This window comes from Barbus barbus, assembly GCF_936440315.1.
Source record: "Barbus barbus genome assembly, chromosome: 26".
NCBI lineage: Eukaryota > Metazoa > Chordata > Actinopteri > Cypriniformes > Cyprinidae > Barbus > Barbus barbus.
The window spans coordinates 23,420,417-23,551,259 of NC_136754.1; the positions used below are offsets into that span (position 1 = coordinate 23,420,417).

Here is a 130,843-nt window from a genome sequence, read left to right on the forward strand (position 1 = left end):
CTTTAGGACGCCTTTAATAACGTCCGCGGCTGCTGTAAGTGGAGTTCTCAGCGGGGCGGTGTGCTTGTAAACTTATATTATTGAATTATTATTATTTTACGAGAACGGCGTGAAGAGATCATGCACAGCTGTTGTTTATATTGCTGTGTGTAGCCTGTGGTTAGCTGCAGCAAGGGGCTACAATATTTTTGTTCAATGTTTTCCTAATGGCAATTTTATGACTGGTTTATAAAGGCTATTACAAACACCCTTTTCCCATTTTTATCACAGAATAATTCAGGAAATACATTTTATAGTTTCTATACTAAATGATATGTCAATCAGTACTGCATTTTTCATATAGTTTATTTATTACCTGAAGATAACTTGAAAAACACACATAAACCATATATTTTCGCAATCGTGTGTTTATTGTCTTCAAGTTTCATCAGTAAAAACCTTTCTGCTTTTTATTCAGCTCAGCTACAGTGATATGGTGTGAGTTTGTCCATATTAGGGATTTCCTGCACATCAACAGTTTCTGCACGAGAGCGCCCTCTGGATTCGAGTATGAATGAATGATTTTCTTATACTTATCAATCTTGTTTTTATAATCATTATCTTTCAAAAAAATTAATAAATTCAGAACAGGATTAGAACAGAATTATATTTTAAATAAGACAGGAATATTTTTTTCAACAACAGTATAGTGTTTACAACAGCAAAACAATAATAATAATAATAATATAATTCCAGAGTAATTAAGAGGTGCAAAAAATGTCTTTTAACATTTCAAATTAAAATGTTATTTTCTGTTCTGTGTTTCTTTTTCTAACCTGCGTCATGGCATTTGCTGCTGTATGAATACAGAAGCATCCATTTCGATACACATATCAGCAAGGAGCACAGCCCTATTAAAAGCTGTGTTCCATGTGCCCCTTTTATTCTTTGAGCACCTGTCTCTGCACGGCCCTGAACCCTCCTCGTTCCCTGAAGGAGGGAACAGAGACGTCACGTCGGTGACCGACGAATTGGGATCTCGCCAGAGAGACCAATCCACTTTGAATGTAACTAAACAAGTCAATGGATATTGGCATGCAGTTGACATTGACATTGACATGCCTTCAGCATGCAGTGCACTGCATTAATTCATGTTTTCGCTGAGGAGCCGAGCCGATGACACGGCAGCTCAGCTGTGGTACAGCGACTGTGGCGACAGGATGTGACATCTTCGTTCCCTCCTTCAGGGAACGAGGGTTACATACGTAACCGAGACTTTCCCTTTCAGTCGGTCACTCCGAGTCACGTCAGTGACGAATAATTAGGATCCCTACCAAAGTGCCACTGGAGCTGCCCGCTCCAGTGCCTTGTGTAGGCCCCCTGGTCCTTCCTATAAGGCAGATGACAGGACCGAGCTCTACACTGAGAAGGTCAACTACTGCTGTTCCTCGAGCAATCCAAATAGTGGTACTTGGATAACACTGGGAAAGTGTGCCCTTCCACCTGTAAGAGGCACACTGCGGAGTCACCTCCTCCCAGAGGGGGTTAAGTGACATTTACTCATGTGAAGTAACCCCGTAGGGCCCTATTGCACATGGAAGTCTCTGAGACGGCTCAGGCTGCATCATTTAGAGACGGCAGAATGCGATCTGCCAGGGAAACACGGCCCTAGTAAGTGTACCATGGAAATACATATATGGGATCCCAACAGGGTCACTCATATGGGGACTAGCCTCACACCAGATTTCAAGAATTCATTGGCTGAAAGGTCTGGCGCCGGAGGCTCCGCCACGTCTAGCCACCGGAGTGCTGGAGGACTCGAAAGAGCTTGCCCGGTCAGGGAACTCTCTGGAGAATTTAGGTGTTAAGGACGCTGCAAGCCGACTCTGAACTGGGTCTCTCAGTGCCACTACCCGTTGGAGGTGAGAACACAGTAGGAAACCTGCTAGTGAGGCACCACGAGCCAGCACCCAGGATGATGCGACACCCCTAGTGGAATGAGCACGCAGCCTGAGTGGGCAGGGCACACCTTGTGATTCATAGGCCGAGGTGATGGCATCCACTATCCAGTGGGCCATACTCTGCTTGGAGACAGCCTACCCCTTCCGCTGTCCTCCATAACAGACAAAGAGCTGTTCTGAGGTCCTAAAGCTCTGAGTTCTATCCACGTACTGTTGCAGTGAGCATACAGGACAAATCAAAGCTTGGGCTGGGTCTGCCTCCTCCAGGGGCAGCACTTGCAGGTTCACCACCTGGTCCACAAGGGAGTGGTAGTAACCCGTAGCCGGGCCGGGGTCTCAGTGTTGAACTGGAGTCAGCCGGCCCAAACTCAAAGGCACGATTTGTTGACCGAAAATGCCTGCAGGTCCCCCACCCTCTTGATCGAGGCCAATGCAATCAGGAGTAGGGTTTTCATAGAAAGAAACTTCAACTCGACTGACTGCAAAGGCTCAAAGGGGGCAGTTTGAAGGGCTCTTAGCACCAATGCCAAATCCCAAGAGGGTAGGGAGGGAGGCCAAGGAGTATTTAAACAAATAGCAGCAACGTAAACCTTAAGGGTGGAGGGGACAGCCTACACTCCAACCCTTGCTGCAGGAAGGAATTCATGCCTCTGATCGAATATCTCCGGGGGTCCTCATGTTGAGAGGAATACCATTCGACAAACAGGTTCCACTTCAGAGCGTAGGCCTGTCTAGTGGACGGTGCTCATGCTGAAGCGACAGTGAGTGCTACCTCCTGGGGTAGGTCACCTAGAACCTCCGCGTCCCATCCAGGGACCACACCCACAACCAGAGGGTACCCCGTCTCTGAGAATGCAGATCCTTCCTCAGAGGAATCGGCCAGGGAGGGGCTGTTGCGAGGAGCATGGGTTCCTGGGAACCAGGTCCTGTTGGGCCAATCCTCGTCCAATAATCCTCGTTCTCCCTGATCTTGCACAGTGTCTGCTCTAGTAGGCTTACTGGGGGAAACACATATTTGTGCAGGCCCCACCTGTGTGCCAGTGCATCCGTGCCGAGCGTTGCCTCGGTTAGGGAGTAGAACCACTGGCAGTGGGTGGTTCATGGAGATGCAAACAGGTCCACCTGAGCAACTCCGAACCGTCTCCAAATCAGCTGAACCACCTGGGGATGGAGTCTCCACTCCCCTGGAAGTGCTGCTCAAGACAGCTCATCGGCTGCCTGATTGGACTCCAGAGGAGCAAACCAGTCTTGGGGACAGATGCACTCGAAAATGCATTTCTGCGTCAACATTTTGAACGGCAGCTTGTGAAGCGCATGGTTCAACACTTGCAGATCCTAGATTGGTTGTAACCCACCGCTTTTCTTGGGCACAATGAATTAAGGGCCGTAAAACCCCGACCTAATGTCGTCTAGAGGGACCGGCTCTATCGCATCCTTCGCCAGCAGGACTGCAATTTCCGCCCACAATACAGGGGCATCGACGGCCTTGACTGAAGTGAACCAGATGCCTGAATTTGGGGGGACACGGGCGAACTGAATCGTGTAGCCGAGTTTGATGGTCCGCAGGAGCCACCGGGATGGACTGGGAAGTGCTAGCCAGGCTCCGAGGGACCGTGTCAGCGGTCTCACGCACAGCTGCGTCTGCACAGCTTTCAAAGTATACTCGACTGCAGATGAGTGCAACGGACGAGCTCGACACATGCGCAGTACCACCTACTTGACTTGTGCTGTCTCAACATTCTCCTCGCGCATGTGCTGTTGTATGTGCACTGTCCGCGCGGTCTCAAAAAATTGCCTGCACATGACGGTGTGCGTGGTTGTCCGCGAACCCTATTGATGACGAAAATTACGTAATGCAGACGCGGACAGGCGAAGTATACATTGGGCTTAACACTCACCTGATTCCTCTTCATGCGGGAGGAAACGCAGGAACCCCGGCTTGAGGCTTGTGACAGCCCGGCCTGTGACAACATGAAGCAGGGACTTGAGTGTTACAGCTCTTGCCTGGTTCCCCGAATGGGCAGGAAGGGTGTTCTTGGGCAACCCACTGCTGCCCACTGGCGAGAGGGGAGGAGGGAAGTGAACCCTGGATGCACAGTTCACAACTCTCCTCCTCTTGAGACCCAGAGACTGAGGAAACTGCTCTTTTATTGAAGTTGTGGGTACCAAAACAAAAACGAAACAAAAGATTCTCCACCCGGCCCTCCTCCGGGGGAGGGAGTGGTGCAATCACCATCTCCTGATGAGCAGTCTCCTCCATCTTTGGGTCACCCTTCTCAGGACCTATTGCGCTTGCCGCCAGGTTTGGCGGGGGCTTGGACGGGTGTCCTGCCTGAAACTGGCTCCACGATTTCCTGGAGGAAGGCTGCTGCGTGGGAGCGGGGGCGGCTGCAGGGGGGCGCCCATGGCAACGAGCAGGCTGAGGGGCTGCAGCTGGGGTGGAAGCAGTAGGTTTCCTCTGGCGCATGATGTGTTTGATCGCCTCAGTCTGCTTCTGTGTTGCCGAAAACTGCTGGGCAAAGCTTTCGACAGCGTCGCCGAAGAGGCCAGTCTGCGACACGGGAGCATTCAGCAACTTTACCTTCTCATGCTCCTTCATGTCGGCTAGACACAGCCAGAGATGGCGCTCCTGGACCACTAGTGTGGACATCGCACGACCCAAAGACTGTGCGGTCACCTTCATCGCTCGAAGCGAGAGGTCTGTCGCAGCAATCAGTTCTTGTAGAACCGGCAGGTCATGACCACCCTCATGCAGGTCTTTCAGGGCTTTGGCCTGGTGGACCTGCAGTTACACCATAGCATAGAAGGCAGAAGCCGCCTCCCCGCAAGCTCTATAAGCAATGTCAGTTAGACCTGACGAATACTTGCAGGCCTGTGAGGGGAGACGGCTGTTGGACACAGTTACATGGCCCCAGACCGCTTCACCGATGGGATGCCCGTGTACCCCAAAGCAGCCCCACCATCGAAGGTGGTGAGGGCGGAGGAACTACAACATTTGTTTTGGACAGTAAAAGGTGCCTTCCACGATCTTGTAAGCTCCTCATGCACTTCCGGGAAGAATGGCACCAGAGGGGGACGCTGAGAACTAGTGCGAGACCCCCACCGAGAAACAATTCATCCAGCCTCAAAGGATCGGGATGTGGTGGAGGATTCCACACAAGCCCGACATTCTCAGTGGCCCGGGAAAGCATAGTCTTCGTCTCTGGGTCTGGCTCAGACAACGCTACCACACCCAAAGGGGACAACGCAGCCGGGTCGTCATCCCCAGAGAGAGAGAGGGTTCGCCTTCCGATGCAACAATCGACATCTAGTCGTCAGAGGGGGCAACGAAGGAAACATGTGGTGCACTGTGTCCAGCAGAGGGCCCAGCGTGTTCCGTCAGCAGCTCTACCGGCTTCGGAGTGCTTGAGGGGTGAGGAACTGCACTTGAGGAAACCCTCACCGTGATCCTCAAATCACCTCTGACTCCTCCGGACGCAGCGCCGCCCCAGGTGCCGGAACGAACCCTGGATCTCAGCAAAGGTAGAGGGACTCAGCCATGTTTGACATAGCGGAGTCTTTTATGCAACTCCCCACAAGAACATGCACCATCCACGAAAGCTTCCTCAGCATGCTGAATGCCCAGACACATGAGGCAGCGATCGTGACCGTCCTGAGGAGCCAGGAAATGACCACATCCAGAAACGCTCAGGTGATAAGACATCTTTAAAAACACGCTATCACCCGTGTTGCTCTTTTAGTGCTGAAGCACGCAGGGGAATTGGCCACCACACACTCCTGGTGTGGCTGTCTATACGGAGAACGATCTTTCCTTTTTTTGCCGTGAGACAGTGACCACCACTGCTAACTGCTGTAACGGCCACACTCGCTCGCTTTCTCAGTCACTCACAGGACAGGAGAGCAGTAGTGATACACCACCACTCGGCTCTGAAGCGAAAAAAGATGAATTAATGCGGTTCACCTGCTGCCTCTTATACCCGCACTGCGGGGTGTGGCAGCCAGATGTGAAATACCGTATGCCAATGTCCATTGGCTCATTTAGTTACACTCGAAGTGGATTGATCTCTCTGGTGAGATCCCAATTCGTTGGTCACCAACGTGACTCGGAGTGACCGACTGGAAGGGAACTGCAGTGCTTTGCCAGTACTCTATGTCTGTGTTAGGCTAAAACATATACCATTATTGTTTGGGTCTTAACTTTCAAGCTGTTGGTCCGTTTTGGTAACATAAGTGTAAAACAACTTTTTTCCCTCTGATTCTTTAATTTTAGAACAGAGTGGAGCACTATCTTTATTATAATAAGATGTATTATTGATAAGCCGTATTCCAGTACGGGTTAAGGACGTTCCGTTTCCAACATGTGCTGTACGCACTAGACCAATCACAAGAGAGTGGGTCATCTGACCAATCAGAGCAGAGTAGCCTCATTCAAAGAAGGGTTTTGGAATGACTCGATGAATCTTTGAATGACTCGTTTGAGAGTTGATGAGAAATAACATAAAATTAAATGCATATTATAAGAAAATTAAAGGTTTTTTATTTTTTTTACCTTTCATGCATGGAAACCTGTTGTTGTGGACTCCCAAAACCAAATAATGAACCTTTCAAATAGTATAATGGGGCACTTTAATCCTTGAAGATATTAATTTGGGATGTACACTCAGGATATTGGGGTCCTCAGAGATCCCAGACAATAAAATGTGATTTTGTAACAAAATAATAATAATAATAATAATAATTATTATTATTATTATTATTTATTATTATTTTTTTATATATTAGTCAGTTTATTACACTTTTTTTACTCTACATTTGTTTGCAGTTTTGGGGAAATTTATGTCATGTTTTCGTGACTGTTCTCTTCATGCCATGGTTTAGTGTGAGATTTTTGCAAATCTGTTGGAAAATACAGTTTTACAGGTTCATTTGACAAATTACATATTTCTCTTTGTGTGTGTGAATTGTGGATGTTTTAAAGTGTTGCTTCTCCATTTCAGTCTGTGTGTTCTGCATTGTCTAATTTTTAGGATCAAATTTACCCCTTTTCTAAACGAGGTCTCCAGAGACCCAGAAAATCCTGAATCTGACTTTTTTACCTCACACTAACATAAAACACTAACATAAAACAATGTATTTTTTGTTTGTGTATTTGTATTGTTTTGTATTGTAGATCTAGAAAGTGTTGGCAATGGTACAGAAGGGTTAACCCTTCACAATTAGTTTTTTTTGTGACTCTCTGGGACAGTTCACAAAAATCTAAATTCAGTAATTATTTGCTCATTGGTGTTGACTTATTACTTTCTTCTTTTTTTGGAACACACACACACACACACACACACAGTCTGGTCAGCTATCCTTGTAGGGACGTAGGCGTAATGGTTTTTATACTGTACAAACTGTATATTCAACATATCTTGATTTCTCCAGAATTACTGTTATTAATAATGAATTCTTTAGTATCTACCCACCACACCCTGCTATACCCATTTGACACCCCTCTCTGGGATAACGTTTATAAATGTAGAAAGTTTTCTGTAAGTTTTAAGACTAGAATATGGGTTAGGGTTAGGTTACAGAATTATAATTAGCGGTAGCCTATAGCCTATATGACAACAGCAGAAGTCTGTGGAATATGCCTGTTTAGATAAGTGAAAGTGTGTGCATTTGAGTATGTGTGAATGTGGGACATCTTACTTGACACCACCATAAAATGGGTCACTGAATTCTGCAACAACCCGCGCAGCATACCAAGATATGGCCACCATAGTGCAAAGACCTATGGGGAATAAAAATATTTATCTCAGTATCTGTATCTTTATATAGATGCTAAATAAAACGGGGAAACATGTAGACAATTAAACAATAGAAACTGTTTAAGTTCATATACACACACACTGTAATTCTGCTTACCTGCAGAGATGAAGATAATGCCACCAATGACCATAGTCTTGCCTTTTGACTCATCTGTTTTTGACCCAATCTTAATGCACTTCAGCCCCATGGTAGATAAAATAATACCGACCAGCCCCAGGATCAGGGCAATGATCGTTAATGCTCGACATGCCTGAATATGAACTAAAAACAAGAAGGACAAAAAACAAAACTGAGTTTAGTTTTTGCTTTTTCTGGATCGATTAAAATGAGGGTGCGCATGTAACTTTGTTGGGGTGTACAGGTTTAATGTTACAATATAATACTTACTTTCATTGTATCAACAACAGTTTTTTTTTTTTCAGCAGATAAATAAAAAGTTTAATTACCCCAGTATCTGCATATCAGAGATTATTTATCATAAATCATTATAGTAGCCTTTGTAATGACTGGCATTAATTGTCTATGGTTCATATTAGTGATGGGTGCTTTCAAAATACTGCTAATTGAACAATATAATATGCTTATAAATGTTTGTTTCAAATCAGTGCTTTAGAGCAGTGGTTCCTTTTTTTCATACGTACACATATGGTAATCTGATCAATCTACGACGAAACCGGCGAGAGCCAATGAGCGTTTGATGTCGCTGTTGTTGTAACTTGTTGTAAAACTGTTGTAAAACTGCTTAATGTCAAATTTCTAGATTGTTACTATAGCTACAGAGAAAAGAGATACATATTGCCAATGGTTTGAATTTGGATCTGTTCCTCACAAATCATCACATACCGAGGATAATAATCCTTATATATATATATATATATATATATATATATATATATAAAATAATAATAATACTAAAAATATATATGATCACTTTATTTAATGTTTGTGCATGACAGCATATTAATAAAATTGTGTGCCCCATGGTAAACCAAATTAATATTACATGATAATGATTAAATGATCTCTCTCTCTCTCTCGCTCTCTCTCTCTCTCTCTCTCTCTCTCTCTCTCTCTCTCTCTTCATGTAAAGATTCTAAGATTATTTGTACTGAGAATAGTAATATATAATCAAATTATAATTAAGTGCAGTTTAATGCAGTTGTCTAATTTACTTATTTGCTTTATTTTGAAATGATAACGTTGACAGCAAGCAGTGTTGGCCCAGATCCAGCCCACATGGATTTCACGCAGGCCAGATGTGGGCCGGATCTGGGCCAACACTATGTTGCTGTTTTGACTTGCTATTTCAAAGATTAAATTTAAACAATACTACACTTAATAAAAATTTCTGTGATCATTTTATCATATTTTATTTATCTTGTTTTTCATGGGTCTCATAATATGCTGTCAGGTCACTGCCTGATCTGGCCCACATGATCACCGGACTGGTTTGGGCCACACTCCTCCCACCAACAATCGGCCCTCATATTGTTTGCCATGATCCACGCCATGCCATCATTGCCATACATGGCCTAGCTCTAGCTGAATGGGTACATGCCATTGCCGACAGGAGGCCAGCAGTGCCAGCTTGAGGCCACATTTGGGCCAAGTCCATTTGCTATATGAGTTCTGACTGTATCATTGCACACCGTGTTTTACTGTTGTTTGCCAGCGCTGTTTTTATCTGGCTTTAAACTAGTTTATATTTGACTGATGTCGACTGATACCAGTTTATACCAGTCATATGTGGTCTTTGCTGAATTCAAGCGCTTCTCACTGGATCTCACAGTTTAGTGGTTGCGTGATCGGTGAGTAAAAACATCTGCTCTAGTCAGATCGCTCTGCGCTGCGCTACTGTTTGAACCGAGCGGATATGGTCCGTGTGGTGGGGTTCAAATGAGTAGCGCTGTATTGTTCCGCTTTTCCCACATAAACATTACATTGAATGTTTATCGAACTTATTTTATCGAGCAAAATTATATCACTATAATTATAGTTAATAGTTTTATCACCCAGCCATACCTCAAAGTATTGCTCCCGCACCCCCGCTGTGAACTCTGGCGCAGTGGTTCTGATTGGGAACCACTGCTTTAGAGTGTGCATAAAAAGGACATGATTACAGCTAACAAGACATTTTTTGTTACGTGATATACTGTTTCAACATGTTTTACATTTTTTATAGAGTGCATTGATGTGGGCATTGATGTGGTGAACCATTGAATTAGTGTCTAATATTGTTTAAAGTGATCTTGGGTTAGTTTTATAATTTAGGTTAATTTTTAATGATACATAATGACAAACCTTTCATCCAAAAGTTCTTAAAATAACTTTTTTTTTTCTTAGTGTGAAAAATCTAAAGAACTTTAAATATAAAGAACCTAGAATGGAAAGGTTTTTCATGGAACCATAGATGCCAATAAAGAACCTTTATATTTAAGAGTAGAAAGAAAAACATTTTGCAAAGCAATTGGTTCAATTTATTTAGAGTTCGGAAAAGCTCCATTTCTCCCATCACTGGTTGATATAATTTAAGAAAAGCCAGTAATTCTCAAAACATGAAATCAAGAGAAATAAGTGGTGTAGGCAGTTCTCCATATTGTTACAATGCAAAATAGCTGCCAGAGATTGAGATCATGGTGAATGAGTTTTACCAAGTTCCACGTCCAAGTATAGTTCTTCATAAATACAATAATATAATAATAACCAAATTTTATTTTAATTTGCTTCCTACCTGGCAAAGCCAACATGGATTGAAAATCTTGGCAGTTGGCCTTTCCAGAACTGTCCTCGCCACAAGCATGCCACAAGTTCTCATAAAGGCGGTTCGAAACGATCACTGTGCCTTGCAAGCTAGATATCTTCCAGTAGTCATTAGCCACAGCAAGGCCAGTAACAACCCAGCCCACCAAACACATGAAGAATCCAGTCACTTCTAATGCTGTTGACATTTTTACATCCAACTTCTCATACAAAATGAGTGAAAATACAAGAAATACAAAATGTTATATGCTAAAATAATGTGCTAGAAACCACACTGTCCCTGCTCCTGATACCTGAGTTTGAATTGTTTTTCCGTTGAGCAGCAGGACTTCAACCTTTGCAGAGGGTCATAAAGCCATCGCCGCACCCAAGAACTCACTCAGGTTATGACGATGCTGTTGATGATGGGCGTGATCGTCTAGTGAAGCACATTTACTCTGATAACACCATTACCATGTTTGGTTATTATATGATTGGTTTCTGAGAGTCTCTTTCAGTGATTATATTGAAACTAATTTAATATTGCATTGAAAATAGAACTCAAAAAACCTGAGAGTATGATTGGCTGTCTCACTAAATCAACCATTCATGCATTTATTTTCCAAACTGCTTGTCCATGGGAAACCTTGTGCTTGTACCAATGTCTTGGGCCATAGGGAAACACACTGGATGTATGGTTAGTCTATTGCAGGGATAACACACTAACAGCTTTACACACTCAGTCACCAAATTAGTGGACAATTATTGAAAGGTGCACTGACTAACAGCACAAATGTACCAATTTGTGTTTAATATAAATCTGTAAATGTTTTTTTCAGATAAATCTCAAATGAGTGTAATACTGGTGTCAACAGTATTGTATTACATTATTATTGTGGATTATAATTGCATTATCATTGATTAAAAAAAGTGATTAAAGTTCACAAGAGAAAATGAAATGTCCTTGCCAATGACTCATGAAACTGAGAGAACACTTAATGGATGGGATAGCTATATAATCCCATCAAATAGATACCACATCAGTCCAGATAATATAGGCAATATTGAAAAATATTGTCTTATGGACTGCATTACAGATGGTTTTACTAACACACAATAAAGCACGCTATAAATTGTTTTATTCTTTGGTTTCACTGTGACCTGGTTTCAACAGATATGACTTTATGGCTTGCCAGTTAATGGTTGATTAACATCATCAGAGCTCAAAGTCCGAACTCCCTCAATAAGCAGATGACTTCAGAGTCTCTCTCTCTTTCATTCCCTACCCATCTTTTCACTCTCAAACTTAATATCTATTGAAAGATAACAGTTTCATTTTTTGTTTTGTCATATAAACTTTTCATCTTATGTTAGTATACTCTTGAAGTATTATTACTTCATATTAGCCAGTGGTGTATTAGAGTCATGTGTAAATGAGCACTCTGGTAATTTCCATAAATGTTTATTGTATTATATAATAATCTAAAAACTTTATTTTAAGCACTAATAGCACAGAGAATAGCTTTCTGAGCTATTGTTTTGAGGAACTATTGGGCAACACACATGATTACTTTGCTATATAAATGGGGACATTCTATAGACTGTTTTTTATATACAGGAAGTTAGTGGCATCACAAGGCTTTTTCTGGATTGATTAAAATGAGGATGTGCATGCAACTTTGTTGGGGTAGTACAATACTTACAATACAGTACTTACTCTAATTGTATCATTTTTTTTCAGCAGCAAATAAAAAAAATAATGACCCCAGTATCTATATATCAGAGATTACACTGTAAAAAATAAATGTTAAAATAACAGAAAAAGTACTGGCAGCTCATTACACATAACATTATCCATTAATTTTACAGACATTTCTGTTAACTCAAAAACACAATGCAATGAAGTGTAAAATTCAAAATACTGATAAACACCTGTAAAAAAAAAAAAAAAAATATGGGAAAAAATCCTTCAAATTATACAGTATATTGTGCTCTATTTTTACAGATTTTTAAAGTGTCATCATAACTTATTACAGAAGAGGATTAGGGCCAAGCAATAATAAAAAAATAAATAAAACCATCTTGAGATTAACGTTGTTAAATTTCAAGAAAAAAGTAAAATGTAGAGATAAAATGTTGAGATTAAACTCGTTAAATTTTGAGAATAAAGTCGTTATGTTTCGAGAAAAAACTCGTTAAACTTCGAGAAAAAAAGCTCAAATAAAACGTTAAGAATAAACTCATTAAATTACGAGAAAAAAAGTTGTTAAATTTCGAGAAAAAAGTCTAGTATAAACACTCGTCATTTTCATTTCATCTCATTGGACAGTGTTATTCAGCGTCTGCAGCAGTAGCCCCTCTCTGCAGAACAAAGATCCAGGGGGCGGGGCTGGATCCACTTCTAGGGGGTGGATATGGTAGGTTTAGGTATATGTAAGGTGGGAGGAGTTGGATCTGGATCTTGTGTTCTGCAGTGAGGACCATCTTGCCTGCAGTGGGGTGGGTTGGAGAGTAATGCACTGGGGAGTAGCGTGTGACACGATCAACTAGGTTTGGTTTTGACTTTTGTCAAACTCGCTTTTCTTATAAGGCAGCATCTATTTAACCCTTTAAATGGCATATTGCAGGTTAGAAACTCCAGTGAGTCGATGTATAGAAAAATACTGTAGGAACTGGATTTTCTTTAAAATATACTTTAAAATACACTATTAAGGCTTCTGGAGTCATTTTTGTGAGAATTTTACTTCCGCATCTGAAACGCGCCAAAACCGGAAGTGACGCATCAAAAGGGAGAGCGGTCCATTTAAACCACAGGAAAACAATGGATCGCAATGACAGTTCGGACACTGAGGAAATTTTAAATGTGTATTTACACTCGTATGATGGACCACAGTTAAAATGATGAGCCTGCTATGCAGCCAAGAGAGCAGGACAGGCCAGGATTAGACAGAACAACGGTCAGAGAAGACAAATTGAGTTGATGTGAGGAGAACAGGGTAGGTGTTTGGTGAGAGATCAGTGTTAGCTTACAGATATACACACGTTAGCTAATGTAATCAGGCAATAGCAATGCTAGTATTGATCATCTGAGTATTGATACTTACCAGTAATAGAAACTAATAAGCGTTGATCAGGTGTCACACTCGTTAATATCCCACACTAACGTTACGTGATTACCGCAGGAGAGTGAGATAAACACGTTTTTGATTCATAGGTGCTTGTGTGGGAAATGCGAGGCCATGGTCACAGCTGAGGAAAGTCAGTGCTGCAGGGAGTTAGATACGTTACATACTGGGTCTTAGTGGAGAATGTGACCCCCACACTTCATGTGCAGTGTCTGACTCTACACCCAGGCTTTGAGGCTTGCTGTCTGAACCCATATGTGCTACAGATAGCCTATATGCACTTCAGACAGGAGCATAGACCTCTCCAGGCCAGCAGACACGTTTTAGGGCAGAAATCATTTATTACTCTAAGCTAAATACTTGTATACATGTATAAATACATAGTTAAAGATTTTAATATTAAAACAGTTAACTCTAGAAGTTAACTCTATTTAGGTCATGACTACCTATAAGTAACACTTTTTGATGCCATTGGTATAACACAATCAATAATGACAGCATACAGACAAGTTGTCCGCTGGGCCTGTGTTGTTCTGGGCTGCTCTTACCTGCATGTGTTGTGTCAGCCATTAGAAGATATTTTACAGAGGAAGGAGGACTTTATAAAGGTTTTGAATGGCCCCATTTTGTAGACAATCAGTAAAAAATAAATCACAATCAAGCAGATCTGCATTTATGGTTAATTCAATTCAGTTTTACTTATACAGTACGAAATCATAAATATTATTTCATAGCACTGTTAATACACAACTCAAAACACAACATTTCAACTGTATATATATATACACACACAGGTCCTTCTCAAAAAATTAGCATATTGTGATAAAGTTAATTATTTTCTGTAATGTACTGATAAACATTAGACTTTCATATATTTTAGATTCATTACAACACAACTGAAGTAGTTCAAGCCTTTTATTGTTTTAATATTGATGATTTTGGCATACAGCTCATGAAAACCCAAAATTCCTATCTCAAAAAATTTGCATATTTCATCCGACCAATAAAAGAAAAGTGTTTTTAATACAAAAAAAGTCAACCTTCAAATAATTATGTTCAGTTATGCACTCAATACTTGGTCGGGAATCCTTTTGCAGAAATGACTGCTTCAATGCGGCGTGGCATGGAGGCAATCAGCCTGTGGCACTACTGAGGTGTTATGGAGGCCCAGGATGCTTCGATAGCGGCCTTAAGCTCATCCAAACTGTTGGGTCTTGCATCTCTCAACTTTCTCTTCACAATATCCCACAGATTCTCTATGGGGTTCAGGTCAGGAGAGTTGGCAGGCCAATTGAGCACAGTAACTGGTCAGTAAACCATTTACCAGTGGTTTTGGCACTGTGAGCAGGTGCCAGGTCGTGCTGAAAAATGAAATCTTCATCTCCATAAAGCTTTTCAGCAGATGGAAGCATGAAGTGCTCCAAAATCTCCTGATAGCTAGCTGCATTGACCCTGCCCTTGATAAAACACAGTGGACCAACACCAGCATCACTGACTGTGGGTACTTGACACTGCAGGCATTTTGGCATTTCCCTCTCCCCAGTCTTCCTCCAGACTCAGAAAAAAAGTACTTTGGACCACTGAGCAACAGTCCAGTGCTGCTTCTCTGTAGCCCAGGTCAGGCGCTTCTGCTGCTGTTTCTGGTTCAAAAGTGGCTTGACCTGGGGAATGTGGCACCTCTAGCCCATTTCCTGCACACGCCTGTACACGGTGGCTCTGGATGTTTCTACTCCAGACTCAGTCCACTGCTTCCGCAGGTCCCCCAAGGTCTGGAATCGGTCCTTCTCCACAATCTTCCTCAGGGTCCGGTCACCTCTTCTCGTTGTGCTGTGTTTTCTGCCACACTTTTTCCTTCCCACAGACTTCCCACTGAGGTGCCTTGATACAGCACTCTGGGAACAGCCTATTCGTTCAGAAATTTCTTTCTGTGTCTTACCCTCTTGCTTGAGGGTGTCAATGATGGCCTTCTGGACAGCAGTCAGGTCGGCAGTCTTGCCCATGATTGCGGTTTTGAGTAATGAACCAGGCTGGGAGTTTTTAAAAGCCTCAGGAATCTTTTGCAGGTGTTTAGAGTTAATTAGTTGATTCAGATGATTAGGTTAATAGCTCGTTTAGAGAACCTTTTCATGATATGCTAATTTTTTGAGATAGGAATTTTGGGTTTTCATGAGCTGTATGCCAAAATCATCAATATTAAAACAATAAAAGGCTTGAACTACTTCAGTTGTGTTGTAATGAATCTAAAATATATGAAAGTCTAATGTTTATCAGTACATTACAGAAAATAATGAACTTTATCATACGTCATCTATGTCCAGGGTTTACTCTCCTCAGTTCAGTGAAAGTTTTAGTCAGTGTTTTATTAAATCCTGTACTCATCTACTCCTGGACTCTCCGTTAGCAGACCTGGATGCGGATGAACATCTGAGTTTGCTAAATAGCATCTGGCTTGATGTATTGAATGAGACTGTTCCGCTAAAGCCTCTTAAGCACAAAGTTAAATCTGAACTGTGGCATACCGCTGAAACTCGGCTGTTAAGGCAAGCTTGTAGAAAGGCTGAGCGTAAATGGAAGAAGGACAATCTATACATCTCACTACAGTTGTTCAAAGACAGTTTATCGGCTTATCAGAGAGCCGCCAAATCGGCTAAGGCAACCTATTTTTCAAATTTAATATTACATAATCAGTCTAGACCTAAAATCATGTTTTCCGTTATCAATTCTGTTGTAAATCCCCCAGTCAATACTATGTCTGTTGCCTCTGTTGCTCTCTCTGAAAGCTTCTCGAGGTTTTTTAAGGACAAAGTAGTTAAACTAGGATTGGTAACTCATACTCCCCCTATTGAGCTGCCTCTCCCCCCACAGTTGTCTGTATCCTGGGATGTCTTTGAACCTGTCTCCCTTCAATCACTCAGTGACGCTATTGCCAAGTTGAAACCTTCCTTTTCTTCATATGATGTTATCCATCCTAGGTATTTAAAGCAAATTGTTGACTCCAGGTCTAATGTCCAGTTGGACCAGGTCTAATGTCCTTTTTAAATAAGTGTCTTTTAACTGGGGTGGTTCCTGCTTATCTGAAAGTGGCAACCGTCACACCTCTCCTCAAGAAGCCTTCACTCGATTCGTCAGTTTTAAAAAATTATCGCCCCATCTCTGTTTTACCATTTATTTCCAAGGTTTTGGAAAAGATTGTGTTTCTTCAACTCCAATCTTTCCTTGCTGTAAATTCTCTGTTTGAGCACTTTCAATCTGGTTTTAAGGCTGCCCACAGTACTGAATCTGCCCTTCTGAGAGTGTTAAACGACATTTATTTAGCAACTGATACGGGTGACTCTGTGGTCCTCGTTCTCTTAGATCTATCAGCTGCTTTCGACACCATTAACCATTCTGTATTAATTAATAGATTGAAATCTTGGGTGGGTCTCTCTGGCACAGTTCTAAAGTGGTTCCAGTCATTTTTATCTGACAGGAAATTTGTGGTTAGGTTAGGAGAATTTTTATCTTCCACTGCTTCTCTCCCCTGTGGCCTTCCGCAAGGCTCGATTTTGGCCCCCTCTCTATTTTCATTATACATGTTACCTCTGGGATCTATCTTTAGAAAACATGGGGTATCGTTTCACTTTTATGCCGATGATACTCAAATCTATTTACCTTTTAGAAAAAATGATCCACTGGCCATGACTGCTCTTTCATCCTGTTTAGGTGAGGTTAAATCCTGGTTATCTCAAAAATTTTTATCCTTAAATAAGGAGAAAACGGAAGTAATTGTTTTTGGCCCTTCAGAACATATGAAAGCATTTAATTTTGACTTGGGATCCCTATCGGCTTTTAGGTCTCCACAGGTACGAAATCTGGGAGTTATCTTGGATGACTCATTAAAATTCGACAAACAAATTTCTTCAGTAATTGGGTCCAGTTTTCGTCAGCTCCGTATACTTGCAAAAATTAAACATTTCCTCACTGATAAGACTTTGGAGATGGCGGTGCATGCTTTTATCACGTCACGTCTTGATTATTGCAATTCGTTATACTGTGGCATTTCTAAAGCCCAAATTGCCCGACTTCAGTTGATCCAAAATGCTGCCTCAAGATTTCTTTTGAAAAAGAAAAAAAGGGATCACGCTACTCCACTTTTAAAGGCCCTTCATTGGTTGCCAGTACAATTTAGAATACATTTTAAAATTGTACTATTTGTTTTTAAATCTTTGCACAATCAAGCACCCGGCTACCTATCTGAACTGTTGCATCAGTATATCCCCTCAAGAAGCTTAAGATCTGGTGACCAGAATCTTCTTTTAATACCACACTCCAGACTTAAACGTAGAGGTGACCGTGCCTTCTCTGTAATTGGTCCTCGTCTCTGGAATGACCTGCCAGTGGAAATTCGAATGGCCCCGAGCTTGACCATTTTTAAGTCTCTGTTAAAAACCCATCTGTTTTCATTGGCTTATTAGGTTTTATTCCTGCCTATTATAATTTTTCTGATACTGTTTTATTTTGGGTTCTTTGTTTTAATCTGTTTGCTTGTTTTAATTACTTTTATGATGCTGTATCTTTTGTGAAGCACTTTGGTCAGTCTCGTGGCTGTTTTAAATGTGCTATATAAATAAAGTGAACTTGAACTTTATCACAATATGCTAATTTTTTGAGAAGGACCTGTGTGTGTATGTATATATATATATATATATATATATATATATATATATATATATATATATATGTAGATGTACCAAATACAAACCCGATTCCAAAAATGTTGGGACACTGTACAAATTGTGAATAAAAACACAGGGGTGATAGTAGAAAAAAATCCTGAGCCTGAACTTTTTTCCCTGGGAGGTAAGCGGGCCCCTAAGCCAAGATATATGCCCTGATCAACATAATTGGCAAGCGGGATCCAGGGGTGTGCTCCCCTGGGAGAACATTTTGATAAATAGTCCCTTAAATTATAGATTCTGGTGACTTTTGTGGATATAAAATTTAAATGGACATCATTCAGACATGAGATGAACAAACCCAATACAAGCCTATATTACAGTAGCATCTCTGTGTAGAGCACCAGAGCTCCTGGGACCCTGGGCCTGGTAGGCCTGTTCATTAATCCATCCCTGCTTTTAACTAGTCACTTTTACCTGCATACTTATTGCTTGTATAGCATACTGAGACTACAGATACTACAGCCATACCAAGAAAGGTCAGTGGGTGGCAATTATAATACTCCAAAGTAAACTACTTACTGATTAGTAGCCTAACCATTGACTTAAGGGCATGAACAAGGAGATATTCATTTTTCTGCTAAATATGCACCATTTATTTTAAATATTTTTTTGAAACAGTTACAGTGCAACAAAACCGTATGTAATACAACACTCAATTTGTTTATTCAAAACCATTTGCTATTAAGAGAACAATAATTGGCAATAATTGAAAGTGCTTCAAGAACTGAAAAACAGTGAGAAATAAATAAAAATAAGCAAATACAGTTTACTACAGAAAATATTTTCCCCTTCCTTTCCTTTTTGAACAGGTTTTTGGGTTAGCAGAACCTTTCCTTTTCAACATGTTTGGTGACCGTGCAGATGATGCTTTGGATTGGCCATGAAAGAGTGGGAAAAAACGTGTTGGTAAAGAGGATGTGGTAGCTGATGCTGAGGATGTGGTGGCTGATTCAGATGAGGTTGTAGCTGGTTCTGAGGTTGGGGAAGCTGGTGCAAAAAAGATGTTGTCTGTCTAGTGAAGAGGAGGCTGTGGCAAATGGAGGACATCTGGCTTGTCCAGAGGTGGTGGCTGGAGAAGATGAGGGTTTGTCTGGTGTTCTGGCCTGTTGACCAGAGGAGGTGGTGGCTTGTGCAGAGGAGGTAGAGACTGGCACAGAGGAGGATTTTGCTGGCCTTTTGATTTTTTGGGCCTGTTGAACCAGTTTGTTTGCCTCCTTTGAGGACTGCATCCTTGCTGCCTCACTCGGCCTTTTCTGCATTAGTGCCTGTTCAGTCTCTTTCTTTTTCTGTAAATGTAATTGGTAGTTTTGGAATGATGAAAGGCAGGCTCACCTCAGAGGCTGGTCAATGGTCATAGTTGAGGCTGTCCTGTCACTGGCTTTAAGTGTGGACTTGATTACTGCGAGGCTTTCCTAAGTTTCCACATTCATGGAGCACCTGTCATCTTCAAGGATATCATCCATCAAATTAAATGATCCTTCCACCAAGGGGCCTGTGAAAATGGACAGAAGAGCTTTAACTAGCTTGCAGATGGTCGGATACCTCACATCCCTCTCTGCCTTTTTCAAGGAAGCAACATGGCTCCACCAGTCTACATCGACTCGACAGTTGCCTTCAGTGTAGCTCTGTAGACGAAGAAGCATGTCCCCATCCAGCTGGTAGGCCCGGCATTCTTCTACCAGCTTACCAATCTCTTCTGGAGGGACAACATTTGGCAAGGCTTCTCCTAATGCGGTCAAAGCTCCAATGACTCCATCAGATTGCATTAGAGATGGAGTAAGAGCAGAGAGTGATGATAATATGATGTTATCCAGGGGAAGGTTTTTTTAGCAGAAACTCTGAGAGAGTCATAGATATGATCAACCCATACCTTTCCCTCCACACGGGCTTTGTTCATTGCAATGTAGCAAAACTGTCCAACAGAGAGCCTCTTGTTTGGCAGTTGCAAATCCCTTCTCCGTACATCAACCTTGAGAATCACCTTGTGACTCAGTGGGATAGCCTTTGGTCTCATAAATTAGCCCAGGAGCTCTCTTACAAGGGCCACCATTTCCACATGCACCAAATGCACCATTGGCTTTTCATGTTGGAGCTTTTCGGCAAATCTCTGAAATGTTGGAAGGACCCCTGCAAATATAAAAGACAATAAAATTTAATATGAGTAATTAAAACTCACAACCAGTGTTGGGAAATATCTGAACACAAGTCTGATTATGCATTTAAAATACAATATATAACTAAATAATAATACAACTAAATTTTGCTCAAGCTAAATATTAATAGGGTGGTTTTATTAAAAATACTAGTCATACTGCTCAACAGAAGAGATTTTTGATATATTCCTATACGAATTTCTAGTCCTGTAACTCATTGGCTGTCTAAAGATGTTTATTAAAATACAACCATTCACTGCCAAAGACGTCTTTAGACGTCTTTTTTTTAATGGGGCAAGCTGGGGAATGATCGGGCGAAACTTGTCCAAATATACTTTGCTTGTAAATAGAGAATATACTGACGAATTTATCCTGATCGCACAAAATGAACCACTAGATGGCAGCAGATCCCTTTCATCTACAGGAGTAAGGACAATGGGCCTCATTCACCAACCGTTCTTATGAAGAAATTTGTTCTTAAAACCCACTTGCAGTTTTTACGAAGATTATGGTATTCACCAATGTATTCTTGTTCTTTGGTAAGAACAGAATCTACCAACACTCAAGAGCACTCTTACGCACATTTGAGAACTGACTTGTTTGTGCAAAATAAATGGTTATTGCATTTATCATATCTGCAGGTGTAAAATATAATAGAATTTAAATTACAACTATATATTTTATCATTTAGGATATTTTTAAATAAAATAAATTCTATATTACAAAGCATTAATGTATTTTACAATAAATAAATAAACACATCAAATAACACTTTTTCCCTTTTTATACTAGCTACTAAATATAACGACTCATTTACAGTTCAACACCTTTGTGAATCTGAATCTACGAAAGAGTTTTCGTAGGACCTTCTTAGGAACATTCTTAGGAAGATATTGGTAAATGAGGCCCATTGTTACCTTGTTACACAGTTCTTCACAGTATTACAGTACTCCACAGTTGATGAATTAATTTGGTTATTGTTGCTGTAGAAAGGACCTGACTGTTTCATTTGTATCATGTATAAAATGACTTAGGTCATTAGCCAGATATGCCAGTGGACTGCAACCACTTATTAATTAATGTTATTTTTACTCTTACATTTAAGTTGCAATGAGTTTGCCTAGTCATAAAATACCTCTGAATAAGTCGATCATGACCTTCATTCTTTGAAACTCTATAATGAGCACAGAGATTCGTGACTTTCGATCTTGGTTAACCTGTGTTCCTGTTTGGGATGCCACTGCCTGCTCTTGCTGAAGTACTTGTATCCTGGCCTTTTCCTCAACTGATAGCTCATGTCTCTCAAACACTTGATACAGAAGCCTTCTGTACACACACACACACACCTATGTAAATAAATGTATACACACCTTAATATGCTGCTAATTTACTACTTCCTGAATAACAACTAACCATTCTAAACTAATAAAAGATGGTGCATCATTAGGCCTACAGTACATCCCACAAGGGCTAAAACTAAAACAAAAAAGACACTAAATTTGTTGTTATTAAAATGATTTGCATTACCTGTATTTGTGTTCTTCTTTCGGATCCAGCACATGATAGTAGTGCACCACGAGCACATCCAGGAGCTCATTCATCCTGTTGCATACCTCGAGCATTTGAATGAATCTGTTACTGATGGGCCTTATCAAGCTCTTCGGGGGGAGGTGGAGTAAACTTTGAAACTGTGCAAAAATCTCCTTCTGTTTAGGTGATTTCTCTATATCGTAATAAATATCAGAGCAAAAATCTTCCACATCTGAGCCAAACGGTCTCATGAGGGCCTTAGCAGTATTGGACACCATGTGAACAGTGTCTCCTGATATATCCAGGAGATTATGGTTCTCCTTCCTTGCTAACGTTTCAAGCCCAGATTTCTTTCCCCTCATCACAGCACAATTGTCCAGAAGAATGCTAGTGACTTGTCTCCACTCCAGCCCATATGATTGCAGGACATCTTTTAGTTGCAGCATCAGTGCTGAGGCATTTGCAACATTAACCTTTTTGCTGGCAAGGTGCTGTGTTTTCACACTGCCTGCATCCTCGTCATAAAATCAGACCAGTACATTTAGAATCTTATCCATGCTTTTGTCCGTGGCCTCATCAATGTTAAGTGAAAACATGTTATTCTTAAGCTTGTCGGACAGATTTCTTTTAAATTCTGGCGAGATGCCGTGTGTAATAAGATAGCCCGCATGCTGTCTCGAGACAGACAGATGCGTAAGGGCGAGTTTATCCTCCGCTAATTTCTGACACAAAGTGACGAGTGGATGAGCGATTGTAAACGACAGATCAAACTCGGCAATGAAGGAGCACAAGCAAATTTTTAAATCAGCCACGCGATCGGTCATTGAGGGTCGGATATCTGCTGTGGCTGTTGCCCCCGGCAAACGTGAGGTGTGTTGAATTGCTCGGACAGCTGCTTGATGACTAGGGTCTAACTCGTGCCGTGTCAGCACTTTATTCCTGCTAGTTCCATATAATATTTTCCTTGCACACAAACTGCAGAAACTGCTCCTGGTTGCCGGAGTTTTTGACACCAGCTTCCAAAGGGTTTTTCGTCTCTACTACACCTCCTCTATACAAGACCAGCGCCATTTATTCTTTATGCCTTTATCGACAAGTTTGGTGTCTTCCCCTGGCTTCATAAAGTTGCACTCCATGATTTTGACTACGTTTCACGCTGCCAGTGTGGGAAACACTGTCGTAGTGTATGGGGAAACACAAAACAAAATTGCACGTGGAGTGACTGCTGAATCAATCTGATTGGCCAAAACCCAAGACCAGCCCCTACCTTATTACCGATTGGCTGAAGTAGGCTTACTTGTGTGGTTTAGTGAAAGCGCCTCTCAGATCTTGGGAATTGCCAGATCACGCGAACATTTTTTTTCCGCAGACATGTCTGTACGCCGGAAATCCGCCGGAAATGATGTGGAAGTTTCAAATTTCAATATTTTATTCAGAATACAACATTGTACATTATTCAGAATACAACATTAAACTGAGAAAATGTATCATTTTAAGGGAAAAATACGTTTATTTTAAATTTCATGGCATCAACACATCTCAAACAAGTTGGGACAAGGCCATGTTTACCACTGTGTGGCATCCCCTCTTCTCTTTATAACAGTCTGCAAACATCTGGGGACTGAGGAGACAAGTTGCTCAAGTTTAGGAATAGGAATGTTGTCCCATTCTTGACTAATACAGGCTTCTAGTTGCTCAACTGTCTTAGGTTTTCTTTGTCGCATCTTCCTCTTTATGATGCGCCAAATGTTTTCTATGGGTGAAAGATCTGGACTGCAGGCTGGCCATTTCAGTACCCGGATCCTCCTTCTACGCAACCATGATGTTGTAATTGATGCAGTATGTGGTCTGGCATTGTCATGTTGGAAAATGCAAGGTCTTCCCTGAAAGAGACAACGTCTGGATGGGAGCATATGTTGTTCTAGAACTTGGATATATCTTTCAGCATTGATGGTGCCTTTCCAGATGTGTAAGCTGCCACACGCACTCATGCAACCCCATACCATCAGAGATGCAGGCTTCTGAACTGAGCGCTGATAACAACTTGGGTTGTCCTTGCCCTCTTTAGTCCGGATGACATGGCGTCCCAATTTTCCAAAAAGAACTTCAAATTTTGATTTGTCTGACCACAGAACAGTTTTCCACTTTGCCACAGTCCATTTTAAATAAGCCTTGGCCCAGAGAAAACGCCTGCGCTTCTGGATCATGTTTAGATATCGCTTCTTTTTTTACCTATAGAGTTTTAGCCGGCAACGGCGAATGGCACGGTGGATTGTGTTCACCAACAATGTTTTCTGGAAGTATTCCGGAGCCCATGTTGTGATTTCCATTACACTCGCCGGGTAGCGGCACCGCATTGAAGCAGCAGCATCAAGAAGGTAAATGTTTATTGTGTTACGAGTAGATCCAGTGTGTTAGGACTAAAAGCTTTGAACACGTAAAATGAGTCTGATTGTGTTGCCCTGATGTAAGGCATGGCTGGGTTTTGTCAACTCTTAATATAAATGTATGTAATGAATATGTTGGCTGTAACAATTGTTATGTAGAATTGTGAAGACTGGTGCAAAGGGCTGTTTTTCCATTGTGTCAGTTCGTATGTTAACATTGAGATAAAAGAGAATAATGTTTTATGAAATGTTTGCGATGCTACATGACTATTTGTGCATGTGTGTATCAAGCACTAATCTTAATGATTTTGCGTCTGCAGGCAGATTGCTCCTGCTGCTTTGCCTTACCTAAATTAAGTTTTATATATATCTTTTCTTTTTATTGTGGTTATTTTGCCGTAGCTTCCGTCTAATGTTCTGTCTGACTGTGGTATTGGCTGTTCTAGTAGTGTATAGTTTTACATTCTCTATCCACTTTGCTAGTGATAACTTTTTTTTGTCCTTTTTCTAGAATACTAGAGTAGCTGCTCACAAGAGAGGTTCCTGTTTCCGTCCCCGCGCACTGTATCACGTATTGTAGTGGTAAACTGCACTTCACAATATTGATTGAATCGTTGGTTTGTAGTGGTTGTGCCTGCGTGTTTGTGTGTGTGCGTGCGTGTGTAACTGCATGTGATCGTGGGTACCAGATGCCAGAGCACGGGCGGTGAATGTCACGCTTATCCCGGACAGGTAACCTGCCTTGATTGTGAATCAGTATTTTACAGTTAAATTGTTAATCGTATTGTCTCTTGTAACAGCCAATACCAGGTCTGGTCCCTCGCTTTAGTACTGTGCCTCTAGTATGACGGTGTGGCTCTTTTAATTATACCATTGTACAATAAAGTTTTGTTATTGTTTTTCTACTGAAAGCACGTCTCTGTCTAGTTCATCTTTGGTGTATTTCTGCGAACCTGCTTGCCTTAGATTGTGTATTTAGCAGTTAAGGTACAAAGTATATCCTGGTGTGAGAGCCACCAGGTGGTGTAGTCAAGAACCTTTAAACCTAGATCTGGTCAAAGTTCCCATAGGCCACATATGCATAGGTTTCTATGTAAATACTGTTTTTTCTGAATGGGTTGATCATAATTTATTGGGTACTTTCAGTTGGCTGTAAGTTGGCTTTTTGATTACTTTAAAAAGTCAAGTTAAAAAAAATATTTATTATTTTATTTTCTTTATAAATTATGAAACTTTATGTAAAAAATGTGTCCCGCATTTTTCATCACTACTGAAACAGTATGTTTTTGTCCATCGGCCGAGATTTTAACTACACTCCTAAATTTATGATCAAGAAATATTCCTGCGACCCCCCCCCCCTCTCTCATAACTGCAAGGTGTGAGTAGATAGGTCTTATCATTTTGAGGTAAATTTTCAAAAGTCTGAAAATCTGTGTGTATGTTAAGGACATACACCCACAATCTGAAATTATTTTACTTTCCCGGTAATAGTTAACAACACATAACTACTGCACCTCCTCCTGTTTGACATACTTTCATATAGTGTCATAGACCACATGCAACTGTACTTTTCAAACAGGTTTTACAGGTTCATTCCAGTGGATGTGAGGTATCTTGTCCAACGAGTTATGCTGTTCTTTGCACCTTTTTCATTTGCCTTGTCTCAAGTTTTTCATTTAGTCCACAGGTATGTTTATAGGAGCAGACAACACGACGAGACCTACAGTCACTGAGACTGAGATTCTTCCTTTTCACATCAACATGATTTTCAGGAGTTGATTTATTTGAAAAAGGAGAGTGGGAAAACCCTGGACTCTTTTGGGTTTTGCCAAAGGAAGAAGGGTCCAGGGCTTGACGAGGGCAGGTGTTCAGAGAGACAGGAGAAGAGGTTATGAGCAGTGGCTTGATTAAGAGACTGTTTCCTCTGCTTCTGCACTTTACCATTAACTGTAAGTACAACCTCTCAGCCACTGTGCATTACAATAGTGGGGTATGTGATACAGTACTTCTTATCACAGCATTTCAGTCAGCCTTTTGACCTAACGTCATTTTTCTGACCATCATTAGTATTACCGATTACAACTACATAACACTGTATAAAGAAATGACATAAGTAAAAACACAAGTTTTAAAGAGAAACAAATTGTATTTATTGGTCAGGGGTCTTGTTCCCTTTTTAATGGAACAGAATCATGCTGTTCCATATTGTGTAAAATTGAGTTTGGCATTCGAAAACTATCCTAATAATATAAGAACATGGGTATAGTACCATATCATCGTATTTGCATAGTTGTCTGGTGCTTAAATGGTAAAACATTCACATAATCATTACACAGTCATATTTTTGTAAATTACTATAAATGTTACTTATTTTGAAATATTTATCTGAACATTAGCTTCTTTAGCTTTCATTGACATTAACCTGAATATTTATTTTGGCACCGTATGATATTCCTGAAATATTGAACAGGTTTATGCAAAGAATTTGAGGTTTGACATTCTGAAAGTACTTTTGAACATGCTAATCAGTATTTGTGTGTGTGCTTGTGTGAGATTAACTTTTTAACAAATGTATGTTAAAATGTTAATATCGGTCATGCATTTAAGATTCAAGTTCACTATCCACACCTCTGAACGCCTCAATGCATTCAGTAAACATGATGCACATCCTGAAATGGAACCTCTTGAAAGCATCCTGTTCCACAGTCAACTACTCTGTGCAGTTTCAAGGGTAAGCAAAAATACCCCCCTTTTTGACATCTGTCATTATTAATCTCAAGTCAGTTGGATGTTGATTATATTCAGCTCAATAACAGTATCGTTAACTGCAAATTCTACACTTGACCCTCTAACACTAGCTCTTTCTATTCTATTTCTATTTTATCTAGGTGTTTTTTTTATATTTATTTACTTATTAAATGACCCTGTAACACTTGGAGTCTATTCTTTCGACTTGTTTTCTTTTATTTATTAAAAAATTACCTTCTAACACTAGCATTCTCTATTCTTTCTACTTGTTTTCTTTTTATTTATTAAAACAAACAAACAAACAAAAAACCTTGCCACATTGTACTGCATTAGACTAACCAAGACTTGTCACAGCATTTATATATTATTGCTCATTTGTTGGTTTTGATTGCTTCTATCGTCCTCATTTATAAGTCGGTTTGGATAAAAGTGCTAAATGGTTAAATGTAAATGTACATTTTTGGCAGTTTATGTTTTAGACTGCAAGATACAGTTTTGAGCAAGATTATGCCTGCACTTTGTTACTACAGGCAGAACATGTATTCTTAAGCGTTTAGTCTCCACCCATCACTTCAAGCAAACAGGTTTGCAGACGTAGCATCAAGTAGTCATTTCAAAAACACTTTTTTATTTTGTCAGCTAACTAAGTAACTAACTAACTAAATAAATAAATCGATAGATATTGTAATCAAGTTTATATTTTTAAATGACTGTGTTAATTGTAACTCATGTCTTATGAAATTAATATTACTCATCTCTGATTCTGAATGAAGGGAGTATGAGTTATACAATCTTGATGGAACATGGGTGAATGCGTATGACTGCCAAGAGATCAGTGAAAACAGGTGTGACCTCACCCATGACCTGGCCTCCAATTCTGACTACAGTATCCGCATAAAAACAAACTGTGATGGCCAGAAATCGTGGACACAACTACCAGCGACCTTCAACAGGAGAGACAGTTGAGCATTATTTTTACTAAAACAAATGAGAGATGTCTGAAATAGCTCAACTGGGACAGTTTTAATTTTTTTGTGTCTTGTTTAGCAGTGTTACTGGTTCCAAAAATGACGATGAATGTGGAGGGGGATCCAATCCAAGTGGACTTTAGCACAACTCTTTCTGATATGACTGTAAACCTTAAAGTCTGGAAGGAGGGGGACGAACAGAATGTGAGAATCTTTTCAAAATTTAATTTTGTAACCATTATGTAACCTAATGCTGGGTACACACTAAAAGATTTAAAAAATCTTATAAGATCTTCAAAATGTGAGAGATCACAAACATGAGGGCAAAAAATCCTAGATTTAACAGTTTTGCTCCTATACTGTGTGGTGTCCTCGGGGTTCCCCCCACACATCAGGATTTCTGATAGTAAATATTCATCGTTGAATATTTACGATTCGTGATCGGGGCGCCCCCGACGTTCTTCCGAGCAGATTCAGTCAATCTTAACACACCTCACACCACAGAAAAATCTGATAAGGTAATCTTTAGAACCCCCAAGATAATCGGGACATTACCGATTATCTTGTGGTGTGTACCCAGCATAACATGTCTGATTGTTCTGCTAACGAATGCCTGTGGACCTTGGTAAGGCAGAAGGCATATTTTTTTTAGCACAATTGAAAAAACAAGGCTATGCGTGACAGATGTATAGTCTGTTCAGAGGATTGCACTTTTTCATACAACAGTAAGCAAAGATTATTTTATTAAGGGAGGACATTACAGTCTTGATGACTGTAACACTGGAGAAAGTGTATGTTAAAGTGATTCACTTTATAGGTTTTATAACTGTAAGCCGTTGTGGATTGTAGAGCCTTAATGTTTTCAACCTGTCATAAAATTGTCTGTGACTTCTCTTATTAAACAGAATTTTAATCTTAATAAATACACATTATTCGCTCCAAAAAGGTTCCTTGTAAAACATGTCAATGCTTAGCAGGCGAGCTGTCATTTTTTTATGCAAGAAGCTGTTTCCTCACAAAAGCATATTAAATATACTAAAGCATCTCTTCCATTCACATTCAAACGTTAGACGCTCCCCCTATGCTCTCCGGTCTTTAAATTTTATTGGCCAAGCAATTCCATGAGAGCTGATATTCAGTCGAACAGCACTGTGATTTTTCACTGTTGTATTGCTCTGTTTGTTGTGTTTTTATTTTCTATTCTATTCTGACTGTCAGTTTGTAGAGTAGTCATTCATTCAACAGATTACTCAATATACAGTACTGTGTAAAAGTCTTAGGCCACTAGTATTTTCACTAAGTCAGTTATCTAGCTATCTTTTGCTGTAGAGTGTCAGTAGGAAATATCAGTTTTATTTCCAAACATACCTCTGCCTAATTGTAACTAGATACAAACTTTAAGTTGGCTTGAGAAAGCCTGACCAAAATTCAATTCAAACCAAGTTTCAAAAGTTTGATGGTTTTCAGTCTTAAACAGTGTGAAGTTTAAAGTAGTTTTAAAGCTTAAAGCTTGAATATTTTGAAGGCAGTACAGTCTGTCAGAAATATGAGTTCATAAGGCTTAAAAATATTGCTCAGGTACTCTTGATTATTTTTCTGGGGTAATCAGGGTGGTTGCTAGGGTGTTGCTATGCGGTCGCTAGGGTAACCAGGGTGGTTGCTAGGGTGTTGCTATGTGGTTGCTAGGGTACTCGGGGTGGTTGCTAAGGTGTTGCTATGTGGTTGCTAGGGTACTTGGGGGTGTTCCTATGCAGTCGCTTGGGTACTCTGGGTGGTTGCTAGGTTGTTGCAATGTCTATCAACCCTTTACAATTAATCCAGAAAACAGCAAGAATAATTTTTCATGAGCCGAAAAAAATGCACATCACACCTCTGTTTATCAATTTTCATTGGCTACTCGCATAAAATTCAAGCCATTAATGTTTGCCTACAAGACCACCACTGGCTTTGCACCCCTTTACCTAAATTCATTACTTCAGACTTATGTGCCCTCTAGAAGCTTGCATTCTGCAAGTGAATGGCGCATTATTGTGCCATCCCAAAGAGGCACAAAATCCCTTTCACAGACTTTTACATTAAATGTTCCCTCCTGGTGGAATGACCTGCCCAACTCAGTCTGAGCATTTGAGTCCTTAAGCCATCTTCAAGAATCAGCTAAAAACACATATCTTCCATCTTTATTTGACCCTCTAACTCTAGCACCCTCTATTCTAATTCTATTCTTAAAAAAAAAAAAACTTGCCCTTTTAGACTTGCACTCTATTCATTTACTAACTGCTTGTTTAAAACAAACAAACACTAGCTTCTCAATTATTTTTGTATTCTATATATTTGTTTTCTTTTTATTTATTATACAATTAACAGAAAGCAAAAAAAGGCCTCTAACACTAGCTTGCTCTATTCTATCTGTTTTCTTTTTATTTACTATATAATATAAAAAAAAAATATAAAAAAAAACACCTTGGTACATGTGCTGCGTTAGGCTAACTGAGACTTGTCATAGCACTTGCATATCATTGCTCTTTTGTTGATTTTCATTGCTTTCATTGTCCTGATTTGTAATTCGCTTTGGATAAAAGTGTCTGCTAAATGACAATGTAAATTAAAATGCAAATATTAGATAAGTTTGAATGAGTTTTAATGGGTTAGAAATAGTACACAGAAGGGAAGCTTGATTGAGTCTCAGGGGATTCTGGGAGTTTAAGTTTGAATTTTGTCAGTTGGAGTTTGAATAGTTTTGGCTCATTTGAACATTCTGTCAATGTAAGTCTTTGGGATTTTTATAGTTTTTAATCTTCATTTTTATGAAAACTGTAAGTCTGATCAGTTTGAAAATATATATCAACTCAAGTCAGATCAGTCTGAAGGTCTGGGCTGAGTTTGGAGTTTGTAGAGTTAAAGTGTATCTAGGAGGAGATACAGTCAGAAATTTTAGTCTCAGAAGAAGAAGAATTAGAAGCTAAAGTTCGTGAACAAACTTTAAATGTTGCTTGATAAAACCAACATGGCAAAAGAACCAGATTACTTGTGTGTTCGGCGTTCTTGAGCTGCCCCACTGCAAAAAAGTACAACAGTTATAGTTTGCATAGTATTTTTAGCTTGGACGGAGTAGGCTAGCTGGATGTGTAATAAGTCAGGCCTTTTATTTTTTTATATTAAGTCCTGTCACCTGTTACGGTACGCCCCACGAAGGGAAGCAAAACAGGTCGAGGCAGGTATATCAAAACAAATAGCTTTACTCAAGGCGATAGCAATAGTGTAACACATACAATAACAGACAATCAGACTGGGGAGAACACAAGCTTTAAATGCAGGTCATCATTAAGGGAGAACAGAAACAGGTGAGGAGCTAATTAACTAATCGGGGAAACTGGGTCAATGGAAAACATGGCAAAAACAGAACAGACTCGTGACAGTTCGCCCCCTCCCGGAACGGTGCGTCCTCGCACCGAAAAATGCAGACCGACAGAGGAGGGAGGGTGGGGGTTCAGGAGGCGGGCATGGAGTAGGAGGGATCCGGGCAATAGGGAGCAGGAAAAAACAAAAACAGTCCAAAAAATTAGTCCAAGGGGGAGTGGAGGGTGGGAGGAGCCAAGGAGGAGCCCGGAGCAGGGGAAGCCAGATGGCAGTCCAGAGGCCAGCCAGGATGGCGGCCCACGGCGGAGTCAATGGCGGGAGGAGCCATGGTGGGGATGGGACCACCGACACCATGGGACCGACTGCCAGAGATGACGCCGGTGGAGAAGGAGCCCAGGATGGAGTAGAGCAGCCGCAGAGCCAGGGTGACACAGATGGGCCGGATGGCCACGGCGGAGCCGGCGGCTCAGGCGAGAGAGGCGGAGGCGGGGATCCCGACTGACGCGGTGGAGCCGGAGTGACAGAGGACAACGGAGGAGCCAGAGGGAGGGAGGAACCCGACGGAGCCAGAGGAATGGAGGGACGAAGCGGAGCTGGAGGAGTGGAATTCCATGGAGTAGGCAGGGGGACGACTGACCAAAGCGGAGCCGGAGGGACGAGGGAGCCCGGTGGAGCTGGTGGAGTGAGGGGCCACGGTGGAGATGAGGGAGCCACGAGCCAAGGTGGAGCTGATGGATCGGAGGGCCAAGGTGGAGTCCGGGTCTCGCAGGCTGGAGGCGAGGACTGAGGATCCTCCAGCCCCGAGGTGGCAGATTGCAGGGAGACCCGAAGCTCAACCGATCCACCGGGCATGGCGTGCTGAGGGTGAGTAGAGGGGTCTTCCTGATGTGGCTGAGGAGGGACTGATGGGCTGGCTGACTGGTACAGAGGAGGCGGGAGAGGGAGGCTGGGAGGGAACACGGGAGGATTCGAGCTGGACGGAACCAGCGGAGACACAGGAGATTCCAGGCTGGACGGAACCAGCGGAGGCACAGGAGATTCAGGGCTGGACGGAACCAGCGGAGACACATGAGATACAGGGCTAGGTAATGCCTCCCCAAACCAGTCAATCAGATCTTCTTCGAATAGGCCCAACAGTTCCTCAAAATAGCTTCCAGAAGCCAGCGGTTGCTCACCCTCAGTGGTGGATATGTGGGCTGGGGATTTATTCATTCCCTCGATCTCCACTAAGACTCCCACGACGCACGATGTTGCCGGCTCACACACCTGGTCAGTCGCGTCGAGTTCGGTCTCCGGGACGATGAGTGGCTCTGTCACTCTCCGTGGTGACGGCTCTATCCGCGCGGCCGGCTCGGGCTCTGCGACTGCGGTGGGCTCTGACGAAACCTCCGTGCAGCGAGATGGTGAGGGCTGGCTGGGCTCTGGATCGGGAGTGGGACTGGAGCTGTCCTCAGCAGGGTCACCGAAGATAAACAGATCATTATTCTCCAGCACCCACTCCACGCAAGCGGAGAAAAAAAACTGTTTCGGTCTGCTATTCTGTTACGGTACGCCCCACGAAGGGAAGCAAAACAGGTCGAGGCAGGTATATCAAAACAAATAGCTTTACTCAAGGCGATAGCAATAGTGTAACACATACAATAGCAGACAATCAGACTGGGGAGAACACAAGCTTTAAATGCAGGTCATCATTAAGGGAGAACAGAAACAGGTGAGGAGCTAATTAACTAATCGGGGAAACTGGGTCAATGGAAAACATGGCAAAAACAGAACAGACTCGTGACATCACCCAATATTATTATATACACAATATTAAAATAGATAATATAGTGTCCCTTCTTCAGTTGGACATACATTCATTATGTCTGACAACTTGACAAACATATTGTGAATACTACTAAAATGAAGATAAAAAACTTACTATTCTATAGGTATTGAGATTACAGTTATTGCATATTTCTTATAATGGCCTTTATTAAAGTTAATGAAAATATAACGAATTTATATGCATTTTTTTATTTAGTCACTTTATTTAGCCATTTTCACAGTCTTTAAACTGAGATCTTGAAGGCTTGAGATCTTTGTTATTCTGTAGCTCCCTCGTGTGGACAACATTAGTATTATGGCCTTCATTTCTGAAGCACATTAATAAAAATAGGCAACATTTTTTAAATGATTACAAATGTTTAATGATTACTTTACTGATAATATACCCACATCAAACTCAAATTCACTTATCTTCATGCTTTAATAGTTGAATTTTCAACTTACAATTTTAAGCAGTAATGGTTGATTATTATGTCCTTTGTTAAATGGTAATTTAACAATTATAATACATAAACAATATAATGATTAAAAAAGTACAATAGTTATTGTTTTCATAATAACTTTTTATGACAACAAAAATTGTCATTAGCAAAGATTAAACATTAATTTCGAAGTCAAAGTCATGTACTTCAAGCATTTTAAGCCCCTTGTACAAACCCTGGTAATATTGGTTAAAGACCGCTGTAATTTTCTATTGTATCAAACAAGTTTAATATGATAATAAAAGTGTAGAGACCAATTATTTCAAGCAAATTGCAAATAAAAGAGTAGGTTTTAGGTTTATAGGTGTTTAGATGCAGAAATGGAAGAATCAAATGCAAAATAGCATTGCATAATGTTCATGAAATATAGATTGATTCTTGTTAGATTAATAAATAAATAAATAAATGAAAGCAGCCAAGACAAATTAATTTTTTTTTTTTTTTTTGATGGATTAACAAAGAAAGACAGAAGCTGGTAAATGCAGTTATTTTAATGTTCAAATCCAATATAATGATTAACATCCCATTTATTTCTAAGCAGTTTTTGTTCACTTCAGACATAAACAACTGTTTTCGATGATATTCGCCAAGCTATCATGTATTTAAAATAATCTTGTATGTATGTGTCTGTTCGTGCACCAAGAACAGCACGAATCAATGAGGTTCAGGCACGAGCATTCAGAAACGCAACGCAGGTCTCTCGGTGACCACAGAACAGCTTAGAATCACTTAATTTACCTCTTTAATATCTTCTAATGCTTGAATTGACCATTCAAAGGGAGCTTGATTGACAAGAAATCTGATCAATCAGAACACAGATATTATTGCCGCTGCTGCTATCCGACATCAGCTACTGCAGGTCTCCATAGAAATCCATGTTAAAACGGGGTAAAAAAGATAGACTGAATTGAAACTTTTGCAATATAACTAAATATAAAAATATGTGCAGGGTTAAGTTGCGCTGTTTTTGGCTGCCACAGTAACGGTGATAAGCTAAAGGAATCCCTTTAAAGTACTTGTTTTGCATACCAGAAAATCTGTCATGTACGGCGCTGTATGCATGGCAAGTTAAAATACTAAATTTTAAATAATAAAATAATGTGTTAAAACGTGTGCTCTTATCATTCTATGGACAAAATGCCATGAACTTTGCCCCAATCGGGAGCTGTATATGCACATTATGCACTCAGGGACTTTGTGTCAATGCAGCTAACCTCGCGTCGCTTCATGTGATCTTACCACTCATTAAACTATGACAGGTCCTTTACTGCAAAAAGACGGTCACTGCGACACTCTAAATTGATGAAACTATGGTGCCATGTACTTTTAAAAACCATTTTCATTGGTTTCACGTTATATTGTTGGCTCGGAATATATGTAAATACGCATGCCCAGTAGCTGCAGCTGTCCCTTCTGCAGATGTTTTAATTTACAAGGCTTTAAAACACATGCAAATTATATAGTTTTGTGAGCACGAATAATAAAATATAAGTTTAAATAGCATAACAGTATGCTGGCTTTGTCAAGCCAATGTAACTAGAATGTAAATTGGTGCTTGCCGTGGCAAAACTCAACACTAGGCACTAATGCTAAACCTAATCGTGTTAGCATCATGTTAACCACATGTTAGTCTCAGACGTCACGCCCACGGAACGCTGGTTAAACGTCTGATGCATATGGCACACTTTTTTGGAAACACTTCAGGAATGTCGATGTCGTCATCTGACTGGTTGAATTCAACCGGATTTCCAGGAGATGCGAGTGTCATGTTTATTTTCGGTCCGCCGGGAAACAAAGATGCTGTGGCGCCAAACTCCCTCACGAAAGAAGAAAGCCGTCGTGTTTACAAATGTGACGACGAATGCTTATCAGGATCAAATAAACGTTGGATTTTCAAAAGTATGTGAAATATTTAAAGTTCGTGGCATAGAATATTTAAAATACATCTGAGAGTTTCACACACCGGTTTGTTATTGTGGCAAAATGTTCACATCCCGAAACGTGACGCTGAACGAAACAAACTATGATTGGTTGTTTGACATGTCGGTCAAACCCCTCTCCCCTCCATCCTGGACATTTCATTATGGACATGCTTTGTTTTACAACTGCCATGTCTCTATGGCATTCATATTTGAGGATATGCCTGTTTGGGTTTTGGTTGCAGTAATTGCTAGGGCATGGCTAGGAAGAGTGTAAGGTGATTCATGATTGGCTATTTGTTGCCCCGAGTCAAACGAGCCCACTCCCATGTCTCTGTGACACTGTGATCTAAAGATATCAATCTGGGTCTTTTATTATGGCAGTCTATGTGATCAGTTGCTAGGGTCCTCTAAATGGTTGCTAGGGTGTGGCTTGACAGCTTCATAATTATCCTGAGAGTCTGATTGGCTGCCTGAGTAAAATGAGCCCACCTCATGTCTCTATGGCATTGTGATGCAGAGTTATGTTCAGTTAAAAATTCCTATGTAAATTACCATAGTAGGAAAAACGTGTGTTCAGATATTGTTTCATGGGCCGTTCCTCACCTTAGCATGTTTATGGGGCAACTTTGGGGCATTCTTGTTCCCCAGGGGTACAACTTACACCCCACTTTGGGGTATGTTCTCACACAGTTTGACAGCGTCTTCAAATGTGGTGACCCACATGTTTCTGCGAAATTCTTGTTTCGGTGCTAGGGCCTGTCAAAGGTGGTTGCAATGTTAAGTGTATGGGACGTTTTCGCCCACTTTTTTGCCCATGGGGCAAACATTGTACACCCGATCGCTTAGAAAAGATAAAGCACACCATTCCTCAATAGGTCGCACAATTTGACGCCTCAATCATGGGTCTGTGACAAACGGTGCAGTATAATGATGCGCAAATTGCGGTTATATCTGCGGGTCGGGTGGGTCGGGTAAAAAGTAAAGAGTGTAAAGACCATCAACTCTACCGTGCGACTCCACCGGGCAGGGACACCGGCAAGGGATAGAAGTATCGCTTTTTATTTTAGTTTTTTCATTTATATGTTTATTATTGAAATGTTGTTATATGCATGTGTCAATTTTATTTAATTTCTTTATTTTCTTAAATATGTGGGTATATAGTATTTATAGAGTTGTAACTTTTAGTTTTAGTTACTTTTTCTTATTTGTAAGTCGCTTTGGACAAAAGCGTCTGCTAAATGACAAAAGTAAGTAAGTAATAAGAAAATGCATTCTGATTATTTGCAGGTGGGTCGCGAGTGGATAAAATAAATCATTAATGATGCAAATGTTAAATACATTTTCTAAAATATGAAGTTTTATAAGTTTTAAATAGTCAAGAGCAGTGAGTGATTTCCTCTGTCTTTTGTTGTTTGATTAATATTAATGACAGACGGCACAGCTTTATTAGGCTGCTGTCACAAGACCTGTTTCACGGATCCAATACTGTCAGGTGTGGGTGAAGGGATAGAGCGAGGACTTAATTGCTGGAGGAAAATAGGGCTTTATTAATTATAAAATAAAATAAAATAAACAAACAAAAACTACCCCGTAGGGGAAAACCCACTGCCAAGGCAGGGCAAGGCAAGGCAAGGCAAGGCAGGACAGGACTTCACAAGGGTAAGGTCGACGACGAACCGGCACAGGACTGCAAACACAAGGAGATTATAAGGGGAGCAAATGAGGAGGGTAATGAGATAACAGGTGGGGCAAATTAACCAATAATCAGGAGCCATGTGCAAAACAGGACACGAACACGCAGCTAATGAGAAGACTCATAAGCCGCGTGTTCACAAAAAACAAACATGAAAGCACGCAACGCAGCCAGTGAAAAAACACCAGCTGCGTGCAACACGGAGCAAAACAAAACGAGAAAAAGCACGCGGCCAAAACCGAACCGCATGCCGAACAAAAAATACACACACACACAGAGGACAGAGGAGCGCACGGCCCGAGCGAACTCGAAATCCCATGCTCCCCAGCAAGAACAAACCTGGAGCGTGAGTGTCAGAACCCCGACACGAAACCAGAACAGAGTCTGAACAAGACAAGAGTGCCGGGATCCGAACACCACGCCCCAACATGAAACAGAGCATGTAGACAAGAGCGATCAGCTCGAGCACACTCAAAGCCGCGCGCTCACCAGAAAACAAGACAAGAAGGGAGTGTCAGGGCTCCGTCACAAAACCATGAATAAACTAGACTGAAGTGACAGAACCCTGACACAATACTAATACATATGCGTTTTCTTTCGCAAATGTTTACATTAACTTAAGACAAAACCAACAGTGCTTATGAGGATACTTGCCAGGATGACCATTTTGACGCCATTTTGTGTGTATTTGGCCACTTAAGTGCAACGCTTTGCTTGCAAACTCAATTTGGTACTCGCTTTGGATGTGACAGTAAGCGCAAAGAAAAGCGCCTCTGGAGAGCGTGAGTACCGAATGGCTTAAAAAGACGTGGAAATAATATTTTTGTGATGATGCAACAATGACCAATTAGGCAACTGACAATTCTGTCAACTGTACCGGAACCCGCAAGCTAAAGTCTTGTATCACAGCGTGGAGCTCTATATGCGCCGATGTGAAGAGAAGGTCAAAGAGAAGACGTGGTACAGCTGAACCACTCACGCTGTTTTGAAATGACTGATTTGATCTGATGGTTTGTGTGAATTTATTTACTCATCTCTCCTATAATGAATAAATGTTTTGCAGGAATTTCCCTCATTTTAAAGTCGAAACCTGCGGGAATGAGTAATACGATACATGTTGTGGCCTACGAGCTTCCGTTAACTCACAACCAGAGGTCATTCGCTCACCACAGGGACTCTTGCACTACACTAACTGTTGCACGCCACCTCAGACTACGTTACAGAATACTCGGCCACACAAGGATCCAGCGGCTTTTCCAACGAACATTGGTCAGGTATGGATGCAGCGATCTTGTTACTAGCCCTCAAGCAGGGTACACGATCACTCGAGCGTTACATTGCGGAATATTTGGCTCTGTCTAATGGCTCAGAATTGCCAGACTCTATGTTAATAGACTTTTTCTGTGATGGCCTTAACCAGCCTTTAAAATCAAAAGTGATTCATAAGGGCCCTTGTTCATCACTGAGTCATTTTCTGGATTATGTTCTGTGGACTGTTGGTTCAGATATTCACTGTGGGTGTCGCGGAGGAACACAATACCGCACTCACTAGTGTGATAACAGCTGCGCTGGAGCACACTCACAAAATGGCAGCGACAGCGGAGTCCGTTCAGAAAATGGCGGCCACAACAACACCCCGTCATGCCATTGCTGCCAGTCATGAGTCCATTCAAGTCACGGTTGATGTTAAAGAGCCAAGTCAAGTCACAGTTGAAGTTTATGAACCAAGTCAAGTCACAGTTGATGTTAAAGAGCCAAGTCAAGTCACAGCTGATGTTAAAGAGCCAAGTCAAGTCACAGCTGACGTTAAAGAGCCAAGTCAAGTCACAGTTGATGTTAACGAGCCAAGTCAAGTCACAGCTGATGTTAACGAGCCAAGTCAAGTCACAGTTGATTGTCGTGAGTCAAGCCAAGCCACAGTTGATCTTCGTGAGTAAAGCCAAGCCACAGTTGATCTTCGTGAGTCAAGCCAAGCCACAGTTGATCTTCATGAGTCAAGCCAGGCCACAGTTGATCTTCGTGAGTCAAGCCAAGTCACCGTTGATCATCACGAGTCACGTCTCTGCTGATCTTCCAGAATCTCTTCTCGTCTCAGCTGGTCATCCAGAGTCACACCACGTCACAGCTGGTCATCCAGAGTCACACGACGTCACAGCTGGTCATCCAGAGTCAGGCCACGTCACAGCCGAACATCCAGAGTCACGCCACGGCACAGCCGACCATCCAGAGTCAAACCACATCACAGCCGACCATCCAGAGTCTTGTCACATCCTGTCTGTCACACCCGGACATTTAAGGTCAGTCCATCGAGTTCCTTGTCTGGTATCCAGTGTGAGGGATGCACCGCTGGTGTCTGCACGCGCAGCTGGTATCCCCAAATCCATTCATTATATCCCTCCTGTTCCCGAACTGATGCCCCTGTCTAAAGTGCTTCCCATGATGGGGATCGCTTTTTGGTGTGTTCGGGCTGCATACACCACCACAGAACTCCCAGAGGCGGCAGCGTCTACTATGATGTTTTTAGAGGTGGCAGCTGAGGCTGCAGAACCTTCGGAGGTAGTGGCGTTCGCTGCTGTGTTCCCCGAAGCGACGGTGCCCGCTGCAGTTTCTCCAGAGGTGGCGGCATCTACTGTAGAATCTCCAAAGGTGGCGGCATCTGCTGCAGAACCTTCAGAGGTGTCAGTGGTACTTAATTATGAGCTCTCACACCATCCTGTCGCGGCTATGGAAGCCGCTTACGAACTCCTGCCTTGCTCTAAACCGGCCATGGAGGCCAATTATGAGTTTTTGTTTTGTTCCGAGCCTGCTGAAGAAGTTGTTTTGAGTCTCTCAGCTTTACCGGTCACAGCCGAGGAGGTTGTTAGTGAACACTCTGTCTTGCCAGTTCCAATCAGTGACTCTAAATATGAACTACTTGTTCTGTGTTCACGAATATGTCTGTTACACCATCCATCTCGCCACTCCCTGTCAGTGAGTCCAATGGTAGGCTGTCACCTTGCTCAGTCTCCCCGAATGTGTCAACTATGGAACTGTCAGTCTCCCCAATTTCTGTCAAGAAGTTAGGTCATGTGTCGTTTGCATGTGTGTCTGATACCAAATCCTCTGTAGTACCTGTTTTAGTCCATGAATCTGTCTGTGAGTTATGCGTCAGTCCTGTTTCCCTCAAAGAATTTAATGTTGAACCACCCGTCTGTCCAGTTTCAGTTATTGTAATGTCTACCAGTCCAGCGTAGGTTGATACAACTAATCTTGAGCTGTCAGCCTATCCTTTATCAGCCCATGAATCTAATTGTGGACTGTCAACCCAGTCCACTGTTCTGTTCTCCCAAATGTGTATGATAATGTTCCTGTCTTTCCAGTTTCCACCCATGACCCCATGTGTGAACTGCCAACTCAACCAGTGTTTGCCAATGATCCTAATGTTGTGTCGTCTGCCAGTGAAGTCCTAGTTAACTTGTTTAATGTAATGCTAGCTACCAATTCTGTCTCAGTAAGTGAGTAAGATTTTGAACTGCCTGTCTGTCTAGTCACTGTCAATGAGTCAGATTTTGGACTGTCTGCCCTCTCGGTTGCCACCAGGGAAGATGTTGATGGACCTCCTGTGATCCCTGCCTTGGTCCTTGAGTCTGTACGTGCTCTCTTTGTTTCTTGTGTCTCAGTCTTTTCTAGGTCCCAGTCACTACCAGCGGATTCTGTTCCATCTGCTCCGCCGTGGTGGTCTACTGCTCAGGTCTGGTGGTCTTCTGCTCCACCGTTTTGGTCTTCCGCTCTGCCGTGGTGGTCTTCTGCTCTGGCCTGGTGGCCTTCTGCTCCACCTTCTCCGTTGTGGAGGTCTTCTGCCCTGTCTCCTCTGCACTGGTGGACTCCTGTCTTGTCTGCTCCACCCTGGAGGTCTTCTGCTCCGTCTGGCTTCCTGCTCTGCCGGCTCTGCCTCGGTCCCCGGCCACTCCACCTCCCCCTGTTCCGCCTCCGCTCCACCACCCTCCTGGATTGTATAGGAGCGTCTGGAAGCCGCTCATTGGGGGGGGGGGGCTTCCAGACGCTCCTATACAATCCAGGAGGGTGGTGGAGCGGAGGCGGAATCAGATTCATTTCTCTGTCATGAATCTGGCCTACGAACTTCCGTTAACTAACCACCAGAGGTCACTCGCTCACCACAGGGACTCTTGCACTACACTAACTGTTGCACGCCACCTCAGACTACTATTCCCATCATCCCTTGCACTCACGACACACAGCTGAATGCACTGATCACACACCCTACATAAATCATGGACTTCCTCTTCCTCTCTGCCGAATATTGTTTAGCGAATATCCTAGCGATAGCTACTCTACAGAGCCCACTCAGTTGTTAGTCTTTCCTTGCTAGTTTTCTCGTGTTTGATACCTGCCCATGTTTCCTGGATTAACCCTTTGCCTTGCTGTTCTGACTTTGTTTGCACCTTGTTTGGATTATTGCTGTGTACCTGTATTATCTCTCTTTGCCTTGCCCCTGTTGGATATTGTTCGCCGATCTAAGACTCACGCTTGCCCTAGGACTACTCTTTGTCTTGCCATATATGTTTGCCAATGTTTGACCCATGCTTGTTTCCCACCACTCCTTTTAATAAAGCCTTGCAAATGGATCCCCATAACTCACGTGACGTGCAATCTCGCACCGAAATTCAGGACCTGATTAAACATAATTCTATTAACAAAGAGAATTGTGAAATAGCTTTCCAAAATTTTCTGGGTTTATTTATTTTTCCAAAACTTTCCAGGCCTGGAAATTGCTGTTTTAAAATTCCATGACTTTTCCAGGTTTTTTCATGACCGTACAAACCCTGAATGTGAAGATCAGGTGCGGGTCGGGTATGGTTACCTAAATCAGACAAAATTATAGGTGTGGGCGGTTGGCGGGTGGATAATTAATTTGAATCTGTGAATTCAGGTCACGTTTTAGCTCATCCGTGCATCACTAGTGCAGGAGGAATAGCGTCAAAATTTTGTGTGAAAGAAGAAGTATGCAAGATAAAATAGTGATGCCTTGCCTTTGGCAAACACCGCTAACTAGATAAGTAAAGTTCGCAGACGAACTTGGAAGTTGGCTTGAGAAAGCCTTGTGTGAAAGTTTGAAATAGCTTTGAAAAGCTTAAAGTTTGAATTTGTTGTTGAAGTTGTTGAAATTGAAGTTTGATTAACATGATTAGCAAGTTACTAGCATGTTGCTAGCATGATTAGTATGTTACTAGCATGATTCTAGCATGATTAGCATGTTACTAGCATGATTACCAAGTTACTAGCATGTTGCTAGCATGTTTCTAGCATGATTAACATGTTACTAGCATGATTAGCAAGTTACTAACATGTTGCTAACATGATTAGTATGTTACTAGCATGATTAACATGTTGCTAGCATTATTTTAGCATGATCAATTAGCATGATGTTAGCATGATTAGCATGATGCTATCATGATTAGCATGTTGGTAGCATATTGCTAGGATGATTTTAACATGATTAGCGCGCATGGACATAGATTGTATGTCTTTTTTAACGTTAGTTAGTGTGTAATGTTAATTAGTGTGTAACGGCTAAAAACACATCTCTTCCATCTTTATTTGACCATCTAACTCTAGCACTCTCTATTCTAATTTTATTTTATCTATCTGTCTTTTTTTTATTTAAAAAATAATAAAAATACACATTTGACCCTCTATCAATTGCATATTTATACTCTAACTGCTAGCTTTTCTTGTATAACTAACACTAGCTTTCTTTTTTCTATTCTACCTACTTGTTTTATATAAAAAAAAAAAAAAAAAAAACCCCACTAGGTTTCTTTTGTCTATATTCTATCTACTCGTTTTCTTAAAAAAAAAAAAAAACTTTCTATGTGTACTGCGTTATGCTGACCAAGATTTGTCATAGAACTTGTTGTTGCATGTTGTTGCTCTTTTGTTGGTTTTGATTGCTTTTAATGTGAAGTGAAGTGACATACTGCCAAGTATGGTGACCCATACTCGGAATTCGTGCTCTGCATTTAACCCGCAACCTTTCAAGTCTCGGGTCGGCAGGGATTGTAGGTGGGGGGAGTGAATGTCCAGCGCTCTCTCCACCCTCAATACCACAACTGAGGTGCCCTTGAGCAAGGCACCGAACCCCCAACTGCTCCCCGGGCGCCGCAGCATAAATGGCTGCCCACTGCTCCGGGTGTGTGTTCACGGTGTGTGTGTTCACTGCTGTGTGTGTGCACGTTGGATGGGTTAAATGCAGAGCACGAATTCCTCAAATGTCATTTGTAAGCGTCTGCTAAATCACTAAATGTAAATGTAATGTAATGTTGCTGTTTGAGCATAAACAATATCTGCAAAGTTGCAGCGCTGAAAGTTCAATGAAAACGGAGATATCGTCTTTTAAAATTCTGTCAGTTTAATGCCTACAAAAATGGCTCGTAGGGACTACAACGAGTTACTTCCCGGGTCCATTACATCATGAACCCAGATAAACCCTGCCCCCGGGAACATGTAAGGAAGGGGGCGAGGCCATACAAGAGGAAGAGAAAACTTGGGGTGCACGTAAAAATCTATTCATACATAAATTGCGATTCTGTCTTCTAACGATTTTAATGGACACAACTTTCAAAATCAATGTTCTAAAGCAGTGGTTCTTAATCCTGTTCCTCAGGTCCTCCAGCGGTTCTTAATCCTGTTCCTCAGATCTCTCTCTCTCTGTGCGCATGTGCGGGCGTTTGTTGAGTGAGTGGAGTGAGCGGTGTGGTGAGTGTGGGGTTTTTCGCTCAGTGGCAGTAATAAGTCTCTTTTTCTTTCTTTTTTCATTGTTTGTTGTAAAGTTAAAGTTTATTTGTTGTGAGTTTAGAAGAGAAGCCTGTTTGTTGAGCGCCAAAACCAGTCTTTGTACTGGGAGGGATGGCAGCTCGGGGAGCTAATGCTCTAGATTTACTCACGCGGCACCACAGGGTGAAGGTGGTGTCTGCGGGGAGCATGGAGGCAATTTCGCTGTTGACAATGTCGTTGGGCATGAGTGTGTGCTTGCGGCATCCAGAATAAATAATTAAATCGTGTTGTACAGTAGAGAAAGCAAATTAAGTTGTTGGAAAGGGAATAAACATACATGGTTTGTTTACCCCAGCACTACCTCTTTCTACTCCCGTTAAGAAAGTTACCATTTCAAATGTACCCCTTTTTATCAAAGATGAGATGTTGACCCAAGAATTGTCACGCTTTGGCAAAATTATTGCTCCCATATTGCTCCGCTATTGGGAGTAAATTGGAGTTGGTAAAACATGTAGTATCGTTTAGACGATTCACATACATGATACTAAATGGAAATCGATGTGACCTTGACTTAAATTTTTAATTTAAGGTGGACGATTTTGATTACACAGTCTTTGTTTCTACAAATACGATGAAGTGTTTTTTTTGTGGAAAGTCTGGTCATTTGATTTGTGGCTGTCCAGAAAATGTCACTCATCAAAGTGGGCAGAATAACAGTGCTAAAGATAAGAATGCTCAGAATGAAAATGGGGAAGTTGCTACTACTTCTGATTATTTTAATTCTAGTCATCATAAAAGATTTGTGTTAGCAGCTAACAATGTTGATTCCGGTTTGATTAGACAAAGTGATGAAAATGATGAAATATGCACTAAAAAGTCTAATTTGACCATCTTTGAGATGGATGAAAGTAACAATACTGATGGTGGAGATGAAGCAATAGTGAATATACAAATGAGTTTGAGTCAGCTTTCTGATACTGAATCACATTTAGAGAATGTGGTTCAACATGATATGTTAATGGACATGGATCAGGTTGTTTTTAAAACACCTCTGAAGAGGAAAAAAAGTGACAAGAGCTTGGTTTTGAAACAGGCCAGAAAGAATCATGAGGAGGAAAAGTTAGACAATGAAAGTAGTGAGAGGGAGTGTTCGGATTCAAATGTTTCAGTTTGCTCCCAATCAGGTTGATCATGACTTGACTATGGAGTGGATGAGATTAAAAAGTTCTTGAAGGTGACTAAAAACATGAGAGGAGTGCAAATTGTGGAATATTTTCCAGACCTTAGAAGACTGCTGGAAAATATTAAGTGTTTAATGAGTGAAGGGAGATTTACTGACAAAGAAGTTTATCGGTTAAAAAAAAATTGTCACAAAAATTCAACTCCAATTGAGCAATGATGATGAAATGGTTTAAACTTTATGCCCTGATTGGATGTCTTGCTCTCTGTAGTGTAGCCTCTTTCTTTATTTTTTTTAATGAGTAACATTCACATTGCATCTTTAAATGTGAATGGGGTTAGAAACTACAGGAAGAGAGCACAAATCTATGAAGTAGTGAATCAAAATAGAATTGATGTCCTGTTTTTGCAGGAGACACATAGTGACAAAAAATTGCTATTGAATGGGCTAAGCAATGGGGTGGTCTTCTTTTTCTGAGTCATAATACCTCACTCCGTGGTGGAGTTGCTGTTTTGTTTAATAAAAATTTTATTCCCTCATCTTTTTTATTAGAGGAATTTGTAAAAGGTAGAGGCTTAAAGATTAAGGCTCAATTTGAAGATCATGTTTTTGCTTTTGTCTGTATATATGCACCAGCCTCACAAATAGAAAGAATTGTCTTTTTAGATCAATTGAATACAGTAGTAGAAAAGTGTGATAATGGGGAGTTTTTAGTTATGGGAGGGGATTTTAATTGTGTTGAGAAAAACATTGATCGGAACTATGTAGAGCCACATATGGCTTCTCATAGAAAATTAATACAAATGATAGAAACGAATGACCTATGTGATGTATGGAGAAATTTTAATTATAGAGTTAAACAATATACATGGACACACGTTCATGATAATTTGCTGTTAATGGCACACTGAGACAGATTTTATGTCTTTAAATACCACTGTAGTTTTTTCATAAACAGCTCAATTGTTCCTGTAGGTTTCTCATAGTTTGGTTGTGTGTACATTGAAGTTGAGTTCTGTTAAGTTAAGTAGCCCTTATTGGCATTTCAATGTGACTAATGTGACTTTGTTATTAAACGAGCACTGAGCGCCCGGTCATCCACATGGAGCTCCAAAATCGGCATAGCAAATTTTCCAAATAGGTGCTATCTTTATAAATAAACCGCAGATTTGAGTTTTAAACAACTACATTTCACCTGAAAATCTCTTAAAACTACATTTCATGACACAGTAACAATATTTTGAAAATTACGCAGGTTTTTGGGCAATGACGTTTCACAAGTCCACAAGAACAGACAATAACCTATATTGAGAAATGGCTATTGTCTGTGTGAAAATATAAAATCATAAAATACACTGTTAGATTTTTTTGTGTTTGCGCACTCTGATGTAAATAAGCCCAACAAGGACAGCAGAGCGGAACGAGTGAAGGAGAAGCTTTATCCCCTTCAACTAATCAACTTCTGCAGTGAGCTTAGCCCCACCCTTTTGGTAACCTTTGCTGTGCTAGGTACCCCAACGGAAGGGTACCAAAAAAGTGGTACGATACAGTTTGCTATCTTGGTACCATTCACAACTTCTGACAGTGGAAATAATTGTGTAACGTATTGCACTGTACCGAACCGTACCGCTCAGTGGAAACGAGTCATTAGTGAAGAGGATCGCCCAGAACCTGTGCAAGTACGGCTCTTAATGTTATGTTTGTTTGTTGTTGTCATACTGTTAGATATGCTGTTATTTGTAAATGCTACTGCTTCTGTTAGCTTTTAATATACAGTTTTATCATGATTAAAGCTTTAGAACAGTACGGCAACTGTACGCGCATCCATGTATAATGCTTCTCATAGCTATGTGAAAATAATTGTATTCACTGAGCTGATGATCTGAATGAGAGAAAGAGAGCGAGAGAGAGATTTAAAATTTTAAAAGTCCTTTAATACAAATTAAATCCACTTAACAGTAACATTATTTTACAACACACTATTTCGGTAACACTTTAGAATAATGGTCCGTTGTTAACAAGTAACTATGCAGGAAGTAATGGTACTAAATTAACACTTAACTTAATACTATTAACTAATAGAGAAGCAAGATTAACTAAGCAGTAAGTAGTAACAATTTTAGGACAAAGTTAGTTCCTTATTAGATATGTGATAATTATTAAATAAAAATCTCCTCATTGAGAACTACTTGTGAACTATGACCAGTTAATAAAGAATAACCAATTAATTACTAATCACATCAGTAACGTCTTAAAAGTGAACAATTGGGTTTTTTTGTGGAAACGAATTTATGAATATGATATCCCCCAAATAAGTCGGCTACATTTTAAAATTGTGACTACTACTCTTACCAAAGGATGGATGTTCTCTGTTTATTTCGATCAAAAACATAGAATAATAATAAAGATAATTCATTTAAAAATGTTAATAATTAGGAAGTGATTGAATTAGTTAACAATTATGAGCTCTAGTCTGTGTCAGTTCAGTATGCCTCCGACTCCAAAAGACCTACCTTTAGTGACTTTTCTTGAATATAAATAATGATGTTCTCTTGACAAAAACATAGAACTTTTTGGCAGTGGAAACGCAAGCTGATGTTCCGTCCCAAATCATACTGTACCGTACTGTACTGACCCGTATCGCTCGGTGGAAACGAGCCATAATATCCTCTGTGTCTCAATCAGGCTCGGATTGATAAGAAATATAGACAACGCTACTGGTTACAATACAACTGGAGCACATGCCGCTGAGCTGAGGGGCAGGACATTCAGATGCGCACTAGTGGCAATTTTAGCATCATTGCCTTTGGAATAATGGTCATGCTGATATTTGGAACAACAGTACGATTGTGAATGTGATATTGCTGAAGTATACCATAGTGATGGAACTGACACACATATTCAGTTGAAAAAAAAAGGAAAACATGGCTTATGAAAAGTGCAACCTATTGAACAGAGTGTGTATCTCTATCACTCACAGCCTTCTTTTCATTTGTATAAAATACAATTTGTTGTCCGTCCAAACTAAGGCTTATTGTGACGTGATGAATGTCTTTGCAGGCCTTAATTCATGTGATCAGAGCTTATCCATATCATTTTTCCATTGCTGCCCATCGAGGGAAAGAGAAGATGTGCTTCAAGGCAGAAGCACTATTAGAAGCCATTAACAAGAGCTGCAGCATTGACACACAGTGTGTCATCATACCTAGTGAGTAATCACTGCAGGGTGTGATCGTTTGATAAAGGAAATTAATTTAGTTGATTGCCATTCCATCTCTACAAAATAAGAATAGGCAAGATTATAAATACAGTAATATATAATTCTGAGCTTGTTCACATTAACATGGGCTTTCCTTCCTAGAGCAGACATCTGACTTTATGGGGCTGGTGATGGTGATCATCGCTGTAGTGGTAGCAGTTACCGTGGCTTTTATTCTGGGATGGTTGGCAGCACATCTTGGTCCACAGATCAAACAAACCTTTTGTTACAGGGAGACGATTCCCAATGTACTGGTAAGTATGTTTAACTTCATGATCAATTCTTGTCCAGACATAAGAAACCAATTTACTTAGCACAGCTGCAACTCAAGGTCATTGGAAATGCACGCCTGTGGCGACATTACATTGCTTTTTGCACATTTTGTGACTTATGGAAGTGATACCTAAGCAAAAAGTAAGTTGTTTCTGTTTTACTGCCTCTATTGTGAATTTGTGACCCTGGACCACAAAACCAGTCTTAAGTCACTGGTGTATATTTGTAGCAATAGCCAAAAATACATTACATGGGTCAAAATTTTTCTTTTATGCCAAAAAATCATTAGGACATTAAGCAAAGATCATATTCCATGAAGAGATTTTGTAAATGTCCTACTGTAAATATATCAAAACTTAATTTTTCATTAGTAATATGCATTGCTAAGAACTTCATTTGACAAATTTAAAGGCGAATTTCTCAATATTTTGTTTTTTTTGCACCCTCAGATTCCAGATATTCAAATAGTTGTATCTTGGCCAAATATTGTCCGATCCTAACAAACCACACATCAATGGAAATGTATAAATCTCAATTTCGGAAAAATTGACCCTTATGACTGGTTTTGTGGTGCAGGGTCACATTTCAGCTGGAAACTGCAGTGAATTGTATATATTGGTATGTTTTTGGAGTTTTGCAAAAACGTAGATACCGAAGTATGTTTTTCCAATGAGCATAGGTTGCATCCATCTGACAAAGAAAACATCCCAAAGCACCATTTCTAGATGTGATGACTTACATTATTTGGAAGAATGACCACTTGATCTTGGTTTTTCCAGCTTGATGACTGGCCCACCAGAACACCCATCCTTTGTACCGATGTTTCACTGGAGCCTACAGATCCACTTTTGCTGCTCCTCTCAACAGAGCATCAGTGCACAACGGTGCAGTTAGGAGGGAACAGGTTGAAGCAGGTGGAATGCAGAACATGAGCTGAATTTTTTTTTTTTAATAAAATGACGGTGTGGTACATACCTCAGTTTTGAAGTCTCAATTTGGTAAATTTTTTGTACAGCAGGGGAATAGGTAAAGATCGAGGCCCAGTTTCATAGACAGGGCTTAGCCTAAACCAGGATTAGGCCATAGTCCAATTAGGACATTTAAGTAATTTTTATAAACATGCCTTTGAAAAAAAGCATTACTGGTATGCATCCTAAGACAAAACAAAGGCACTGACATGTTTTAAGATCAGTTAGTGCAAGTTCCTTTCAGTTGAAACAGCTCAGATTTACATTTTAGTCTAGGACTAGGCTTAAGCCTTGTCTGTGAAACCGGGGGATGGTTTTTTGAATTAAGTAGTGGTTTACTGAACTATTGCTCTGTATTTAAATAAATTAAATTATAATAAAAAATGTACAGTATGTATATATATATATATATATATATATATATATATATATATATATATATATATATATATATATATATATATATATATACACATATATATATACACAAGGAGCAATATTGCTTGCACATTACTGTAATATTAAAGGTTACAATTATCAACAGAGCCCAAACTATTAAATTAAATTTCTACTTATTTTTAGATATAATAAACACTCCAAGAAATGCAAACATGTAAATTTCACATAGTTATAAATATATTAATCAAATGAAACAAAATTTATGCAAACATGTAAATTGCACATAGGGCAGTTTTACATTAACTTCTAAATGTAATTATAAAGTTATGTTTCTACTCCAATTTAGGCTACATAGTGTCTGCCTATAACTTGTTTTCATGACAGATTTATTTAATCATACATTAAATCAGGGTTTCTTAAAGTCGGGTCACACAGTTATGTAAATAATTTTAGGTCTGCGTGATTTCCTCAGTGTGCAAAATGTGGACCGAATCTAGTCATAAAATGTCATTTACTGTATAACATTTAATGTCACAGAATTTAGCAAATCTTGGATGAATAATTCAAAGGTATCTCTGTACACTACATGGAATAGTATCTGTGAATATTAAAGCACAAAAGAACTTCTATTTAAATATGAAGGTTGTTTGTTCTGTGCATCTCTGAGTGAATGAATGTCACGGACAGGGTTTCATGAAGCACACAATGCTTGTAGTTTTACATTTTCTGCCGTCTCAATATATGAGGACATCATGAACACATCTTCAGAGATACTCTGAGAGTCATTTCACCACCTTTTCACAATTTCATGTGATAAATCTATCGTCATATCATATACAGAAAGTAGAAAGTCTTCGCGACATCCCATCAAAAAGTAGAATGTACTTCTCAATGTAATAATAACAATAATATTAATACAATAATTTTTTTTTTACAAATTAAGAATTACTCCCACAATTTTGTCTTCTCTGTTTTAATTTTAACAATAAACATCTGTTGTGCAGCATATTGTTTTGCAAAAAATTAAAGTAATATTTAAATTTCCTTTGATAACATCAAAGGAATGTTTCCCCTCCCCCACACGGCCCACCGACATCGCGACCAGCCACGTCATGTTGACCCCGTGACCCCTCAAATGAGATCCAGATGTTGTTATGCTCAAGTTATGCTCATGGGTACAATCATTTGGAGTATTACTACACTCCATTGACACTCCATAGACAAAATTATTTTTAATGTACACCTACACTAAATTCTACATACAGCCATTTTTAATAAAATAAAAAACGCGATCTGAATTATGAGGACCACGTTGTCATATCAGTGTAATACCTATGTCATTATACAATTTTGTATCATGATAAGTTATATAAACAAGCACGCACATAAACATTTCAAGCTAAAGAGAGACTTATCTCTATTTTAAAGAATATGGAGATATATAATTATATATGACAGCATGTTACTACCATGTTACTAAAGCAAATCATTCATCATTCATTTTAAACAAGTATTCAACATTTAAGTTTATTGAACTTATAAAACATCAATGGATCAATGGCTCTCCTGAGAATATTTAATTGCGCTTAAAAAAAAACAGAATGAGCTAAATGAAAAAGATGTCCGGTGGTAGAAAATACCTACGTTGTTAAAACCTATTGTCAGTAAAGCCCTGCACGGGCCTAAAATATAGGCCCTAGCCCAGCCCTGGCCCGAGACGCTCAGGAAGAGAATACAGCTCGGACTATTGAATGCGCACGTGTGTGTGTGTGTGTGTATGTGCGTGTGTGTGTGTGTGTGTGTGTGTGTGTGTGTGTGTGTGTGTGTGTGTGAGAGTGAGAGAGAGACAGAGAGAGACAAAGGACCTTTTCCAACTTAAACTAAACACAATTTTTTGTAAACCTCTCATTCGAAGAATGAGGTTCTTTGCACAAGGAGAAAACCTTTTTCTCTTGGAAAACATGTAAGAGGGTTTTATTTCTTTATTTATTGTTTTATTCCCATTTCATTATTTGTCATGCTACCTATTTTATTTAATTACATTTTATACAACCAACAGAGTATATGTGTGGGTACGCATATTGTGATATGGTCTTATAATCTTTTAAAGTTGTTTATTCTGTTATTGCCTTTAAATCCAGTATCTTTTTCTCACAGCTCTCCCATACAGAGAGCCGATAACACACCATGCCATAGAATGCAACCAGACACGTGGTCTGCAGATGGGCTAACCCCCCGGATGAGCATAAAATCTTCAAAAACATTCCTCAGGGCTTCATTTTATCTCCTGTCACCGGCCAGACACGTACAAACATCATATCTCACACACAGATGACGTCAGAATTTCACGCATGACGATTGCAACATCTGGAACTCATTTGAGGGGTCACGGGGTCAACACGACGTAGGTGGTCATGATGTGGGTGGGCCGTGTGGGGGAGAGGAAAAGTCACAAATCCAAAAATCAAGGGTCATAAATATTTTTTTCATTTGCCATGCCATATCTACTACTGGACAGTGTGGTAATCCAGCCATGAGTTTAGTTATTAATTTCTTGAACTTCTGCAGTATTTAGACTGATGACGAATTACCTGACTTAATTGATATGCAATTTCCTGATCAATCCTCCACTAGCAGTAAGGAACGGTCAGACAAAATAAAATAGATTTTCATGATCTTTTAGCCCAGAGAATTCAACGCTACCAGAATAAGACGGACAAGAGGAAGCAGAAGACGGAACGTCGCAAACGGGCCAAAGAAAGAACTGGAAGACCAAAAGATCTTCTTCAAACTAAGAGCAATTCTGAAGTTAATGAGGAAACAAGAGTCGATGAATAAAATAATAATGTAGTTAATGAGAGAGATTATTATTTTGAATGATTTTTCAGTTGATTTGCAAATGTTAACAAATGGTTTAGGAACAATGGAACTCCAGACTTCTATCATAGAAGTATAAATGTCAAAATGCTATATTAAGAGTATGTGCTGTATATTTTGGGAAACGGATATCAATTGCTATGTGGTTATTTTGCTTGCTTTGTAAAAGAACGGTTAGAAACCAGAGGATGCATTTTGCAACATGGGTGCAGAATGGAACTTCTAGTTGAAACTGAAGCGTGAGGTGTTGTTTGCACCTGCTAGGGGTGTGATATTGTGGTTTAGACACATACATTCATAAATTCGCATATGATATGTAAGGTGTTGCAATTTTCCTATAGTTTAAAATAGCAATAGGCACGGTTGTTTGACATGTCGGTCAAACGGCCTCATGGGCGGGCCTTGGCCAATGAAGCCAGCCGTCAGTCTGAAGGTCTGGCTACGCGAGACTAGGTGGGGGCAGGCACAGACAGAGGCAGGGGAGAGGAGAGGAGTTGTGTATGAGATTAATGCAAATGATATGCAAGGCTATAAAATGCTTATGAAACAGATGTACGGGGCTGGCATTCCGTGGTGAAGACTTCTCGCTTATTATTTTGTAATTTTTTAGTTACTGTTTTTAAATTTTAAAAAAAACTATTGTATTGGTGATTCGTCAAACTTTTAAAACCAGTCTCTGCGTAATTAATTATTAAATAACTAGTTATCAGAACCTGAATAAATCCTTGTTTTGAGCTTCAAGTGGTCTGAACTCGGCTGAGCCAGGACGGACACCGGGAGGAAGGATTTGAAACTTCATTTGACATCTATTCAACCGAAAGATAATTATAGAACTGTCTATTATGAACTGTTTTGGGAAATATGGATGTGAATAGCAGGTTTTAATCCTTCATATCAGTATACAAATATAACAGCAGGTTTTAATCCTTCATATCAGTATACAAATATAACATGGCGCCCAAACATGTGGGGCTTGATTAATTAAGGATGGAAAATTCAGGGATAACACAGTGAATCGAGAAAATAGAAAGTCCTCACACACCGCAATCAAAAGTGATAATCCAGAGGGATTTATATAAACACGCACGCAGGCTTGAAAAGGCCTGAGGAAAATAAAAATAAAAAGCAAAGAACTCAGACTATGAGTATTGCTAGTGTATACACCTAGGTCCAATAAAATTCGAAGTGAATTAATGGGACAAATGTCAGCGATATCCCTTGTCCCGGAGGATTTAGGCAGACGGTTAATCTGGATCAGTCCCACGCATGGTAAATGCGGATCCGGACAGATACCATGGGAAGAGTTTAGGCTGATTGCTTCTGTAGTCAATATCAGAGTTCTGGACGGAGAAATTCCACCTCTTATATACTCTAATAAAGGGGTTAAAGGAGGATTTCCGTAAGTGAGGGTCTTTGATGAGTCCGGGGGAGAAGTAAAGAACATCCCCACGAGAAGTTGGGATTCACTAGACTATGACGAGACGGATGCAGGATCTGAGAGAGGATCTATAGCTCCAAGTTTTACACCCCATAGAGAGGGGAATGAAAGCGCTCTGGATCCCAGTGCCCCGCCACCTTATAACCCCGAAAGCCCGAACGTTGAGTACGCATCAGGGAGCGAAGAGCCATATAGGGTATATTCCACGAGAGGAAAGAATCTAATCGTTCTCAAAGAAGGGCGTTTGGAAAACGAGGAGGAATCTTGCGTATTGGTCAATGCGGCAAATAAATTCCTCTGCCAACCTGCTGGAGTAGCAGGTGCTTTAAAGGAACGAGTAGGACCAATGGGTGAATTCAGACCAAACCGCAGGCAAAGGGAGGTCAAATCAGGGATCTACTGTCAGACGAGACCAGCTAGTCACACAGCCCAGTGCTGTAGAAGAAGAGCCGCTCCCCGACTACCCCATACTAAGGCGAACAGCGACATCTAGAGGAAAGAAAGATCAAGTAGAAAACCCTTTTTACAAATTAAGGCTCGGTGACAGCTTTGAAACATTCCAAATAGGAAAAGGCTTATATAGGCTGACGCACACTAAAGTTAAAAAGGCAGAAACTAATCTAGAGAGGGAAAATCAGTGGGACACAGAATACGCCCCATTTGTTGCGTGCGGGCAGCTCTGGAGCCTGTTAAACGGAAGAAATGCTGCTGCTATCCTCTCAGATGCTACGTTAACACAGCGGGCTAAACGAGCAATATTAGCTCAAAAGGATCTAACAAATAAGGCTGTGCTCGAAAGATTAGTTAGAAAAGGAGTCGGTGATGAAGTTTTTGATGAATACTATTCAGGAACAGAAAGTAAGGGTTCAGAAAACGAACAAGATGAGGACGAAGAGGAAGATCCGGACTACGAAGAGTTAATACGTCCGGAAGAGCGAACACCCTGTAATGTAACACCTGATCCGGGCAGGGTTGCATCCGTACCGAGAAGGTTAAGAATTAGAGCGGGCACCCCAGAATTAGAAAACCCTCCGGGGCCAGAAGTAGTTAGTCCAGTTGAGGTTAGTGAAATAAATCAACATCTAGAAGTGTTACACTTAGAAACGCCAGGACAAGGAAGGCCAAATATATCTGTTAGGCAGGTGTATTCCCCGTGACAGCCTGAGTTTAGCATCGGGGGATCACAGGCAACTTTAGAGCTGATGAGAAAAGATCACGAGATGAAACTCCTTAAGAAAGCCAAATTGAAAAATACTACTGTGAAAGGGAAAGTCAGGGAGTTAGTCCGCTACGGGGAACAGGTGAAAATTTCGGCAGAATCAGTGGATGCTCATATTTTAACGGAGTTCAGCCTTCAGGGTGGACGAAAATTAGCTAAAACTTTAGAAGGATTGATCCCGACTAATAAAGAGGAGCCAGAACATTCTAGAATGCTAGAACACAGAATGGTACACAACGACTCTGTGTTTACCATCGGCCCTGTGGAGGATGATTTCGCCAACGGCCCCACTCCACAACTGCCAGAGACCAGCCCACCACCAGCGAAAGATGCGACGGAGGTGTCGCACGAGCCCACCGCAGACCGAGGAGTTCGGCGCGCCGCGATAGGAACTTGGACCGAGGACAAGGTCGGAAGTTACCATCGCCCCGAAGCCTACTACCCCGCAATGGTCTGACCAGGTGTGTGAGCCAGCAGCAATGCTGAGCACTGAGGGAGTTTTAGTGGAGTTCGGGGATATGGAGGATTGCCCTGCCCACACTCCTACCGCTATGAGTGAGTACGAACTGGCCTCTGGTGGATATTATGAGGAACTAAATGACATATTTTCAAAGGACCTGATCGACTTTTTTGGAGAGGTGAACCCTAAGCCCCCTGTTCTTCCAAATGCTCCTGTGTCTCCGCTGGTCCCGTCCAGCCCTGAATCTTCTGTGTCTCCGCTGGTCCTGTCCAGCCCTGAATCTTCTGTGTTTCCTGTGTGTCCTGAATTCCCGCCCAGCCTCCCTCTCCCGCCTCCTCACTCAACCAGTCCTTCAGCCCCACCATCGCTGATGTCCTTCAGCCCCTCTGCACCTCCTAATTGTCAGCTGGATATGCAGAGTGTCTTCGGACCATCTGCTCAATCCTACACAGAGGATCCCCTGTCTCTGCCACAGACCTCTGCACCCCCTGCTCCACCTTGGTCCATCGACACTTCGGCTCCACCTTGGGTCCTCCTTCCTTCCGACTCCGCCTTTGTCCTTGATCCCACTGGCTCAGCCTCTGACTTCTGGATTTCCAGTTCCTCTTCAGATGCTCGTCACCGCGGCTCCTCCTCAGTCTCCAGGACCATCGACCAGGCTGAGCGTGGACTCATCGGCTCTTCAGCTCCATCTGGGTCTCCATCTGCGAGGGCTGCATCTCCGTCGGTCGTCCCCAGGGTGTCCACGACTGTCAAGGCATCATTCCCACCTTGGCTCCTCCCGCCTTCGACTCCGCCCTTGGGCCTCGTCCTGGTTGGTCTCTGGGTCAACACATGGCTCCTCCTGCTCCTGGCTTCCCCTTGGCTCCTTCCACCTTCCACTCCCCCATGGACTTATTTTGTTCTGTGTTTGGTTTGCCCTCTCTCCTGCTCCACTCCCTCCTCCAGAGCTCCCGCCCTCCCTCCTCAGTTTCAACTTTTTTATGGTGCGAGGACGCACCTGCCCGGGAGGGAGTGATCTGTCACATGTCTATATGTTGTATTTCTGTTTTGACCTAGTTTTTGCCTGTCTAGTTTAGTTCATCGTCATCACCTGTTGTTTATTAATTATCCCATTAGCCCCTGTGTTCTTAAGTCCTGAGTTCTCCCCAGTCCTTTGCCAGTTATTATTTGATGTTACGTGTATTGAGACTACCCTGAGTTATTCCCTTCAATTCGTGTGGATTATAATATTAAAAGACTTTATTTTTGGATTCCCTTCTCTCCGTGGAGTTTGTTCTACCTGAAACCATAACACACAAAGTGGGATCAGGGATTTTTTAATCTTTTAATATTCAAAACTAAATTAGCACGAGAAATATTTAATGTTAAAGAAAGTCACTTTAGTGTTGTAGTCAAGACCACCTAATCCGAGACCAGGTCAAGACTAAGGGTGCTTTCTCACCTGCCTCATTTAGTTCGGTTGAATCGCACTAGAGTTCGTTTTCCCTCTTGGTGCGGTTTTTTTGGGCAGGTGAGAAACAGGCAATCGCACTCGGGTGCGCACCAAAAGCGGACCAAACAAGCGTACCGAGACCTCCTTGAAGAGGTGCTTTCAAACGAACCCTGGAGCGGTTTGTTTGTGGTGAGAACGCAATCCGACCTTAAACAGACCCAACCGCAAAAAGAACTGCGCATTTTTGGACTAAACCAGCTGCCGTAGTCAGCTGCGCTGTGCATTATAGGATGAGGAAGTGTTTGTTGACAGTTTGCAGTTTAGCATGGCAGGTCGCGGACAAACTTGGGGTTGAGAGGAGGTGCGGAGCTTCAAAATAGCAGTGTGCTGTTTGCTGCACTTTACTCCTGTCTTTGTTTACTTCCGGGAGCACCGTTGGAACAAGACCAAGTACAAATGCGGTTGAGACTGAGACAAGACCAAGACCATCAAAAAATGGTCTTAAGACCGGTCTCGAGTACTACAACACTAGTAAACTGCATGCTATAATGAACATTCAAATACAGTTTATATGTGCATATTCAGATTGTTTGCTTCAAACATTGTTTGCACTTGGTTTCATGAGCATACGTGCACAATGACTATGGCTGTAAATAATCCCGAATGAGATAACAATTACTTCATGTCTTTCATGGTGATAATCCCTACTCAGCTTCCTTACACTGCTGACCCTGACAGTCTGGGATTATAATTGAAGCACTATCAGTGATTAATACGCCTGAGAATCTTCTCCTTTGATTAAATCTCTATGCATGTATTAACGGGATCCATTTATTCATGCTATTCATGCTAACATGAGTTTTTTTTTTATGATAAACTATCCTGCCCAATTGTATGTAAGTATATTATACTGTTATTAAGACTTTTAATTTTATTGTTTATTTGATTGATTATGCTGATTATTTATTAGTTCTCCAGTTACAATGTGCAAATGCAATTGTTTTATAAACTCAACTATAATTCTATTTTTGACTGTGATTTTGCTACACATGCTAAAATTTTCACCCTATAAATCTCAACCAATATCTTAATTTATCTGGATTCTTTAATAAACATGACTTGTTTAGTCACAAACCCCACTACATAGACCTCAGTTTTCGGCACGTGACTTGATTCTGACAAAAGTGCTGCTCCTCATGTCCAAAGTGTCAGTGCCTAGTAATCTCCCCCAGTGCTGACCAAGGGAACCAACCCAATCCGCTCAGGCAGGTATAGCACCTGCATTAAGCATTGCTAGGTATCTGTTTGTATCCATCTGTCTATTTAGGAAAGCTGGAGAACGGGTGAAGGGGATTTTAGATTAGTTGGGCAATACACATCCTGGGTACAAATACCAGCTCCTCCCTACTGCTCTTTCTATCCTCAAGCTTCAGACCTCACAAATTATTCGAAATCATCACTACCAGGTATGAAATTTAAAAATGAGTGTAGAATTTAAAGGATCCACTGGTGGGTGTTATTTGGGAGATAGGGTATAACAATTAGTGATTTAGATTTTATGTCACCGTTATGTATATTGGAAAGTCTTGATTAAGACTGCAGATTTACTAGATGATATATAAAGAAAATTATTGTAAAGTATAGCTTAAAGGACTTTTTATAAAATCCAGTGACTAACGTGTATTGATTGTTCAAGTTAGGTTTATATTACAAAATGGTATTACATTAATCTTTGCTTTTTTATTATTCTGTTCAAGTTTCTAAACAACTATGAGCCCAAAACATATCATCTTCAAGAAAATATCCAAGGACAAGTCGGTAAGTTAAAATAACTACACTAACTATATAAATATATTAGTAATTTTTCTTTCTTCAAATGGTCATTGAAACAAGGACCTTAAATATTCATAATCAACATTAGGAAAATCAACTAATTACTAGCTGTTTTATTTTCTGTTCATTTTCTGTAAAGTTTTTGCAAACCTGTTAGCAAATTTGAGTTATGCGTTTATACCCTGATTTGTATGATATAATGATTTTAAACCAATAAAAATTAAATATAATTGAATAGACCAAATTTGAAAAGTAGATTTCAAAAGAAAGAGAACCTTAGAACCTTTGTTGGTTTGCAGTTTAATAAACTACAAAAAAAGATTAAAGGGGGGAAAAAAAATTGTTTGTTTAATTTTTATTATAGTAACATGAATAATAAGCTTTTACAAATTAGTTTAAGTGATAATTTGTAAATAATTTGAGAAAATGAAAAGAATTTATTCAGTTGTCTTTCTTCTGCAGGAAAGGTCCAAATGTTCAATCTTGGTTGTCACAATTTGTGCTGTCAAAATATTAATCGTGATTAATCGCATCCAAAATAAAGGTTTTTGTTTGCATAATATATGTGTGTGTACTGTATATATTTATTTTGTATATATAAATACACGCACACATGCATGTATATATTTAAGAAAAATATGTTATGTTTTTATATTAAATATATTTATATGTAAACATATGTAAATATTTTGTGTGTATTTATGTATAAATCATAAATATACACAGTACACATGCATATATTATGCAAACAAAAACTTTTATTTTGGATGTGATTAATCGCGATTAATTGTTTGACAGCACTGATTTAAAGGAATGTTAAATTGGTCAAGCGAGCATGTTTGAGCTTCCATTACTTTCGTTATATAACCATATTTGCTGTGCTCCATGTATGTGTGATGATCAATGTTTAAGGGGAATAAAACCTTAAATTAAAACGTGACCGTGTCTCTACAGAAGACTTGTATGAACTCCTTGATTCATATGGATTTATTGTACGATATTTTTATGATTTTTTTTCTACTGAAGCGTTAAAGTTTTATCTGAATATACTTACAATGAGAGGACAGAAATCTCTCAGGTTTCATTAAAAATATCCTCATCAAAGATGAACGAAAGTGTTATTGGCGTAGACCAACACGAGGGTAGGAAAATGATGACACAATTTTCATTTTTGATTGAACTAATAATTTCAAGGGAGTTAACAAAGGATGCATCCAATGGACACGAGAAGCATTGATGTGTTCTTGTCTTTTCATATCGTTCTTAATGTCCTCACAGAACTCTTTATAACATGTAAGCTAAACTTTATGAAAGCTCCAACTTTCATCTTGTAATTCTCACAATTCCAACATGGCACGAACACACCGTTATTTTGTCATTTCTGAATCATTTGTGATCCTGAGTGGTGCATTCTCCAGACTCACTCAAATTTTTTTTTGGCAAGTTCCTAATTTCATAATTTCCTTAAATAGTATGAACTAATAAACGTAATTTGATAATTCAAAATACGGTAGTATGAACGTAATTTCCTTAAATAATATGAACTCTAAAATAACATTCTGATGAAAAAAAATTGTGGCAGTGACATACAGGTGTGCCTTAATGTAGGGTGTTCCATATGGTCACAAATGAGACCGTAATGCCCAGCACCAGTCCTGATAGAGTGCTCTGCCCTTCAGTAGGACATATGATGCTCGTTTTCGGGTGTAAACAAGTTTATCATCAAAGATGGCATTGGTTCCTATGCTAATTCAACAGTTTGAGTCAATCATTTAGCATGAAATATTAATTAGACAAGAAGACACTAGAATTGGTTAACCCGTTTAATCCCAAATTTTTCACAGACATGAAAATATCCAAATGATGTGTCATCATTAGTAAAATTAGTAAAATTTTATTGGAAAATTTGTTTTATTTGGTGGACGAGGAGACACCACCCCTCACAATGTAGAGCGCTTTGAGTGCTTAGAAAAGCAGAAAAGCGCTATATAAATGTAATGAATTATTATTATTATTATTATTATTAGGATTATTTTTTATTTTTTTTAAGTTTTGGAAAAGTGTGTGAAAAATTGTGTTTTATGGTTGGTCACAATTGTGACTGGTGGGATAATGTGTATACTTAATTAACATATTTCTGCAGTCATAAAAAATTGTTATATATCTTTGCCCAGCTATTTTAAACTCTTTGATCACATTCTACCCAGACAGCAACATAGTTTTGGCCCAGATCCGGATTTCACATGGGCCAGATGAGGGCCGGATCTGGGCTGACACTGCTTGCTGTCTGGGTAGAGTTAATATTATGCATAAAAAACCTTATACAACATTGATAGGAGCACGGAGATAAAAGACAAAAAAATACATCAACGTATTTCAAAATTTGAAAAATATAACATCACATTTTTATATTAGTGCTACCAGTATTATAACATCAATTTTGTAAATTTTTTGTAACATTTTAATTTTTAATTTAGTGCAATATTTTGTCATTTCAACATTTTATTGCAATTTTCATTAGCAACTGCATTTATATTGTATACTTAAATTCACTGTTATCCCACCGACCGTCAACACGTTTACTCATTCTATGACCACACTTAACAAAACTGAATATAGGTGAATTCATATATTAATACTAGACACCTTAAAGATAATGTGTACCAAAAATCTTTGTCATATGTTTATGTTAACATACTTTACTAGCCTTTTGTTTTTGGAGCTTTGATGCAGTCATCAGGCTTGTTCGAGATGAACTACACTAGCCTGCCACTGGCTGGCGAGAGTAGCCGCTTGCAGTCGGGGCGGAATTAAAAGTGGAGACGTCAAGTCGGACACTTTCTGCTCCCGTTAGTGACGCTCGCATGGTGTTTGCATTCTCTTATCACAGATAAAGTGAATTAAATGCATTATATGTGAAATACACAGAAACGTTTTTAAGAGCAACAGAAACACTTTTTATATACTGCTTAATACAGCGCCATCTGTTCAAGAATAAAGTTCAGCATAAACATATAGGCTACTAAATACCAATAAAGTGTGGGTATATATGCTTTTATCATTGTTTTTGATAAAAATGACTCAAGATAACAGTGCGACTACACTAAAAAAAGCTTTACTGTTATTAAAACACAGATTTGAGAGCATTATTGGAATTGAATTGTTAGAATAAACACACCTCGTGCTTGTCATCACAGAATCTGACCAATGAGAATAAAGTGTGTCGTCATCAAGGCTCTCTCAGACGATTTTAAGCAACTGCAGCGCCGATCAAAGTCGGACAAATCTAACCAGAATGCATTGCTTTTGTCAGGCGGCAGCCGATCTTTGCGGCGCCGCATGAAGTTTAACAAGCCTATTTAATTGAAACCATTTATTTTTTCCAAATTTGCAGGAAGTGCACTAAAACATCAGTCAGTACGGTTTTTATTGCTTTATAAATGAAAACCTTTTTTCAGTCACTATTGTTCCCGGTGGGATTAAACGGGTTAATAGACTTAGCTTTGATACAAGGATTTGACTCTTTTAAACCCGAGACACACTGCACGATTTTAGCAATTCTATAAGATCATTGCATATCACACTGTATGACATGGATCTAATAAACATGGGTAGCCTACGACATGCATGTAGGCTGCACGATGTTGATGCCTATTGACTCGTAGACTATGACGCACGTTACTATAGAAGAATAAAACGTCATTAGTATTCATTAGTGCACAATTTTTAGGTGTCCCAGATAAAAGATTGGCATCGTGAAACAATCGCGGCAATTGTGATCGTAGCTCCTAATCGCGCTGTGTCATACAGTGAGAGAGGTTCAAAGATGGCCATTGTTACGGTCTTGCGACCAAAGATAGCCTACGATCATTTCTGAAAGTATCAGAAAAATAACATGATCATCACACAGTGTGTTTGCTGCTATGATCCACATTTACTGACCAATCAATAAAAATGTGACATGAAATCAACGCGACATGGCGCTAAAACATGAAACATTCTCCATGACCACGACGACACCAGTTGCACTGCCCAAAGGATGGCCCTGCATGTGTGTATGATAATGTCATGGTGATGATACTTTCTTAGATATTCTTTTGGTTAGAAAATTTTATGTGGGTGTCTGATTTATTCTAAATGGCCAAAAGATAATAGGGGACAGAGGGAACACACAAGTATGAAAACTACACCCAAGATGGACCACCTAATGGTTATAAAAAAAAAAAAAACTACTGCATTGTTCAATAACCTGTCTGCACTCCTCACTCACAATGTTCTTTTATTACTGCTGTTTTGCACATTTTCTGTCATTTTGCACATTCCCTTGCACATTTCTACCTCCGGAGACCATTAAGGTCATTGGCCATATATAAACATATGCTACTCACATACCTCTCTTTATAATGCACCTTCTGTTTATATTTCCTTGCAACCTAAGTTGTATGTACAGTCATTTGCACTGAGCTAGTCTCTCCCAATCTACCTCATAACTTGTGTAACCGGTTCTACTTCGCCTCGCTCCGAGCGGGATTCGAACCGAGGTCTCCGGCGCGGGAGGCGGGCGCTCTAACGAGGAGGCTAAAGGCCACGGCCCCTGGCGTCAGTCGCTAGAGCGCCACTTCTTTGAAATCAAGGGAGTGAGGTTTACACGCACCAGCACACTTGCCTGCGTCTGTTACACTCACCCCCCTAAACCTCACTCCCGTCCGGGTCAACGGCACCAATGTAACCGGTTCTACTTCGCCTCGCTCCGAGCGGGATTCGAACTGAGGTCTCCGGCGCGGGAGGCGGGCGCTCTTTGAAATCAAGGGAGTGAGGTTTACACGCACCAGCACACTTGCCTGCGTCTGTTACACTTGCACTATATGGCATAAAAACTTAATGTATATACACATTTTTATATCTATTTATATACTTTGTTATTTGCATTTCTGGTTAGATGCTAACTGCATTTCATTGGCTCTGTACTTGTACTCTGCACAGTGACAATAAAGTTGAATCTTATCTAATCTAATCTAATCTTGTTAAAAGCAGGGCTAGAAATGGGGGGGGGGGGGCGGAGTCCAGGGAGTGAATTTCGAGGGGGGACGGAGTTTCATTTCCAACTGCTTAGGTTTATTTGGAAATTAAAGTGATTTCTATATTTTATCCATTTAAAAGACTACGAAAGCGATCCCAGTTCTGCACATAAACCTAGCGCAAGATATTTGTGTCTATGGTTCGCAGCACAATGCAGTCTTTTGTGATTGGCCATAATACCTGCAGACTGCAGCCAATGGAACTGCTTCTCTATCGTGCACGTGCTGGTCCTCACTGCACAGATCGTGAAAGCAGACTGCAGTTTGTCATTCATTATAACAAACAAAGAGTAGAGACGATGTAAATAATAGATTCATTATGCAGTGTGGAGAGCCTCATCAATTCAAATCAAATCACTTTTATTGTAACATCACCACAGCTCATGCGCATTGGTGAGTGAAATTCTTGAGAGCGTGCTCCAGAGAGTGCAGAAACAATTTACATATAGACATTACCATTACATACTTACAGACTTATACAGATGACAATATGTAATATACATATACTCAGTACACACAGTGTACTATTAAACATACTTACAGTTATCAATACACATTATACACCATATGTACACATTCTACATTATGTACACATATATACACACAATAATATGTGAAGATGCAGCAGATTATACATAAACTGGAGACGCAAATGTCATGGATGTGCATTGGATGGTATCCACTGGTAGCAGATAGATTGTTGTATTAGTGCAGTTTGTACTGGTAGTCCAGTTTGAACTGTATTGGAATTAAAGTGCAGTGCGTGGCATACCGTAAGGTGGGAATATGCTGTAGGGTGTATTAGTTCTGACTGTTCATTAGACTGATAGCCTGAGGAAAAAAGCTATCCCTCAGTCGGCTAGTGCGGGATCGGATGCTGCAGAGATGTCTTCCTGAGGGCAGCAGAGAGAGCAGTCTGTGGGAAGGGTGGCTGGATTCACTGATGATCCTCTGAGCTTTCCTTATACACCGCCTGGTGTAGATGTCCTGGAGGGAGGGAAGCTCACCTCCAACAATGTGACGGGCAGTTCGCATGACCCTTTGCAGAGCTTTGCGGTTGCCAGCAGTGCTGTTTCCAAACCAGGGGGTGATGCAGCTGGTCAGGATGCTCTCCACAGTGCAGGTGTAGAATTTTCTGAGGATGTTGGGGCTCATTCCAAACTTTTTCAACCGTCTCAGGAAGAAGAGGCATTGATGTGTCTTCTTCAGCACTGCATCTGTATGAGCAGACCACGTGAGAGGTGGTCTCAGTGTTGTGAACGCCGAGGAACTTAAAGCTGTTTACCTGCTCCACAGGTGTCATGTCGATTGTGATGGGTGTGTGTTCTCTGCTCTGTCTCCTGAAATCCACCACCAGCTCCTACATTGGCTTGAGGGGGAATGTAAACAGCTGTGATTATGATCCCTGTAAATTCCCTCGGTAGCCAGAATGGTCGACACAGAAGCATATGAAATTCCAAACAAACGCCCCCACCTCTGCTTTTCCCTGTGAGCTCTTTCGTTCTGTCCGAGCGGTGCACGGAGACCCCCGTAAGCTCGATGGCTGAGTCTGGAAGCACTGCAGACATCCAGGTTTCTGTGAGGCAAGTAACGCAGCAGTCCCTTGTTTCCCGTTGGTATGAGATGCGTGCCCGCAGTTCACAGAATTTATTGTCCAGTGACTGAAAGTTAGCCAACAAAATGGTTGGGAGAGGAGGTCGGAGGGGACGGCGTCTGAGTCTGACAAGGATGCCGGCTCTCTTCCCCCTTTGCCGGCGGCGTTTCGTCGGTCGCGATCAAGCAGCCCAGACAAAGAGCTCTGATGCAGTGTCTGTAAACAAGGCGCCGGCGTTCAATAACTCAAAAGTCCAGTGCCATCTTGGAGACAAAATGGAAGTTTGTGAGATTGCGATGAACTAAGACGAGTGACAGCTTTTTAATGATTATAAATGGAGTTTGCAAATGTGAAATTGAACTTACAACAGTTTTATACAGAAGTTAATATTAAGTGACTTACATGTTAGGAGCACTGTTGTCTGATTGTGCTCTATTTCGTCAAAGAAAATAGTTGTCACAGCTGATCCTGCACATGTCCAAGCAAATAATTCGATTAAACTAAAAAATTAAACTAAATTTTGGCTATTTGTCTGGATATATTAGAGCGACTTGAAAACACACACACACACACACACACAACAGAATGAATGCTTTTTCTCTTTTAGTTTCATCAAGTAATATACTGTATGTTGTGTTTTTAAATCAGGTGGGTGTTTATATGGGGAAGAGAGACTTTGTTGACCGTGTTGACTCGGTGGATCCAGTGGGTATGTGAGAGAATAGGCATTATTGTATTAACCTGCCTGTGATTTTAAGCACTTACTGTATCAAGTTTTCTTAAAACTTTTATTACTGTTTACTTTTTTAATATTATTGTGTTTTTCTTTTTCCATCAGATGGTGTCCTTCTCATTGACCCTGAACAGCTTCAGGGGAAAAAAGGTCAATAAATTCACTGAAAGTTTAAGTACTGAACAGGCAACAAATCAGATACATCTGATTACATACATGTATAACAGTGAGATTTGTGATTCTGTCGCCCTCTAGCATATGTCACTTTATCCTGCACGTTCAGATATGGAGGTGATGACATGGATGTCCTGGGCATCGCATTCAGGCGAGAGATCTACATATTCACCCGGCAGATCTACCCCCCACTGCAGGACAAAGAGCAGGGCATTCTCACCAAGGTGCAAGATAAACTACTGCGTAAACTGGGTGTCAATGCCTATCCATTTTTCTTTGAAGTAAGTATCTTCAAGTGGCTTAATTCATATTTAGACCCTTTCATTACAAAGAAAATGGTACCTTGATATTGAATCGCCTTATTCATGTACTATGGCATTTACATGTAATTTACATGCTTTCAAAACCACGTACTGTTTAAAATCCATCTTAGTACCATTATATTTTTTTGTTTGCATTCAGTACAAATTACTTCCGTCAATTTGCCAAACCACGTGAATGCCCTAGATGGATGGCCAACCAGTCCATAGCAGGCTCACACACAAAGCCAAATACACATTTACACTCTTACTCAGACCTATATGGCAATGTAGTGTCTCCAATTCATCTATTCTGTATGTCAGCTAATTTTTTATTGTGGGGGGAAAAACCTGGACAAAACCAATTCCAACATAGTAAGAACATACCAACCCCACAAAGAAAAGCCTCATGACTCAGCCAGGACTAAAACCAGGGGCACCTTCTTGCTGTGAGGCGACAGTGCCACCCTGATAATGAAATCATTTGAAATAGTTTTTGTGTGTGCATTTGTGCTCTTTTTTATTGATATTAGGGGTGTAACATTACACATATTTTCAGAATGGGTTTTCCACTATGGGTTTTTCAGTTCACACTTGTATACCGAACAAATACAGTGAACTTAATTTGAAAAAAACTCCTAGATTTATTTATCTTCATTTCAATATTGATTCTTAAATTCCACTGATTTTTTTTTATCTACAAGTGCATCTCCAAAAATTTGAATATCGTGAAAAAGTTAATTGTTTGTGTAACTTATTTCAAAAAGTGAAACTTTCATATATTCTAGATTCATTACATGTAAAGTGAAACATTTCAAAAGTTTTTTGTTTTAATTTAGAGCTTACAACTTATGAAAGTCAAACATCCAGTATCTTAAAATACTAGAATATTTTCTAAGATCAATCAAAACAAACATTTGCAAAACAGAAAAGTTAAAGTTATTTAAAGTTTGTTCATTTATGCACTCAATACTTGGTCAGGGATCCTTTAGCACAAATGACAGCATCAGTGAGGTGGAGGAGTGAGGAGTATTGTCTTAATCGTATTAAAATCGGACTATTGATGTCCATGTAAACGTAGTCACTTACTACATCAATACCCAATACATCACTGCAATTCATGTTATGTTAGAATTAAAGAACAATAAACATAATACATATTACCGTTGCACTTATCTGTACATAGTAAATGCAGTTATTTTTAAGCGGTTGTTGACATCCTATCTAAAACGTGATTTAGCCAAAAAAAAAAAACAATAACGTTACCACTAATCGAGCCGTCTGTGCCAGGCTGAGGAGAAAGGTATTGTAATAATGTAAATTATGTGGGAAAATAATGTGTTTTTCGAACCACCAAGCATGAGAGCATTTTCTAGTACACCCCCAAAACAAAATCAAGACTTTGTAAAAGAGCATATATGACCCCTTTAATGGTATGTTTTTTGTTTGTTGTTGTCTCATACTTTTAGATACGCTGTTATTTGTAAATGCTACTGCTTATTTTAGCTTTTAATATATGGTTTATGCTGATTAAAGCTTTAAAGGTGATATATCATGAAAATCTGACTTTTCCAGGTTTTAAGTGCTATAATAAATGATCTGTGGGGAATTTTGAGCTGAAACTTCATAGACACATTCTGGGGACACCTGAGACTTATATTACATATTGTAAAAAGGGGCATAATATGTCTCTTTTAATTCAGCACAGCAACCGCATGCACGTCCATGTTTAACGCTTCTCATAGAAAAATATCTGTCTGTCTATACACATAAAGTGTACAATTGGAACACAGCTTATTGGAGCTGACGAGCTGATGATCAGGTGAGTGACAGAGAGAGAGAGAGAGAGAGAGAGATGCAGAGCGGGGGGACAAAAGGAACAAGATTAAGAACCGCTGCTTTAGAACATTGATTTTGAAACTTGTGAATCCATTGGAATCGTTAGAAGACTTCATATATGAATAGATTTTTTCGTGCACCCCTAGATTTGAAGGCATGGCAACAACTCTTCCTCTTCTCTAAAGCAGCATGGCATGGCCCCGCCCCTTTTGTTGCATGTTCCCGGGGGCGGGGTTTATCAGGGTTTGTGATGTCACAAACCCGGGAAGTAACCGGGAATTGTAAGTGTATTTATTTCTTGTCTCATTCGTGTTGCAGTTGTCGTTGCTAGGAAACGCTTGTTTTGTTTACTGTGTTGAGACGTGCTGAAGTTGCGTTTGGTCTCATACTCTATCACATACCTTGTCAGTGTTGTGCGCTTGCTTAGCCCTTTGTTGTGATAAACAGTATAAAGTGTGTTCAAGCGCTAACAAAAGACAAAGAAATACACTTTGAGAGAAGCAGTCAATCAGCAGAAGTTAAAAGCAGATCGTAAGTGTATATATTTCTTGTCTCGTAAGTGTATATATAGTGTTTAGCACAGTTGTCATTGCTAGGAAACGCTAGTTTTGTTTACTGTGTTGAGACATGCTGAAGTTGCGTTTGGTCTCGTACTTTATCGCATACCTTCCTAGATAGCAATTTTTCTCTGGCCCAGCTCCGGCCCACACAACCAGCTTATGCTTGGCCCACATACCGCAATGAATTACAGTCCTAGTGTGAACCAGGTCTGGATTCCAGACAAGGGCCACACATGGGCCATAACTGGTAAGTTAATTACCCATAACTGGCCCTGAATTGAGCCAGATCAAAATTGGAACCAAAACACAACCTCAAGTAAACCATATCGACACCAGTCTTTAAGCAGAAAGCCCAAAACTGATCCACACCTGAGCCTGATCCACATGTGAAATAAACCTGGCACCCAAAATATGGGCATAAAAGGGCCATGACAGATCCATATCTCAGCCACCTGTATGACCATAGCTGCCCCTATTCTGGTCCTATATGCTGGACCAGATGGGTTCCACATGTCAGCCTCAACAAAACCATAACCAAGCCACTTGATACACACCCCTCCCAGATGAATAGTCACAACAACGACACTATTCTGAACAAATATTTAATCATGTTTAGCATCAAAGCATTGACACCTGAGATTTTACAGTTGTACAAACAACTCCTCTCTAAAATGCCACTCCCCTGTCAGTTCTGCAATAAAAATAAAAACAAAGATAAAATAAGTAGAAGTTCAGTGCCATGTTTTTGTTCATGAAGTTTCACTTTAAATGTATCACTTGATCATCCATGTTTCTGGTCATCAAGTTTCATGCTTTGCCTAACGCTTGAACATCCATGTTTCTGGTCACGAACAAGATTTACTCTACCTATAACACTTGAACATCCATGTTTATGATCATTAATAAGTTTCACACTTTGCATAACACTTGAACGTCCATATTTCTGGTCAGGAATAAGATTCACTCAACATATAACACTTGAACATCCATGTTTCTAGTCATCAACGAGTTTCACTTCACATAACACTTGAGCGTCCATGTTTATGGTCAGGAACAAGTAGCACTCTTCAAATGACTCTGAAACAATCATGATTCTGTCAACAAACAAGTTGCACTCTGGACAGAGCTTTTGAACATCCATTCCTAAAGTCTGTTTTTCAGTCGTACTCTCCTCATGCACTTTGTTCTTCATCCTCTCTTTTCGGACACGATCTCTCTCTCTGGGGCCAGATACAGCCATCTTTTAATGGTGGAATCAATAGGTGTGTTCGACTTGAAGCGGCGCTGCGCAGAATGATCAGTGTATGACATCAAAGTACCGCGAGACCGTTTCGAAAGGATAAGGATCTATCTGTTCTCTTATCGCTCTCGCAGTACTTTGATGTCATACACTGATCATTCTGCGCAGCGCCACTTCAAGTCGAACACACCTATTGTCTTTTTCTGTGGCCTCATATGTCAGACGGTTATGCCTCACAGCCGCTGAAAAACACAAGCACACATGGTGTGTAATTAACTTTTGCATTAGAGGGCTGCATTGGGTTTGTGCTCCCGCGGGACCCAACGCAAATCTCGCAGGAGCAGGCGGTTTTACCTTTGCTGCAGGTGGGAGTGGGCGGTCAGAAAATTTTGCGGGAGACCTGCGTGGAACAGTGGGATTTGGCGTGTAATAGAAATGGAGTCAACACACGAAGTTGAAAAGAAAATGAAAGCGGTTGTTTACTTGACAAAAGCAAAGCAAGACAAACATCTGGAAACAATTCTCAACTGTCAATGAAAAAAAAAATGGGAAAGAGTTCAACTTAGTAAGTTGCGATAAATATGCAAAAACGTTTGTTTACAAGGAACATAAATCTGGCACCTCTGCCCTGAGGCGACATAGGCTACCTATTTTCTAAGTTCCATAAGTTTATTTATTTAATAAATTCAAGTTATTTCATATTGTGCTTTGGCTTATTTAGCCTACTTAAATTGCTTGTTAACAGTAAAACTGTTTGTTTAGTTAATCATTTGGCGTGTGTGTATCATGCAGTAGGGTATAGAGTGGGGGGAAACGTAAAAGTTTTTTTTTTCCTGTGAAACAAAAGTTAAATGTGTTCTGAAAAGTTGACATTGTTTTAGTGACAATGACATAAATTATAAACCAAGTATGAAAAATGTCCAAAGTTTTCATGTTATTAGATTAGCAAAAATTAAAGTAACGCTTTAAATTACAGCCCTCCCTCCCTCTCACGCTTGCAAATCTCAGTTAGTGAGAGAATCGTGCCAAAACTGTGAGCGCAGAGAAAAGAAAGACGGCGCTGTACATATCGGATTATTTCGGGAACTTTTTCCCTACATACACAACAAGTCATTTAGACATTTGACAGTCTGTTTTTTTACACATACAGATTGGTTTTACGTAGTCAATCCGTTTTGCAGTTCTTTAAACTGTTGTTTTCGCTTGCAAATCACTGTTCACAGGCTTGCAGTGCTTTTGACCGTATTTTGGTGAAAAAACCGTGCCAAAAGTGTAAGCGCGGAAAAATGGAAGTCATAAGAATGCAGATCATATTTATTTTGCGCTAGCATGAAGCTGCAGTTTCACAATACATGAATTACACTTACAAGTATCAGTAAAATGCTGCAAATAATTTTTTCTTGTGCTTGAAACGCGATTTACACCTTTACAAAGCTTCTCTCGCGCATGCAAATTTAATTTACGCTTACAGTCTTATGTACACTTTCACAAATCTTACCCTGCGCATGCAAATCTTTATGACATTAAAATACCTTCATATGAGAGCCCATTAACCACGTGACCGCGCGGCGGCGAGATCAAAGCGTGTCGCAACTCTGTTTATCAGTGGCTCTGCCTTGACCGTATATCTATGGCCTTGACGACGAGGAGCTTTTCAACTACAATTAAATAACGAACTTGCATGCTCAAACATGTATGGCTGTATAAATCCAATTAAGCTACTAGAGGTAGTATCAGTGGCATCCATTCAGGTTGTAGCGGTATTTGACAGTTGAGAGAGACGGCCGCTTTCCCGTGAGTGGGCGTGGTTTCAGCGCAGCGGACACGCCCACAGAGCAGGACATATGAAGCAGCCCCGCCCCCTTTTCAAATAGCCAATAGACAGCATTTATCATAGCTTGGGCTAGAGCATTGGCTCGGTAAAGCCACATTTGAAAGAGTATTACAGCCACGATCTCATCCATATTGCTATAAAATATAGGATTCGGCGTAGAATTTAAATGGGTGCAATACATTTTGTGGTCTGCGCTGACTCGCGCATATGATCTGCTCCGTGCTATCATGTCTCTGGACCGGAGCAGAGTCAGCAGACTGTGTGTGTGCGGTGCATTGGTTGGCATGACATAGCATGAAACCAGACTTCTTTTGCCCCAATATAAAGCATAATCATTCCCTATCCCCTATATATTGCACTACATGCCATTCACTGTACAGAAAATACAAATCCTGTGAACAAGTGACCGATCAAGCCGGCGCTTCAGCGTCTATTTATAGTATAGGAGGCGGCCACTTCGGATTCTAGAGAGTATTTGATTGGTCAGAAGATTTGATGAGAAGCTGAAGTATGAGGTGACGTAAAAAAAATTATTGATCCTTTTTGGTGGAAGTGATGAACTGCAAGATATGAATGCTTATATCTTCTAAATGCGAATTTTGCCACTGTTTTGGAGCACACTGGCTTATAGATAACCTTAAGACTAACATATTGATACTAACACCCAAAAAACAATTTTTATTTGACAGGGACTTTAATTCAAATTATTAAATGGATGCCACCTTATTGGGACAATAAAGCCCTCTCTACCCTAACCCTACCCGCTACTTTATTTTCAACTTTTAAATTATTTCCTTCATTTTTATTGAAAATAAATGCCTTTCCGATGTGATATGAGATTTGTAAAGGGAGAAAAAAAAGTTTGGCAAAAGGCGTATTCAAACTCAGTCGATTGCGTCAAAAATGACTGCAGCACGTGCTTTACCATTTACACCACTGGAGCTCTTTTTAACTGGCTCTTTTGTAGTGTTGACTAGCCCAATCACACATTGGTGGGCGAAGTTAGTGTAAATAGCCTCTGCAAACAAAGCGGCCTATTTGCACAGTGTAAATAGACACTCCGAAAAAGACAAAACTGAAGGAGAAGGTGTGTCCAAACTTTTGATTGGTAGTGTGTGTGTGTGTATATATATATATATATATATATATATATATATATATATACAGTGCCCTCCATAAGTATTGGAACAGTAAAGACAAAATTGCTTCTGTGGAGTCAAGACATTTGCAAATATGATTAAAAGATGAATATGAGACAAAACTACAGAATGTCACATTTTATTATTAGCTGTTTCTACAAATATATGTTTTACCAAATAAAAAGAACAGCACTTTTGGAGTTCATGCCACTCATTGATGTGGGCATAAGTATTTGGACAGTTGAACATAAGGCAGATATAAAAGATTAAAAGCTATTATTTAGTTGCAAATCCCTTGCGCACAATCACAGCAGTGAGTCTGTGACCCATAGACATCACCAGACTCTTGGTCTCATCCTTTGAAATACTTTTCCCAGCCTTTAATGCAGCCAATTCCAATTGTTGCATGTTTTGGGGAGGTTCTGCCTTTACTCTCCTCTTCAGCTGGTGAAATTCATGTTCAGTCGGATTTAAATCTGGAGATTGACTTGGGCAATCTAAGACTTTCCATTTATTTGCCCCTATAAATTCCTTGACTGAACTGGCAGGGTGTTTTGGGTCATTGTCCTGATGCAATATGAAGCACTTCCCAATGAATCTGGTGGCATTTTCTTGAATATTGGTAGGCAAGATGGTTTGTACCCTTCCAAATTCATTCTGCTACTGTCATCATAAATTAAGTCATCAGTAAAGTTGAGAGGGTCTGTTCCAGAGGCAGCCATGCATGCCCATGCCATGACACCACCTCCACCATGCTTTACAGATGAGGCTGTATGCTTGGGATCATTGGCAGTTCCCTTTTTTTCTCCACATTTTTGCTTTTCCACTTAGATAAAGGTTCATCTTTGTCTCATCGGTCCATAAACACAGTTCCAAAACTCTTCTGGCTCACCTTTGTGCTTTTTGCAAATTCTAATCTTGCCTTTCTATATTTTGGTGCTGGTCAGAGGTTTGCATCTTGCTGTGTAGCATCTGTAATTCTGTGTCAAAGTCGCCTGAGGACAGTAGATTGTCAGAGCATCAGCCCAGCTTTCTGGAAGTTGTTGGTGATTTTACAGACACGTCTTTTAGGGTTCATTTTCACATCTTGTATGATTTGTCTGTCATCAACTACTGTTTTTTTCTCAACCGATCAGGTAGTTGTTGGTTGCTGGTGTCACTGGTGGTTTCCAAACTCTTGATTTCTCCATGCCCTTTGTTTTTGCTATAGCTCTAATTGACTTCCTCTTTTCTTTTAGCATCCAAATTGCTTGCTTTTCTCTCAAAGTCAGCTCCCTCATCTTCATCCTGGTTTGTGTGTGTCATCATTGAATGCAAAATTCAGAATACAGAAGTAATGGATATAACTGATACAGCACATTCCCTGCTTTTAATATCTGAAGAATTAATGCAACAGGGTACAGCTGATCACCTAGAAAGACCTGTGAGGCAACTGTTCCAACATCACATCAGATAGGGAGATGAAACTTTAAAAGTGCTGAACTTCTTAGCTGGTAAAACATCTACAGTATGTGTTGAATCACCCAATAATAAAATGTAACATTGTGTAGTTTTGTCTCATATTCATCTTTTAATCATATTTGTAAATATCTTGACTCCACAGCCAACAGAGCAATTTTGTCTTTACTGTTCCAATACTTTTGGAGGGCACTGTATATATATATATATATATATATATATATATATTTTTTTTTTTTTTTTTTTATGAGAAGCTGAAGTATGAGGTACACAATATAAATGTATTTTTATATATATATATATATAATATATATTTATTTATTTACTTATATGTACTGTATGTATAATATACATTTATTAATTTTATTTGGTCTGTTATTGGACCTGGTGATAAAGAGCATTTCTCAATTCTTTTTCTTCAGTTCCCTGACAACTTGCCCTGTTCAGTAGGACTACAGCCAGCCCCAAAGGATGTTGGAAAGGTATCCATTAACATTAAACCATTCTTCTAAGCTGTGAACCCATTTTTCTACCTAATTTTGATATACAGTAGTTGTTTCTTTTGTATGTGCATGATATATAGTGTCTTTGAAGTATCTATTTTTTCACAGAACTGTCTAATGTTTTTCACAGCACTGTGCTGTTGAGTTTGAGGTGAAAGCTTTCTCTGCTGAAAGCCAGGATGCCAAAGTTCGCAAACGGTTAGTCCAAGCTGTTCTTATTCTCTATACAGGGGGAAACTTGCCCCTGTATAGATAATTATCCTACCATTATCCTAATTCCTTCATGTAGTCTATGGAGCAATGTAGACCATTTTGGGGTATTTCAACAATGACATATGTCATCTTTTCCTCTTCCACAATCAGGAGCTCAGTACGTTTGATGATTCGTAAGGTCCAGTATGGTCCAGAGAATCTAGGACCAGCTCCCTGTGTGGAGACCACTCGTGACTTTCTCATGTCTGATAAACCATTGCATATGGAGGCAAGCTTACAGAAGCAGGTGGGTTTTAAGCAGACCACTAGTCAAGCATGCATGTATCATGATTTGTGTCTTTCTTTGGTGTTATTAGCAATGTTTCATGTTGTTTTTTTAAATGAAAAATGTTTATTGGAATATAATAAATCAATGTGGAATATTACACGCACCATAATTTTTATTAAATTGCAAAGAATTTTCTCTTGTAGACTTACTATCATGGGGAACCAATCAGTGTAAGGGTCAAAATTAGTAATGACTCCAACAAAAATGTGAGGAACATCATAATTTCTGGTAAGATCAGGTTTGAAAGCATTGATGATCGAAATAAGAATCAATTAGATTGATCAGTTACATCGATTAGAAATAAGAATTAAGAAACAAGAAAGAAGAGTGGTCATAAATAAGGTTCCCTATCGAAAGGGAACTCCCGTTGCGTCGACTGCTAATGGGGAAACTCCTGTTTACTCTTTTACCGAAGCCAGATTGGTTAACGTTTGTGTACTGCACAAACCAATGGTGCTTGAGCCCGCCTAAGCACCATTTCATCAGAATCCCCTGCACGATGCAGATGGGCACGAAGAGTGTGCCGCATGTCTGGGCGTCGCACTCGCTCTAGCTTTGTGTACTCACTGCGAGGATATGAACCTTGCTCGAAACTATGTCCTTGATGGCATCTGACGCTGACGAGTGGGAGTGTTCCGGCGAAGAGCCCGAAGCTCCCCCTCCATCGCAGTCTGTGCAGCCTACCGTGGACTCAGAGCTGATCCTTCATGCCAGAGGTCCACGAGGAGCTCACGAAAACCTGGCGAGCCCCTTGTCGGCGCGTGTAAATCCTTCCACTTCAGCAGCTCTCACCACCGTTGATGGCGCTGAGGAAAAAAGGATATTGCAAGCTCCCCCCTTTCGAGGAGGCGGTGACTGCACATCTGCTTCCGCCGACGAGTCGTGGGCTGAAGACAGCAACGCATCCTTCAAAGCCCTGCAGAATGACGTCATCACTCGCCAACAAAGCCTATGCAGCGGCTGGCCAGGCCGGTTCTGCCCTGCATGCTATGTCCGTACTCCAAGTATTTCAGGCCAAACTTCTCCATGATTTGGACGAGTCCACATACAATAAAGAGCAAATTTCCTCTCCCTACACTCACACATGTCAGTTCGGCGACGAACTGTCATTAACACTAGAACCGCCATGGGGTTAATTTTACCCGTGGCTGTTTTTCAGATCTATTTTTCAGATTTTCAACAAAACATTCAAGTCTCCCTGTCATTGACTTTTACTAAAATTATGAAATTTACAATCCAATGTTGTTAAAAATTTATTAGATAAAACCAGATAAAAAAACGGAGCATTTATACCTATAAGCGCCGCACAGGTCAAATTTACTCGCTATATAATGCATGCATTTTCGCGCTGTTATATTCTTGCCGCTTATGTTTTAACATTGTAGATTTCTAGGCCACGCCTTTCACTCACTGATTTAGCGGTTATCAGTTTCATAAATAAAGTAAAAATGACTAAAAGAAGGCGGTTTATGGAAGGTAAGTATTAGAAACACTAAATGCCATGAGTGATGGAGAGTCTGATGGTTATGCGTCCAACTAAACTCCCAATGGGAGTCGCCAATACCATTTTAGAGGCTAGAGCTCAATCCACACGATGTCTCTATGCTCTTAAGTGGTCAGCCTTCAGCGGCTGGTGTTCAGCACGTAACCAGAATCCGGTTTCATGTGACGTGTCCCGCATGCTTATTTTTCTACAAGAGTTACTGGACAAGGGGCATACCCCGTCTACGCTTAAGGTCTATGTGGCAGCTATCGCGGCAAATCATTCTCCCAAGGCAGGCCAGACTATTGGTAGAAATGAGTTGATGGTTAAGTTCCTTAGAGGCGCTCGGCAGTTGAATCCTCCTCGCCCTAAGACTGTGCAGACCTGGGACTTATCTATAGGGCTATCAAGGGCTATCCTTTTGAGCCACTTCAAACTGCCGGCTTAAGGGTCATGACACTCAAAACTGCTCTACTCTTGGCCCTTGCGTCTGTCAAGCGAGTGGGTGACTTGCAAGCCCTATCTATCAGTGCTTCCTGTCTGGAGTTCGGACCCAATGACTGTAAGGTCATTCTCCGGCCGCGCAGCGGCTATGTACCAAAGGTACTCACAACTCCGTTCAGAGCCCAGGTTATCTCACTTCTGGCACTCCCCGCATCAGACGGTGAGCAGGGACCTAACTTGCTATGCCCAGTCCAGGCAATGCGAGTGTACTTTGAGCATTCTAAGTCTTTTAGACAGTCCGAACAGCTCTTTGTGTGCTTTGGAGGCCACTCTAGGGGGCTGCCGGTCACAAAGCAAAGGCTATCCCATTGGATAGTAGAGGCTATCGCCTTGGCCTACACCTCTGCAGGCATACAGTGCCCTATAGGTGTGAGAGCTCACTCCACGAGAGCAATGGCCTCTTCCTGGGCGTGGGCCAACGGAATCTCTATTGGGGAGGTTTGTGCGACCGCCGGATGATTGTTGCCGTCAACCTTTATTAGATTCTACACTTTGGACGTCCTTGCCCTGCAAGCACGGGTGTTATCAGCTTAGTACTCTTTTCTCCCTTCGGGTGGACGAGGCTTATGATAAGCAGACCCTAGTTGCTTCTCGGGTCTCTTATAGCTTGGACTCATGGGGCCCACTCTGAGTGTGCCTGAGCTGAGCTTGCGGAGCAGGCTTAGTTCTGCTTCTGCTTATAGCACGGCACTACTGGATACGCTCCCCATTAGCAGTCGTCAATTAAATTTGACGATGCAACGGGAGTTCCCTTTCAATAGGGAACGCTCCGGTTACTCACGTAACCTCGGTTCCCTGAGATAAGGGAACGAGCGTTGCGTAACTGGCCGTGCTATAGCTGCACGCAAATCGATGGCTGTCGCTTCAGTCGTTGATTCTGATGAAATGGCACTTTGGCCTGACTTGTATAGCCAATCGGCTCCCCCCACCCCCCTTAGGCGGGCTCAAGCGCCATTGGTTTGTGCAGTACACAAACGTTAACCAATCTGGCTTCAGTAAAAGAGTAAACAGGAGTTTCCCCATTAGCAGTCGTCAATGAAATTTGACGACGCAATGCTCGTTCCCTTATCTCAGGGAACCGAGGTTACGGGAGTAAGCGGAGCGTTTTCTTTTCAAGAATTTTATTGAATTAATGATATCAGCATGGTTGTTCTACTCTAATATTTTGGACCCCTACCACAATTCAAAACATGTTAGTAGAGTTGTATGTGTGTGTGACTGTGTATGTATTAATATAAATTAATAGATTATCTGCATTATCTGATTGAAATCTGAATGAACTAATTTACTGAAAAAAATGTTGGTCTGTGTGTATACACTGTCATACTTTAGATAATAACACTTGTGGATGTCTGTCTTTTAGTGGAACAAATTGCCAATGTGGTGTTGTACTGCAATGACAGTTATATGAAGGCAGTGGCCACAGAGGACTCTGGGTAATAGTTTTATTCAGACATTTTGATATAATTCAATAAAAAAATAAAAATAAAAATGTTGATCTGATTAAAGGTTGCTATTTGGTGCAGGGACTCTGTTGATTCTGGTGCCAAACTGGATAAAGTCTACACTTTGCTCCCCCTACTGGCCAATAACAGAGAAAGGCGAGGCATTGCACTGGATGGAAAATTGAAGCATGAAGACACCAATTTAGCCTCTTCAAGCATGTGAGTCCCCATGGAAAACATTGGCGTGTATATAATGAGAGCTGTTTTAGTTTACTGGGCTTTGTGTGCATTAAAGAATGTTTATATAGGCCTGCTTAATCAACAATGTCCAATGCTTTATTGCAGCATCAAAGAAGGTGTTCTGAAGGAAGTTCTGGGGATCTTGGTGTCTTACAGAATTGTCGTGAAGCTTGTTGTTGGAGGGTTAGCATCCCAAGACACAATATACTACTACACTATATAGCATAAAACCATACATGCCTAATATATACATCCTAATATTTTGTTATTCTCTTTCATAGAATTATGGGATCCAGGTGAATATTATTTCTTTAATCTTGGATTCAGAAGGCCCTGCGGTTGAAATCGTCACCACCTTTCTCCCAGTTACCGATGGCCCTGCATATCAATTAAGCTTTTTTATGTCTTATGTTTAAAATAAGGCTGTCAAGTGATTATTTTTAAAAATCTAATTAATTACCTAATGTGCCAATTAATCAATCAAATTAATCTCAAATGAATGAGATTAATGAATTAACATGCACAGCATGTGCCAATTAAAGAGTTATTATTAAAATAATAGTTATCATTGTGATAATTTATAATAAAAAAACATTGAATAGACATTACAAAAAAGTAGCTGAAATATAAGTAGTTTTAGAAATAAATATTTTAATTCAACATACAAAAATACAAATAAACAGTTTTATTTTTAAACGGTACTCTAAATATAAATAATAAGTAAGTCATTCAATCATTCATTCAATCGATTCATTCAAATGGCTGATTCATTCAGAAACAAAGCAAGTGACTGCCTTTATGAATGGTTCACCGAATCATTGATTCAGTCGATTCGTTTAAAAACGTGGATTCATTAATCAAACACTGCTGTGTATTGATCAGAGATGCACAACAGTTCTCCTAGCGCTTTATTTTCATTGGTGAAATTACTTACAATCACTAGCGTAGCCAGAAATGTTTAAGTGGGTGGGCCTATATAAAACTGGATGGGCCAAGTGTGTAGCATATGAAAACTGCATGTCAAATTGCTGACAAAAAATATAGCACAAAGGTTCATTAAACAGTACTTCTAAAGCATGCATTAACATAAGTAATTTGTTATGTTAATGTTCATTTCAAAATTTACTAATAGGACATTATTAAAATTAAACGTTGTATCTGTTAACATTTGCCTGAGCTACCCACTGCGCAATGTGACGTCGTAGTGACGTCTTTTCCATGTCATTTTGGACGTCCAATTTCCGTCCATTGATGGGGTTGTTTTGTAACGCCAGGCGACGTCTTTTTTCGACGTCTACCGCATATATCACAACTACCATAGACGTCCAAATGACGTCCAAAAAAAATAAGCCAGATTAGGTCAAATGTTGAACGTCAAAATGACGTCCAAGTTGGGTCATGGTTGGACGTCCAAATAGTGGACCTAGTTTGGACGTCGAATAGATGTCCAGAATTGGTCATGGACCGACGGACCCAATATAGACATGATCTGCACGTCTATCCGACGTCCAATGTTTAGTGGGTAAGGTTAACAAAGATGAATAAACACGGTAACAAATGTACTGCTAATCTTAGTTAATGCATTAACTAAGGTTAACTAAAGGAAGTTTATTGTAAAGCATTACCTGAAACAACGGGGCTTTGCAGATGATTTCATAATCAAGCGTCTCTGTCAGTTCACGCACATCGAGGACAGCAGAAATATGCGCAGCTGCAAATTATGCAGTTTGTTGTGGCGACCAGGATCTAGCACAATGTTCCAGCACCGGCAGGTGGTGTTACGGATTGGTGGTTGTAGATAACTAAACAAAGAGCAGGAGAACGAAGCAGCATGAACTCACATCCATTTACTAACGTTTAACTCCGACAACCAAAAAGACAGAACTGAGGACTACTAAAGGGAAGGAAACTAAGGAGCAAACAAGATGATTAATATAGAACAGGTGGGGATAATAAATGATGATTAACTTAACCAGACTAGGAAAAACCAAATAAGGACAAAACGGAAAACAGACTGAAACCAACACGTGACAGTTGGTCTGTTGGGTTTCATTTGTAGACGGTCCGGATAGACTTTTACTTTTTAAAGCATTGATCTGATTTATGTTTGCTTCACTAAGCTATTTTCAAATTTAACTTCACAAACGCGCTGCTTGCGTCGTAAACATAACATTGTGGGTGGGACTAACAGAAACGGAAGAATCATCATTTTGAAAAGCATGAAGTGGGAAAACTAAGAAACTACCTGTAATTGACCATGAAAACAAGCGTTTAATATTTTTAATAAATATGTAAAGTTACATTGAAATAAGACGTTTATTATTATCTTTTAGGAGGGATAATTTTCCAAATGTATGTTATTACATCCATTTGGAAAATGACCAACTTCTCATTGGTACGCTACTGCTTACAATGTGTCTAAAATATAATTATTCACGCCTTTACCTTTTATTCATTTTTAGGTAAAAACTTTTATGTAGGCTAATCTATTTTTGTCTTTCTACTAACCAGTGATGATTCTGAAAGAAAACAGCCAGTGTTTGTTATAGTAACATGCAACTTTCATGGTCATCTGACTGACAGAACCACACAGCGTTGCTGTTTATGTTATGGTTATTTTAGCAAATAGTTTGCTCCATAAATTCAGTTCAACAGCATTAAGTTGAAGAGGGTAAACTTGATCACTCGACTGAATCTACGCATGCATTTTAAGTGTTCTTGCTCAGTCCAAGCAATGAATGCGTCTTTGAATGATATGCTATTCTTTAACTGCTTAGGTAATGTCAATACAAATGCATCTTAATATGTACAAGTAAATCTCCATGTTATGCATAGGCTACTTTCTATCTGACCCCCCCCCCCCCCCCCCCCCCACACACACACACACACACACATCTAGTTTTGATGTCCATGGGGCCCCCCTTCAAACCCCCGTAATTCACACTCTACATCAAGGAGGAGGCAAGGGAGGCAGTGTCTGCTCAAAAAAATGAATAAGAAAATGGTCAATATTACAGAAATAAAACAATGCAAATATTACTAAATATGAATATGATATAAATATATAGTTCAGTCATGAAACTCTAGATGGTGCAGGCTGTTAACATAACTGATGATATTCAGAGAGTTACACGACTTGGCACAAGTTGATTGGTTCATGCTGCATATGCAGCCAATGAGCTTACTGCCTTGCATTTACAGTATATGGCTGGCTAGCATTCACTTGAGATTCTTGCAGCATGCTTTCAGAGTTTCTCTGAAAACCTCCACCTTCCCCAGCTCCACCTGTATAGATCTGATACGGGTTATTTTATATGCTATTTGTGCAGCAGCAGTATGTCTTAAATATTCATGGCACCGTATCACCATATGCATTTTCAGTAGCAAGTTCCTGTACTTGCTTGCAGCAGCAGCAATAATCTACAACTACAGCAATAACCAACAGCAGCAGCAGCAGCATAGCAGATCTATTCCTCCAAGACCAAATACTTTAACATTGTCATATCCATCACCATGCTAAAATCTTCCGAGAGTTGTCATGATTGAAATATGAAAAATATGAATTAAAAGTATAAAAGTCACAAATTTTTATAAAGTAACACTGTCCAACAGCGACACACACAGGTAAAGTTCCAGCTTCAGCCCATTGGTTTACAACAGAGACCCCATAGCATGCAATGGGTTTAGTGGGCGGGGGGAGGTAATTGAGAATGAATGGGGGACAGTCACGTGAGAGGAGGCAATGCCTCCATCTCGATATGGGTTTACTGTGGGGGTAATTGAGAATGAATGGGGAAAAGTCACATGAGATCCCATCACGATATGATTGGATATGACTGGTTATGTTCAGCTGTGATTGGTTCATGCGATAAATCATACTCTTGCATTCATGCGCGTTCCGCATTCGCGAGTCAGTCTAAAAATTGTGTTAATGTTAAAATATAGTTAAAAGTTAATTATTAAAAAGAATGGCTAAACATAAGTTCACAAATAAAATATATTGCTTAAATAGTTATTGCCTTGAGTTATTATTTTGGAATAAATGTAAAATGCCTAAATGCATGATGAGATTCATACATGGCTTTAATAAATAGAATTTTCATTACACTGTTAATGTAAAAAAAAAAAAAAAAAAAATTCTGATAGTGTAAGTAATGTTTATTTAACTAAGAAAATGTGACTAGGACATGAATTTATATTTGATTAAAAAATAATCAGAATTTTAATTTCAAAACATTTCAGAACACCACCGCATAGCACTGGTATGAGTCTCATACAAAAAGTCTGAGACCAATTTGAAAGTCTGAGTTTTAAAACCTAGTTTAAATCTAATAAATATATTCTTGCTATAGCCTCAGACTTTTGGACTCAACTATAGCATATAATCCCTTTATATATGCTTTGTTTATGTATATGTTTTTACATATCAGTGAAGTTGGGGTGGAGCTCCCTTTCCAGCTTATGCACCCGAAGCCTGACACAGGTATTATATACCTTATACCTATTATATACATATATATCTGTCTATTAAATATTTTCTGGTTCACATACAATTTTGTATAAACTCTTTTAAAATGTTTCCTTTTTAATGCCACTTGAAGTGAAAGAAAGGTCAGTCCGCATTTTAAAAGTTAATAGTAATGTCTTTTTCCATCATGCCTTGCTTGTCTATCTTTGCTTAAATGAACAGCTTAAAGCCGCATAGGATGATAATCTAACTTATCTCCCATCCTAGCCAGATGACAAGTGTCCAAAACCTCTCTAAAACCATCACAACAAGCCAGCTTGATGAACTAAGAGCAGCAAACTTCAGACTAGATTTACCCTGGTGCTGCTTGTGTGGTGTTCAAAAACATGACAGATTTTGTTTTTTTGTTAAATTAATGTACTTTTTATTTTGATTGGTTTTTTTAATCAAACATTTTGCATTTTTGGTGGATTTTATGGTATGAAATTATATTTATGGAATAGTTATGATCCATTTATTACCTGTAAACCATTTTTGAGCGTATATGTGAAAACTTAAATTGTTGTAAATCTGGAATGTTTTGGAGCACAGACTTATGTTTGATCTCTTTTTAAAGGAGGCACTTGGCAGCTGGTGAAGTGAAAAATAATTACAGTAAAATTAAAAGCTAAAAAAGTAAAGCTAAAAAAAAGTTAGAAGTTTAAATTTATTATTATGAAAAATGCACAAAAATATGAAATATATATATTTTCCTAAACCAAAGCCATGAATCTAAGTTGTGTTCCAATTTTGAGGTTGATGCATATTTTTGACTGCAAACAGTACAAGTGTTTTTTGTATGTCCAAAAATTTAGTTTCTACACCTTACATCTCTTTTATTTTAGATTTTTATTTCTATTTTTATGTAGCCTCAAGAATATAAGTGTAATTTATCTGCTTATTATCCTTTTATGTGAATGTGTGTCTGTATGTAGTGAACTGGAGGATGAAGTGGTTTTCGAGGAGTTTAAGCGCACCAACTTGAAGGGCATGGCCGAGGATGAGGATGAGGGAAACGTATCACCTGGAGAACACTGAGGAATGCATGTAGAATTTAGCCAGTTCTTAAAGCATCCCTCTATACCAGGGATCAGGGTTGGAGCTGAACTATGCAGGAAGGTAGATCTCCAGGAACAGGGTTGGGCACCCCTGCTCTATACAGTAGGACTTATTTAAGGATGCCCAAAACAGACAATTATATATAGAGCATTATCACAATGTTGTACTGCTTTGAACAGTTATTAGCAGATCATGTTGTAATTTGTATTGAATTCAATATTTCTCTGCAGACCAGCCAGCTCATGCTGTGACCATTCTTCAGCTGCCTGACCTCCATGATATTTTCTGGAGTTGTTACTGAAATTAATAGAGAGCTTTGTTTTCCTATTTTATGGTAGTGGGAGTGCTGCTCTTTTGATACTGCTGTATCATTTTGGTGTATATCTTTAGAAATTTGGAATAAACTGCTGTGCTTGAGTTTGGTGACTATACACAAGAATAGTCAAGTAAAAGTGTAGTAAAATCTTACCTGTGTTTTTAGTTGTAAAAGTTAATTTAGTTATAATGCAACATTCTTTGTTGTAATAAAACACTCAGATAAATGTATTATTACAAAATACTGTATTATAATAAAAATCTGTACTAGCTGTTGCAGTATGTTCAGTTTATGAACACATGATAAGGAAGTTAAATAGTATTTTAAAAGCAGTACAATGGTCTGGACATAAGTTCTTGGATCTTTTGTTAATTGATAAAATAACTATTGATACAGATTCCGTTTCTGGAAGTGGATCTGTTTTCCAAGTGCATCCATATGAATGTTTTTAAATTACAGACTCAGCAAGGTGCAAAGACAAATTTAGTTTCAAATGTATTTTCATTAATATTTTTCATGACATATATTTCATATTGTCCTATACAGATCAAAGTGATTAAATACATCATTTATATATAAATCTCAATAATGATATGTAATATCACAATTTCTCAAGTGAGATTGATTGTCAACTGATTGTCCTAAAAGTTAAGAGAATTATATATAATATCAAAAATATCTTTAATATTTTCTCTACTTACGATGATTAAAGATAAATCTGTAAATATTTAATTTATAACAGCACTAACAATAGTTAGCTTGCTTACTGTTGCTCATAATGACTGTTTTGTACTCCTTCTGGTGTTAGCTTTAATCAACTGCAGCTGAGTAGCTAGCTAATACACTAGAAATCTGTCTACTTTGCAGATAAAGCACATTGAGCATTGGGCTTTAATCCTCTGTCACTCATACATTATGCAAACAAAAATGTAACTAATAGTTTAATACAATTTTAATAATTATCTCAATTACACACATTAACTAAAGTTAATTAAAAAGAAGCATCTGCTCATGTATGCTTACAAAACAATTATGTTCTATGGAACATCTTATGTGCATTGTTTTAATATATACAGGAAGGATAGATGGCATTTCAAATGGTTTACTAAAAATGTGACTGTCCTGTTCAGAAAATGGGCTTAAAAGGGTTAGCAAGATATTATTAATTGACTTCAAGTAAATTAGCATACTCAAACAACATTAACTGTGTGACATATATGAAACTCATGAGGCATTTTTTTATTGAATTAACCAAAAGTAATAGGACCATCAACAAGGAGATGTCTTACCCTAAACAAATGGGCATAACAAATAACAGCTTATTTCTCTTAAAGGTGCCATAGAATGAAAAACTGTCTTTACCCTGGCATATTTAAATAATAACAGTTCTGTACATGGAAATGACATACAGTGAGCCTCAAACACCATAGTTTTCTCCTTCATATGTAAATCTCGTGATTAAAAAAGACCACTGAAAAACAGGCGAATCAGAACATAACACCGACTGTGACGCAACAGTCAGGATCACTACGCCCCCAACATTTGCATAAACCCGCCCTTGTTCTAAGCCGAGAAGCTCTGCAGGTATTGTAAATAAACAAGCGCGGACAACAGCGAAAATAACAAAATGCATTTTATGTTCCAGGCCGTGCAGGGGGTGTGAAGTGCAGGGATGGGTTGGTGTCTGTATTCAGAAAGGCACAGAAAGCAAATAACGCGAGCCACTAAAGGGACATGGTTAGCTCCTTGCTAGCGGTAGCCTGTTACAGTACATAAGATTTCACTCTCAGTAAGGAGAGATGAGGATGATGGCGAATGACTTACAGATCCTGAGCACCACTGACAAGCATCTGATCTTGTGAAATGTGTGGTAAGTACTGTTGCTCCATAATGTAAACATAGTTGGTGTGAACGCGTCTCTTGAAAGTGAAACTATAACGCGATCGATGGATCGTTCAAAAGCAGTTTCAATGCCTCCCATATTAATAACGGCTCCCTGATGCCCGCGTTTTATATACAGTATAATTACCCGACGATACAACTGCGAGAGAAAATATTTAAATATATATTTTCCTCCCTGTGCTTCCTTCTTGCTGATGAGCCATACTGTGAAACAGCCAATCAGAGCAGAGCTCATTATTATTCATGACCCTGCCAAATAAGCCAATAACAGACCGTTTCATTCTAGGGAGAAATCCTAGGGTTGTAAATGGACATGTAAAATCGTTTCTGGAGATTTTTTGCCCTTACTTAAGCCACATACCTTCTGTGTAGATATCAGAGAACAATTTAAAATACTGTATCAATGCATTCTATGGCACCTTTAATATATTCAGTTAACTTAGATGACTCCTTAATTAAAGATTTTTTTTAAGATAGTTGTTCTGGAGTGTATTGAGGTTTCTGTGTCCAAATATATTAGGGTGGTGTTTGGGTCACATCAAGGCTGGACATCTGGGGCAAGAGTGGTAGTAGGTTCCTGTAGTTCACCCCAGTTGTATGTTCCATTTATAGGATCTGGTAGACCACATGACAGCTATCTGGGTAGAGCTTTGAAAGGAACTGGCAAATCTGGTTGTGGGTATTTTCTGCTTAGTGCAGCTAAAAAAACAGACTGGATTGCTGAAGAGCAAGGGCTTGGAACTCCCATTACCCCAAGATCCCCTTTTTGCCCCTTGTCTCCATTTACCCCTGCTGCACCTTGATGGCTAGTGTCCCCATTACTGCCTTTTAGTCCTGGAATCCCGATTGTTCCATTTACACCGTCTTTTCCATCCCTGCAGTGACACTCACCCCTTTCACCCTTGTCTCCTTTCTGGCCATTTAAACCTGGAACTCCATGTGGACCATCATCCCCCAAATCTTCTTTCTAGCCTTTCGATCCATTATTTCCTCCCAACCCTGGAAGTCCTCTTCCCCCTGTCATGCCAGGTTGGCAAATTTATCCTGTAGGTCCCTGGATTGAATAACAAATTAAAAATCAAATTCAAATTCAAATTTTATTTGTCACATACATATACATACATAGTACGACATGTAGTGAAATGTATTGTACGACTGTCCAACAAATTGTCCAACAAAATTAAGAAAAACCTCAAGTTTACAAAAATACAAATAGAAAAAGTACAGTAAACATATATACAGAAATAAACTAGCAATAAAATAAAATAAAAAATAGATATGAAGAATAAAAATAGAATATGATTCTAAATAGATTCTATAAAAAGTAAAGTGTATGTCAATTACTGGACACTGTCCTGACTCACCAGGTAAACCCTGCTGTCCTCGATTTCCATCCAAACCCCTGTCCCCTTTTTCACCTGGTACAATGTTTAGCAAGTTGCTGATCTAATTTTTTTTTTTACAAATTGCTATAAATGTTAACTAACTTACCCTTGGGGCCTCATTCTCCTTTGAGTCCTTTTAAGCCGAATGGACCCACATCTCCTTTTTCACCAATATCACCTATTTGACCTTTTGTCAAGAAAAAAGGAACTATAATTGGCAATGCTTCTCTTATCAACTGTATGTATTTCAGTTGCATACAGATCACTCTCAGATAAGGGACTCTATGCACTCTTAAAAATAAAGGTGATTCACGATGCCATAGAACATTGCTCTCAAACTCAATTCCTGGAGGGCCAGTTCAGAAGACGTGAAATAAAGTGCATGCATCCATATAAAACATCCCTCACATGGTTCCGGGGGTGAATAAAGGCCTCCTGTAGCGAATCCATGCATTTTTGTAAGATAAATATCCATATTCCAAATGTAATAAACACTTTTTTTCACTTCCACTGACTGTTGTACGCGGAAGTCGTGCAGGCGGATGACGTAGGACGTAGGCGCCATGCGCACACCTCTGAGATATGCAGGAGCAAAGGAAACAATGTTTCCTTACTTTAGCAAAGGAAAACCAGTCTCCATCTTTGCTTACATCAAAATCCTCTGACATTTTTCTTTACAAATCCTCGTTTTGTGCTTACAAGTCGTGACCGGCATTTTGTTTTTTTCTCTCTCCACGTTCGTCACTAATCACGCAACGCCGACGTCCTACGTCATCCACCTGCACAGCTTCCGCTTACCACAGTTAGATGAAGTGAGAAAAAAGTGTTTATTACGTTTGAAATATGGATATGTATCTTACAAAAATGCATGGATTTACGCATGGATTTGCTACAGGAGGCCTTTATTCAGAATCAGAATCAGAAAGAGCTTTATTGCCAAGTGTGTTTACACACACAAGGAATTTGTCTTGATGTTAGGAGCTTCCAGTACAGAAATACAAACATGGTGCAGACTACATATAATTAAGGTAATAAAAACACTAATAATGAAGAGAATAGAAAATAAATTATAAATAACAATGAAATGTCTTTAAACGATAGGGTACATCGCAGCCACCACATTTGGCAAGAATTGCATTCTGCTCCTTATGTGGGTGGCTAGCATTGAAAGACGCTCCCCTCAGACGTCTTCACCTGAGGGCACAGCTGCATGGTTCAGACCTGTTGACTTCACTGGGTTTTCAAGTGGGCACCCCACCTCACCGGTGTTTCGTCAACTAGCCCACGACACCTCAATGGGGCTTGACAGCAGAACCAGCGTCCTGGGACTGCTCCCTCGGCCGTTCAGGACTTCACCACTCAGCTCTGCCCCCCGCCCCCTCTGCCAGCCTGGTTTAGCCACCGCTCACCTCTCTTTACCCACAGCCATCTGGATGCTGTCTCTGCCTGCTTTGATATGTTGTTCACCAGGGTCTTGCGGGTTGCCCCTCTAACCCCAAGCATCCCCAATGCTCTCCAAAGTGACTGTCTCGGAAACCCCCTGCAGCCCACCTCCACCGGTAGATTCCAGGCTCTCCAACCCCTCTGCTGGCTCTCAGATATGAGGGACTGATACTTCCCTAACTTGCGTTCATGAGCCTCCTCAATCCTTTCCTCCCAGGGCACTGTCAGCTCTATTAGGGCCACCTGCCTTGTCGCTTGGGACCAGAGCACAATATCTGGTCGGAGGCTAGTAACGGCAATCCGAGATCAACTCTCATTTCCCAATCCTCTGCCGTACATCTATCCTCCTTGCCTGCCTTCTCCCCAGGCCTGAGGAAGCCAATGAATCGGGGACCCTTGACTTGGGCCTTGATTCTTTTCCGCTTCCTCTCCTTCTCCAGACCATCGGCCAATTGCGCCAGCACCTGATCGTGGCGCCACCTGAACCTCCCTTCCGTCAAGCCTGCCCGACAGGACGACAAGATGTGTTCCATGTTTGCTGGTCTCTTGCACTGTGCACAGGAGGGATCCTCTGTCAGTCTCCATCTTTGGAGGTTTGTTGGAGTTGGGAGCACATCGTACACGGAGCTAAGGAGGAACTTTATCCGATGCCCCTCCATATTCCAGATGTCCTTCCAACTGAGAGATCTGCCTCGGACACCTTCCCACCGGGTCCAGCTGCCTTGCTGTTTCATGGCTACTGCCCTGGCTTGTCTACTCTCTTCCTCCACAGCCCGAATCTCCTTCTGCACCATCCCTTTTCGGTCCTTTGCTCTTGCCTCCTTCCAGCTTGCTCGGGTGATGACTCCAAGATCTTGGAGGTTGGGTAGAGGGGCACCGATAATCCTCTCAGCAGTCCTGACTGTCCGTTGTATTCTGATGTCTGTTTTGGTAGCTGAGCCAAACCAAACAGTTATAGATGAACACAGGACAGACTCGATGAAGGCAGAGTAGAACTGTTTCAGCAGCTCCTGTGGCAGGTTGAACTTCCTCAGCTGACGGAGGAAATACAGCCTCTGCTGGGCCTTTTTCACAATAGAGTCAATGTGAATGTCCCACTTCAGGTCCTGGGAGATGGTGGTGCCCAGGAACCTGAAGGACTCTACAGCCACAGTGCTGTCCATGATGGTGAGTGGGGGGGAGAGCAGGGGGGTTCCTCCTGAAGTCTACTATCATCTCCTCTGTTTTGAGCGTGTTGAGCTCCAAGATGTTGTGACTGCAACAGACAGCCAGCTGCTCAACCTCCTGTCTGTAAGCAGACTCGTCTCCGTCCTTGATGAGGCCGATGACTGTAGTGTCGTCCGCAAACTTCAGGAGCTTGACAGAGGGGTCTTTAGATGTGCAGTCATTTGTGTAGAGGGAGAAGAGCAGTGGGAAGAGAACACATCCCCGAGAGGCGCCAGTGCTGATGGTGAGAGTCCTAGATGTGAGTTTGCCCAGCCTCACTAGCTGCTGCCTGTCTGTCAGGAAGCTGGTGATCCACTGACAGATGGAGGTGGGCACAGAGCGCTGTGTGAGTTTGTCAAGTCAAGTCACCTTTATTTATATAGCGCTTTTAACAATACAAATTGTGTCAAAGCAACTGAACAATATCAAAATAGGAAAATAGTGTGTCAATAATGTAAAATTACAAGATTAAACACTCAATTTTCAGTTAAAGGCATTTCATTATTGAATTCAGTGATGGCATCGTCCAGCTCAGTTCAGTTCTAATAGTCTCTGTCGAATCAAGTCGACAATATCACTGGAAATGAAGTGTTCCCAACTAAGCAAGCCAGAGGCGACAGCGGGAAGGAACCAAAACTCCATCGGTGACAGAATGGAGAAAAAAACCTTGGGAGAAACCAGGCTCAGTCAGGGAGCCAGTTCTCCTCTGGCCAGACAAACCAGCAGTTCAATTCCAACTGCTGCAAAGTCAGATTGTAAGGACTCAACTGGTTCCAGTGGTCTTTTCCCGATGGCTGTCTAGGTGATGGGGTCCTCACTGAGGATCTGTCTCTGGGGCTCATCTAGGTGTCCTGGTCTCCGCTGACGTTCAGGGCTGTAGAGGTCATCTCTAGGTGCTGATCCACCATCTGTTCTGGATACGGACTGGATCTGGTGACTGCAGTGACCTCGGAATAAGAAAGAAACAGAATAATATTAGCGTAGATGTCAAGCTTCTTACCATGTAACAAGTACATTGTGTGTTATGGGAAGTGTTCCCGGTTCCGGCTGACCTAATTAATGCAGCTTAACGATCCTTTAACGGATTTGAATATTAGAAGCGTATTAGTGTGTTATGTGTACGCCAGGTTAAAGAGATGGGTCTTTAACCTAGATTTAAACTGACAGAGTGTGGGCGCTAAATAGAAAAAGGATCTGCCGCCTGCAGTTGATTTTGATATTCTAGGTATTATCAAATGGCCAGAGTACTGAGGAGCTAAATCATTCAGGTATTTGTAAGTAATTTACAAGATTTTAAAATCTATACAATGTTTAATAGAGAGCCTGTGCAGTGTTGACAGAACCGGGCTAATGTGGTCATACTTCCTGGTTCTAGTAAGAACTCTAGCTGCTGCATTTAGAACCATTGTAGTTTGTTTTTGAGTGCAGAACAACCACCCAATAAAGCATTACAAAAATCTAACCTTGAGGTCATAAACGCATTAATTAACATTTCTGCATTTGACATTGAGAGCATAGGTCTCAGTTTAGATATATTTTTAAGATGAAAAAATGCAGTTGCACAAATGCTAGAAGCGTGGCTATCAAAGGAGAGATTGCTATCAAATAGCACACCTAGGTTCCTGACTGATGACAAAGAATTGACAGAGCAGCCATCAAGTGTTAGACAGTGTTCTAGGTTATTACTTGTGGGGGTTTTAGGTCCGATAATTAACACCTGTTTTTTCAGAATTTAGCAGTAAGAAATTCCTCGTCATCCAGTATTTTATATCGACTATGCATTTCATAAGTTTCTCAACTTGGTGTGTTTCACCGGGCCGTGAAGAAATATAGAGCTGAGTATCATCAGCATTACAGTGAAAGCTAACCCTGTGTTTCCTGATTATATTTCCCAAGAGTAACATGTAAATCGTGAAAAGTAACGACCCTAGTACTGAGCCTTGAGGCACTCCATACTGCACTTGTGATCGATATGATACTTCTTCATTCACTGCTACGAGTTGATGGCGGTCAGATAAGTATGATTTGAACCATGCTAATGCACTTCCACTAATGCCAACAAAGTTTTCTAGTCTATTCAAAAAAATGTTGTGATCGATAGTGTCGAACGCAGCGCTAAGATCCAGTAGCACTAATAGAGAGAAACAACCATGATCAGATGATAAGAGCAGGTCATTTGTCACTCTAATGAGAGCAGTCTCAGTACTATGAGATATCTAAATATCTCCAGTCTAAATCCTGACTGGAAATCCTCACAGATATAATTTTTCTCTAAGAAGGAATATAATTGTTAGGATACAACATTTTCTAGTATCTTTGACAGAAAAGGGAGATTCAAGATCGGTCTGTAATTAACTAGATCTTTGGGGTCAAGTTGTGTTTGTTTAATGAGAGGCTTAATAACAGCCAATTTAAAGTTCTTGGGGACATATCCTAATGATAATGACAAATTAATAATAGCCAAAAGAGGATCTATGACTTCTGGAAGCACCTCTTTTAGTAGATTAGATGGAATAGGGTCTAACATACATGTTGTTGGTTTAGCTGATTTTACAAGTTTACACAATTCTTCCTCTCCTATAGTAGAGAATGAGTGGAATTGTTCCTCAGGGGATCTATAGTGCACTATTTGATGTGATACTGTAGCTGACGGCTGCATGGTTACAATTTGATCTCTAATCGTATTGATTTTGGAAGTAAAATTGTTCATAAAGTCATTACAGCTGAGCTGTTGGGAAATGTCAACACCTGTTGATGCTTTATTTTTTTGTTAATTTTGCCACTGTATTCAATAAATACCTGGGGTTATGTTTGTTTTCTTCTAAAAGAGATGAAAAGTAATCAGATCTAGCAGTTTTTAAAGCTTTTCTGTAGGATAGGGTACTTTCCCGCCAAGCAATACGAAATACCTCTAGTTTAGTTTTCCTCCAGCTGCGCTCCATTTTCCGGGCTGCTTTCTTTAGGGCGCGAGTGTGCTCATTATACCATGGTGTTGGACTCTTTTCCTTAATCTTCCTTAAGCGTAAAGGAGCAACCGTATCTAAAGTGCTAGAATAGAGAGAGTCTATAGTTTCTGTTACATCATCAAGTTTTTCTGCGCTGTTGGATATGCTGAGGAATTGAGATAAATCAGGAAGATTACTTGCAAAGCATAGTTTGTCTGAGAGAAGGTCAGGCATGACGATATTGAAGGCCGAGCTGAAGTCCACAAATAAGATCCTTGCATAATTCCCAGGTTTGTCAAGGTGTTGTAATGCAGTCCCATATTGACGTCATCCACAGACCTGTTTCCTCTGTAGGCAAACTGAAGAGGATCCAGCAAGGGTCCAGTGATGTCCTTCAGGTAGGCCAGGACCAGTCGCTCAAATGACTTCATGACCACAGACGTGAGAGCGACAGGTCTGTAGTCATTAAGGCCAGTGATTTTGGGCTCTTTGGGGACGGGAATGATGGTGGAGCGTTTAAAGCAGCAGGGAACTTCGCACAGCTCCAGAGATCTGTTGAAGATCTGTGTAAAGATGGGGGCCAGTCGGTCAGCACAGACTTTTAGACAGGCAGGTGAAATACCGTCTTTTCTGAAGACCCGGTTCACATCCTCTACACAGACTTTAAGAGCCCCCCGGAGCTGTGTGAGGGACGTTTTATTACGGATGTGTGCACTTTATTTCACATCTTCTGAACTGTTGACAACAAACATCCGCTTACCCCCATTGAAAGGCTTGGAGGGGCCAGGACAATTTTTAATATAACTCCCGATTGGATTCGTCTGAAAGAAGAAAGTCACATACACCTAGGATGCTTTGAGGGTGAGTAAAACACAGGCTAATTTAAATTTTTGGGTGAACTAACCTTTTAAAGAACCATCTCTTTCTTGCATTTTTATAATCTGAAGAACCTTCTTTTGCCACGAACCTATTGTGAAGCAGAAAGGTTCTTCAGATGTTAAAGGTTGTTTATGGAACCATTTAGACAAAAAAGGTTCTTCTATGGCATCGTGAAGCACCTTTATTTTTAAGAGTGCAGTTTAGCTCCAGCCCTAATCAAACGCACCTGATCCATCTGATCAAGCACTTCAGGATCATAAGAAACTTCCAAGCAGTTGTGAGCTGGAGCCGATTGGAGCTAAACTCTGCAGAGCTATAGCCCTCCAGGAACTGAGTTTAAGAACACCGCCATAAAATAACTTTTTTGTCTAAATGGTTCCATAAAGAACCTTTAACATCTAAAGAACCTTTCTGTTCTTTGTGGCGAAAGAAGGTTCTTCAGATTATAAAAAGGTAAGAAAGAGATTGTTCTTTAAAGAACCTTTAACTGAATGTTTTTTTTTGTGGAACCAGCAATGGTTTTTCTATGGCATCGCTGTGAAGAACCTTTTAAGCAACTTTATTTTAGGGAGTGTAATAATAAAAGTTAATAAAAGTGGGCTTTTGGAATAAAAGTTATACCCTTTGGTCCCTGCTGACAATTAAAGCCTGGACTACTTTGAAATCCTGGCAAGCCTTCCGGGACTACCTGGAAAACCTAAGGAAACAAAAGAAAATCTACTATGCAATTACTGCGGTATTATATGTATTGGTTCAAATTAATAACCTGGCAATCCACGATCTCCTTTGGACCTTTACATTGTGAGCAAACACAGAAGGCACTGGTGCCTCAATTAGCAGGTTACAGTACAAAAGGTCTGATTGTTGTCCAGTAGGCACTGTGTGAGATCCTTGAGGTATGTTCCTGGACAGAGGTTTCAGTAGAATGGGATATCTGTCAGGCGGGATTGGAAACATGGGCAAAGGGTGCCCTTTTAATGAGTCATCATATGGCATCAGTGGACCTCCTCTGGCCATGGGATTGGCTACTTTTGCTATGGGATAATTATCGTCGGCATATATAGGTATGTAGTCGTTGTGTGCAGCAGAACCCTCAAAGTAGTCATCAAGAGGAATGGGACTATCAGGTGAGCCAGAGGATGGAGGTACAAGGAACCCCCTTCCCAGGGAGATCATCCCAGATGAGAGGGCTGATGAGACCAGTACTCCTGCAATTATTATTATCATCTGAGGAAATAAAAAAGGATGGGGGAAACAGGAAATAAGATTTGAACACTAAGAAGGTATTGCTGTTGAGCAGCTCTGGAAAACATGTAAGCAATGTGAAAAACAATAATTTAAATAATAATGGACTAAATTATTTATTTGACAATCACACGTTTTGTATGCCAAACTAATATCACTACAATAAGCACAACAAACACAACAGCATAAAGCAGAATTGTCAAAATTCATTTTTGGTGACGATCAAATATACTTATATAATATCAAAGAATTCTTGTCTCATCATCTGGGTGAAGCACTTATGTACTGAACTTTATAACTAAAGCACTGATCTATTTATAAGTGGTGACTAAAAAAAACGTCTTTGAGAACATGGTCCTCTCCCCATAGGCCTCCAGACAAAGCAGAGAGGCTGGTTATAATATCACATACCTAACATAGTATAGGGCTCCTGCATGCAAAATGACTTCATTAGTGATCAGCATCATGGTATGGAAAGTAATAATCAAAATAATAGTGAACTAACAAAAGTACTCTACATTGTTTTGTCACTACCGATTTTTCAAGTTTTCCCACTTACAAAGAATGGAGAGATCTGTCATTTTCATCGTAGGTACACCTCAACTGTGAGAGACAGAATATAAAAAATCGATCCAGAAAATCACATTGTATGATTTTTAAATAATTAACTTCCATTTTATTGCATGAAATAAGTATTTGATCACCTACCAACCAGCAAGAATTCTGGCTCTCACAGACCTGTTAGTTTGTCTTTAAGAAGCCCTCCTATCCTCCACTCATTATCTGTATTAATTGCATCTGTTTGAACTCGTTACCTGTATAAAAGACACCCGTTCACACACTCAATCAATCAGACTCCAACCTCTGCACTATGGGCAAGACCAAAGAGCTGTCTAAGGACACTAGGGCCAAAATTGTAGACCTGCACAAGGCTGGGATGGGCTACAGGACAATAGGCAAACAGCTTGGTGAGAAGGCAACAACTGTTCCCTTTCAGTCAGTCACTCCGAGTCACGTCGGATGACCGACGAAATTGGGATCTCGCCAGAGAGATCAATCCACTTCGAGTGTAACTAAACGAGCCAATGGACATTGGCATGCGATCATTGCATCCAGCTGCTGCTGATCACAGCGTGAGCATAAGAGGCAGCAGGTGCACCGCATTAATTTATCCTTTCGCTTCGGAGCAGAGTGGCAGTGCATCACTGCTGCTCTCCTATCCTGAGAAAGAGCGAGCGAGTGTTGGCGGTACGGCGCAGCAGCGGTGGTCACGTCGGATGGGAAAAAAGATCGTCTTCCGGCTGACAACCACACTAAGAGTGTACGGTGGCCAACTCCCCTGCGTGCTTCAGCACTGAAAGAGCAAATCTCTCTAAAAGAGCAACACGAGTGATCGCGTCTTTTTAAAGATGTCCTATCACCCGTGCGTTTCTGGGTGTGGTCGTTTCCTGGCGCCTCAGGACGGTCACGATTGCTGCCTCACGTGTCTGGGCATTCAGCACGCTGAGGAAGCTTTCGTGGATGCTTCATGTTCTTCTTGTGGGGACATGACCATCTCGGAGTTGCGTAATAGACTCTGTTATGTCAAACATGGCGGAGTCCCTCTGCCTCTGCCGCGATCCAGCGTTCGTCCTGGCACCCGGGGTGACGCTGCGTCGGGTGGAGTCAGAGGTGATTTGAGGATCACGGTGAGGGCATCCCCAAGTGGAGCTCCTCACCCCTCAAGCACTCCGCAGCCGGTGGAGCTGCCGAAGGAGCGTGCTGGGCCCTCTGCTGGACGGGGGGCACCAGGCGTTTCCTTCGGTGCCCCCTCTGACGACCAGATGTCGATCGCTGCATCGGAGGGTGAGCACTCTCTCTCCGGGGATGACGACTCGGCTGTGTTGCCCCCTTCGGGTGTGGTAGCGTTGTCCGAGCCAGACCCAGAGATGACGGCTATGCTTTCCCGGGCCGCCGAGAATGTCGGGCTCGTGTGGAATCCTCCACCGCGTCCCGATACTTCGAGATTGGACGAGTGGTTTCTCGGTGGGGGTCGTGCTGGTTCTCAGCGCCCCCCTCCGGTGCCATTCTTTCCGGAAGTGCATGAGGAGCTTACAAGATCGTGGAAGGCACCTTTTACTGCCCAAAACAAATCTTGTGGCTCCTCCTCCCTCACCACCCTTGATGGTGGGGCTGCTTTGGGGTACGCGGGCATCCCCTCGGGGGAGCGGTCTGTGGCCATGCAACTATGTCCAACAGCCGCTACCACCCTGCGGGGTGACCCGTGCCTCCCCTCACGGGCCTGTAAGTATTCGTCAAGTCTAACTGGCAGTGCTTATAGAGCCTGTGGGGAGGCGGCTTCTGCCCTCCACGCCATGGCGTTATTGCAGGTCCACCAGGCCAAAGCCCTGAAAGACCTGCACGAGGGTGGTCACGACCTGGCGGTTCTACATGAGCTGCGTGCTGCGATGGACCTTGCGCTTCGAGCGATGAAGGTGACCGCACAGTCTCTGGGTCGTGCGATGACCACGCTAGTGGTCCAGGAGCGCCATCTCTGGCTGTGTCTCGCTGACATGAAGGAGCAGGAGAATGTACAGTTCCTGAATGCTCCCGTGTCACAGACCGGCCTCTTCGGCGACGCTGTCGAGAGCTTTGCCCAGCAGTTCTCGGCAGCAGAGAAGCAGACTGAGGCGATCAAACACATCATGCGCCAGAGGAAACCTGCTGCTTCCACCCCAGCTGCAGCCCCTCAGCCAGCTCGTCGCCGTGGGCGCCCCCCTGTAGCCGCCCTCGCGCAGCCGCAGCAGCCTTCCACCAGGCAGCGTCGTGGAGCTGGTCGCAGGCAGGATGCTCAGCCCGTCCAGGCCCCCGCCAAACCTGGCGGTAAGCGCAAGTGCAAGAGGCCCTGAGACGGGCGACCCAGAGATGGAGGAGACTGCTCATCGGGAGATGGTGACCGCACCACTCCCTCCCCCGGAGAAGGGCCGGTTGGAGAATCTTTTGTTTCGTTTTGCTTTTGTTCCACCGCTGGCCCAGCAGCCAGCGGTACCCAAAACATTTATAAAAGAGCGATTTCCTCAATCTCTGGGTCTCAAGAGGAGGAGAGTGGTGACCCGTGCATCCGAATCCAACATGGAGTTGGATTCGGTCAACCAGACAGCACGCCTCACCCAGGAACGTGCTCAGTCGGTGCTAAACTGCCTCAAGACTTTATCAGGCAGGACGGCGGTCCCACTGAAACACTTTCAGAGGCTCCTGGGGCATATGGCTGCAGCTGCGGCTATAGTTCCGCAACACTCACTATCGCTTCAGCACGTGCACCGTCCACAAGACGGGCCTATGCTCTGAAGTGGAACCTGTTCGTCGAATGGTGTTCCTCTCACCATGAGGACCCCCGGAGATGTTCGATCAGAGCCGTGATTTCCTTTCTGCAACAAGTGTTGGAGCGTAGGCTGTCCCCCTCCACCCTTAAGGTTTATGTTGCTGCCATTTCCGCTCACCACGACCCCGTAGAGGGGAAGTCGGTGGGGAAGCACGATCTGGTTGTCAGGTTTCTTAGGGGGGCCAGGAGGTTAAATCCTCCTAGGCCTCCCTCCCTACCCTCTTGGGATTTGGCATTGGTGCTAAGAGCCCTACAAACTGCTCCCTTTGAGCCTTTGCAGTCAGTCGAGTTGAAGTTTCTCTCTATGAAATCCCTACTCCTGACTGCATTGGCCTCGATCAAGAGGGTAGGGGACCTGCAAGCATTTTCGGCCGACGAATCGTGCCTCGAGTTTGGGCCGGCTGACTCCAGTGCAACACTGAGGCCCCGGCCCGGCTATGTGCCTAAGGTTCCTACCACTCCCTTTAGGGACCAAGTAGTGAATTTGCAAGCGCTGCCCCTGGAGGAGGCAGACCCAGCCCTAGCTTTGCTCTGTCCTGTACGCGCACTGCGACAGTACGTGGATAGAACTCAGAGCTTCAAGACCTCAGAACAGCTCTTTGTCTGTTACGGAGGACAGCAGAAGGGGAAGGCTGTCTCCAATAAGAGGATGGCCCACTGGATAGTGGATGCCGTCAACTTGGCCTATGAAGCACAAGGTGTGCCCTGCCCGCTCAGGTTGCGTGCTCACTCCACTAGGGGTGTCGCATCATCCTGGGCGCTGGCTCGTGGTGCCTCGCTAGCATACATCTGTAGCGCTGCGGGTTGGGCGACTCCCAACACATTCTCTAGGTTTTATAGCCTACGTGTCGAACCGGTTTCCTCCTGTGTTCTCACCTCAAACGGGTAGTGGCACTGAGAGGCCCGGCTCAGAGTCGGCTTGCGGCGTCCTTACGCCTAATTCTCCAGAGAGTTCCTTAACCAGGCAAACCCTGTCGAGTCCTCCAGCACTCCGGCATCCGGACATGGCGGAGCGTCCGGCGCCAGGCCTTTCAGCCAATCAATTCTTGAAATCTGGTGTGAGGCTAGTGCCCATATGAGAGACCCTGTCGGGATCCCATATGTGTATCCCACGGTATGCTTATTAGGGCCGTGTTCCCCTGGCAGACCACGTTCTGCCATCTCTAATGATGCAGCCTAAGCCATCTCAGAGACTTCCATGTGCTATAGGGCCCTACGGGGTTACTTCACATGTCTAAATGTCACTTAACCCCCTCTGGGAGGAGGTGACTCCGCAGTGTGCCTCTTCCAAACGGAAGGGCACGCTTCCCAGTGTTATCCAAGTCCTACTAGTGGGTTGCTCAAGGAACAACAGTAGTTGACCTTCTCTGTGTAGAGCCCGGTCCTATAGTCTGCCTTATAGGAAGGATCAGGAGGCCTACACAGGGCACTGGAAGGGGCAGCTTCTGTGGCGCTTTGGTAGGGATCCCAATTTCGTCGGTCATCCGACGTGACTCGGAGTGACCGACTGAAAGGGAACGTCTCGGTTACATATGTACCACCGCTGAGCTGTACCACCGCTGAGCTGCCGGGTCACCGGCTCAGCTCCTCAGCGAAAGCATGAATTAATGCGGTGCACCTGCTGCCTCTTATGCTCACGCTGTGATCAGCGGCAGCTGGATGCAATGATCGCATGCCAATGTCCATTGGCTCGTTTAGTTACACTCGAAGTGGATTGGTCTCTCTGGCGAGATCCCAATTTCGTCGGTCATCCGACGTGACGTCTCCGTTCCCTCCTTCAGGGAACGAGGGTTACATACGTAACCGAGACGTTGGCGCAATTATTAGAAAATGGGAGAAATTCAAGACGACTGTCAATCTCCCTCGGACTGGGGCTCCATGCAAGATCTTGCTTCGTGGAGTATCAATGATCCTGAGAAAGATGAGGGATCAGCCTAGAACTACACGGGTGGACCTGGTCAATGACCTGAAGAGAGCTGGGACTACAGTCTCAACAGTTACCATTAGTAACACACTACACCGTCATGGATTAAAATACTGCAGCGCTCGCAAGGTCCCCCTGCTCAAGCCAGCACATGTCCAGGCCTGTCTGAAGTTTGCCAAAGACCATCTGGATGATCCAGAGGAGGCATGGGAGAAGGCCATGTGGTCAGATGAGACCAAAATAGAACTTTCTGCTATTAACTCCACTCACCGTGTTTGGAGGAAGAAGAAGAATTAGTACAATCCCAAGAACACCATCCCAACTGTGAAGCATGGGGGTGGAAACATCATGCTTTGGGGGTGCTTTTCAGCAAAGGGGATAGGACGACTGCATCGTATTGAGGGGAGGATGGATGGGGCCATGTATCGCAAGATTTTGGGCAACAACCTCCTTCCCTTAGTAAGAGCATTGAAGATGGGTCGTGGCTGAGTCTTCCAGCATGACAATGACCCCAAACACACAGCAAGGGCAACTAAGGAGTGGCTCCGTAAGAAGCATTTCAAGGTCCTGGAGTGGCCAAGCCAGTCTCCAGACCTGAACCCAATAGAAAATCTATGGAGGGAGCTGAAACTCCGTGTTGCCCAGCGACAGCCCCAAAACCTGAAAGATCTGGAGAAGACCTGTATGGAGGAGTGGGCCAAAATCGCTGCTGCAGTGTGTGCAAACCTGGTCAAGAACTACAGGAAATGTCTGACCTCTGTAATTGTAAACAAAGGTTTCTGTGCCAAATATTAAGAAACAAATACTTATTTCATGCAATAAAATGGAAATTAATTATTAAAAAATCATACAATTTAATTTTCTGGATTTTTTTTAATATTCTGTCTCTTACAGTTGAGGTGTACCTACGATGAATATTACAGATCTCTCCATTCTTTGTAAGTGGGAAAACCTGAAAAATCGGCAGTGTATCAAATACTTATTTGCCCCACTGTATATGATAACTGAATAAGTTCAAATCACATTCCTCATTAGTGTCAATAACTTTTTGAAAGTTGGTGATTAAAAGTGATTAAATTGGTACAACCCTCCCCACTCTCCAAGAACTGTACTTATCCAGAGTGAGCAAAAGGGCTGGCAAAATAACTCTGGACCCCTCAAATTCAGCACACTCCCTCTTTGAACTGCTGCTGTCTGGTCGACGCTACAGAGCTCTGAGCACCAGAATGGCCAGGCACAGGAACAGTTTCTTCCCTCAGGCAATTCATCTCATGAACATTTGAACACTTAACAATAAACATGAAACACACAACACTATCATACATTTATTTATTTAACACACATACTTATTACATTTCAAATTTGCACCTAACATACCTGTACATACTAAATTGTCTATTTTGTATATTGTATATTATTATTTTTATTATCCGTGTCTTGTCTTGTCACTGTCATTCTGTCGCACTGTGGAGCTTCTGTGACCAAAACAAATTCCTCGTATGTGCAAACATGCCTGGCAATAAAGCTAATTTTGAATCTGATTCTGAAAAGTAGGGTTTTGTTTATTTGTTTGTTTGACTGATTTTCAATAAGATTTTCAATACAGTCTCAAAACAGTAAATTTGTAATATTCTTGACCCTTAAGGAAAGTTCAATTTGTAGTCATTTAATATTTGAATGAAACAATATTTGAAAGACAAGGAAACTCATTCTCACGTGTTCAGGCAAAGAAAACACCAAAATATTGTTCCCTATGACAGAAAAATCCTGCCAGTTTGTCTTTTAGCCTCATACAGAAAAGATTGTAAGGCCACAGCTAATTTTTCCATTTATTCACACTTTATTTATACAACCCATTATGAATCCAACTGTCACGGGTCATGGTTGTAGTAAGGCACAAAGAATGATTGAATAAACATAATCTTTTAATAATCTTCAACACACATAATCCATAGAAATCAACATTAAACCAAGACAAAGAACATACAGAAACTGAAGGCTTATAAAGACAGGGAAACCAAAGGAGCCAACAAGATTATTAATAAACACAGGTGATCAGAATGAACGATGATTAACTAATACAGAGAACAGGAACTAAACCACATAAGGAAAAACAGGAACTAAACGAGAACATACATGTGACACCAACAGTACATTGGAAACTGAGCCACTGGTACAATGTCTTAATAAAAAGGAACACAACACAAGATGAATGGTTAACCCTATTATGTGCCCTAATTTCCACACCCTTAGCCACAAACACTGCATGTCCCCATGTGGCATGTTTCTGTGTAGGTGAAAGTGTAATGTACTCATTTGCTTATCCCAAAGAAACTTTGCTCAGTCATGTTTTTTTCTGCTTTTTCTACTCTGGCTTCTACTTTTCTGTTTGACCATCTTACAGAACAAGACTATTTTGCTGGTGATCCGTTTGGATATACAGACACCAAACCTTTAAAAATAAAAATAAGTTTGTTGGACAGTTAATGGGAACTGATATCACAGATCATATTTGTACTGTAAAATTAGTTACTGTAAAGCTGCTTGGTACAGTGTGTACATTGCATGCATGTGTGTCCCATTGTGATGTTAAGCCTTGTTTATGTCTCCAATAATAGGTGTGTGCTGACAGCTTTTATTTCACTATCAATATCATATAGCTGTGTTGTATGCAGATTATAGAAAGTATTCCTATTAGCAAAAGAGAGTGCAAAAACTTGTGACCCATCATGCAGCAGAATATATATAAAATAGTTAAAATGGAATTCTATTTATTTTTTGAATGCTATAAGAACATATTTCACCAATCTTAAGTAACAAATGTAATTGTTTGGTCATTAAACTAAGGTGTACAGTTCAACACAAGTAGGTGTAAGTGGACAGACAGCAGATGAGAATGCAGGAGCATTCAGACTGTGGACTCTTAGTAAACAGAGTTGGTTAGTCATTAACACACTCTAAACACCACATTCTCCATTCCCGTTCCTTTCTTCTTTTTCAAAATGTAAGTAAACATTTTTAATAATTATTGAGGGTTAGTAAAGTACTGTAACTGAAGTACTGATTGTCTCACTGTGTTACCTAGTGGATGATATTAATGTACTCGCAAAATTCCTGATATGATTGATCTGAGCAACTATTATTTGCTCAGTGAAAGGTTTGTTGGAGTTCAGTTAACTTACTAAAGGCTGTTCATGCTGTGCTCTCCTGTTGGGTTAAAGACAAAGCAGAGACCAATTGATGTTAGGAAATATTAATGATTTGATTTATGTGTCTTCCAGTGTAGTTCTTTTTTGAGGACAGATCTGGCCTCTACTGCCCTGTTGAAATTTTGGAATACGGTAAGAATGATTTACAGTGGAGCAAATAAGTATTTGATACACTGCCGATTTTTCAAGTTTTCCCACTTACAAAGAATGGAGAGATCTGTAATTTTCATCGTAGGTACGCCTCAACTGTGAGAGACAGAATGTAACTTTTAGTTTTAGTTACTTTTTCTTATTTGTAAGTCGCTTTGGACAAAAGCGTCTGCTAAATGACAAAAGTAAGTAAAGTAAAAAGTAAAGAATATAAAAAATAGATCCAGAAAATCACATTATGATTTTTAAATAATTAACTTCCATTTTATTGCATGAAATAAGTATTTGATCACCTACCAACCAGCAAGAATTCTGGCTCTCACAGACCTGTTAGTTTGTCTTTAAGATGGTTTTAATCTCTGTACCCTATAGTTTTTTTGGGGGTCTCCAGAGACCCCAGACAATAACATTTAATTTTGTAACAAGATAATGTTTTTTTTTTTTACAAATGTAATTTTACTCTGTTTGTTAATGTTTTTACTCAACATTTGTGCAGTTTTTGGAGGATTTATGATATCTTTTAAATTTCTATAAATAAATAAATAAATATTTATTTAAATTACAAATTTACAAAAAAACAGCATTTGATGTAAAATTCACTTTATAAAAGGCCCAGATTTCTAACTTTCATTCATGGGGATAACATGGATCATTTTAAATGATTTAATGTAACATTTATACCCATTTTTTGGAAAATGCCGTTTTAAAATAAAACAAAATCACTTTAACCACTAGATGGCCATAGAGCTCCACTATATGCTATTTGCTATTTGAGAGACCTGAAAGATATCTTTTCACAAGTTGGATTCAGTTGGATTCATATCTAAATATTATAAAATCACAATTATAACAAAAATAAAATATTTTTTGTCAAAGTTTAGTATTTTTTGTACTGAAAAACCCCCAGTTATATTACATATGAACACATGAACTGAACAGCAATAACAAGTGAGCAAATAAAGCAGTAAAAAGATAAAATTTAGTAAAAGAAATCAAACAACGAGGAACAATAAGTGTGTGTGTGTGTGTGTGTGTGTGTGTGTGTACGTGTTTAGCTATACTTGATAGGACCAGATGTCCCCACAAGGATAGTAAAGCCTGAGATTTTTGACTTTGTGAGGACATTTGGCCGGTCCTCACAAGGGAAATAAATTATTAAAAATACTAAATGAAGTTTATCTTAAAATGTAAAAATGCAAAAAGTCTCCTGTGAGGGCTAAGTTTAGGTGTAGGATTGGTGTAGGGAAATAGCATATACAGTTTGTTCAGTATAAAAACCATTACGCCTATGAGAGTCCTCTCAAGTATAGCAAAACCAACAAGAGTGTGTGTGTGTGTGTGTGTGTGTGTGTGTGTGTGTGTGTGTGTGTGTGTGTGTGTGTGTGAGAGAGTGTGTGAGTACACATTGTCGGTGTCAGTGTGACCACTTTATATTTGTGTTGGTTCTGCATTTTGGATGATTTTATTTGACAAATTATAGCCTTACAAATGTGTGTGTGTGTGTGTGTGTGTGTGTGAGTGTGCACATTTTCAATGTGTCAGTGTCACCAATTTATTTTTGTGGTGGTACTGCATTTTGGATGATTTTATTTTACAAATGATAAGAGAACAGTTTTTATAGTCTCAAAAATGTGTTCCTCTATATGTGTGTGTGTGTGTGTGTGTGTTGTGAGCAATATAATTTAGCATTGTGGATGTTTTTTGCATTGGTGGAAGTGTGCCACTTTATTTGTGCCATTTCTGTCGATGTGTTCTGCGTTGTTTCTGATTTTGATGATGAATTTTGTCTATTTTGATTGCGGGGTCTCCAGAGACCCCGAAAGCCACGAGTGTCACAAATTTTGTCACGCTAACATAAAAACAGATATCATTCCAATTTTTTATTTTTTTTTGTAGATCTAGAAAGTGTTGAGAGCCGTAGAAGGTTTCATACCATTTGGACAAAGGGAACATTTTTTAAAAATTTAGCAAAAGTCATTTGGGGTCAAAAAGACCCCGTAAACAATCAGAGGTTAAGAAGCCCTCCTATCCTCCACTCATTATCTGTATTAATTGCATCTGTTTGAACTTGTTACCTATATAAAAGACACCCGTTCACACTCAATCAATCAGACTCCAAACTCTCCACTATGGGTAAGACCAAAGAGCTGTCTAAGGACACTAGGGACAAAATTGTAGACCTGCACAAGGCTGGGATGGGCTACAGGACAATAGGCAAACAGCTTGGTGAGAAGGCAACAACTGTTGGCGCAATTATTAGAAAATAGAAGAAATTCAAGATGACTGTCAATCTCCCTCGGACTGGGGCTCCATGCAAGATCTCGCCTCATGGGGTATCAATGATCCTGAGAAAGGTGAGGGATCAGCCTAGAACTACACGGAGGACCTGGTCAATGACCTGAAGAGAGCTGGGACCACAGTCTCAACGGTTACCATTAGTAACACACTACACCGTCATGGATCAAAATCCTGCAGCGCGCGCAAGATCCCCCTGCTCAAGCCAGCACATGTCCAGGCTCGTCTGAAGTTTGCCAAAGACCATTTGGATGATCCAGAGGAGGCATGGGAGAAGATCATGTGGTCAGATGAGACCAAAATAGAACTTTTTGGTATCAACTCCACTCGCCGTGTTTGGAGGAAGAAGAAGGATGAGTACAATCCCAAGAACACCATCCCAACCGTGAAGCATGGGGGTGGAAACATCATGCTTTGGGGGTGCTCTTCTGCAAAGGGGACAAGACGACTGCACCGTATTGAGGGGAGGATGGATGGGGCCATGTATCGCAAGATTTTGGGCAACAACCTCCTTCCCTCAGTAAGAGCATTGAAGATGGGTTGTGACTGGGTCTTCCAGCATGACAATGACCCCAAACACACAGCAAGGGCAACTAAGGAGAGGCTCCGTAAGAAGCATTTCAAGGTCCTGGAGTGGCCAAGCCAGTCTCCAGACCTGAACCCAATAGAAACTCTATGGAGGGAGCTGAAACTCCGTGTTGCCCAGCGACAGCCCTAAAACCTGAAAGATCTGGAGAAGACCTGTATTGAGGAATGGGCCAAAATCCCTGCTGCAGTGTGTGCAAACCTGGTCAAGAACTACAGGAAATGTCTTACCTCTGTAATTGTAAACAAAGGTTTCGGTACCAAATATTAAGTTCTATTTTTCTATTGTATCAAATTCATTTCATGCAATAAAATGGAAGTTCATTATTTAAAAATCATACAATGTGATTTTCTTGTTTTTTATATATATATATATATATTCTGTCTCTCACAGTTGAGATGTACCTACGATGAAAATTACAGATCTCTCCATTCTTTGTAAGTGAGAAAACTTTAAAAATCGGCAGTGTATCAAATACTTATTTGCCCCACTGTATGTGTGTTAGTATTTTACACAGCGAACTTTTGTGCTTTGAATGTAAGTAATCATCCATGTATGTTACGGTGCTGTGCGGAGTAAGGAGCGCACGACGAGGATAAACAATTAACTTCTCTTTTAATCAGAGATCCAGGAGCAGATACAGACACAGGAGTGCACACACATCATAACAGAAACAATAACCGACGGTGAGACTAACAAAGACAGGAACTTATAAAGGGGCAGATAATTGGGAAGGACAGGTGTACACAATGACTAATTAAACTGAACTAGGACACAGGGGAAAACAGAAAACCCGACATGGAACAGTCACAAAAAACCCAACATGTAACATATCGCCCCCTCCCGGCAAGGCGTGGCCTCACACCGTAACGTAACAACTGAGGAGGGCGGGTGGGGGATCTGGAGGAGGATGTGGAACCGGAGGGTGGCAGGGAATAAACATAGGAGAGTCCAAACAATAAGTCCATGGGGGAGTGGAGGGTGGGAGGAGCCAAGGGGGAGCCAGGAACAGGAGGAGCCAGATGACGACCCAGGCCACAGTCCAGATGGTGGCCCACGGGGGAGCCGACGGAGGGAGGAGCCATGGCGGAGGAGGGACCGCCGACTCCATGGGGCCGACCAACGGCGGCGGAGCAGGTGGAGGTGGAGCCCGAGGTGGAGACGGAGAGCCGAAGAGCCAGGGTGACGCCGAAGATCCGAAGGTCCAAGGCGGAGCACATGTCTTCGGCGACCTCGGCGCAGGCGGAGATCCGGAAGGCCGCGGCGGAGCCGGAGCGACAGAGGACATAGGTGGAGCAGGAGGGAAGGAGGAGCCCAACGGAGCCGGAGGGACGAAGGGACGGGGCGCAGCCCAAGGAGAGTAGTCCTGAGGTGCAGGTAGGGGGACGACTGACCAATGCGGAGCCGGAAGGACGAGGGAGCCCGGTGGAGCTGGTGGACAGACGGGATCCGGTGGAGCCGAGGGAGCTTGAAGGCATGGTGGAGCCGCAGGGTCGCCAGACTGAGGCGGAGTCTGGGTCTCGGAGGCTGAGGGCGGAGACGAGGGATCCTCCAGACTCAACGCCAACAGAGCTGGAGATCGGCAGACCAGCGGCGAGCCCACGCCACAGATGGTGCGCTGAGGGTGAGCAGAGGGGCTGACGAACTCCAGTGATGAGGGTGTTGGAGTAGGAACCAGATCAATGAGAGGCGGTGGGAGAGGGAGGTCGGGTGGGATAATTTCCCAGAAGTTCAATACAGGAGCTGGCTTAAGGATGATCGTGTCAGAGTGGAAGTCAATGAGGTTACCCAGGTCCAGTTCATGCTCACCCTCAGCGGTGGCGCCGTGGGCGGGGCGCTCCATAGCCCCCGCGATCTCCACAACTTTCTCCACCGTCGGATGCACTGCCGGCTCTCGCACCTGGTCAGACGTTTGGGGCTCGGGCTCCGGGACGATCGGCAGCTCTGTCGCTCCTGATGGCGATGGCTCAACGACCGCGGCAGGCTCTGGCTCTCCGTCTGCGGTGGGCTCGGGCAGCTCCGCGCTGCGGGGTGGTAGTGGACTGGGCGCTGGGTCCCGAGTGGGACTGGTGTCATTATCTGCAATGTCCACGGTGAGTTGTGATCTGCAAGACACCAGCACCCACTCGATAAATGCGGCGAGGCTCTCTCGAGGACCGTCCCCGGACAACTGCCCACGTGTGGTGTTGTTCAGTCCAGCCTTGTAGAACGAGCAGAGGCAGTAGTCCGGGAAGTGTGTTAAGTTGGCCAGGAACAAAAAATCCTCTGTGTGGTCCTCGAGAGAGCGGTCCCCCTGCTCCAGCAGGATGACGAGGGCAGCGGGATCCATAATAACAAATAAAAAACTTGACAAAAAAACGGGAAACAAAACGGGGAAAAAACACGCCGCAATCTTACTGTTTCGGTCGGTTATTATGTTACGGTGCTGTGCGGAGTAAGGAGCGCACGACGAGGATAAACAATTAACTTCTCTTTTAATCAGAGATCCAGGAGCAGATACAGACACAGGAGTGCACACACATCATAACAGAAACAATAACCGACGGTGAGACTAACAAAGACAGGAACTTATAAAGGGGCAGATAATTGGGAAGGACAGGTGTACACAATGACTAATTAAACTGAACTAGGACACAGGGGAAAACAGAAAACCCGACATGGAACAGTCACAAAAAACCCAACATGTAACAATGTATCTCAAACCAAATCATTACTTTAAATTCTATAAAATCTTCAAATGTAAAAGATGCTCAATATTCAGGTATAATTCAAGATTTCTGTCTTGCTGTATTTACAGGGTTTGTTGCCATGATGAGGAGTCTCTTTTTCTGTATCTCAGTACTGGTTGTATTTTGGTCTGATAAGGCTCTCTGCAAGTCAGGTATGTGGTCAATAGCCCTGTAGAATTTATAAACAGTTGCAAAGTGTATGTATTATACTTGTCTAAATTTGTCTGAAGCAGTGTTTTTTTGGAAATGTAAAGATTCAGAGTATTTGTACCACAATAGAACATGAAGCTAATTTAGAATAGACTTATTAAATCAGTGCACTATGCATGTCACCATTAATGTTACTCTTGATTGACATTTGGCAGCATTAGTTTATCAAATAATGATAAACAACAGAAGCCAAAAATATGTTGGTATTTTGAAAGTACTCAAAAACAACAGCAGCGGTGGAGTGAATTTTCAGCAGACACAATTCATTCTTAATGAATTATCCCTTTAGCTTTTGTAGTACGCAATAGGCTTAAAAGTAATTTGGAAATCTACCTTGTGTGCATTGTTCTGCCTTATCAACCCTGTATCTATTTTGGTCAGCATTTTCTAGCAGCCCAAAAGCACACATGCTCCTGCGTTCAAGAAGAGCCAACACTTTTATGGAGGAAATAAAGCCTCCATCATTGGAGCGGGAGTGCAGGGAGGAACTGTGTGATTTTGAAGAAGCAAGGGAAATCTTTACTACAAGGGAAGCCACGGTTGGTCATGTCAGCTTTTTACTGTAATAACATGTTTTCCCCCCTAAATTATGATCCACTGACCTTTTTGTCTTGCAGTTGGAATTCTGGAAGGCATATAAAGGTTAGTTATTTCTGTCTTTAAAGCCTGAGACACACTGCACGGTTTTCAGCTGTCCGAAAAAGATTGGCATCATGAAACAGTCTTGGCGATTTCTGTGATCATGGCTCCAAATCGGTGGTCCTATGTCGTACAGTGAGAGAGGCACAAAAACGGCTGTTGTTATGGTCTTGTGACCAAAGATAGCCTACAATAATTTTCTGACGGTGTCAAAAATTCAGCAATGTCATCGCAGAGTGTTTTTGCTGCTATGACCCACGTTCGCTGACCAACCAATAAAAATGCGACATGAAATCAACGTGACATGGTAAACTACAACTGCCAAAGTGTGATTCATCATACTCTTTTTGTTTACCACTAGTGCATTCTGATCACGTTTTATTCGATAGTAACGTGCTTCGTAGCATATGATTCAATAGGTGTCATCATCATACAGACTGCATACATGTCGTACCCAAGTTTATAAGATCCATTATCCTTTACACATACTAAAATATGTGTGATTTGTAATGATCTTATAGGATTGCTGAAATCATGCAGTGTGTAGAAGGCTTAAAGCATCATAAGTACTGGTACTCATTAGTTGTTTTGCACCCTTAGATGGAAACCAGTGCAACTCGAATCCATGTGTTCATGGGAAGTGTGTGGACTTGTTACAAGATTACTCCTGCACCTGCAACACTGGATTTGAAGGGAAACGCTGTGATCTGCGTGAGCCTCTTGTTTTTTATACAATTTAAATGTTCAAAAGTATGTGCCCCTTGTTAAAATGCTATTTACATTTACATAATTTGGTCAGTGAAATATACTGTATATATATATATATATATATATATATATATATATATATATATATATATATATATACACACACACACACACATGCACACACATACATATATATATAGAATCTTAAATATTTCTTCTTATTATTATTATTATAAATAATAATAATTATTAGTATTATTATTAGGGCATAATATTGTTTATCTAAGGACTTAAAAAATCCCACTATCTGGGGCATTTTGGGGCCCTTAACATGCTCAAAAACCTATGAAACTTTGCACACACATTGGAATCAGGGACGGGCAGAAGGTCAAGTGGGGGGGGGGGGGGTCACTAGAGGGGGCCCGTGTTACACCCTTTAATAAGGCCATTTTCAACAAGCGCTGTAGCACACACCGCTTCACCTACAGTCATCAAAATTCATATACATATGGATCTCATCTGCCCGAACAACAAAATTTGTGGAATGTTTGAAAAATGCATGCTCTGTCATATACTGATGTGATATATTGGAATATGATATACTCATTCTAGGGTTTTCATCCGATCCCTACCAAACTCAGTCAACATGATCTCTAGACATTGAGGATGCAAAATTGTGAAGGGATTTTTGATATCTCAAATGGTTTGGCAGTAGCGAGACGAAAAATATATGGTAAAAAAGGGAAACGGGAAGTGTGTTATAACTTCAGCATACATTGTCTGATTTTGATCAAACTTCAGTTGTTTCTTTGTTGTATGAGGCTGATCACAAAGATGTGACTATTATGAAGTCAAAGTTATAGTGTCACCAACTGGCAGAAGGAAGTGTTTCATTTTAAAAAATCCTTTGAAATTACCATGTTATTTTTACCTTATTTACTTCAAACTTCATCAAAATAATGTCATGACCCGGCAGATGTGAAACTGTTATGGGATTCTTGATATCTTCAAAACTGTTGCCTTGTCAAAGCTTCAAACTTTAAAATTCTTCTTCTTTATACTCCACCAAATGCTCTCATACAATTTACAACAAACTTTGGCAAGATGATGATAAAATATGGAGGAACCGAAATTGCAAACAGATTTTGAATATCTCAAACTGTATTGCTATGGTGATTTATTTATTTTTTAAAAATGGCAAAAAATTAAGCAGGACTTGTCTTTTAGCCTATCTTTAAAGTGCATTGTTCAAACCCCTCAAAACTTTTTACATATAAAGAATAAGTCATTCTAAGAAAACATGCTTAGTTTCATAAATTGCTGATGCTGTGGAGCCTAACAGCAAATTATAAACTATCAGACATTTCAGCTGATAGATTAAGTAATACAAAGGTTGTCCACTAGATGGAGGATGAGAAAACTTTTAAGCGTAATCCTTTTTCTGCTCCGTTTCCATAATTCAGAAAGACAAATAAATGCATCAAATTCGGTGATATGTACTATATTGTCAATATTTTTTTAATACAATTATTTCCCAACTGCTTATACAACCCGAATTATGGAAATGTTGGGACGTTTTTTAAATTTGAATAAAATGAAAACTAAAAGACTTTCAAATCACATGAGCCAATTTGAGAAATGAGAAATTTTACACTTTTATCCACTAAATGAGCTCATTTCAAATGTGATGCCTGCTACAGGTCTCAAAAAAGTTGGTACGGAGGCAGCAAAGGGCTGAAAAAGCAAGACATTTTTTTAAAGATTCAGCTTGGAGAACATCTAGCAACTAATTAAGTTAATTGACATCAGGTCTGTAACATGATTAGCTATAAAAGGGATGTCTTAGAGAGGCAGAGTCTCTCAGAAGTAAAGACGGGCAGAGGCTCTCCAATCTGTGAAAGAGTGCGTAAAAAGATTGTGGAATACTTTAAAAACAATGTTCCTCAATGTCAAATTGCAAAGACTTTGCAAATCTCATCATCTACAGTGCATAATATCATCAAAAGATTCAGAGAAACTGGAGAAATCTCTGTGAGCAAGGAACAAGGCCGAAGACCTTTGTTGGATGCCCGTGGTCTTCGGGCCCTCAGATGACACTGCATCACTCATCGGCATGATTCTGTCATTGACATTACTAAATGAGCCCAGGAATACTTCCAGTATTCCACTGTCGGTAAACACAATCCGCCGTGCCATCTGCAGATGCCAACTAAAGCTCTATCATGCAAAAAGGAAGCCATATGTGAACATGGTCATTTAAAATGGCCTGTTTCAAAGTGGAAAAGTGTTCTATGGTCAGACGAGTCCAAATTTGACATTCTTGTTGGAAATCACGGACGCCGTGTCCTCCGGGCTAAAGATGAGGGAGACCTTCCAGAGTGTCATCAGCATTCAGTTCAAAAGCCAGCATCTCTGATGGGGGTGCATAAGTGCATACGGTATGGGCAGAAGTTTTAGAAGGTATAATGAATGCTGAAAGGTATATAAAGGTTTTAGAGCAACATATGCTCCCCTCCAGACAACGTCTATTTCAGCAGGACAATGCAAAACCACATACTGCAGCTATTACAACAGCATGGCTTCGTAGTAGAAGAGTCCGGGTACTGAATTGGCCTGCCTGCAGTCCAGATCTCTCACCTATAGAGAACATTTGGTGCATCATTAAATGAAAAATACGTCAAAGACGACCACAAACTCTTCAGCAGCTGGAAACCTATATCAGGCAAGAATGGGACAAAATTCCGACACCAAAACTCCAGAAACTCATAACCGCGATGCCCAGACGTCTTCAAACTGTTTTGAAAAGAAGAGGAGATGCTATACCATGGTAAACATGTCCCCGTCCCAACTATTTTGAGACCTGTAGCAGGCATCAACTTTGAAATAGAGTTCATTTTGTGCCTAAAATTGTAAAATTTCTCAATTTAAACATTTGTTATGTTATCTATGTTCTATTGTGAATAAAATATTGGCTCATGTGATTTTAAAAGTCTTTTTAATTTAAAAAAATGTCCCAACATTTCCGGAATTTGGGTTGTAGATAATTAAATATTCATTTAAGTGTTATATATCCTATTAATTTTGAAAACATATTTGTCAAGTTGCCAAACACAATTAAATATGTTGCTGTCCATTGAAAATTAAGAGACAATTTTATGCGTCTATTTTAGGATATTTTGTAAAATGTTTCTATAAAGACGCCCTATAATGTTTATGTGCTAGCAGCTAAACCGTAACCATATAATTAATTCATAAGGACAGCACAATCTCATATAACCTCACACCAGCTCAAAAGCACCCGCAGCCCAAAATTGTTTGATTTATTTACTTTTTCTGTGTGTGTGTCTGTTTCACACTCTTGGTGTTCTAGAGTAACCCTTTCATTTCTGTAACACTAAACTAGACTAGACTGAAAGAGGGTTAATGCATGTACCCATTCTGCACCATTTTCTTGGAGCCACCTGGGTGGCATAGCCACCGGGGCTTAGACTCGTCATCACTGCTTGCAGCTATATTTATTATTATTATTATATAATTAAGTAATATAAGTCATAATGTTACCTTGCTAGACCTGATTGAAACTTAAACCTTTCTGCTGATGTTTTCTGAAATGTTTAAATATGAATTATCTAATTAAATATGCATTACTTATCAATCATTTTCAGCACGAATTTCTGAATATTAGTTGAAGCTAATAAAACTTAAAGTAAAATTTTATCACGAATGGGATTTTGGATATGTCTTGTTATCATAAATCCATTACTTCCACTGCTTTTAGGAATAAAATGTAATATAAATCAAATTTACAGATAGCAATACAACTGGAAAGGTGTACATAAGTGCTACTAAAAAGATTTTTGGCTCAGTGTATGAGAAACAATCAAGCACAGACAGACAGACAGACACAGATAGACAGACAGACAGTTATATTTAACCACAAATGACTGGTGTTAATGAATCCCTTTGCCCTTCCTGCATTTTGTCTGCTTGGTCAGTGTTTTTAGATATGCAGTGTCACAGCTGATTTGGGGCATTTAATATTGGATGTCTTGAGTTACAGAGCAGTGGTGTGTGTTGAGGTCATGGTGATAAATGTCCTGACAGCAGTTCTTTGGTTTTGTCCTCAGGCAGGACAGCCACTAACTGCTCTGTGAACAATGGGGATTGTGATCATGAATGTCACGAGAGTGAAGATGGTATTGGCCGCACATGCAGTTGTATTAAAGGATACCAACTACAAGACAACTCTAGAAAATGTATTGCCAAAAGTAAGTTACCTCAACAAAATGCAAATATAAACCATATAGTTTGTGCTTATTGCAAATACACTGATTATTTTTTTACACTGGTGACTTTGTATTCACAGTGCAAAAATTAATGCTTAGATGTTTGCATGTGTATTCAAAACTGTACATCTGCATTTGTGGGCATTTATTAGACTTAGAAAATGTCTTTTTATAAGTCTTTGTGCAACATTTACTCACAAATGTGAGCTGATTAACAAGTCATGTAATTGATATTGCTATAAATATATCTTCATTAAAATCTATATGAAAATATAAAAATCATCTTCAAATAATTTCTTCCATTTGGTAGATAAATCTGTGTGATCTATGTGCATTTTTGTCATTTACAGATGAGGCTTCATGTGGCCAGATTCGGATTCCAAAGTCATCTTATATTAATAAGCCTTTAGTAGGTTTACAGCCGTGGGTAATAGGAGGTACAGTTGGCAAAAAGGGAGAGAGTCCCTGGCAGGTATTTTTGATTCCTTTGTAATATCTGCGTAATCATATTAATAATGCCACATATTTTATCAGAGCTATTCCTGACAATTATCATATGTTATCTAAATAATTTTGTGTATTCTGTAGGCTCTTATACTCAATCATTTGGGCAGGTTTCATTGTGGTGGAGTTCTGATTGATGAAAACTGGGTTCTCACTGCTGCTCACTGCCTAGAGACAAGTAGAAAGTTCAGTGTCAGGCTGGGTATGTAAGACAATTTGATAAAAATTTAAGTATTCCTTAACAGAGTAAGACTTTTTATCCTCCCTTATATTTGAGTTTTTAGAAGATGCATTACTAAAGAAATTTGCCACATAAAAAGTGCTAGAACACATAACTTAAGAGTGATGTTGTTTACTAAGCTTAGGCCTCATAAGTGAAAAGACAGTCTAGATACAGTGTTATGTTCCCTTGAAAAGTGTATTAATTCCACTCATGGTGTCCCAACTATTTGGCGGATAGCAGTGAAAACGTCCTGAGAAATTATTTTGTTTCTGTGACAGTCCTAGTCTCTGTAAAAAATAACAACAAATGAATAAGGAAGCAGCCTTCCTTTTTTTAACCAATCTTAAAACATAGCCATCCATAAACACTCTCTGGCTTTGAATTCTAATTGTATGGCTATTTCTCCAGGTGACTACGACCGATTTAGGACTGAAGGATCTGAGATAACCCTTCCTGTAAAACAATCTATTGCCCACCCACAATACAACCCTATCACTGTGGACAATGATATAGCTCTGTTGCGCTTGGCTACACCAGCCAAATTTTCCACATACATACTTCCAGCATGCCTCCCTAGCCAGAACCTGGCCGAACGAATTTTGTATCGTAACGGTACTGTCACAGTCATCACTGGCTGGGGGAAGGACAACGAGACCTCTCATCGCTACAGTTCAACTCTCAACTTTATTGAAATTCCAATTATAGACAACAAAGAGTGTTCCAGGCATATGATGAACAACCTCACTCAGAACATGCTTTGTGGGGGAGTGCTGGGGCAAATCAAAGATGCTTGTGAGGGGGACAGTGGGGGTCCAATGATGACACTGTTTCATGATACATGGTTCCTCGTAGGCCTGGTGTCCTGGGGAGAAGGCTGCGGGCAAAAAGACAAACTTGGCATCTACACCAAAGTGTCCAGCTATTTGGACTGGATAGATAGCGTTCGTCAGGGGTGGGATAAAGTTTAGACCCCTACCTTTCTACACTGTTTTGCCTATTACAAAAAATATAAATCAGAAAACTCAGTGTGCTCCCTATAGCTCTTTGGTGTATAGAAATTGACATTTAATAAACACATTAATTAAAACTGCTCTTATTTCCCTGTTATCTGCATGTTTAGGGAAAGTAATGCTGTCAGTAAATAAAGTAGACAAATGTTACATTATGTTTTAATGAGACTATAATATGAACACACACTTTCATAGACCCATTATTTGATTCCTCTATGTGGTAACACGAAAAAATAATAAATACTGTAAGACAGGACTTAACATATAATGTTATTTAAAGACATACTAAAATACAGTTCTACAATAAAATGTACAGCATTGAAACGATTTAAGAAATTTTGGGATGACCTTTATGGATTTATATTAGTTTTTAACCTGACAGTGGTGATATACAGCAAAGCATATAACTGCATCAGAAAACATGCCATGGGGACATTCCTGAGTATTGACAATTACAGACATAATAATACGACATAATTCACATTCTAAACAATATTATACTGAGTAAAGCAATACTTTATAGAGAAAGGAAATAAAGAGATACAAACTAAATTTTAAATGGACTCTTTTACACAAAAGGATACAATTACACTTTGATGAATACCCTCTCTGTGGAAGGGTAAAGTGGAAGAACTGCTTTGGTGTTGTTGTTTTTGTGCTGCATTTATATAGAATATTTAAGTATTTCTCTTTTCTTTTTATGCAGCCTAAATTAAATCAAATCCTACTGAGATAATTATTTAGGAGGGTAATGTATTACTGTGATGCTTCAAGCAATTTAGAGGTTTTCTAGATTTGTTAGAGGGATGCCTCTGAAAAAAAAGATTTTAAAAATTTTAGCAGAAAAAGGCTTTCTTAGGAGCCCTAATCCTGCTTTAATAACCTAAAATCGGTCAAAATGTAGGGTGGTACATATGATGATTATATTTCTACATGTAGGCCTATCATGATTATATTTCTTATATAACCTATAATTTGTAAATACATATATAAGCTAAATGGTAAATATAACTAATATTTATATAATTTATATAAATATTTAGATCGACAAACTGTACTGTATAAGATTTCTTTCTAACTGAAAGTAATCTATAGGCTATCCGCTGCCGTTTTCAAAGAATAGCGCAAAACTATGACATTTCATTCACTGACGCGGCAACGCATATACTTACTTGCAGGCAACCCGCAAAAATAAAAGCTTGCTGATTTTATATTTGAAAATTATAAAAATTCACATATATATGTGTGTGTGTGTGTGTATGCATTTTATTTTTAAGTGTACTATAAAATAACTTTTTATTTTAAAATATAATAGTATTATCACACGTCCTAATCATTTAAGGCACATATCATTATTATTGTTATTATAAGGTATTCATTATTTGCAGCAAGCTTAAAGAGCAACATGACTAAAGCTTTAGCTATTATAAAATCCTGAAGATTGAGAATGTCATATCAGAAAATGTTGGTATGAAGTTAAAGTGGAGAGAGGTTAGATCTGTGGCGGGCCGACCTCCTGATCTTCAGTTCCTGTTCATATCGCTCCAGCTGAGTCCAGAATCCAGGGTTCGGCTCAACTACTGATCGGGCACTTTTTACTACCTGATAGAACAATTAGGAATTACAGAAGAGAAATAGGAACTACAGAAGCAGTAAACAACATTAAATTATGGCATAAAAATCTAGAATGCTGTGGCTTTTCATTATCAATTAGGCTGCATTCAGTAATGATTAGAATATGAGTGATGTATATTTTGATGTCTTGTAGCTGCCTTTATTTTGTGCAATTTATATTCATTATATATTAGAATTTTGTTTTGTTTCATTTTACCTTGCTGCCTATATGTCTGCTTTTCCTTATTATAATATAAACCAATAAAATATCAGCAACTAAGAAAAATAATGACTGCACACATAAAGTTTCAAATACCTATTTAAAAAAACTTTAATTTAAAAAGAACTTGTGCATAAGCTGCATGTGTCTGACTAGAACTGTTTCATATCAGACTTCAATTTGACAAAAACACTATTCCTACCTGGAAGGCATCTGTCAAGGTGAGACCCTGGTGCTTCATTAAATAGGCCACACAGACAGTAGCTGAGCGACTGCGTCCATTCTTGCAGTACACAACAGTGCGGCCTCCCCGTTCTGCCTCACTGGCTATGGCATCAGCACAGCGGTCAAAATACTTGTAGAGGTCTTCTTGAGGGTCATCATATACAGGTACACGCAAAGTGCTTACCCGTATAAAGGGAAAGGGTTGCTGCTTGGAAACATTAATACAAAGCGTGACCTTCTCCTTCTGGATAAGTTCACTGCTACAGGCTGACCGGGCATTACTGATCAGCAGACAGTCTGTAACTGTGCTTAACTGCAGCATCTCTAACGATATGCTTGCATATATTTGACTATATGACTATATGAAGGAACATCTTAAGTATTGAATAATCATTATAATCACAGGTCCACTGGGTCCTGCATTCCCAGTGGGAAATAGTGTTTCATTTAATATATGTAGTCATTTCTTTTAAGTTCTGAAGATACTAATATTATTACAACAGAGGTAGATGCATACAGTAGATCAGATAATAAATTATTATATATACTGCATCAGCAAGGAGAATGGTCAGATGTTTCAACCTCGTCTTAGTGCCCTTACACAGCCAAGTCTTGTGAGCTGTTGATTAAATAAGAGAGGAGAGAACATTATTTGTTTAGAACAAACACACGCAAAGGTCAATCAATAAAGGGAACAACACTTTTGTACAGTAACCTGAATGTACAGTAAAGTATTGAAATTGTTCACTGGGCATGCTCCAACACCATGTTTAACAGCGCGGATATGCTCAAGGTGCGTTCACGCCATATCAGAATTCCCGCAATTATGAGATTCCAACTTGTAAAAAGCGTTCACTTCCTCGTAGAACTCGTAATTACAAACTGTGAACTGGGAGTTTTCTGAGCAGTGTTGCCAAATTGGATAAAAAAAACTGTATCAATAAGCCCTCATCTATATGGAATCTGATCCCTAATGTTGTTTTTTTTCCAAACTAGGTGGTTTAAGTTTATTATTAATCTGTAACTATAACATATAAAATCCCTGTCAAATTATCTCTTTTCCATAGGCAAATGTTGTTGGCTTGGTCCCTCATTTTTAAACACAATTTTACACCTCACTCGTATCTAATCTGGAATAACAAGAATCTACTGTATAAACACAAATCTCTCTTTTTTTTTTAAATTGGTTTAAAAATTTTATTATTTTTGTGTCTCAACTTTTCAATCAAAATGGTTCAATCTGTAATTACTTTTTACAGAGTTTTTAGTTAAGCATAGAATTCCAGTTAGCAAGAGTTTGCAATTGTTGCTGATGCAGTGCCACATGAAGTTCTCATGCTTTTTAGAGGTCTTTCTTTCCAATCTCATGTCACTCAGTGGATCTTTGTAAAACATTTGTTAGAAAACAGTGCCTTTCGTCATCCAAGTCAAAAAACAATAAAAAGTTTTGTTTCAGATGCTTTCTTAAAAGACTTAAAAATTATATTAATACCAACTGTTCTTTCTGTTTAGAAAACAATGAAACATCTTTACATTTATTCTGGAATTGCTCTTACACAACATAATTTTGTTGTGACATTCTTGACTTTATCAAATGTTATGTGAATCCTAATTTTGATTTTACTTATAGCAATGTCATTTTTGGCTTTCATGAATGTGAAAAAAAAAGTGATGCTTATTTTATAAACCTTATTTTCCTGTTAGCTAAATATCATATTCATAAATGTAAATTTTCTTTTTTTAAGATTCAAACTTAAAATGAAAATGTATTTTGATTCTATTGAGTTCTCTACGAACATAAAAGCAATAAGAACAATGACTTTGTTGAAGGACTTGGCACTTCCTTTGGACCGAAAGACTGAATGTCCCTGAACGGTTGTTGTATTGTTAGGTTTTGACGATAACAATTGTTATTGTTTTTTGTTTGTTTGTTTGTTGTTGTTTTTCAAGCATTCAATAAAAAAAATAAAAATAAAAAAAACTACTGCTCATAAATCTGTTTTTAGAACAGTAAAAGCTTTTTTACTGTAGTCGCAATGTTATATTGCGTCACGTTTATCATAAAACACTGATGAAAGCATATATACCCCCACTTTATTAGTATTTAGTTTACGTTGAACTTTATTATTGAGCAGATGGCGCAGTATATAAAAAGTGTTTCTGTTGCTCATAAAAACGTTTCTGAAACGTCTGTGTATTTCACAAATATTGCATTTTATTCCCTTCATCTGTGATAGAGTATGCAAACACCGCGTGAGCGTCACTAACGGGAGCAGAAAGTGTCCGGCTTGACATATCCGCTTTCATCTCCGCCCCTGACTGCAAGCGGCTACTCTCGTTGATCGCCGTCTGTAGCCGTGCTTCTTCTGTTTGAGCTCTGTTTAGCTTTGAAAGTGTTGCCATAGAAAAGCATAATTCCGAGTCCGAGGACGTGAACAGCCCTGAGTAGAACGTCACTTGCTGTCATCTCAAAATTACGGTAATTACGATATGGCGTGAACGCAGCATTATGCTCATTCAAAACACGAAAAAAACATTGAGCTCAGATTAAGAAACCATTCTGACCTGCAGATTAGGCATGGGGATGATCCTCGAAGCGGATGAGGCAGAGCTTCATCATCCTGACCGCCACAACAGTCCCAATGACAGGGAAAACGTGCTGTGAACGCACAGCCAATTTACCCCGCCCATTCATGCCAACAATCGCCTTCCTGTCCAGTAACCAGTGTAGGATTAAAAATAGCTACATAACTTGAAACCTAAGATTGACATGCAGTTGACCCAATCTAGAGTTTATGTCTGCTGACGTTTTGTCGCTGGAAAAAAAACAAAAAACAGTTTTGGCCTTTGCAGTCTAAACAATTCTGCTGTTTAATATTTAAATAATTTTCCGCAGTTGCAACACAATTTGTTGGCAAAAGTGTATTGAGATATGAAAAAAAATAAGATCTCACCTTCTGTTTATTTATGGCAATCGAATCATAGCCCCACCTAATGGACAGTTGTGTATTCCAAATTTAAATAAATAGTTCAGTGTCCTTGTATGTAAAATACTCTTCCTCAGTTTTCATTTTATGTTAACTGAAGAAAGGATGGCATTTGTGTTTAGAATCAGGTGAGAGTAAGTAGACAATAGAGAATGAGAATGTGACATAACGCCGCGCTGAGTTCTGGGAAACTGCTTTGTTTATCCGCAATATTTGCTGGATAGCGCTGCCTTTCCGCTATTAAGTTTAGGGCAGAATTTGATTTTTTTTGTTGTGATTGTGAAAAATGTCACCATTGTTTGTCATTCATGCTGCATCGAGAATTGCAATAGTAACGCTCTCGGTTACTTACGTAACCTCGGTTCCCCGAAATAAGAAAATAATAATTTTGCTATGGGAAATACATTTTCCTCGAATACTACTGAAGCCTTATTGAATCACGCCAGTGAAACTGGCCAATGGCATTCAAGCGTGCGAAATATGAGCGGGAATCCCACTCTATATAAGGCAGTGCTTGTACGTCATCCATTCAATCCTAATCTTTGACTAAAGCAACTTGCTTTCTAAGATCCTGAGCTCGGTGACACGGCAATAAGAGCAATGTCTCGTTCCCTCATTTCGGGGAACCGAGGTTGCGTAAGTAACCGAGAGCGTTACTGTTCCCCTTCAATTCGGTCACTTCTACGGGAACGTATAAAATCCCACGTGTCACAGCGATGGAGCCTGGCTCGACTAAGTATGTCAAGATTCACATCCGGAGCCGTAATGAGAGCGGCAATGATATTGGTGCTCTTAGTAAACACAGCTCAGGTCTACAGGACCTAGTCGAAACCATGTAAATACAAGGTAAATTTTCGACGTGCGCGTGAAAGGCTGCTATAGCGGCCACATATCATTTCAATGTGGATGGCATTCGACCACTATCAAATCGCTCTTGGAGGAAGGCAAGAATTATTGGTATTGGGCAGTTGACTGGGTCTTCGCCCCACAATACACACCAACTTGAAAAAGTTTTCCATTTATGTGCGTAAAGACGCCTCGTGGAAGGAGCCCTAGCCTCAGAGATAGTGTTCAACATGCGCTGAGGAAGTGCATCTGTTACTGGCAAGCTCCGTCGAGCGGCCAGACATGAAGGCTCCATGACTCCGGATATGGGTACCATATCGTTCCTTGTGCTTGAGAGGCAAGGTCTCTCTTCGGTGGGATAGTCCACGGGGGGGCAACCAGCATCTCCACCAGTTCTGGGAACCACGGCTGATTGGAGCATTTCGGTGCCACTAACAGAACAGATTCCTTTTCCTCTCTGATTTTGCAAAGCACGCGAGGCAGAAGTTTCACTGGAGGAAAGGCATACTTGCGTACTTTCAGCCAGCTGTGAGCTAGTGCATCCACTCCCAGGGGAGAGTGTGTCAGAGCATAAAACAGTGGGCAGTGAGTGTTCTCCGCTGATGCGAAGAGGTCCACCTCCGCCCTGCCGAATACACTCCAAATCATGTTGACTGTCAGAGGGTGTAATCTCCACTCCCCATGAATTACCCCGCCCCTCGACAGCAAATCTGCGCCGTAGTTCAGGCGTCCGCGGACATGTACTGCCCGGATGGAGAGGAGGTGTCGATCTGCCCACAGAAGGAGGTCTCTCGCCAGCCGCAGCAGTGGCCGCGAGTTCACACCGCCTTGGTGATTTATAAATGCTACCACTGTCATACTGTCCGTCCTGATAAGAACGTGACGTTGAAGAATGTCTGGGAGAAAGCACTCGAATGCTAGGTGTACAGCACGGAGCTCCAGACAGTTTATGTGCCATGACTTCTCCGTTTCTGACCATGTCCCGAAGGCTGGTCTGCCATAACATACGGCTCCCCAGCCCGTGCTCGATGCATCTGTCATAACATTCTTTCTCCTGATCACTTGGCCAATACGAACACCCCGGCGATACAGAGTCATATTACGCCAAGGCGTCAGCATATGCAAACAGTCGCGCGTCACTTTGATGCGCAAGGTGCCCGTGCGCCATGTGTTCTGTGGCACCCGGCTCTTTAGCCAGAGCTGAAGCGGTCGCATATGTAGGAGCCCTATATTGCACACTGTCAAGGCAGCAGCCATCTGGCCGAGCGTCCTCTGAAAGCATTTTAGCGGGGAAGAACGACCTAATTTGAAGACTGCAAGAGAGATGATCAGTTTTTGTGAGCGCTCCTCCGACAGACGCACTCGCATATTGATTGAGTTCAGTTCCACTCCTAAAAAGGAGATGTTCTGGCTCGGTACCAGCATGCTCTTTTGCATATTTACAGTCAGGCCTAATCTCTGAATATGAGCGAGGTGTCTGAGTTTGTCGCTGAGCAGCACGCTCTCTGATTGGGCTAAGACTAGCCAGTCATCGAGAGAGTTCAGTATGCGCATTCCGCTCTGCTTCAGAGGAGAGAGAGCAGCGTCCATGCATTTTGTAAACGTACGAGGGACCAGACATAAGCCGAAGGGCAGGACCGTGAATTGGTACGCTATCCCCTCGAATGCAAATATCAGGAAGCGCCTGTGGCGGGGGCTACCTGAATGTGAAAATAAGCATCCTTTAAATCCACGGAGATAAACCAATCTCCCGTTCTGATATGAGAGAGGATTTGTCTCAGCGTAATCATTTTGAACGAGCACTTTGAAAGTGCATGATTCAGCGGTCTCAGGTACAAGATTAGGCGGAGTCCACGTCTTTCTTTGGCACCAGAAAATAACAGCTGTAGAAGCCGCTCTCGTGGTCTGTGAGGGGTACTGCCTCTACAGCACGCTTTGCGAGAAGATTGTGTATTTCCACTCGCAGAACTGAGGCATTCCGATCCCGTACAGTGGACATTAACACACCGTTGAAATGGGGCGGTCTGCGGAAGAACTGAAGAGTGTAGCCATTCTTTATTGATTTCATAACCCACTCTGATACCCCTGGCAGTGCCTGCCACGTTTCTGTGAACTGTGACAGCGGGCAAGGCGGACTGCGTACCGTGAGGGATAACTCGCCGTTGGGGGGCAGGGAGTTTAATACCACACGAGTGTGAGAGTGAGTGTTGGGGGAGAGGAGAGTGAGAGGAGGAAAATTGCCCTGATATTGAGGTGAGTTTTGTATGTTTTTCGACTTTATTGCACTGCATAGTGGAACAGTCAAAACACAAACATGACAATTGCTCTCGCCACCCGCAACAGGCAGGGGGGATGTGGTGAGCACACACAGGGGAGCGAGTGTTATTCTTCAGTGGCTCGTCTTCGGCACTGGGTGCAGCTTTCCTCCTCCGAGAGACAGCATCTGGAACGCGGCTTCGATTCCGGTGCTGGTGATCCGCCGTTTCTATCTGGACGGGGTCTCTGGCCCTTCGAGCCCTGATGGCGCTTCAGCCACGGTTGTCTTGACCTCACCGCCGGCTCCTGTTCGCGCCAAACAGCAGCAGATGAGGTGTGCTGTCTTCACACGCGCTGCGCTGAGGAGGAGCGGGAACGCGCAGGAGGTTTCGCGCTGGCGTGCTTTGGCAGGAAGTGGCTAATGGCTTTCGACTGCTTCAACACAGTGCTCCGTGAACGTCTCCACCGCCGCTCCGAAGAGACCTGAGGGATTCACGGGAGCGTCTAGAAGGGCCGAGTCCTTTAACTCGGTCAGAGTAAGCCACAGGTGACGATCTAGCACCACAAGATTCCCCATATTGTGGCCGATCGATCACCTTCGTCGCTCTGAGGGCCAGATCCATGGCACGTCGGAGCTCTTTAAACACTTCAGGGTCCGGCCCGTCCTCATCCAGAGACTTGAGCAACTTGCCCTGATATACCTGGAGTATCGCCATCACGTGCAGTGCTGAAGCTGCTTGGCCCACCGCGGAGAAAGCCTTGCCGGCAAGGTTTGCAGTGGTTTGCCGGCGAGGTTTGCTCCGCGAGGTGTCTTTTCGGCCGCGATCCGACTGGAGGTACCACTCGTCCAGGCGGCTTCTGGCTGGCTCGGCAGGAGGTGCCCACTCCAAACCGAGCTCATCCACTGCTTTGGACAGGACGCTTAGGAGCTCGATATCACTGTGATGGAGCTCCCCCGTGGGGCACAGTGTAATCCAGGGGGCTGTTGGACCACTCCTCTCTCGTAGATGCTGCCACCGAAATGGCATCATCCTCCTAGTCAGCGCCCACCATGGCACCGAAAGACACCACATCCTGAGCGTCGGGGGAGGGGCGGAGATCAGCAGTCATGAGGCACACTGGAAGGGGACCTGCAGCAGGGGGGTGAGGAGCGCGTGGGCACTGAGCCGGCACGGGCTCGTCACCTGATCCTGACAGATCCGCATCAGAAACTCGTTGCACTTTCCTCCTTGGCTTGAAAGAGGCTGCAGAGGAAGAGCGCGGCAGAGTTAGTTGGGCGAGTTCATCGCCTTGGACGATTGCCACACGGAGCCTGAGAGTCCGGAGACTCATATCCCCGCAGTGGGGGCAGTCCGACCCCCCAAGTGCCGCATCTGTGTGGGCGCGACCAAGGCAGAAGATGCACGATTCGTGGCCATCAGAGAGTTCGATTGGCTCCACGCAGGAGAGGCAATCGCAAGTCATCCTTGATTCCGAAGCTCACCGGAACACAGCAGGGGAAGAGAAGGTGTGTCCGCTGCAGCGTGTAGATCACAGTGAGTAGTCTTGTTGTTAGGCTTCTTGCTCTCGTAGAAGGTTGGCTGAAGAAAAAGATTCTGAATGGATGACGTACAAGCACTGCCTTATATAGAGTCGGATTCCCGCTTATATTTCGCTCACTTGAACGCCATTGGCCAGTTTTACTGGCGTGATTCAATAAGGCTTCAGTAGTATTTGAGGAAAATGTATTTCCCATAGCAATGTAGAAGTGACCAGTGGTGTAGTGGAGGGTATACGCAGGTATACGGCGTATACCCACTTCTTTATCAGTCGGCATTCCGTATACCCACTTCTAAATCTCCTCTGATGCGCACCATTCAGTAGTGTCCTGCATTAGCCAAATCACGACAGTCCAGCATATGAGTAACTAATCCAATCGCATGTGAATATGCGCAAATATTCTCTAAAAACATCCAGTAAAGACAGTGATGCGGTCAGGAAAGAGACGTAAACACACTCATGCAGTGTATGTTTCATTTATACTCGAAGCCGGATATCCCTGAAACGGCCTCATAGAAGTAACTTACGAGTCACGACGTGTAAGAATCCAGCTATCGCTGTGGCCAAAGCCATCTCTACTGTAGCTAAACTGAATTAAAAGAAACGTGAAGACAGTAAACGCATGATTGTGACATTATGGTTTGTGTGTGTTTTTCCAAGTCATCTACAGGTAATCAAAAACGGAGTGTCTATTTACACTAAGTGCAAATAGCCCATCTTGTTGGCAAAGACTATTTACACTAACTCCGAACGTGTGATTGAGTTAGTCAAGAATAAAAAAAGAAGTTAATTCCACATCAGTTTCAGTGGCGTAGATGGTAAGGCGCATGCTTATTGACGCGATCGACCCGAGTTCGCGCCCACCTTTTGCCAAACATTTTTTCTCCTTTTCAAATCTCATATCGCATCAGAAAGGCATTTATTTTCAATAAAACTGAAGGAAATAATCAAAAAGTTGAAAATAAAGTATCGGGTAGGGTTAGGGTAGGTGTAGGGAGGGCTTTATTGTCCCAATAAGGTGGCATCCATTTAATAAATTTGAATTAAGATTACATTTACACTCAGTACGTTATTATTGCGTACTGTTTTATAATGTACTACAATACTGAGGTGCAGATAATTGCCACTATTTGCAATAAGTAGTATAAATAGCAGAACATCTTGCTATTTTAACAGTGTAAATAGAATCTATCGCTATTTACACTAAGTGCAAATAGCCGCTGCCAATAAAAAAAGCATCTGATTCTGAATAATGCAGTGCTAATCGATAGCATTTATTACACTTGGCAATAGATACAGTACTAGGCAATAAAATATAACTTCTGCCTTATTTTGTGATAAAAAAAACAAAAATAAAAACAAAAAGTTATATATTAGGCTAAACAAATCATAAAACTCATTAGGAAAACTCTGGAAAAATATTAAATTATTGGTTATTGTCCAGCAGTGTATTTGATTTCTCAGCCAATTAAAAGCAAGTGGTAATAATAAATAAGCAATAATAATCAATAATAAAACCAGCCAATTAGACAAAAAAAGTTATTATATTTCTAACTTCTTAAATGATTGAGAATCATGATTTTTTGTTTGTTTCAAATAGGGATCACAATTCTGAACAGACAACTAAACAAAATAGCATGTAATTTACTAGAGATTCTGACAAAATGTCAGTTGCTGCAGTCTATTTATACATTTATTTTAATTGCAAAATCTGCACCTCTTCTGTGGATAATATTATTTTCATAATGATCCTTACTCAAGCAGAAGTAGTTAAGTAACAGAGTGCAAATATTACTGGCCCATTTTGGAGTGAACTAAATATGCAAGACTATTTTACATGTCACTGTTTTTGACACAGGTAGTTCATCCTTTGCAGAGCTGCTTAAAAAAAAACAAAAAAAACTGGGGGCATAAATTAAGAGTATACCCACTTCTCCAGGCACCACTACACCACTGGAAGTGACCAAATTGAAGGGGAACTGATATCATCGTTCTGAGAGAAAACTGGACAATGCAGTATGTTTTTTCGCCTTTTGTCTGTGTATAAACACCAAAGGAAACAGCGGAGAAGTAAAATAGTAATAGTAAATCTGTTGATGTCACTGATTAAACCCACTGCCTCTCACTCAATAAAAGAATCACATATCTGTGTGTTTTTGAAAGATTTGATTTTGTTGGTTTAATAATTAACGTTACCTTCTTTGCAAGTATGACTCTCACTAGGCTTGTGAATTAGCACAGCTTGAACAGGGC

General features: G+C 40.9%; 5 protein-coding genes across 7 annotated transcripts in view; 3 read left to right on the forward strand and 2 right to left on the reverse strand.

Annotated features, from left to right (window-relative positions):
• Positions 1–10,702, reverse strand: part of LOC306846397 (claudin-15-like) — a gene marked incomplete at its 5' end in the record, with an annotated part of 23,160 nt that extends 12,458 nt beyond the window's left edge. Inside the window, 3 exons of the mRNA XM_079379761.1 lie at positions 7,635–7,716; positions 7,851–8,015; positions 10,486–10,702. Of these exons, the coding sequence (XP_079235887.1) occupies positions 7,635–7,716; positions 7,851–8,015; positions 10,486–10,702 (464 nt within the window). The remainder of the gene's footprint in view (positions 1–7,634; positions 7,717–7,850; positions 8,016–10,485) is intronic.
• A 15,301-nt stretch (positions 10,703–26,003) lies between these two features.
• On the forward strand, positions 26,004–49,948 carry crfb16 (cytokine receptor family member B16). Of its 2 annotated transcripts, XM_079379757.1 has the most exons (7): positions 26,004–26,355; positions 27,014–27,137; positions 27,928–28,115; positions 28,202–28,326; positions 48,418–48,565; positions 48,719–48,870; positions 49,669–49,948. In XM_079379757.1, the coding sequence occupies exons 1-7, from the start codon at positions 26,298–26,300 to the stop codon at positions 49,819–49,821; spliced, it is 948 nt and encodes a 315-aa protein (XP_079235883.1). In that variant the 5' UTR covers positions 26,004–26,297; the 3' UTR covers positions 49,822–49,948. The 2 variants fall into 2 exon arrangements, with proteins under 2 accessions (XP_079235883.1, XP_079235884.1); XM_079379758.1 differs by lacking the exon at positions 48,418–48,565 and having other exon boundaries at positions 26,085–26,355; positions 48,724–48,870.
• Positions 49,949–59,019: 9,071 nt separating this feature from the next.
• saga (S-antigen; retina and pineal gland (arrestin) a) lies at positions 59,020–83,165 on the forward strand. Its single transcript, XM_079379756.1, has 13 exons — positions 59,020–59,151; positions 59,443–59,503; positions 66,839–66,899; positions 67,029–67,073; positions 67,179–67,378; positions 75,889–75,948; positions 76,100–76,167; positions 76,333–76,468; positions 76,654–76,738; positions 79,861–79,933; positions 80,024–80,161; positions 80,288–80,365; positions 80,464–83,165. Exons 2-13 carry the CDS (start codon positions 59,456–59,458, stop codon positions 80,480–80,482), a joined length of 1,011 nt encoding a protein of 336 aa, XP_079235882.1. The 5' UTR covers positions 59,020–59,151; positions 59,443–59,455; the 3' UTR covers positions 80,483–83,165.
• A 22,096-nt stretch (positions 83,166–105,261) lies between these two features.
• proca (protein C (inactivator of coagulation factors Va and VIIIa), a) lies at positions 105,262–119,002 on the forward strand. Of its 2 annotated transcripts, XM_079379753.1 has the most exons (10): positions 105,262–105,358; positions 105,636–105,695; positions 111,392–111,475; positions 111,915–112,072; positions 112,151–112,175; positions 112,773–112,883; positions 117,008–117,148; positions 117,517–117,638; positions 117,755–117,872; positions 118,302–119,002. In XM_079379753.1, the coding sequence occupies exons 3-10, from the start codon at positions 111,403–111,405 to the stop codon at positions 118,859–118,861; spliced, it is 1,308 nt and encodes a 435-aa protein (XP_079235879.1). In that variant the 5' UTR covers positions 105,262–105,358; positions 105,636–105,695; positions 111,392–111,402; the 3' UTR covers positions 118,862–119,002. The 2 variants fall into 2 exon arrangements, with proteins under 2 accessions (XP_079235879.1, XP_079235880.1); XM_079379754.1 differs by lacking the exon at positions 105,262–105,358 and having other exon boundaries at positions 105,516–105,695.
• A 1,310-nt stretch (positions 119,003–120,312) lies between these two features.
• Positions 120,313–123,564, reverse strand: dusp28 (dual specificity phosphatase 28). The gene is made up of 3 exons (XM_079379765.1): positions 123,528–123,564; positions 120,940–121,581; positions 120,313–120,505 (listed from the first exon to the last, which is right to left on the reverse strand). The coding sequence occupies exons 2-3, from the start codon at positions 121,282–121,284 to the stop codon at positions 120,380–120,382; spliced, it is 471 nt and encodes a 156-aa protein (XP_079235891.1). The 5' UTR covers positions 121,285–121,581; positions 123,528–123,564; the 3' UTR covers positions 120,313–120,379.
• Between the last annotated feature and the right edge of the window lie 7,279 nt (positions 123,565–130,843).

Coding starts and splice junctions, on each gene's coding strand:
- crfb16 (XM_079379757.1), top strand. CDS start 26,298: ATGAGCAGTGGCTTGATTAAGAGACTGTTTCCTCTGCTTCTGCACTTT. Junction 26,356..27,013: donor TCTGCACTTTACCATTAACT/GTAAGTACAACC, acceptor CATGCATTTAAG/ATTCAAGTTCACTATCCACA. Junction 48,871..49,668: donor AGACGATTCCCAATGTACTG/GTAAGTATGTTT, acceptor TGGTTTTTCCAG/CTTGATGACTGGCCCACCAG.
- proca (XM_079379753.1), top strand. CDS start 111,403: ATGATGAGGAGTCTCTTTTTCTGTATCTCAGTACTGGTTGTATTTTGG. Junction 111,476..111,914: donor TAAGGCTCTCTGCAAGTCAG/GTATGTGGTCAA, acceptor TATTTTGGTCAG/CATTTTCTAGCAGCCCAAAA. Junction 112,176..112,772: donor ATTCTGGAAGGCATATAAAG/GTTAGTTATTTC, acceptor TTGCACCCTTAG/ATGGAAACCAGTGCAACTCG.
- dusp28 (XM_079379765.1), bottom strand. CDS start 121,284: ATGCTGCAGTTAAGCACAGTTACAGACTGTCTGCTGATCAGTAATGCC. Junction 120,506..120,939: donor CCTTGACAGATGCCTTCCAG/GTAGGAATAGTG, acceptor TTGTTCTATCAG/GTAGTAAAAAGTGCCCGATC.
- saga (XM_079379756.1), top strand. CDS start 59,456: ATGAGCCCAAAACATATCATCTTCAAGAAAATATCCAAGGACAAGTCG. Junction 67,074..67,178: donor ACAGCTTCAGGGGAAAAAAG/GTCAATAAATTC, acceptor GTCGCCCTCTAG/CATATGTCACTTTATCCTGC. Junction 75,949..76,099: donor CCCCAAAGGATGTTGGAAAG/GTATCCATTAAC, acceptor TGTTTTTCACAG/CACTGTGCTGTTGAGTTTGA.